Source organism: Anabas testudineus, chromosome 15, assembly GCF_900324465.2.
Source record: "Anabas testudineus chromosome 15, fAnaTes1.2, whole genome shotgun sequence".
Lineage (NCBI taxonomy): Eukaryota > Metazoa > Chordata > Actinopteri > Anabantiformes > Anabantidae > Anabas > Anabas testudineus.
In genome coordinates, this window is record NC_046624.1 from 3,327,996 (window position 1) to 3,472,174 (window position 144,179).

The 144,179-nt window shown below is 42.2% G+C and overlaps 5 protein-coding genes across 9 annotated transcripts; 2 read left to right on the plus strand and 3 right to left on the minus strand.

The window, feature by feature from the left end:
- Window positions 1-3,259: 3,259 nt before the first annotated feature.
- Window positions 3,260-7,075, minus strand: zfp36l2 (zinc finger protein 36, C3H type-like 2). The gene is made up of 2 exons (XM_026356112.1): window positions 6,699-7,075; window positions 3,260-6,487 (listed from the first exon to the last, which is right to left on the minus strand). Exons 1-2 carry the CDS (start codon window positions 6,786-6,788, stop codon window positions 5,249-5,251), a joined length of 1,329 nt encoding a protein of 442 aa, XP_026211897.1. The 5' UTR covers window positions 6,789-7,075; the 3' UTR covers window positions 3,260-5,248.
- Window positions 7,076-9,776: 2,701 nt separating this feature from the next.
- Window positions 9,777-82,613, minus strand: thada (THADA armadillo repeat containing). Its single transcript, XM_026355613.1, has 38 exons — window positions 82,559-82,613; window positions 82,113-82,194; window positions 81,814-81,923; window positions 81,521-81,651; window positions 81,139-81,287; window positions 80,983-81,015; window positions 80,847-80,895; window positions 80,415-80,608; window positions 80,191-80,285; window positions 79,725-79,948; window positions 78,783-79,501; window positions 78,397-78,551; window positions 78,127-78,282; window positions 77,917-78,024; window positions 77,637-77,760; window positions 76,601-76,746; window positions 76,282-76,510; window positions 76,043-76,178; window positions 75,783-75,919; window positions 75,314-75,460; window positions 74,604-74,764; window positions 68,841-68,950; window positions 65,080-65,212; window positions 63,253-63,375; window positions 62,728-62,850; window positions 62,392-62,483; window positions 55,446-55,535; window positions 52,049-52,180; window positions 47,065-47,233; window positions 37,375-37,478; window positions 33,776-33,858; window positions 26,038-26,411; window positions 22,231-22,355; window positions 20,679-20,751; window positions 19,145-19,295; window positions 18,774-18,896; window positions 10,799-10,974; window positions 9,777-10,298 (listed from the first exon to the last, which is right to left on the minus strand). Exons 2-38 carry the CDS (start codon window positions 82,183-82,185, stop codon window positions 9,984-9,986), a joined length of 5,772 nt encoding a protein of 1,923 aa, XP_026211398.1. The 5' UTR covers window positions 82,186-82,194; window positions 82,559-82,613; the 3' UTR covers window positions 9,777-9,983.
- A 543-nt stretch (window positions 82,614-83,156) lies between these two features.
- plekhh2 (pleckstrin homology domain containing, family H (with MyTH4 domain) member 2) lies at window positions 83,157-109,387 on the plus strand. Of its 5 annotated transcripts, XM_026356028.1 has the most exons (31): window positions 83,157-83,263; window positions 84,696-84,789; window positions 85,184-85,319; window positions 92,599-92,661; window positions 92,743-92,892; window positions 93,608-93,691; window positions 94,348-94,429; window positions 94,544-94,729; window positions 95,266-96,182; window positions 96,613-96,688; window positions 96,786-96,880; window positions 97,072-97,231; window positions 97,469-97,605; window positions 97,802-97,915; window positions 98,117-98,203; window positions 98,417-98,575; window positions 98,811-98,891; window positions 99,003-99,182; window positions 99,535-99,643; window positions 100,252-100,364; window positions 100,494-100,673; window positions 101,389-101,486; window positions 103,405-103,582; window positions 104,599-104,754; window positions 104,836-104,933; window positions 105,415-105,556; window positions 105,705-105,841; window positions 106,828-106,957; window positions 107,048-107,134; window positions 107,603-107,752; window positions 107,991-109,387. In XM_026356028.1, exons 3-31 carry the CDS (start codon window positions 85,197-85,199, stop codon window positions 108,174-108,176), a joined length of 4,458 nt encoding a protein of 1,485 aa, XP_026211813.1. In that variant the 5' UTR covers window positions 83,157-83,263; window positions 84,696-84,789; window positions 85,184-85,196; the 3' UTR covers window positions 108,177-109,387. The 5 variants fall into 5 exon arrangements, with proteins under 5 accessions (XP_026211813.1, XP_026211814.1, XP_026211815.1 ...); XM_026356029.1 differs by lacking the exon at window positions 84,696-84,789; XM_026356030.1 differs by lacking the exon at window positions 83,157-83,263 and having other exon boundaries at window positions 84,333-84,789.
- Window positions 109,388-110,796: 1,409 nt separating this feature from the next.
- epcam (epithelial cell adhesion molecule) lies at window positions 110,797-113,549 on the minus strand. Its single transcript, XM_026356832.1, has 9 exons — window positions 113,269-113,549; window positions 112,653-112,757; window positions 112,279-112,540; window positions 112,122-112,187; window positions 111,961-112,027; window positions 111,746-111,841; window positions 111,450-111,647; window positions 111,300-111,344; window positions 110,797-111,192 (listed from the first exon to the last, which is right to left on the minus strand). The coding sequence occupies exons 1-9, from the start codon at window positions 113,324-113,326 to the stop codon at window positions 111,169-111,171; spliced, it is 921 nt and encodes a 306-aa protein (XP_026212617.1). The 5' UTR covers window positions 113,327-113,549; the 3' UTR covers window positions 110,797-111,168.
- Window positions 113,550-138,934: 25,385 nt separating this feature from the next.
- calm2a (calmodulin 2a (phosphorylase kinase, delta)) lies at window positions 138,935-143,133 on the plus strand. Its single transcript, XM_026354748.2, has 6 exons — window positions 138,935-139,077; window positions 139,898-139,928; window positions 141,178-141,321; window positions 141,410-141,516; window positions 141,600-141,735; window positions 141,836-143,133. Exons 1-6 carry the CDS (start codon window positions 139,075-139,077, stop codon window positions 141,862-141,864), a joined length of 450 nt encoding a protein of 149 aa, XP_026210533.1. The 5' UTR covers window positions 138,935-139,074; the 3' UTR covers window positions 141,865-143,133.
- Window positions 143,134-144,179: the final 1,046 nt, after the last annotated feature.

The window sequence follows — 144,179 nt, forward strand, 5'->3', positions numbered from 1 at the left end:
CTCCACCATTTCAGGTGGTGCTGATGTGTGCTCCAGCGGAACCATGTTTGTCTTTTCTGCGAGCATGGAAATGATCAACTTGTTTCCTGGAGGTGTGTTTACTTCCTTTTCGAACTTTCACAGTAAAATCATGAAGATGTTTATCTGTGACATGCTAAACATAGCGTGACAGTAGTCACCAAAACAGTAAGCTGACTCAGTGATATGCGCCATCTCTGTCTAAAAGTTTGCTAATATTAGCAAAGCAGCTGGTCGTATCAGACAGAGTCGACCTGCAACAGGAAAACCACTGAGTCTGCCGAACTGAGCAAGGGTGTGTTTCATGGAAGTACATGTCATGTATTTGTTCAGAAGTCATGTGACTGTGCTTTAAGTTACAGACTTCAGATTTGCTTGAAGACTGACTCACACATTACTTGTCTTTACGCCTTTATGTGCCCAAACATCACCTTCCTTCAGCAACAACCGAGTTGAAAATCAAAGCAAATTGTCCAGAATGAAACATTAGAACATGAACAACAATAAGCTTAAAAGAAAATTATTTGTAAAAAAAAAAAGTATTTGAATTAAAACACCAGCTTGGTGGGGTTTACAGCTGGTTCCCCACACACATATATTACGCATTGTTTCGCTGTGAAACCAGAATCCTGTTCTTCTTACTGATTTATGACGCCAGCGACTCGGGGCCGTGGAAGCAGGAGATTTGCTTTAAGGGGCTTTCCCTATTTTGATGAGAAGTGATTCAGTTTCAGTTTAATTAGAAATAGCAATTAGCGCTCATTAAAGTACAATTTACTCCATAATCTTGTGCTTTTAATGGGGGGCTCAGATGAAACGGAAGGTCAAGGACTTATGAGGGTCTAATTTGGGGGTTTTGACACAAAAATGATTATAAACAGCTGCTTTCCACTTTCTTTTTGGCAAACTGCCACATATCTGGCCCCTGTGTAGGCCCAAACTAAATCTAACAAGTATGTGCAATCACTACCTGACCCAGAGTCTGGGCTTAGCATGCCACAACAATACCAGGACGAGCCGAGTTTCCCAGTGCGGCAGCGGAACACAAATAGTAACTTCGAGAAGCCGCCACTACAGAGGAGAAGGGAAGCTGAAGCAGTGGAGAAAAACAGCAGGACGAAGAAGAGGTGGAAATGGGTGGCGGCCAGGAAGCGGGACTCTTCCTGCCCTAATCACAAGCCAGAGAGTGTTTCCTCTCATTGTAGGAGCTCCAGACCCCATTAACCAGCAAGACCCCTGCACACACACACACACACACACACACGCAGTCACACATGAGCACCACTACATACACATCCTGATATAGAAAGAGTTCATGTTTTACAGACATAACATATATGAAGGCTAATCCAACATTATATGTGGACTTGTTGATTGACACACTGAGCCACACACACACACACACGGTGAGTCACAGGTACGCAGATCCTACTTGGCAGAGCCCAGTGCATTGTGCAGCCCTTTGGCTCTGCTCTGATAAACACTTCATTATGAAATCCTGAGGACACAGTAAATATTTGCTGGGGCCTTATCTGGAGGCCTTATCTTGGCGTGAACTCCAGGCACCACATGACTCCTGGGCCTTTTTTATTTTCTTAATGCCTTTGCTACGACTGATAACTTCACAGAATGGCCTACAGAAAACAGTTCCTCTTTGAAAAGGCTCCTGGAAATCAAGGCACCACAACAACGGAGGCCTCACAGTCCCGCTGTAATGTAGGCCAGGGTTTTTATTCAGTCGAGACGGGAACGAATATGATGCTCCGATCGGGGCAGGGGGAGGATGTAGAGGCCGCTGAATCACAAAGATTCACTTCTGTCCTTGTTTACTTGCTCAGGTGACAGATGACACATTTACGACCGCAGAGTTAATCAGTAATGGGTTGATGGCTGGTACACAGTTCCCAGACTGATACATCCATCTCAAACTGTCTGACCTCAGTGTACAGTGATAGCACTCACTGTAACATGCTCCCTGAGGGGTTGCTGTGATAGATTCCCTTTTGGAGGTCTATAGGACACACGGCTTTGTTGTTTTTAGTGTATCATTCACTTCTTTATCCCAACTTACTCTTTGTACAGTTGAATTTTAAGTTATTTGTATTTTGCTTGAGTATTTCCAAATTCTACTTCACTAGGGATACCATACCCTAGGCAAATTATTGCATTTTCAGCTTTGCTGCATGTAATCACAGTCACATTAGAGTTTAAATAAAGAGCTAGAAGAAGCTCTCCAAAACAGAAGGTCTAGTGTGGTGGTCCCCGTACTGTACGTACTAAAGTCTACCAAGGAAGGACAACCAGTGAGCCAGCGTCAGGGTCAGGGACTAGTCAATCCAACAGAACTAACACAGAACACAACTAGCTATGATGGACTTACAGGATAAAGGTTTGCTGCTTACACTTTGGTGCTTGTGCATTTCAGAGCTGCACAAGCAGAACACACTCTTAAGCAGCTGGTTTTAATGTTGTGACTGATTGGTGATGTGTCACTGGACACAAATACAATACTTGTATTTGGACACCTGCTGATGATACCTCTTGTTGACTTCAACGGACTGCTCTCAGGGGACGGAGAGGATCTGCAGAGTGCCCGTGCACGTTATGACAAAAACCCGGGTTCATAATGCACGGCTTATTAAAAAGATCAAAATCTTATCCTCGTGGCAAATATCCAGCCGGAGCCACCAGCACATTCAACTGACTTACGTGTGACTGCGACCCCACTCTGTGCTCCTACATGTTTGAAAATTCCAAAGCTCATTCCTCAGATGGTGCAGACATATCGCCTATCACCCTCTGTTTATGGCAGAACATTATACACCATGTAATACTACCTACAATTAATTCAGGGTTATTAGTTTTTGCAGTCATGGTGTCTTCACAGTGAGCTCTCACCATCTGATTCCCTCCCGTCACACTGCGCACCTTATAGTTCAGCTTTTGGTACAGCAGACAGGAATTTAGGGTGGTAGCCCCCCTTTGAATACCCCAGGCCAAGCAGCGTCACAGGGCAGCTGGGGACACACTCCCTCCCTCCCGGCTTCAGGCTTTCTCCACTCGATGAGGCAGACTGCAGTCATGCTGTAGCATTTGATGTGTTGCTGTGAGATGCACGTGAACCGTCCCACTAACTGCACCTCTGCTCCGGAGCATCATCAGCTTATGTTTTGTTTGTGTATGTGTGTGTGTGGTCACACTCCTGCATGTATAAGAAACCACAGCCCGACAAGCCTGAAGCTTTTTTGAAATGATTTTTATTGGGAGAACTACAAAATAATGTACAGTACAAAGTTAACAGTCTCACACTCAATTTGTAGTGACTGACTCCCCAAAAAAAAAATATTACAACTCTTGTTGTCTTTTTGTCCGTTTTTTTTCTTACATTCAAAAAGCTTTACTTCTGATAAAGTAGTCAAAAGTACATAGTGCGTAACCCCCTGTACCTACTATGTACTAACCAAACGTGTTCATCCACTTGCCTCTCTAGCAAAACTCTCAAGACTCAGACTAGATAAAAAAAAGAAAAGAATAACAGAGCAAAAAAGAGGAATGGGGACTTAGACAAAAGGTTACGGCTGTTTTTTAATCAGTGTCTGAGTGGTAACAACCTTAAAAACAACAAAAAAGTTTCCAACACTACATTCAGTTCAACCTGTGTATAAAAAGATGTAGGAAAATACTTTATTTGGTTAATTTTAAGGCATGTCAAGATGGTGAACCCCATAGGCACTACACAATAATACTGGGGCACAAGGGATTGCTACATTCTTTAGCACGTGGCTGGAATCACAGTGTGACCTCGTGCAGAGAGAAAACAAAAACAAATGTCAAAATATATATATTTATATATATACTTTTTGGTTAATTTACTGACTCGGGATCTTTGTCACTGAAGTCTGATCTAGATCGACAAACAAAGTAAAGTTTGGACGGTCTGTACAACCACGTTATTTTATACATTCTACTGAAAGATCTAAATAGGGATCCTCAAAAACTAAAAAACAAAACAAAAACAAAAAGCCTTCTACAGCACTGACACACAATCTCAGAAGCAAACAGCAATCACGCAAACTTTTTTTTAATAAACGTAAACAAGGAAACAAAATTAATGAAATAAATATCACATACGTTCTCTTAAATTAAGATTTTTTTTTTACTCATTTACAATAAAAATAACCAAGTGAAGTTACAAAAAAAAGGAGAAAAAACAAAAAACAAACAAAATATATATATTACTGTGAAAAGAACATACACTCCACTTTATGCAGATTAATAATGGCAATCATAATTTAAACATAAAAGAATATAGATCTATTGCTTCATCATACTTGATAAATACAGTATGGACACAAATTATCAATGTAGCCTATACTTTTTTTTCACAAGATAATAAATAAGTTAAATAGTCCATAGCCAGTTATGCACTGCTATGCAAATCACTCAAACAGCTAAAAAAATATATATTCAACCATCAGCAGTGATTTCCCCAATCAAACCCAACTCAAGAGTGCTTTTTAACCAAGCAACGAACTAGACTAACCGAACGAACCACTGGGTGGCGCTGGGAGAAGACACATATGGAATGGAAGTAGAAGCTCACAGAGGGGACAAATGGTTAGGTTTAGTCAAGGCATATTCTTGGCAGGATGGGAGGAAATCTGACACCGCTTACAGTCTCTTCTTCTTGTCAAGTCGTGTTACACACTCATCTAATCCCAGGAAAAGTGTGGCTTGCCTGATAGAGCAATTAAAAAAAACAAAAAGGGAAAAGGGGGGCTGCCGTGAGCCCCTCGGGCAAGGCACTGATGGAATGCCTTCTGTTTGCTATCTAAGTTTTAATACAGCTATATTACATAGAACAAGAAATAAATGCTAAACTAATGCCAGGTCAAGGTCACTTTAAACTGAAGCTCTGTTGATCCCTGTGGGTGAGATTGGCTTCTCTTGCCCCCCTCCAGGGAGGTCAGAGCAGGGTCAGCACCCCTGCAGCTGGCAGGGATTCAAAGTCTTTGCTCAAAGGCACTTCAGCAGGGTGGCTGCTGCTGAAACTGGGCGTATGTGTGTGTGGGGAGAGGGGGAAAGGGGGGGGCATCCTCTGCTTGACAGGACAGTCTTATCTCACTCACTGACACCCCCTGACTTAGCATCCCCCCCCCCCCTCTCACACGTCTCACCCGTCCATCAATCCATTTGAAAAACAAAAAAAACAAAAACAAACAAAAAACGCTTAGTCATCTGAAATCGACAGCCTGCTGAAGATTGGCAAACGTCTTCCAGCGTCCAGACTCGGGGACTCGGAGCCGCTGAGGCTCCCGGAAGAGCTGAGGGACCCGCTCGCATAGCTCTCCCGGTCAGAGAGCGAGTCTGGCGGGCTGGGAGGAGGCTCGAACACCGGCGACTCGCTGAGGCGGCGCAGCGCCTGCAAGTGGCTCATGTTGTACGTGGGAGGGGAGGGGGGGCACACGCCGCCCTGCATGTTCCCGTAGTAGGCACTGCCGGAGTGGTTGCTGCTGTAGCCGCCGGGGCTGTGCACCGCCAGGGGAGCCAGCAGGGATTTTAAGTCCTGGCCGGGGAAGGAGAAGGCGCTGTTGATGCAGGGCGCGGAGCTGGGAGACAGCACCTCCTCGTAGAAGCTGGAGGCGGAGGTGCAGGAGGAGGCGCTGGTGGCGGGCGGCGGGGTCCGGGACGTGGGGCTGTCGAGCAGGGGAGACTCGAGCCCGTGGTGGGTGGAGAAGCCGGAGAAGCTGAGGCTGTGGTGAAGCTTTGGTCTGTCTCTCTGAGTGTAGCCGAGCTGCTGCTGCTGCTGCTGCTGCTGCTGCGGGGGCAGCACGTCCCTCTGGCCGTAGCCGCACAGCTCCCGGGCACACCTGGGCTCCCCCGCCTGCACGTTAGCATTGGCGGCCGGAGCGGGCCGGCGCTCGTCGGCGTTGTGGATAAAGTGACACCGGGGACCGTACGGGCAGAACCCGATGGTGTGGAAGGTGCGGCACGGCTCCGTTTTGTACTTAGGGTGGCGAGACAAGCTCCTCAACTCGTGGTAGCCGTGCGCGAACTGGCATTTCTCTCCATACTTGCACGACCCGTTCTCCTCGAAGGGCCGGCACAGCTCGGTCTTGTAGCGGCTGGAGTTGATCTGAGAGCCGGGCTTCTGCTGCAGCACGCCCCGGTCTCCGTTCTCGCTGTAAGCTCGGTCGCGGAACTTGTTCTCCTTGTTCATGAGGGCCGTGGCGCTGCTGCTGCTGCTGCTGCTGCTGATCGGCGTGTTCTCCTTCAGACTGCTGTACGAGCCCATCGTGTATTTATTGCCGTTGCTCATCGCCTCCACGTTGCTGGTTGAGCTTCTGCGGAAAAATCCCGGCGTGAAGGAGCCGCCGGAGCCCGGAGAGGTGACCGGAGCTCCCACCGCCTTCTTGTCCAGCATGTTGTTGATGTGGAGGGCGTTCATGTTCATGCTTTTATCCTGCAGCTGGAAAGAAAGGACACGAGTTAGCGATGCGCTCCAGGCACCGATTCTACTTTGACCACATGGCATGTTTAAGACAACTGCGGCTGCAACTTGTTGCAGCTCAACACCAGCTCAGCTCCACTCGGGCTGAAACGCACCAACACTGCTGTGTTTCAGCCCGAGTGCAAAAAAAAAACAAGCAACTCTCCGCGCACTTGGTCAAAGCATTTACCTTGTAAAGCATGTCCATGTCGTAGAAAGCAGACAAGACGGTCGCAGACATCTCGTTTCCCCAGACTGGCTGTCGCACTCCCTCTTTCATGGAGGACCGAGCAGGATCCCTGAATGCGACGAGCGGTAGTTTGTGCCACGACTGGTTTTTGGTTGTGGGAAATAAAAAAAGTTCTCGAAAAGTTCCCCGTACACGTTAACGTGCAGTTTGAGTCTATATATTAAATAAAATAAAATAAAAAAAGAGGGGAAAAACAGAAAGAGGGGGACAGGTTTGTGTTGTTGAGTTGTAGGTGGTTATTATTTCCTCCCCTCGAGAAGCGCTGAGCCAGAGTGCGTCACTGTGCGCTCCAGCCTGTTGATGGGTATAAATGCTCCAGCGTGGCCAGGGAGGGGCGAAGTGATGTCGCTGCAAACTTTTGCGAGGAGACACCTCTTCTCAGAGGAAAAAAAAACACTTCCATTCACCGGTTGGCCACTTATTCTTCGACACCACGCCTTGAAATTCAACTCTCCCTCTCCTCCTCCTCCTCCTCACACACACACACACACACACACACACACACACACACACACACACCTCAAACTATTTTTTTTTATACTTTAAAACACACAACCAATTTAGTGGAAGTTGGTTTTGCTTCTTCGGGCTGACTCTCTCTGAGGAAAGAATGCACAGCCATCAAGGGAAGGGAGCTCCTGGACCGTGCGCGCACGCTTGTTCTCCTGCAAATGAGCGCGCACACGCTCACACCTGTGCGCGCTCCCTGATGCTCGGGGGCCGGACGGTGAGGGACTGAACCGAACCTGTTGTCCGCACCAAACCCTCCTCCGATCCAGCAAAGCCCCCCACCCCCCGGAGCTCTGAAGCAGCGACCTTGCGGCGACAAAAAGGGGGCCACCCCTCTAGCCTCTGGACCACCACACTTAGAAGCTGACACATGTATTTGTAATGGAAGGAAACTGGGCCTCTCCCTCCCCCCTCTCCCTGTGGACGGGGTGAGACCACAAGTATGAGCAGAGAGGAGTCCAGGCAGAGTGCAGCACAATTTTTAGAACCCGTCTGTTGCATAATCGCCTTCTACAGCGCAACAGCAGCCTATTCCCGGTCTACTACACATGGAAAATAGACAGTTGATGCCCGCTGCGCTCATCTGACCTACTTTACATGCTCTGACATTAAGCTTCAAAACGCTGGTTTCACCTTAAGATCCTGAAGCTCTCATGATCACCAATAGATCAGCTTTAGCTCAATCAATCTCTCCCTCTCTGTTTTTTTTTTTTTAAAGGACTCTTTTCAAAAAAAGTTTCTCTCTACCCCCCCCCACCCCCCCCCACCCCTCCTCCTCCTCCTCCTCAATCTCAGAGTCCACACTGCAGGAATGTGGTTTCAGCTGTGGTGCAGCAGAGCAACACTGCCCCCATGTGAGCACAAGTGAGAGTCGACCGAGACAGAGCAGAGGCGCCATCTGCTGAGCACAGCTGGAGCAAGAGTTCCTTTTTTCCTTTTCATTTTTAAAGGTACATTCAGGACAAAGTGGCTGCAGTTATGTTGCTGTTGAGCTGCTTTTTTTTTTTTTTTTTTTGCTTCCACTCTTCACGCAGAGGCCGGATCACAGTGTCAAGTAAAGAACGTCAGCCCTGTGTTGTTCATTTCTTCTGTTCATTTCGTTTCCTCAGTTCCTCCTAATAACAAAGCCACCGAAGTCGCCACAGTCCCTTCTTTGTTCAGTCACAGAGTGCGGCGCGGTTGCAATAAGCTGCCCCTGTGTCCGTGTGATGTAACCTTCCCAGGATGGCAGAACGTTTTCGCATGAAAATGTCAAAGTGCTCCACACTCTGCTGCAGAAGGTGTGTCAAACTTTAAAAACCCACAGTGGAAAGACTGCACAGCTGGCAGCAGAGGACGGGACTCTATATCAGGGCTCCGAAAGGCAGAGATTTTGGTCAGAGGGGTGTAAAAACGTTGTGCAACACATATCACCAGAAATTGCTGGTTCCTGCGACACTGGTAACCATTAAGTCTTTTCCATATAGGATCATAATTTGAAGAGCGGTTATGAAAACGATTCGACTTTGTGTGACACGATTCACTATTTTCTTGGGTGCTGAATGGTTTGGTTGGAGAAGGAAGGACAAAAAAAAATAGCAACAGGCGAAAAACAAGTGACATAAGAGCCTGGAATCTGCTGCTACCAACCCTAAAATTAGGCTGAGGGCTGCCCCAGGACTATTTGCAATTTGCAAGTTATGATAAATAGTTATAATGTGAAGGACAGACACGGAGAGGCTCCTGAGAAATCCCTCAAACGCGCTCTCGTCCCCTGCAGAAACCGCTCTCCCGTCACGTGGCTCGGTTTTTATTGGGGATGTCGAGCCGTTCCAAAACATTACGTCAGTTTTACTGTAACAGGGAACATGGCTACCAGGGAGAGAGAAGGGTCCGGCTGTGTGAGAGGGCAGCATGAAGACACACACACACACACACACACACACACACACACTCAGAGGACAGTAGTCCATTGTGTCGTCCTCCCAATTACATAACCAGGAAAACTAGAGGGAAGCATAAAAACACAGTCCAATGGGAAGACTCCTGCAGTAAATTAAATATCACAGGAAAATAACACCTCGTATAAACATACAGTAGGACTCAGAGTGTATACTGAAATACAACTCTGGTGACGTGTCGGCTCAAACGCTTGCTTTCACTATCCCGAGCTCGGCGTCTCCGCACAATCACACTATTGAAGGCGGCGCTCGAAGATTTAGGCGCTCGCTTGTTTTGCTCCGACCTTAATCCCTGGTAGACACGGAGAGAGCAGAAGAGTCTGTTTACTGAATAGTGACACTGTTGAAGTTTGTCGTGTGACACTTTGGCGCTGATAAGAGAACAGTGCATCGAGTGTTGCCGTTGTGCTCAAGTTAAAGCTGTTGATGTTATGTCTTCCCCACACAAATTCAATGATAATGACCTATTTTTTCCTCCCTTCTGCCCCCAATTACAAAACTACTAATGTTAAAGAAGTGAGACTTTCACTATTGGAATAAACATGTAGTCATTTCAGATTTATAATATTTAATTAAAAAGAGGAACAGTCATTGTAAAAGTTAAAATGATCAAGTGAGGGCAACATTTGTGAGCCAAAAATAAAAGACAAGTACAGAATAAAAAGTCCTTAATTCCCTTCTTATATTAAAAGCACTTGACCACAAAGCCAGTCAATGATCTGAAGTTACTACGTAAAAAATATGGTGCAACTAGAACCAAACACTGCTAACTCTTCTACCTCAACCTCTCCAGCACGTCCAGAGCCAGAGCGGCCCTCTGGTGCCGCAGCATCAGCCGGGCATGCTCCATGGTGCAGGAGAACTGGGGCAGGGCAGGGAGGGAGTCCAGCGCCTGCTGGGAGCTGAGAGACCTGGCTCGGGCCCGGCTCGACAGCGTGCCGATTTGGTGAGCGTGGTCCGGCTCCGAGGTTAACGGCTGCTTGAAGGTCGCAATGAGGGAGCTGAGGTTTGTGTGAAGCAGCTTCACCCACTGAGCAGGCTCGGCCCACAGGTTCAGATCCCCTTTCTCAAACAGGAAGTCCTCTTCATCCTGGTCACAAGCAAAACACAAGTCAGTTTAGTCAAGGTCCGTTTAAACCTGGGTGTCTCCTCGCACATGAGGGCGTGTCAGCATAAGCGGCACCATCACCATCAGCAACAACAAGCCTTGTTCTACACTAACAAGCTGAAAGCTGTGTCTCACAGTGTCCTTCAGCTGCTACCAATAAACCCAGCAACAAAACAAGAACCCCAACGTCCTCAACACTGAAGCGTGAGTAACATGTTTCTCAAACATGTTCTTCCACTAAGAGCAGCTGATATTTTTAGTTCATGTAAAATATTCGAATGGCTTCATGGTTCTCATGACGCGTGCTTTCGGTTGCACACACTGAAATGAAACTGCGACAGTCACTTTTCCATTGATCATTTTCCATGTGAATCACCTTGAGTGACAGACATCTCACGCTACTTGTGTGTGTATTTGTTTGTGCCACAGAATAACAGTGTACATGTCTGATATGAATCTCTGCTTTTATGTCTGATGCTCACCAGACTGGACGAGTCATCTGCATCTGCGTTCTCGTTGCCTTCGTCTTCTCCCAGCAGCCACTCTGTCAGCGCGAGTGTGCCCGCAGGTACCCGTCCCCACAGCTCCAAGAGCCGACAGAGGAGCCCCACGCCGGAGTCCAGGGCTACCGGAGGACACACGGGAACATCTCCCACATCTGAGGACAGGGTTTGAAGACTAGTTTAGAAGCAACAATAATGAACACAGCCAGAATATACGCTTATTTCACCTTTAGTCTAATATTAGACTAACATGAGGACCTCAGCCCTGTCACGTAATGTTAGCTACAACCTCTTTTTGAGATAACTGGTCAACTGGACATGTGTAAACTCATCATTCATTAGCTAAATTAGCGATGCAACAGTTATACCTGATACGTGCTGGCTGTAAATATCTATTGGCTAACGTGTATATCAAATAAGAGCATATTTAGCGCTTTGCAGACATGTTACAGTGTGACTAGGCTAAGTTTATAGACTTAGAGAGTTTTGTGTGATGCGTTGGCCTGAAAGGAAAAAGCCATGTGTCCAAAGTAATTAAATCTAAAGTCTGACTAAAACTCAAACTGGAAAAAAAAGCTGAACAGTACAGTATTTGTAAAATTTAGACGCTTTTGGAAAAATTGTGTTTGTACATGTTACTGGGGAAAAGTTCTTTAGTCTGTGGGATTATCAAATATGAATTGAATATTTTATGTTTTAACACCTTGATGAAGCCATTTCCCCACTTTTCTGCCTTCACCTGACTTCTCTCACCAACGTTGTCTCTGGTGGGGTATGTACGGTAACCGCTAGCGTGTGTTGAGTCTCAATATTTGAATGATGCAGAGCTGGCAGTGGGTTCCAAACTCAGTGTGTGTGTGTGTGTGTGTGTGTGTGTGTGTATGTTTCTTCTCTGGGCTTTCTGGGAAACAAAACTATAACTCATATAACCAACCACCATCAGGTTGGTCTGGGTGTGTATGAGCAGATTCAAAAATATTCTGCACGTTGCACCAATATGCACATGCACACACACATGCACACACGCACAAACTTCACATCCTGTTTACATGTTAATGAGTGGCTGGATGGACTGCTGATCATGTGTGAAAGTAATACTGACGTGGACGTTTTCTTTTTATTATTCAGTAGGTGCTGATAATTAGTCATATGAAAAATACATTCAGTTTGGTTATTTATAGTCTTATTGTGCCAAGAGTCGTACGTTACAGTACATTCGGCGGTACTGTCTATGTGCTGGAGGAAGTGTGACTGCAAGGACACGCACTTCAAACAGAGGGAAAGCACAACGTATGACTTCACTTAACGACTTCAGTTGTCCACGCAGCAGCTATCTGACATAAAGGGTGTGTGTGTGTGTGTGCGTGTGTGTGTGTGTGTGTGTAAGAGAGAGTGTTGTTCTCCCACCTTGACCATCCTCAACGCAGCTCACACCCAGATAACACCCAAGACTTCAAAAGGCTTTGAGAGCTACAAGCCAAAACACTACCACCATGGGAAGAAGGGTGGGAGGGGGAGGGGGAGGTATACAGACCCCTATTAGCACACATACTGTATATCACACACAGAGACACACACACACAAGCGGTTGGGAACCCAGATTGTTTTTCCTCTTCAGAGAGCAGGCGTAAAATCAGAGCAGAGCCTGAAGTCTGAGCGGAGAGAGAAAGGCGCTCTGTGAACATTAGAGGCTGTTGATTGCACCGTATTAGATGAGCTTTAAGAGTTTAAGAGCTTGAGTGACAAATTCCTTTCTTTACCAAGAAGCCGCCTCTCTCTCTCTCTCTCTCTCTCTCTCTCTGTGGGACAGCCCAGCCTCTGATGTGCTTGTACATTAACAGACATAATAGGAAATTTTAGCTGCATTCAATTTATCTACTTTTCTACGGAGGTTTCACACATCGATTAACGCGATTTCCCTCCTTGAGCTTTAGGCGCAAACTACTCTGTTTCTCAAGGGGATTGTCTTTCACACTGTTCTTGGAGTGTAGTGTGCGAGTGCAAGTGTGTGTGTGTGTGTGTGTGTGTGTGTGTGTGTGTGTGTGTGTGTGGTGGTATGAGCCATAAGTATGGCTTATGCAGGTATTGTGTGTGTTGAAGGACGGTGTGAGTTTACATTGGACAATCTTGTCTCTGTAAATGACAATATCAGCCAGTGCCAGTTGCTGAATGAATGGGTCTGAGTGACACAGGGTGAGGCTGCGTGTGTGTGTGTGTGTGTGTGTGTGTGTGTGTGTGTGTGTGTGTGTAGTCGGCATCCACTGGCATTCTTAAAGTACATCTGAGCTGGGCAGGGCAGGAGTGTGAGGGAAAAACATAACCTTGTGGAAACAGTAAAACGCTTGTACCATTCTGAGCTTCTGACGAGTTCAGGTTTTTTTTTTTTTTAATAATTGGAATCAAATCTTTGGTTTCCTTGTTAGTGACAGTGGCAGCTGACTTTATGACAGTTTTATATGTAAATCTGCTGGGCACACATTATCACCTTTCTGCAGGGATTTACAGCCATGATAGAGACTAGGCACAGCAGGGCTTCGAGCTAAATGCTAACACTATAACGTAGAGCCAACGTGCTCCATCTCGAACAGTTCATTTCCTTCTCTGTTTCAACAAGTGGTAGCTAATGAATGCCTAAGATGACTGGCTAGGTGAAAAAGGACAAAAGCTATGGATAAAAATGACCATATTTTCAGTTTAGTTTTCAATTCTAGATCTTCTGTGATTATGAAGTCTCCCAATCAAACACCGCAGCATACAACAGGGACTAGTTGATGCATTTCAGTTTTGCACACGTTGTCCTGTCATTAAAGTCACATAACTGAATTAAGAAAGAGTGAAGAGACCCCGCGCTGTTGGGTAAATCCTAACTGAGCCTCTGCAGCTGGGGGTGGGGGTGTCAGATGTCCCATTGAGCCGAGGAAAAGGGGGAAATCATTTGTGGATTCGGTGGACTGTCAGGACGGTGAAATGAGAGAGATCCCAAACACTTCCCACCCGCATTCCTCCGCTGTTGGTGTCACCATGTTCACTGTGCTGGCAGTTCATTCCTACGCTCAGCCCCCCACATCTGAGGCCAGCCCAGCCCCCCCTGAAAGATCTGAATGTCCAGGATTTCATCTGTGGCCATTGGGAAGATGGACTGGGTGTCAGAGCTTCTGAAAACTCATTGTATTAAAATTAAAGGTGCCATGTCTGAAGACAAAGCTCAGCTGCAAACCAACCATCAGCTGACAAAAACAAAAGGAAAACACCCACAGAAACAACCTTCACACAACCACAAAGAAACACTCTTTCCTCCTCAAACAATACACACACACACACACACACACACTCGGCGTGCCACAGACGCTACAGTGGAGCCGAGACACCAGGAAACAGAAGTGTGAGATAGCGAGAGAGGTGCAAAATAAAAACACACTTTACAGCCCCGACTTCCTACAGTGGTTGATGTGAAACGGGGAGTGTAAACAACAACAACAACAACAGAAGGAACTGACATGAAAGTAGTAGCATTAGCATACAGATACTGGACTGAGAATATGCTGGAAGACTGAGCAGCACTTATCATGAAGCCCAGGCAGGGTTAGTTTAGTTAAAGGGTTAAACACTAAAGTCAGTCACCAGTCTCAGCAGGAGGTCGACACTGGCTCCTATCTGTCTCAACATCACCTGTAACCGTTTCACACAACAGCACGAGGTTTTGATTTTGAGTCCTGCTCTAAGACTGATTTAATCCTTCTGTATTTGTTTGATGAAGAACCTGAAAAAAGTGCTGGATAGTAGAAGAAAAAGATGGATGGATGAACATCAGAAACATGGAGGAGGGCAGGAAGCCTTATTATTACTTTTGTCTCTATGTATTGTATGTAAATCAATTTCATTTATTTTTGTTTTATGCTTCCTGACCCATCCTCATGAAGTAAACTTCACTGGTACTCCATGAGGGCAAACACGAGCACTCGCATGACCTAAAACTACTATCAGATCTAGGTCTGATTACAGTTCTTTCACAGTAACAGAGGATGCACAATGAGGCCGACTTAACACTGTTTTGCGAAATCTTTTCCCTGCACTCGTATTTTATCATCAAAACACATCACAATCGAGTATCTCAACCCGCTGCTCTAGGCTGCAAGAAGCCAAACACACACGCATACACACACACGCACACACACTCTGCAACGCAGCTTGCAGACACCAGTCATTACTGCAGACATGTGACTTTATTTCACACCACCCACTAAATCATTAAAAGCTCATTCCCCACGCAGCTATTTGAGTGAAAGATGGTGTAAGCAGGAGTAACACACACACACACACACACACACACACACACGCACACACACACACACACACACACAGTTTCTGTTTATGTGTTTTCACTGGAGGGTGAAATAACAGTTTATTTCTTCCAAAAGTAAAGGTTATAGAGCTGCAAATCAAACATGGAGTAATTCTGCAGTGGCAACAAGTGCCTCCTGTTTCTGTGCATTTTATAGTTTCTTCACAAATGAGTGACATGTGACACTTTTCTAAAGTCTCGTTCATCCAACACAAACCCCGGGTTTAACGACCGAGCGAGAGCTGCGCTAAAATAAGGCTGTTTAATGAGTGTCCTTCAGCTCCGTGAGGTCGCTCACTTCCATTCATCTGCGTCATCCTCTGTGAATGAATGAATCGTAGGGGAGGTGGGTGGGATGGGGATGAATGGCACGTTCTGCGCCGGCATTCGTTGGCTTTCACGGTGAGTAAACTAGGTCACTCCAGACGAGTGGGCTGATAATGGTTCACTGAGAAATGCCAGGAAAATATGGACGTGTCAGCAGCGTTGTGTGAGGCCACAGACAGTAAACACTGATGGAAAGGTAACCAATCAGAGTCCTAAGCAATGCCCTCTTATATAATCGCGTCCAATCCTTCCCTCAATCTTGTCATCAAACAAAGTTTACCTCTTGCTTCAAATTCTCCTAGCTTGTTATCTGGTTTCTGTGTGATCTCCCTGACCAGTAAGAAGCTTCCAGTTAAAAAGACCGTTTTGCATTCTGTCCTTTTGTGTGATTGATCACGTCTGTGTTGCAGAACCTGTCTCTGTTCCCACATCTCTGTCTGTCGTCCATATCAAAGGACCAGCAGTCGTCACCTCCATATGAAGCAGCTAACACCTCAGATACTTGACTCTGCAACGACGGGTCATAAAACCCAGGGACACACACACACACACACACACACACACACACACAACACACACGCACACACAGTGACCTGTATACACACGAAAGCAGTAATCCTTCTTCCACTGTATAGCCATGGTGTGGAATAGCATGCTGTGCTATTCTGTTTCTACTCCTCTGGTCCTGTGGCAGCCGGGGGTAACTCTGCTGACCTGAGATATTGAGATATTACTCAGGTCACCATGCCAGAGGTATCAGTACCAAAACCAAACAACATGTCCCTGCATAGCTTCCTGTGTGATGTCAAACAGCTGTAATGTGTGAAAAATGTAGTTCAACTCTGAATTTTATACCACAGCTTCAGATCTGTCATTACATACTGTGAACCTTCACCTGAAATAAAGCTGGTTAGCAGCATCTACTTGCATATTAATCTTACTATCTTACTGGTTGTGACCTTTTTTTTTTCCTACTCGCTCACAATCAGCAAAATCTGCCGAGAGAAATGTTTTTCTCCCCCTTCAGTCAGATCATTTTTTTTTGTCAGTCCTGGCAAATTGTCAAATCAAAAAGCTGAGATTCAATTAAATAAATATGTACATGTGAAATATGGTTACACAACTCTCTGATGTGCTCTATTGGTAATTTAGCTCCTGTATCGCTAGATTTTCAGACCCCTTTACAAACTTGTTTTATTTCAAAAACGCTGCCAGACACAAATCGAGCAACTGTTTGGCCAGACATGAGCCATTTTTCTTTAGGTGAGTCACTTAAATTTGTCAGTGAATGTTCTCTCCCCTGTGGCTGTGACTCCTTTACCGTCTGTGTTCAGTGTGTGTGTGTGTGTGTGTAGGGGGGAGAGCAGCAGCACCTTCAGGTGCGCAGCTAGAAAGAAGCTGGACGAGTAGTGATTTGGTCGAAAAGACAAATCATTTATCCCCATTGTTTGTGTGGGATAGTTTTCTTGTATTGTATTGCAATATGACTTCATTACCAAACCATTGAGGCCTAAAACTAATACACACACTTGAACACGCTGACACACAGCCACTCAGCTGTGACTGTGTGCTCTCCTCCAGCAGTAAGCGCACTCTTACAGTTATGATGACTTCCAAAGCACCAACTTGTCCTTCCACATCACTGTTCTGCATTTAATTTTAGAACATCACTTAAATTGATGCTGCAAAAGTAGAAAGATGACATATTTTTCCAGTTGAAGTTAGCGGTATATGATTTGCTTTTGGGTTTTTCTGTTCCTCGTTTACATGAGGAATTCAACTTTTCTGGCCAAGTTGCTCGCTCACTCGATTCGAGATTGCCACTCTCCTCTCTCATTTCTTCTTCCTGTGTTGCGTGCTACATTCCTGTAGTGAGTACGACACGTGCTGAAATAAACTACAAATCCGGTGCAACAATTTTCACCGTTTTGCAAGTTAGGGTTTAGGTTTGGAGTGGCGTGGCGTGGCGTGGCGTGGCATGGCTGGAGAGAGAGAGAGAGGAAGGCCACGCAAAAGACCAGGGACAAACATTCACACTCTTCCACAGTGACGACGTGATTCCGCTAGGTAAATGCAGGCCAGTTTACGGTAAGAAACACACACTCAGACTGTAATCTCCACATGAGCACTGAATATGGATGAAACAAAGGAAGATGCCCCCGCTTTGGTTTCTCCACAAACGCACACATTAGGACACCCAATCTGTAATTATGCCTATTGTGTTCTCTTCCTGTTGTAGAGAAAAACCATCTCAGTCATGTAGATATCTGATTTTTTTATCTGACAGCTCATCTGACCCCGTCTGGTCTTATGTATATAAACACATATAAAGGACACACACACACTCAGCCTTTACAGAAAATCTTGCTATCAAAACATTTTCAGGAATGTGTCCTGTGGGCCTACATATCATGAAATACACTCTGCCAGTAAAGAACACGTTTGAATTTCTTCCCCTCTCTCAGCGAGTCTTCCCTTAGTAGGGGGGGGGGGGGTTGCTGCAGTGGCGACTTTTGAGGAGATGCTGTGCTGCCTCGTGTTATGTTATGAGATACTATCAGTTGCGACAGACACAATAAGGGTGGCTCCTCGAAGGGAAGCTGCGAAAATACAGGAAGTGAGCAGGGGTGTTGGAGCTGTTTGTGAGGGGCACTTGAGAGCTGGCAGCTGTCAGTTGTTAGTGTGTGTGTGTGTGTGTAGGTGTGTGAGTGAGAGAGAAAGGATTGTCAGGGTGCTTCCGCTGGGGATAAGACTGAAGGCGTGTCTGTGTGAATAAATCCATTCTATAATGCCGTTCTTAAGAAAAACAAACCGAGACATTCCCAAAAACAGTGACACATAACCACACACACACACACACACACACACACACACACACACGTTTCACTCTTACTCTAAACTAGAATTAGCACCCTTCATTCCAGGAATGCTCCCCGACTCTCAACACGAAATGATGTCACCGGCCCGTTTAAACATCTGCATGTGTTTGTGGTGCTTTTTTTATGTCGGTGTGTGTCTGTTTATACATGTGAATGTGTGTGTGTTTGTGTCTGTTTCAGTGGGTTTGCAATTATCACGGTTGTCTTACACTGCTTCAACATGGGTTAGACAGTGAGAGTGTGTGCATGTAAGCTAATCTCCCTTTGTTTCTCCCTCTTTTGTGTTTAAACCTACCCAAGCGTGTTCACATGTGATACAAGTAGTGAAGGTGTAGTATAGCAGCTAGTTTAAAGGGGTGAATTTATGCATCACTTTGACTGCATGTGGATGCTCATGCGAGTTTACCTTTTCTGAGCAAAGCTGCTGGTACATTAGAGATGAAGTCAGAGGCAGAATCGCGCACGTCCTGGTCTTCATCCTGCAGCAGCATGAACAGACTCCTCCACAGAGGCAGAGTGGTGGACAGACCTGACACAAAACCACAAAAATAGGGTTAGGCAAGCCTAAATCTAACTTCTAACTCTTAAATGGTGTTTTGACAGAGTGTGAGGAAGTGAGGACAGTGTTCTCTTTCTCTAAATGTGCTCATCTTGTGGTATTAAACTCCCCAATTTGCTCAAATCGGTCCACACTCTGCCACCCATACAAGTGCACGCACACTGTAAACAGCACTGAAGGTAAACATTTTGCTGAACTGTTCCACAACTGAGACTCACCCAAAGGCAGACCGGGGCTCGTCAGCAGAGTGCCTGTACAGTTGACCAACACCTTGGCGGCCGTCAGCTTCACCTCCACCGGCTGCTCCTCGCTGCAGCACGAGCACACCAGCTGCCCCCACTGAGATAAATGAGACAGTGTGCTCGCCCCCTACACGGTGGATTGATCAAATAAAGCAGGTTCAGAGCACTGCTGTTTCACAGTGAAAAAGTATGAAATAAATACTGCTATATGCAATTGATCATGTGTGTTTCAGTGCATGACCTCATATGTGTAAAACAAAAGCTTTTATAATCCTACAACATCCTCATCATCAAAGATTTGGGGAGAACACTTTAGTGACATGATGTAACCACATCATCACTGAGACAAAAAAAGTGAGTGATCAGCCAGTTCAAGATATGAACAGCGGCAGTGAATTCAGTTCAGATGCAGTGCTCCCTGGCGTGGTTCAAAGTAAGAAGTGGTCGTTCGTGGCTGCCTGTAGGGAAGTAATTTGACTTTATTTCACTTTCTCAACTGATCTTTGAAATAGAAAACCTACAATCGAAAGTGACAATAGAGATGCTGAATACACAGCGATGAATAAAGTGAGAGGTTGCCCTGCAGCACTGGTTACCAAATCCTTTCTAGTCAACTTTGGGAGAAACAAAAACCTGCTACAATAGTGGGTTTTCATCTTACATTTCTTTTCCAAATTAAAAAAAGCTGAATTTTGTCTTTTTTTATTGTGAGTTTTTGTTGCTGCTTTGCTTTTCCTTCCTTCATTGAACTTTTACACAGCAGACATTTTATCATATCAAGAAAAGCACAGGAGGAACCAACATTAACGATGGCTCTGCCCAAGCAACTACTGCAGTACAATGCAATTACCTGCATCATAAATGACACCTGTCAGTCAAAAAGTGGGCTGTGAGAAAAAATGATTGAGCTCTGTTTTTCTCTGGCTCCCAGGTTGGAAACCACTGCCGTGTAGTAAGAGCAGCAAGCCATGATGCTACAAGCTACAACTAAAGTGAAGCTGCACTGGGCTGGTGGTTGGTGGTAACAGCCTACATTTCTGTTGTGAGCATTTCTGAATCTTTGATCTCTGAAGGCTGTGACACACAAAGTCGACGGTCAGCTGTTAGCCAGTGTCAAGATGGTGGAAAGCATGTGTCGGGCAGGTCTTTGCTGTGTGCCCGGAGCTGTTGGCACTAGTTCGGCCCTCTCAGCGGCCTTTTAGACGATTCAGCACGTTGAGCTATAAACGTCTATGGTGAGCTATGGTGGTGTGAAAATGGTAAGCAAACGCTACTGTACCAAGTGCAGCTTTGTTTACGGTTTGTTTATCTGCAGTTCTAGGTCTTCTTCTGCTTTCTCCCTTTGAAAGACTACCACCCCCTGCTTGTATAGACACTTATTTCCTAGTGCCACTTATTGGTCCAAACTAAGTCGATGCAACACTTTAGTCACCTTTACCCTTTAAATGTTTAAGGTTGTCATGGTGGGTCATGGTGCTAATGCTGCTAAAAGACGTCACTTAGTTTTTACCTTCACATCAGAGTTCACCAGCTGAACCACCAGCTGAGATACTAGCATCAGAGCAGCACAGTGGAGCTCCACACTGAAACACAAAATCACAAACACAATCGGTTTACAAATGTTGAAGATGAGCTCGCTATTGCCCATCCTTGAATATTTCCATGTTCAACGGAGAAAATTTCATCCACAGTGATGTTGAGATGAAAATGTGGTGAAAATGTTTTTTGATTCTTGTCATTTGTGTGAACCTATCCTTTAATGTGCCACATTAGTGCAGTAAAATGAATGGTGTGCTTCTTGGGACTCTCTGTGGAAAACATTACTCACACAGCATTGTCAGCAACACACACACATACATCACTCAACTGTATTGACTTACAAGCCACAAAAGAAGTGTGCTGGTACTCACCACTACATTATGGGTCACAATAGCCCCAAGTGCCATTCAATCGCACAGAAGACAAGGGCAGCCAGCAACCCAATCTCATCCCTCTGCGGCTCTAATCATAACCCTGGGGCTGCTCCAAAGGGAAAGTGGATCCCTGGGTCCAGAGATTGCGGATAGGAAAAGGCTTTATGGGGCTAAAAGCCTTTGTAATCCAATCCTCATTCAAGCCTGTATTCTCTTGTTGGGGTGTGAAAAGTACAGCGGTGGCTTGTCAAGAAAGGTGTGTGTATGTGTCAATGCCTATCAAAGGGCCTATAGCATGTGCACAAGCATGCACGCACGCACGCACACACACACACACACACACACACACACAAATATACTGGAACAGTGTGCCAAAACAGTTTATAAAAAGAGGCATCCAGTGATTCATGGATGTGTAAGCTCTCACAAAAATAATGGTGTGAGCCTGACAGGTGAGAATAATCTAATGTAGAAATAATGTGCTGATGACAGCCTTTCAGAGAACAAATATCAGCTTTCATCCACATGTCTCTGTTTTCTGTGGCAGGTTAAGTACTGGAACAGTACACGAGCAACCACACACACACGCACACACACACACACACACACACACACACACACACACTCTCCAGGTACCCAGGTGCAGGGTTAAGGTGCAGCCAGTGAACCTGTGCGTCCCTCCTCCATGGTCTTTGGCTTTGAATGAAGGCCTGACAGCCAGCGTGCCACAGCAGCGTGAAGGCTCTTTCACAAGTGAAGGGAGCCAGAAAAAACAGGGAAATAGTGGAGAGAGTGGAGTGTGTGTGGTTGCATCTTGCCCAGTAGTACATTCATGTATCTCCCATCCATCACAGCTAAAAGCTGGTCTAGGATTGCTTAGGGACTGTTTTGACAGCAGGTTTGCAGGAGGGAGCAGACGTCTAGAAGAAACACAGTTGCCTCCCTTTTCCTGCAGTTGCCCCGACATGAGTTAAAGTCAAAGCAGGCACTGATTGTAATGCTTAGGGTCAGCTCAGGATTGCTATGACATGTGGTGCAGACATTCACACGTCCCTGAAAAGTAATAACTTGTGGTCTCGTAACTTTCCTTAACAGTGGACATAAACTCTGGGATATATGAGCACTATGTATGAGTGTGTGTCCTCTGACCTGTGAGCAGAGCTTTGAGCCAGTGAGAGGAGGTTCAACAGGACGTCTACCTGGGACAGAACGCTGGCACCATCCCTCCACAGAAGCTCACCACTGGAGCATAGGACACACAGCACCTGAAGGACCTGAGAGAAAGGAAGGAGAGGCAGAGAAAAACAGAATGTCAGAGGAGTAAAAAGATAATGATGTAGTCATCTCTGTTCACCCCACACCCACACACACACACACACCCACACACACACACACACACACACAGCTAATGGTGAGGGATGTTGCTCCGAGCCATCCATCAACGCAGCTTTGGTGTCCTCTCTGCAGAACGGCTGGCAAGTTGCCCCATGGGTATTTTTACTACACCGGTCAGATCCTCCCTACACACACCCTAACCACGGGTGCACAGCTGCCTTTGCTCTCATTCTCACACACAACACACAAATATTTGCATGTGTATGGATGCACAAGAGCATGCGAGGAAGAAGCATGTAATTGAAGTTTCCGTCTATCACCTTCACTTTGCATAAGCAGGTTCACATCATACCCCGTCTACTTTAAGCAGCATCTATCATAACTTCCTAAACTTGACTTTCTGCACCCACCCCACTTTGCTGCTTCTCCATCCTTCCCACGCTGTTTTCCTTGCCTGGTCACACCTCCAGAGAGGGAGGCAGCTGACCGAGTCAGAGCAGGAAAAAGACTTGTTTTCTCCACCGCGTGAGACTCCCGTTAAAAACACACATCCAGCCGAGAACACATGTTGACATTCTTCCTGCATATCTCAGTGATTATTATTTCTTTCTGGGCCCCAACCTGTTATTAGAGCTTTAAAATAAAGCTGCTTTATAGGATCAGTGTGGGTGGAGAGCAGGGCGAGCGGGTGCATGCAGTGTCTGTATGTAAACATCTGTGTGTATGTGACAGTATATTTGTAGATGTGAGCAGTTCACTCAAAAGTTAAGTCAAAAAACAGAAAGGTTTAGTTATTTTAAAACTGCACTAGTCACTGATTTTTAATACTAAGATATTATTAATTCATGTTTAGAATGTAACATAATGTGAAAGAGGTCAGTATGGTGACATACACGCCCAAAGAAAATCATCAATCAATCATAGTATATTTCAGCGATATGGTGCAAAACTCCTAAAGGCAGGTGAAGTTTTATTTCATTACTTAACCAGTCTGAGTATATAGTACTGTTGCTCACAGTGTTTGCTAATATCTTTAAGTTGATCAAATTTAATTACATAAAGTTTTCATTTGGACCACACCACAGCAGAACTGTTCTCTTTGTTGTTCTTTTTGACACGTCACTGGACGCATCGTGCTAAAGGATTCTTCGTACTGAAGGATTCTTCAATTTGAGTATACTAGTTTCTATGATTTGAGTTAATTAGTTGAATAAATGAAGGGATGTTCACTTAACTGAATTAAGTTTTGCAGACTTCCCAGCATGCATTGCATTAAACCCTTTCTCTCACTTTATTGCATAACTGAAAAACGTTAAAATCCCCACAATTACCTCTGTGTTTCATTGTTTGTCCACCCGTTTGCCCATCAGGTATTTGACTGCTAGTTCCAGTTGGTTTGATCATCTGTGCTGCTTTTACAACTAGCTTTAATGAGCTCCTGTCTTGCAACACGCTCGACTACCCACATACATGTAAATATACACAGTCACAGGAAAACACGCCAAGTCAGGCGTAGAAGCGAACCGACTTTCCTAGCTGTAACATGCAAATAAACAGTGACGCCCACCCTGCACGAACAGACATATGAAACAACTCTACCTAGCTTGTGCTGTGGTGATGTCTGGTCCTTCAGTTTTCAGTCTGTTTCAGCCTCGACTGTCTCTAGCTATTGCTGTTTTCACTGGTATTCAATGACATCTTGGATAAAAGCTGATCAAATGTCAAAGCACAAAATATAAACTGACCAAAGAGCAGCACTGACCACTAAATTGCCTTTATTTAAATGTCAAAAATGATAATCAATACAAACCCTAAAACATCACATCCTCCTCAAACTACCTCCATAGACAGTTGCTCTCATTATATCATCATATAGTCTTCTAGCCTTCTTTCTTTCGCACTGGGCATTAAAATGATACTACTAGACAACATAATAGCTGACTCATGTGACCGAGTGATGACTATCTGTGTTTCTTTCAGCACAAACAAAGATGAAGCAGGAGGAAAAACAGCTGGAAATCAGTGCATTTGTCTAGACAGACTTTATGGCTAAGCCTTGATATATCTAGTCTGCCTCAATACCCACATTTGTTGTCATAAGCTCTAAAGTGCATAGCCATATGTCACCAGGTGGTATGCAAGTAAGTCCCTGGTCCAAAAAGCAGCAATGAACTTGACGCGCTCTTATCCTGAAAGTGCTTTTAAAGGGAATTCGTGATTTCAGCATTAACAATAATAAAGATACATGAAGAAGTGGATCGAATTTAGTTCCAGAAAATACAGAGGAGTGACACATCTGCAGTCCAAAGACTCCAAAGAAGATCCCCCAGTTTTTCTGTCATTCAAAAGTTTGCAATAATTGAGGGTTAGGGTTTTAAATTTAAAAGCTTTGAACTAGAACACCTACATAGTATTTAAAAATGCTCTAAAAAAAATAAGGTTTAAAAAAAAAGAAAAAGAAAAAAAAAGATTAAAAAACACAACTGTGATTTTTAGGTGTCAGAAAGTCCTGAATTGAACTGAATTGAATTGAATTGAATTGAATTAATTTGTCATCCAATGTGATCTGATCTTTATCTAAGTCAAGACTAACGCTAACCCTAAAGATGAAGATGCATCATCAGTGACTAGGACAACAGACCAACAATATATCCTTGGCCTACTGCTGCTCCTCAGTTGACTCCAGTGTGAGCTATGGCAACTAGCCAGTTGGGTTGGCGTGTCCTTGGCACTGGGGAGGCTCCACTTAACAGGGCCGACACTTTAAACATTAACGGCTGGCCTGTAAAGCAGCACAACTAAACATACACACACACAAAAACCAAAAAAACTGCACACATAAAACACACACACACACACACACACACACATATACACACACACCAGCCACCTCTGATCGTGTCACTTCTGGAGGAGTGTTAACGACAGGAGACAGAGCAGGACAGAGCAGGTCTGCTGGCTGCCTGTCCTCGCTTTATGAACACTGAAATACGACCTTCTGTCCCCAAACAGGAAGTAGGCCACATTTTCCCTTCTAAAACTTGTTAAGAGTGGAAGTCTACTAAACATCACAAGAGTGTGTCTGAGTGAGTGACGGAGTAAGGGAGTCAGCTCACTGCCAGTTTGCTTGGCGTGTCGCCCTGTGGCCGATTAGCCTCTCACGCAAGCCTCTGTAAGATGAATTTGGACATTTACATTTAGTCATTTGGTAGAAGCTTTTATCGACACCAACTTACAAGTGAGACAAGGGTACAACGGTAGGCAGGGTAAACGTAAGGAGGTCCTGCATAAGAACCACTACTGGAGGTAGGCCACAGCTGGGATCTGAACCCCAGTCTCCCGCCCGGAGGGCGGTGAACTTACCCACACAGTGACATTGACTGACATTTAATCAATCTGCAGAAAATGTCACCGTTGCTCAGTGGAAATGTGGTGAAAAGGAAATGACAGGACTCTGAGGTTACGGTTCGACAGACTCACACTAACACCCTACTGGACAATTGGACTCTCAAACAGATGAACACCTATAAAGTGTTGGTGTGTGTGTGTGTGTGTGTGTGTGTGTGTGTGTGTGTGTGTGTGTGTGTGTGTGTGTGTGTGTGTGTGTGTGTGTGGTCCCACCTTGGCCAGACACTGGGGGTGTGTCTCATGAAGAGCCAGGCTGGTCAGGTTAGACAGGGTGGTCTCTTCCAGCCATGGAGGGCCCCTCTTCCTTTCCTCCTCCTCCTGCAGTTTCTTCAGAAGGGCCTCTACTGCCAGCTCTCTCACCTCATACTGCGGGCACTGAAGAAGACACTGTAGCAGCTGGGTTGTCAATTGAGAGCCCGCCCAGAACTCCGGGATCTCCACAGTGGCGCTGAGGGCCACCCGGGCCAGGCTGAGCAGACACTGGGTGCTGCCAGGCATCGGGGTGGCAGAAGCAGTATTGGGGGTGATCAGATCGGAGACCATCAGGACAGACAGAGTCTTCTGACGGAGTCTACTGACCTCCGAATCTGCAAGATGCATGAAACTTTTTCATTTCCAACATTTCCAGTATGCTCACATCTGAATTAAATGTTATAATATTAAAGGTTAAGCTACAGCAGAACAAGGTTTTATAGAGGGAAAGTGCATTTTCCTTCTGTTATCCTTCAGTCTTTTAATTGACATTTTTTATCAAGTAAAATCACTAGAATAAACCAAGAAATACTGTGAATGAGCCAGGATTCATTCACTTTTCAGGATCAGTCAGATCACATCAGTTAGAAAAAATCTGTTTTTAGTTTTTTCCTGCTTGTCTTAAAGCAAAAAACAGGGTAAACACATACATATCTTGGTTTATTTTTTTTTTATTGATAGTAACTCGTAACTAAAGCTGCCAAATGTTTGTGGAGTAAAATGTATAATAACTCCCTTCTAAAATGTAGTGAAACTAAATGGAAATACTCTGGCAAAGTGCAAGTGCCAAGAAAAGTGTTTTTAATTTCCAGCATTCAGTCATGTAAAATGACAATGCAGAAACAACCATATATGCAAAAAGGAGAATAGATCATTATATTCAACTCACTGCTGCTCTCCGGCTGTGTCAGGTTTACCTCTCACACACCACAGCAGTGAAATACATAATTTCTTTTGGATGGATTTTATCTTACTGTTAAATTATCACCGTTTCCAATGAAGATGGAAGTTTCATCTCATCTTGACTATTATACCTAACTCACTACAAGCTAAACAAAGGCACATGTGTGCGAGCGTACACACGCACACATAACAGATGCAGACAACAGAACAGACTGAAGAAGCGAGTGACTTCTGTTCCTTTCTATTTTGACTTTTATAGGAAAGGCTGTGTCAGTGTCTGTTTGGAAATGCCCACGGCTGTGCCAGGCCCAGCCACCTGTGAACATACAGCCTTGGGGAGTGTTGGACACACAAATAAACACTAAGCGTGCACGCACACACGCACTTCCTCTGAAATACAAGCATAATCCCGAGCCAGGGCAACTGTAGAGTAATTCAATGCCGTCCTGAAGCTGTGCTCCTCCCTACAGTTTTGCTCCAAGACTCCACACAGACCCCACTTTAACAGCCAACTCAATTAGTTAAACACACACACACAGAAAAAGCTTATGAAACGCAGTGCAACCCGAGTAGCCAGTCAAAAACGTGGCCTGACAAAAGAGCGGGAAATGCCACATTCCTCCAGAGATGGGCAGGGTTACTGGGGAGACGGGCCAGGTTACCATGGAACCTGAGCCTCAAAAGGGGGTCCAGGGCCAAATAAGCATAGCCTAATGGTTATAATGGGGCTAGGAGCACCGTAATGACAGAGATGATGAAGGGAGGAGAGGCTGACTGAAGTAGAATAGGAGCGTGTCAAAGAGAAAACGGCTGTTTATCACAGTGGAACAGGGAGTTGGAGTGAGTGTGTACGTGTGTGTGAGTGTGTGTGAGAGTGAGAAGAGTGCTGTCATTAGTATATCAAAGACTGAAGCATTCAACTGGAAATACAGTAATACTTTATACAAATCCAGTAAATCAACTAGTGCAGAAGCCTAAAACTATTTTGACGTGACTGCAAATGAACTGAGTGGAAAACAAAGAAGCAGAAGACTGAAAGACAGTTTCAATCTCCAGGTAAGAGCTTGAAGAGGGAAAAGAGAAAAAACATGAGGAAAGACGAGATGAGAAAGATAGAGGAGAAACATCATTAGTCTGGATGCAAAGCTGGTTTTTATGGTGGTCTAAAGAAAAAAAGTGTGGCAAGGCGAGGAGTAAATGAAAGGTGTTCCTGTGAGGGCCACTTCAATGTGATTTTTCATGTCTGATCATATATAGCCATTGTTCACCAACAGCTGTATTTATTTAAATCTGGGTCTACAACTCCTGTGCCTCTTTATGCTGCTGACATGCAAACCTGCAGCGGGACCGCGGCCAGGTAATGATTATGATTGCATATTTCGGCATACTCGGGGATGAGGCCTGGCTCAGTGGAATACAATGCAAGAAAAGCTTTATTCTGCTGTGCTAATAAACACTGCTTTAGTGCTCCACAAAGGTTTAAATGCTGCTTCAGAGGTTTACAGACTGATAAAAACAGAGCCAAACAAGCTTAGCCATGCAAGTGGCATGGCGATGTTGTGTGGTCTACTGGTCTCAACAAGTAAACTCATTTTCACAGTCATCAACAACAAAAAACAACAAGTCCTCACAATAATAATTGCTAATTAATTTGATGAAGTTCGAACTTTTGGCTTTTGAACAAATAGCTGCTCAAGCAATGAGCATCATCCTCAGCTGTTTTCATCATCTCATCTACACTTTATGCTTTGTGGCAAACAACAATGAGGAAACTCATAAAAGTATTTTCTTAGGTATGTAATTCGAGAGCCTTTGAACAAACACCACCCTGCACCTGGTTCGGTTTACTCTACATCTTATCTGGAAGCAAAACATGAAAAGCAAAATGCCACAGTAACATGAAAGATGCTCAAGGTCTGTGCAATTATGATGTTTTAGGACATGAAACTTGAACCTTTGAAGATCCTGTTTAAAATTGGTGTTATAAGCATTGATAGACTAAATTAAACTGCACTTTGTACTGATGCACACATGCAGACAAATGAAAATTTGTCCCTATTAAAGAAAACGTTACAAATAAAGATTCACGTCATCTGCGGGTGAGGTCTAGAGGAGATTTTGTCTAACCTGTGAAAGGTTTTATGTGCGAGCAAAGTAAGAACACAAGTGCTATACGGGATGTCCTACAGCACAGTTCAAATATTTATACTAAATGTAAGCACAGCATCTGGTTGAAATAAACTCGAGTTAACCTGACAGTTGGTGATTTAAGACATTGTAGCTACTGAACCACCTTTGAATTAAGGGCAGAGTGTCAGTGCACAGGTCCAGAGAACACTTCGTCTCTAAACCAAACAGTGAATCAACAGTTAAATCCAGTTCAACAACACTGTCATTGTAAGATGTGTCAAGTATGATGTAGGTGTGATGGAGTATGGTTGTGATGTATACAGAAAATTAAGAGCTTCGTTTGGACTGATATACCACAAAAATTGTGCTGAATGTGTACTTGGGAGGAGGTGTGTGGGTGTGTGTGTCATAAAGCTCCCTGGCTCACTGTTAGCACTGTCCATAGCCCACTGGCAGAAAAGACACTTTGCTGTGTCAAGCTACAACTTCAGCTAGACACTTGTACTCACTCTCACATGCAAGCACACAGCTGGATTTCCCATCAGCTACCACCATCATTACCCAAACTGTGAAAAACAAACCCCAGACGCTACGTGTGGGCCTGACAGTATGACAGAGCTGACCTCCTTCTCATGGAGCTTTACAATTTGCTGGGGACCCTCCTTCTAATTACACTGAACTGTATGTACATACATACTGTATATACATGCTTCTTGTCCTAAAAATGTCTATGTGATATAAATACCTAAGTCTACCAGACACAGTGGCTTGTAGAGTCTGTACTTTACTCAGCCATGTGTATGAAGAAAGCAATGTATCCACACCCAAGAACACAGTACAAATAAAAAACTGCTTTGCTTGTTCTCTATTTTACCTGCAATAAACGTTGTTGGGTAAACTATACTTGTGATATCTCTGCATTGCTTCCCTTGAGCCAGGGTCGTAACAACGGCACAGAGTAAGTTAAACCTTTATTTAGAGCAGTTAAAGGCTCAAATTCCATTCTCGTCTATGGCACTGGCTTCAAAATTTTGGCATTTCAACTGAATAGTTTTCACAGGAGGTAAATGTAATTTCTCCAAATATAGCACAAGTGGAAATTGGTGGTCAAAGGTGAACATCAGTGTGACCTAAAATCTATCCCATTTATGTGGAGGGCACAAATGTTCACTTAATGAAGAATGAACCAATTAGATTTTGGTGGACACTGCGAACTCCACCTCTGCCCCAGACTGTCCCAGTCTGTCCCATTCTCATCAAAGTAATATTTTAGGAACATCTGCAGGAAACTTCATTATCTAGCTGGCACTCATGGATGAACTGATTAAAATATACAAAACTCTGGACAGACATGCGTGTAAACTGCAATTTAACTGCTTTGGCTCACTCACATCATGGCATACAACTGCAAGTTGTAAGTGTATCTAGACAACAAGTGTACCTAGATGTGAAATGTGTCTTCCCAGCTTGAAAAACGATGCTCTAGTGTAGCGAAGGGTAGATTAAAATATCCAGTACTGTTTAATAAAAGAGGCAAAACAAAGTTCTCCTGACAGTGAATTGCAGCAAAGCAGTTGGTGCATAATTTGACTAAAAAAAAGTACATTGGTGCAAGTGTCCAAAATTGGAACTACATGGCTTACCAAGCTGTCAAAGATAAACATCAATCCCATGTTCAAAAGTTACTAGAAGTCTAATTATGGAAACACAGTTTTTTATGTCCTCCACAGATTTAAGGATAGCTTTGGATTTTTTAAAAGTCTTTCTTAATACAACTCCCTCACATTATGACATACATGCACAATATGCACACAGAGTTTCGGGACACTGTAATTATTCGTCTCCATATTTGGCTGGGACGACATTTACACTGTAAGAAGTGGGAGACAAAATTTACAGTCTGCATTCTCAAGTTCAGCTGAAGCTAATGTGAAACTTTAACAATCTGAGATAGATAAATAGAGCAAGTGTTTCTAAACTGCAGTCATTCCTTTTGCACTACATACAAACAAGATCCAAATAGTAAAAAAACGCTGCTGTGTAGCACTACAAGTGGACAGAACCTTCACATGGTACCTTTTAGGCCGGGGAATTTTCAACATCGATTGCTACTCTATTGATTTAACGGTGTTGCTTAGGTCGTCTGATACTGACCCACCAGTTATTTTGCAGGGTTGTGCCTCACATACACATAGCCCTCATTTCTGACAATGTGCACTACAGAGTCCAGCAGGCTATCCAGTATATCCCTGGCTATGTTGACTTAGAGACCTTGAGACGAATTTTGGCAGTATAGTCATGCTTCAAAGAAATCACCTCACTCTTATTAAGGAGGGTTAGAATGATTATAGCAAATAATAACTGCATCAATGCATATGCACCATGAGAGTTATATAGACTCCAATGAGATGTAGGATCACAGTACTAGAAGTGTATCTAATGTTAGGAGATATGATTTGAAAAGTCTTTCTTTCTATAATATTCTTACAAATAACAGCCTACTAGCAAATGAGTTGAATCTGATCCTAGATTCTCAGACAGAGAAATCACGACTGTTCGCATCCTAAATTACCATCATCATTATCATCTCCGACTGCACCAATGGAAACTGGAGAATTGCTAAAACACTGGCTAACGTTTTTTCCCCCCTACTCACATGTGTCTCTTTCTCTACTCTTGTCTCATTCTACTGGCGTGGCTGGAGAGCAGAGAAACAGAAGACTGGCAATGGATGGTGGGGGCTGTTTTTTTTTTTTTTTTTTATGACTCTGCATAGATCAAAGGGCTGAGGCAGAGAAAGGCGCGCACACACACACAGACAGACGCACACACAGACAGACCTGTGTTCAGAGCTGAGAGGAATTGGCTGATAAATGCTAAGTTCCTACTTAATGCAGCGTGCCAGTTAAAAAGGAAAAAAAAACTAAAGTAATATTGAAAAAGCCAATTGTTCACCATCTTACGTATGGTGCCAGGAACTCTTAACAGCCTGCTGCTTTCATATGAACTTGCTCAACCTGTGGCTTTTTAACTCAACATCTGATTTGTCTGAAGAGTGCAATTATACCAACAGGAAAAGAGTGGGCTGAGTGGAAATGAGGAGGGAAATAAAGGAGTAATAGGTAGAACTACAGATCAAATAAGTAACTTAACTTAAGCACCAGAGAGAGTGTGAGAAATGAAACCAAAGACAGACTCATGATAATAACAGAGACGCATCAGAGGTGTGCACGCTACAGGGTGCTTATTTAGTTATGTAAGGAGCAGAGCCAAGTCGAACCAGGCCTAGTCCTAACTCTACAGGCTTGTTTTTAGAAATCTTTGGTATTTCCACTGTCAAGGCGAACATGTGTTCAGCACATGGCCAACCGAAAACATAAGTGCCTTCCCCTCCTCTGTCCTACACCCCCCACCCCCCGTACAGCCCTCCTCCATAAACTGGGTCATAGGCCCGATCCCACCATCTGTCAGAGATCGCTCGCCTTTGGTTTCACATTCCACCACTGTGGAGACCCCCGCCGGTCTGTGCACATATGCGCACAACCACATCACGTACGCAGACTGACACACACACAGACACCGTGCTCTTCTGAACTGCCCAAGAAACGGAGCTGGCTTCTGTCAACAATCAGTCTAAATAGAGAGAGCAGGGGACAGCCTCGCCGGCAAACGTTGCGGGATTGTCTGTTCAGACGGACAAAACTATTTAAAGTCAAATTCGCAACAAATGGAGAGAACACAGTTGCCACTTTCTGAGCTGATGAACTCCCTAGCAACTGGCTGACATCAGCAAAAGACAAGATCATTTTAAAAGACACAAAAATATTCCACTTGTGCATATACACACACCTCTAACTGCCTATTCCATACAGAAATTACAAGTTTCTAAAATTCATTTAACCATTTGAAACAAGCTATCTGGGATTTCAAAGTTTGATGTCTAAAGTATTAATATAATATTTATTACATTCAACTATACTATGAGGTATTTCAAAGCCTATTTTGCTGCTGAGTGTTTGATTGATGTTTTATGGAGGATGAAAGACAGCTTTATGGAGGATCTATTTAAAGGCAGTAATGTTACCAAAACCAAAGCAACATGTGTGACCGATTACTTAACATTATGGTGATGTAGATACAAAGTAGCTGCAACCTCACACTGAAATATCACATGCGATGAGGGTGCTTCTCACACTTTACTTGCTTCGTATGGTTCACATGAACTCTGGGTTGGTCATTTGATTTGTTTAGGGCAGCTTTAAAAGCCCTCAGCTGAACTGTAGTGGGGACTTAATTGAGACTGAAACCGCCTGAAAAAGGGGGTCTCGGTCCATTTACAAGCAAAGTCTGATGCAATTTGCTTGTGGTGTGAAAGCATGGTGGGTCAACCACCGAATTTTATGATGGCAGATATGTGATTGCGCTGGGAATTCAAAACCTCAGCACTATTTATACTAACTGCTGATGAAGGAAGTGATCCTATGCTGTTTGCACAGTATGTACCTACATACATACATAATCATCTGCTAATGAGAATAAAAAAACGTTCATCACCACGAGGGTGCAGGAACATGAATACCAGTTGAACATACGTCTAGCTCTGAGTATTTTGGTAGCTTTTAGTTGAAAAAGTCAGAAATGTAGCTGACTTACAATAACTACTCACCTTCCAGGAGGCTGATCTTCGAGCCACACAAGAACACCAACACATCCAGAAAGGCTCCTCTTGTCACCATACAGTTATTCTGTCTGGAAAGAGAAAATAAAAGGCTGTTTCTTTTCTACTTGAGACAGGAACACTGTATGATCAGCGTTGTCTTTCATCTGGCAAAGAAAACTGAAGAAAGTCCTTGGAATCTCGGAAAGATGCCATTTTTAGGCTCAGTTCCTGGATATAACTTGTGTACCTTTCATAATGAAGATTCATTTTATTAGGGAAGCTGATTAAATGTTCCTAACCCACTTATTTCACTAAAGAGATAACACAGCAGCTTCCAGTCATTAATTATCTATTTGGCACAGAGACAGGAGCAGAACTCGTTTATCACAGGAAACTATTGAATTAGACCATTGGCCATTTGTAACTCAATGACTTTATTGGTTAATTTGGCTAAATTAAAAGTGATTTCATTGACAGGTAATTTAAGTCACTGTCCATTTACTGTAATGTGCTGTCATGGTGTTGAGCTTTCTGTTTGTATATCTTGTTATACACAGCCATGAATAAAAAATTTTGACACGTCATTCACTATTTTTTAAGTTCCAGGACCCTTTCTTAACTGTGTAAAGGCAGAGTAGTGGGTCTTGGATACATGGACCATGTGGTCAACTCCAGAACCACCTGCTATTTTGGTCGAGCTGAGTGTACAATTAACAGGTAGCAACACCTTATTGCATGTTGTGTATGCATGACATTTCTCCACCTGGCCTCTTAACAATAATTTCTACATGTGACAAGTCTAGGAGTCCTCAGTGAGAGGGGGCCTACTATTCAGACTGATCAACACAGGAGGGTTTGGCTCACTGCATCACAACAACAGAGCTATCAGAAGTATCCAAACCTTTCTGAATAAGACCTCAAACAATAGTTAGGTCCAATAATATTAACATGTTGATTGTTTAAGTATGATCATCTGTATACATGGCATTTGATTTAGAATTATAAAATATCACATTTCTCTGAGCCAAAGTTGACCATTTAAAACCAAAAATCATGATCGATCGATCGATAGATTCAAATATTCAAAACAGAAAAAGGCAGCAAATCCACACATTTGATAGGCAGAAATGTTTCTCAGTTTAACCTGACGAATGAAACTTAACCCTGCCAATGTTTACAGGTATTTTAGTAGCTTGTTGTGCTTATCTCATTAAAATATCCAATATCACATTGGATAGTTTATTTTTATACTGTTAGAGGTCTCATAGATAGTTCCTAGGAAGACTTTCCAGCTCCATGACTGTAACTGTGACTCATAATTTTAGCACCACTGAGTGCGAGTACAGGGACTCAAATAACCAGGTTACTGAGAAAAACCAAGTGTCTCTGGTAATTGGGGAATGCATTTACGTGAAATCAAGAAAGCTGGTTACTGTAAATCCGAGTATACATGCAGCCAAAGAGAAATCAGATTTCTCCTCTGCCCTACGCTGATTATGGAAGCATGGTTCACAGATGTTAGCTATTTGGAGACAGAAAAGACACTTCTAGATTGCTTTACCTTTCTTTTACTCTTTCTCTGATGCTTTTTCTTTTTTTTATAAAGTGTCGGGAGGTGACAGACATCCCTGTGAGAGAAAGAGACGCACGGCAGACAGGCAGTCAGAGAGCTCTTATTTACAGAGCAGCCTGAATTGAAGAAATGCATGGTGGAAAGTGACTAATTTAGACATTTACAGGGAACTCTGTCTTTGTTTCAGTTAATTTCAGGTGGACTTGATTTACCAACGAGATTGTGTCGCTCTGTGTAATGATCTCTCCTTTCGTCCATCTGCTCCTCTGAGCTGATAGAGTAGAGTAGCTAGTGTCTGTAGATTTTGTTATGCAAATGCACTCTTGCAGAAAGACAATTAGAAACTTGGTTACGAGTTGACATGGCAGAGTAATTGGCATTCTCCAGGAGAAATCTACCTTGGGATATCAGGTTTCTCTAATCCCCTACCCCGATTACCATAACCAGGTTCCCCGTTTACATGACACTTAAGAAATCAGCTTCCTCGAGAAAGCCGAGTGTAACCCAGTTACTCGAGTGCATGTAAACACACTGACTGTTACTGTTTGATTTTGATTTTAAGGCATATGTTGAGTTCTCTGTGTCATTTTGTTATAACCAAAAAAAAACTGTAAAATAGTTGTGAACTAATCAGTTCAGAACTATTCCTTTCAGTGCATCTTACCATTTCAATGTATGACTATGCAAACAAAATGTTACTGTTGCTACTGGGTTCAAAAGAGAGATCAGCTGTAATTATTCCCTCTTTCCAATAATATGATCTACTATGTAGCCTCGTCAGCCTAGACAGTCGTTTTTTGTTATTGTGAACACTGACATATGTGTTATACTAGTCTAGTGTTAGTGTAAGTGAAGCAGCATGTGTGTGCGTGTGTGTTCAGTTTGTGTGCACGTTTGATCAAGGGTATGACCACAGTGCTGTGAAAGTGTGTGTTTGTGTGTGTATGTATGAGAACAAGGGGGACTGTGTGTAAGCTTGACGTCACATTTTCATCACTCAGATATTAATAACACACACAATCCCTTTAAACACTTCAAACATACACACACACATTCAAAACATTTGATGGAGCACAGGAAACAGGGCAGGGGGGCTGTGTGTGTGTCTTAAGTGACAACAGATTAGGGCAGGGATGAGCACTGTGAAGTGGGTTAAGTCTGTTTTTGTGTGTGAAAATGTGAGGTAACATTATAAAATAGGCCGTTAGAAGTTGACTCATTAGATCACAATCCAAACAATACACTGCAGATGTTCTCATAGGTTGGTACTGGGCCTGATGTGCCATCACAAAGCCAAAGTCAACTGCAGTAAGCTACAAATGTCTACAGTCATCGTTGCAGCGCTGACAACCTTTGGGAGCCAGAAAAAGTCCAAAATGACAACACAGAGACGGTGTGAGGCCAAAACCAAAACACTGACTCAGACCAGACGAATAATGCATTCCATCCCTTTTGGAAGGAGGCTGCTTCAAATTAGTGGTGTTCTGGACAAGAGAGGAGGTTTTCTTTCTCCAAAAACAGAGATCCTCTGACCTGTGATGTCCTTAGATCTGGGCGCCGGCTCTGCAACGCTGCATGATCAAACAGAGAGACATTGGGTGCGCTCTGCTGAGCAAGAATTCACTTCATCATCTTAATAAAGGCTCATCAGTGAAGCCAAGCAGAGCTGGCAGGGCTAGCGTTGCTAACCCAGTGACCTGGCGTTATCTGCTGTAGTCCAGAGCACAGGGGAGACTGTAGACCCTGGCCTGACCTCAGCCAGGCAGGAGGGGGGTCACTGAGTAATTTGTGCCTCATCTTGAGGCCTCAATCTTGGGTGAGACAGCCAGAGGTAGAGGGGAGGGGGAGGCTGGGAGGTCTGCAGATGGGACTGAAGGCAGTTTCTTTGAAATGGAAGCCTGGGCAGGACGTGAAGCGACCAGGGAGGGAATGAATGTTGAAACAAGGAGCTATTTTTCTGGTGAGGGAGTTGGAAAAGAGGGATGGATGCTTATCTGTGTGCAGGCGCGCGTGTGTCTAGGTCTAGGATTACCGAGAGGCGAGCCACATACGCTGACAGAGGGCTTCGCTGATGCCATTTCCTGCTGGCAGGGGTCTGTGTGAGTCAGTCTGGTAGGAGCGCAGCAGGAACAGCACCTGGATACACACAAATACACACACACATGCAGATAATGAAACCAAAAGGCTTAAACCATGAACAGTATGTCACATATTGTTACAATATGTCTCCAGCTGGGGCCAGTGAGTATCCCAGCTCTTGCCCAACATTAGCTAAGTTAGGCTAATTATATCAAGGTTATAATACAAGATGGAATCAACCAGACACAGTACTTTTATATAAGGAGATATGTATTTATTCTCATGCTTTTGTTAGAAGTGATCTTTTATTTTTGTACTCTCACTTTTCTGGGCAGCAACATAGCCTTGATGAATCTCTATCAACGCAATACAACAAACCTGTACATCATGTTTTGAAAAAAGGAAAGTAAATATGTCAAAAACTATTTCCTGCTGACAATAGAGTCATTCTTTTCATAGTGGCTGATGTGACTGTGTGACATAGAGCCAGTTTGTAGCAGGTGGACTAGTGGTTGGGAGTGTTCAGAGACTAGGACACAGGCTGGCTGGCTGGGGTGTATATTCTGGGCCTTAGTAAGTATACTCTTTAAGCCGGGGCCATGGCCACAGACCAGTAGGAAGCCATTCATTACGCTGTGCAGGGAAGGCAACGTGGGGAAAAACCAGGCTGACCACGTAGCACCAAACCTGGCCACTGAGTCCTGGCCTGCCCCTTTACTTCTCCTGCAGTTTACACGCCCAGGCAACACCCACTTGCTCACACAAACAGCTTCCACACCCCTGGTTGCTTCTTCCTATTATTGTCACTCTCTAAGGGCTTTTCCACCTTCAAGGAGCCAATGCTAGAGCTGATTCCTAAACCAAATATTGAACGTTTCCAAGTTAATCCACTGTCAAAAAAAAAAAAAAATCAGTCACCCTTGAAAAAGTCTTGGCAAATATTTGCTGAGCTTTTCATTCACTTTCACAAATCCCATGCGATTCACATTTCCAATTGCCAGTGTCAAGTTTCACTGCGAGTTCCAACCAGTTCTGGCAGATTCGCAGGATGCGGCTCACCTGTGGAGACCTTCATTCTGCAAATGTACACATTTCACCAACTGACACAGTGATCTATTAGTGCATCTTGTGTTTGACAAGGGTGTAGTGTTCAATACACTGACAGCAGACAAGATAACTCCTAATAACTGACATTGAACCTGTGGTATCAGCTCTTTTTGTTGAGAGCAAACCAAAAATCGCAAACCAGCAGAATCTGGTACTTGGTACAATCAGACTTAGTGCCGTTTACACTTGTATTTAGTGCTTTCCACTTGTAATCTGACTACTCTGGATGCATCTTAATTAGTAATTAATTAGTGTAAACCGGGTCTATGTCAAGGGCCAAGTAAAATAACCCAGACCCAAACAAAACTCCATGCAAGCAGAAAATCTGTTGGATGGAAAGGAAGGAACTTCAATTTTAGGAAAAAGAAGTTACAGGAAGTATTGTAAATGTGCCCTCAGATTGTGTACGAGCATAAACACAGTAAATGTAGTGGTCAACAAATAATCTCATCTGGCATCAAACTTGCCCACTTGTCTGGATACTTCTCAGAGTAACTGAACTTGGTGTTTTTTGCTTCTGAAACAGGCAAATTAAATGTGGTGATTTGTGTTCACTGATGTTACAGGCAGTTATAAAATTGGCTGATTGTTTAGAAGCACGGGGCAGCTCATTAAAAAGTTGGTTCTGCAGCAGTACCAGCACTGGTCCCCAGCATCTGTGGCAGAGTGCTATGTCTTCATATCCTCTCCCTGCACTCCACAGCTACGCCTCATCCACCAGGCTGGGAAGTCCCAGCATGGGAGGCTCAACCAGCTCAATCCAGCCCGGCATGGAGAAAACCAGAATATTTATAGAAAATGCAGCCTCCTCGTTCCTCCTCCCTAAGCCCGAGAGTACAGAACTACACCCCATGTGGGAGGAGATGCTGGGATTGGATCAAGCTCAAATGAATGGAAGACAATAAGACTGCAGCACAGACACCTGGTGCAGGCTAATTTCTGTTTACCTAATTTCAAGGATTTTTTCCTTGACTGTGTATGAATGAGACATTCTTGGATGGGAAAATTATAATTTTAATGATTACTACTTCAAACTGGTAAACTACAGTATAAATTCCAATTAATAATGCAAGTGAAAGTTATAATTTATCTCAAAGTCTAAATTTTTAAGATATTTAGATGTCAATTGGGATTTTATTGCAATCAAGGTTTAGTTTTGACTCAGTGTTTCTTCTCTATACACAGTGTGTGTATTCAATTGTGTAAAAACATTTAAAGGCCCTGATTTGATTGAAATACATGTCCTTCCTTCTAGGAAGCAGAGGTTGGTGATGATTATTTGTGAGTTCAACATTATGATCAGCACCTTTTACATCCATAATCAGTATACTGTAAATATACTGATCAGTGCAGCTTTACTGGTGCAATATAAATGACTAAAGTAACAACCAAATCCCCTCAAAGAAGAAAAAAACTGTGCAGCACTGCTAAATATAATAAAATATCAAAACTTATTTGTACTGCTTGTTTTCTAGTAAGGCGTACAACTGCTTGCGTGTGTGTGTGTTTTTATGTATGTGAGTGTGTGTTGCAACAAGCCTTACTCCTCTTTTGGGCCTGGTAAAAATAGTGGTGGTGGATGTGAGGTCCCTCCAGACTCTGTTATCAGGCTGCCCTGCCGTCCCTCCCACTGCCGCAACCACAGACTGACCACACACTGCAGCAAGCATGCGCGCACGCACACACTCACACACATTCACATAAATACACACACATACATATATACAGCAAGTGCAAAATTATTGCACACCAATTCATGGCTCAGTCCAGTAAAACAAATCGGTAAATCGGTATTCACATAAAACCAGACAGAGGTCGGCAAAAGTGTGGAAGTGCCTAATTATGCAAAAAAGATCCCAATAAAAGCAGGCTAAATTTATAATGACATAAACACACTCTCTTACTCTATATAGCTGTAGTTTTGCACAAACAAAGTTCAAATATGCACTCTAGACACCAAGTCATGATGCATATGCATATGGGTGTGACAACCAAGTAATTTAATGGTGTGTGTTTTTGTGTGTACAAGAACTGTGTTACTACATCTTTGTCAAAAGTTAGAACAGTGCATCTCCACAAGCCACTAGGGAGCTGTATGTTACTTCCATTATGTCCAGAAAGACGTATGTATTTTTGGGTTGGCCACATGAGCTCTGTGTGTGTGTTTGTGTTGATGGAAGGCTGACATTCAGTAGTTCCTTGTCATCACTCCTGCTGGTGTCTTCTAAAGGAGTAAAGTGTGAGCCACTCCAGCACCAGAGGTCTGTTTTTTTGTGTTTTTCCCTCCTAGATTTCACAAAACTACAACTCAACTACATAGTTCACATTGAAATCTGAATCATCTGCCATAACAAAAATATCACAAATTTATATCATAATAGTAGTTTAAAATTTGAGAAGATTTAATCACCATAAAGTTCCTGATTCCTTTCAGTATTAAGGTGTGGAGGGGCATGAGGACCATCACTGGCTACAAGTCCAGCAGCCAAGTGACTGAAGGGAATGTGGACCAGGCCAATGAATTTTTTTTTTTTTTTTTTATAGATTCCAGGATGCAGATACAGCCCCAGAGCCTACAAGCTCCTCAGTTCCTCCCCCACACAACTCAACTACCACCCATGTAACTTTTATCTCAGCAGATCAGGTGAGGAGAGAGCTGAACAGGCTTCAGCCCACAAAGGCTGAAATCAACCCAATCAATTGAATCATCTGAAATGTACCTCAGATTTCAGGTACAACTTAGAGTCCTGACATCTTAAGTTTTCTGATGACTCTGTGGTTGTAGGATGCATTCAGGGTGGAGACATCACAGTGGGCTGCCTCTGTTCTGGGTGTACACGTAGACCACATGAATTTTTTGAATTGAGAGCAATGGTACCAAGACAAAGCAATTTGCCTCTGGGATTAACAAGGGTTTTTTTTTTTTTTTTTTATCTTGAATTGAACATTATGATTCAATTGAATTCAATTCAATCCAATTTTATTGGTATAGCACCAAATCATAACAGACGTAATCTCAAGGCACTTTACAGTGTAAGTTTTAAGACCTTACAAAGGTCTATAAAAGGTTATATAATTGTATAAAAATGGGGGAACGTGAGCTGGGTTTAGACTGTCGTGAGACAGGTTAGTTTTACCCTACTAATGATGTGTTGTTGCAATAGTAATCTGTCTCCCAGCAGTGCAGGTTGAATAGTGTTAATGCACTGGAGAAATCAAATAACATAATCCTTACTAATCTTGAATTGAACATTCAGGGAAGAAGAATTTAATACAGAAAGCAGCCAACCCTGTGTTGTTATTGTTGATTCGTGGTCACATGCACAATGTGACCCCACAAAGATACAATGCTACAACTTCAATACTATTGTCCAATCCCAGTTTAATTGCCAAGGATTCTTTGTGGATATGATAAGTCTCAAGTCATATTAAAGCAGAGCATCTGAGTTTTCAGACCGTTTTTTTTTTTTTTTTTTTCAGAAGGCCCAGGCAGAACACTGGCCAAAGGCAGCAGCTGTAGCAGCAGACCAAAAGAAACTGGAAGCAATTGGAAGACAGTAGGGACGAATTGATGTAGGAAAACAACACTAACATCTGTGCTGCCAGAGAGACAGTGATACTTCTAATTCTCAAGCCTCCTTCTTCTCAGTCTCACTCTCACTTAGCCTCTGTTGTTGAAATACACAAAGGATTGATTACATCCATCAAGTTGGCCCTCCTCAAACTACCACAGGCCACAACTTTAATACGTCTGGCCTGCACCAGGCACTGTGGGCCATAGCTGCTGCTGAGTTCAGTGCTGGGTTGGGTAAGTGCTGGTCTGTTGTTCAGTGTAGTTCCAGTTGTATCAACAGAGATTCAAGGCACATTAAAGTGACTGAAGTGATTCCAGCATGTTTTAAGATGGTGATTTAAATCCAGACCTCACTCAGGCAAAGCAGAGGATGAGGACGGTCTCAAGAAAAACAATAAATGAGTGTAAATGTAACATTTCTCCTAAATGATTTGAGTTTGTTTTTGAGATTGTTTTTTGTAATGTTAAATATACAATAATATTTCACTCAATACACAAGCAGGTTTGTCTGTAAAGGCCTGACCACACCTGTGTCATCTCATACCAATGAGAAGACAGAGATGACAGTTCAAAATAGAAGACATTTTCATTGCTGTTGGAATATGCCATACCATCAACTAGTATGTGTTTGTGCTTATCAGGATACAAACTGTATCACAAAAAGACAAAAATATTTGCAGTAATTAGTGGCAGATAGTTAAGAAAAATAAAGAGGTACACAATTGAGTCACACATTTGGCAAACTTGCAGAACAAATTACTGTAGCTAATCTTTTCAGCTGGCTATTATTCCAATCATTAGTTTTCCAGCTAGTTTGCCAACTAGTCATGCAGGCAGTCACTACAGTACATTACCAAACTTCAAGAATGACCCTTACAAAGGCATATCATGAATTCCACTGTGCCACATTAAAAACCTAATTGGTGCAATGGATGAAATTTTAAGGTATAAAGAGTGAGCATCTCAGCTTACAAGCCAGACTGTAACTTAAATTATAACTGACTTATTTTATATATATATATATATATATATATATATATATATATATATATATAAAAATCAGCAAAAGAAACCTTCTGTCCACTACTCCTGGTGTTCTCACATGCAGATTTCTACTTCTGAAGAACTAACATTAGAAGTATGACAAGGAGTTGGAGGTGGGGTTGGATAAAAACTTTTTTTTTTCTTGTGTGTGTGTGTGTGTGTGTGTGTGTGTGTGTGTGTGTGTGTGTGTGTGTGGGTATGAGACTTCTTCACTGTGTGTCAGAAAGTCAGAAGGGTGGTACAGTCACCCTCAGTAGATGTGATAGTTCCCAGCTCCACACTTTACCCACATAGGAAGTCATTTCTCTCTTGAAGAAAAACATCTGCTGCCTGCTACACACATGTAAATTAACATACAATATCTCCCAAAGCTAAACACAATGTCTTTGTGTCAGCATAAACCCACCACCATTTGTACATACAGACATTCATTTCTTTCTCTAAAGTCTAAACATGCTACCACCCCCCGTGACTGAAGAATATTTTACACACATACACACACACACACACACACACACACACACACACACACACACACACACACACACACACACACACACACACTCACTATCCTATTTTCATACTATCTCTTCTATCGGTGCCTCCGTCTCTGATGCTCCTATCAACACGTACACTACATACCTATTTTTGTTTTACTGTTTAGTTCTTTTCACTTGCACACAGCTCTCCAGCTCCTGCTATTTTGCTAATTTCCAATTTCGGTCAAGGCAGATGGAAGCTTCTTCCATTAAAGGGAGTTTTCCTCTCCACTGTCGCTTAGTGCTTGCTCATGTGGGGTTATTGGCTGTATACAGTTTTATTTTGTAAGGTCTAAAATCTTAAACACTATAAGGGGCCTTGAAATTACATCTGTTGTGATTTGGCGCTATACAAATAAAATAAAATTAATGGTGGGGGCAAACAAGCAGCTGCATCAATGTTCTGGTATTCTACACTCTGACCCATGCCGGGGAGTGGCAGCAGCAACTTGGGAAAGAAATTGGACAGGTGAGAAAATACATTTCCGCATCTAAATATTGTCTGCCCCATTCATGATGAGACATTTCTTTTCAGCTATGCAGGATTACTGCAACTCAGAACCTAAGTTAAGGTCAAAAATAGCTTTGGATAATGTAGGAAAGGACTGAAGCTTTTAATGTTTAATATAAGTTAGACTAACCTCAGCGGAAATCTCATGAAAAATAATAGAAAATGAAAATCTTGGAATCTATTATGTGCCATAGAGGATATCCAAAATTCTTTGTCATTTTACATTGAGACAGATCAGTCTCTACGTGTTGAACACACATTTTCTCTTTCGTCTTTGTTGTCCCTTTTCCAACTTTTTCTGTAATCTATTGCTAGGATCAAAATGCTAGGTACATGATTTTACACAGAATCCCAACTTCTTAGAATTCTAATGACAATGGAACAAGAGATAATCTGACAGACAAATATATAATAGTGTGTTAATCTTTTTGCAACAACCGTGAACAGACAGTGTGTGAGGTCCGTCTGGTGTGCTGTTGGTGGAGGGAAAAAGATAGCTAAATGTCTAAGAAGACATCAGCTGTGCTATATCCCATAAAGACAAAATTATCTGTCATCTTACTGCTTTAATGCTAAAGCTACTTGTGATCAATTACATACACCTTATGTATGCTATACATTATAAACACAATTGCTAATATGATAGCAATAGAGCAATACTTCATATAAATACATAAGGCTAAAATGCACAGGGCAAGAGGACATACAAAGAGAATGAAAATAGACCAATGAAGACAGAGAGACAAGCTACAGTACATTTGTGTTGCACCAATACTACATTTGTTTCAGATAGTGTTACAGTTAGTTCAATAAAGAGAAAGGAAAATAGATGAAGATGGAAGAGAACAGACAAACCCAGAGACAGATCAGGACACATATGGAGAAGCTCCATTTTAATTCCCCTCTCCTTCTGAAATCTTCTCTAAGCCTTTAAGAGGCCCACCCCCCTTCTGCTCCTCCCCTCACCATCCTTTCCTTCATCACACTGTGGACCTCCCTGTAGTCCAGACCGCTATCAAACCATAAGTGCTCCATTAAATCCTAAAGACAGCAGTGTAGTTTTCATTCTTAGTGCTGACCTCTCAGCCTGGTTCCTTGCACCATACACCCCCAGCTCCCTTACCGACCCCATCAGTGATGTTCAATGAAAGGCCGGGGAAACTCCCTCGCCCCCTTCTCCTCGGTGTGTGTTGATATTACCAGCAGACTGTTTGGTTGTGTTTGTCAGAGTGTGACGACAGAACTAAACACTGGTATTTACCCTGCGATAACCGCCAAGTCTGGACAGGCTCTGTGTGGATCCTGGGTGTGTGGAACTGATAGAGAGAGAGTGTGTGCGTGTGTGCAGTGAGGCACCATATCTATAATAGCTGTGTGGATGAGCACATACACACTATGATAACAGCTTCAGTAATATAATTTTACATTTTGCCTTTGTCGAGTGAAAAACCTCTTTGCTCCAGTTGTAAAGACTTAAAAGGATTAAAAATATTATAAACTGATCTAAGAACTGGAAACATGGAAAAGTTTTCAATACAGCAGAGATTAAATGGAATTATTAAATCCAACTCATATGGCTTGACCACCATTTGGTGACATTGTGCCACTGGAGCTTTGCTGCTTGAGTTTGATACTTTAGATGTTGCATTGGAAATTATAAGTTTTCAGCAGACATAAGTGGGAGCTTTGTAATTTTAAATGATCCAATTGTGTGGTTGAATTTATAATTCCTTCCTTCCTTCGTTAGTCTAATCTTTAAAATCCCCCAGTTACTGATTCTTGCAGATAACATAGGTCAGTGGTAAAGATTTTACCTGAGAGCAGATTCAAATTTGCATACCTAGTTGTTACATTTAACTAAAATGAAGACTGAACATGAATTTAATTTGAAAAAGTTAATTTATAAAGTAAAATTAAAATTAAAACTAGACTCACCAAATAGAAAAGACAAAAAACATTTAAACTACAAAACAAACAAACCAGGTAGAGGCCTTTACCCTCAGTTAGTCCTTGTGCTACTTAAGTTCGTGGTTATTACACATGTAGAATGATTATTTTCAGTGAGTGGGCAGTTTTCATAGGTGGAGAGGAACAGAGCCACCACAGTGGGGACAGTGGATCTCCCTCAAAGCAGCAAGAACATTTTGTGTAATAAACAGTGGATATTGTTTTAAAAAGCCTTGCAACCTTTCCTGTGGTGCTGAAGACCTACTCTGATGGTGTGCTTGCAGCATGCATAGAGAGATATTTTCTGGATACAGTTAACAACATTGTGAAAGCGCGTGGTGTTACATTTCCACCAGAGTAGCTCATCATCTCCACAGATAACCGCTCTGCTCCAGCTTTTATTGTCATTGGTATGACACGCTGCCTCCTTCTTACCTCTTCAGGCATCACACATGCTGTTACATGATGTGTTGCCTTTGCAAGTTCATCATCTTAGCATCAACCTCTAGCTCTTCTTTATCTTTACTTAAGCCTAATTTAAAGTACATGATTCAAAGATGCACCACCTGCCATGTGAACTATAAACCTCTTTTTGAGTTCTATTTTTCACCCTATGTTAAAAAATAGAAATCAGAATAACCATTAAAACTAAATATAGCAAATCAGCCTCAACATTGACTAAACACAGAGGTTTTAATGTTGTGGCTGACTGATGTAAATGCACACACTTACAACTGCACCCAGTTATAATTTGCAGTGCAAAATCACATACTAAGTAGTCCTGCATTGACTATGGTTCAGGCCTTGGATCCAACTGAAGCTACCATCACCGATTCTGTGCAGTCATTTAAGCAACTTGTGATTGTTGTCCCCCCCCCCCCCCCACTGTTAATGTACATGTTGGCGTGTGTGAGAGCAGACCTGAAGCAGAGTCCCGTGGATGTGGTTGTGTTGGTTTTTGGGTCCTGGCTCTGGAGGAAGCTCCTGCAGTAAAGACTGGACTGTGGATGGAACCTGGGTGACTAGCACAAAAGGGACAAGGGCGCGAGCTGCCATTTCTCTGGTCCGATACACTGCTGAACGTCCACATCTACAGAATACACACACCAACATTAGTGTCATGTGAAGTTCTTAAAACTATGGTACATGGATAGCTGGGTTGTTTTTATAAACCTTTGGTCTTGTGTTACGTAACATTTGACTATGTTTGAGCTCATCAGATGTTTCTCATTATCACATATCATGGGTTGTTATTTTAACAATTTATTTTCTATCTCTGATTATGAAAAATAATGTATAAGCATCAATTATGATTATTTTGTTACAAATTCCCAAGCTAGAAATGACCTAAGATTTTATTACAAACAGTTGCCATTTCTATGAGAACATTGTGTAACATTTTTCTCCCATTCTGTTTCTGTTTGTCTCCCAGGGCAATATGGTGAACTTAAACAGCTCTCAAGCAGGCAGGTCACCAATAATCCCAAAATAATAACAAAAAAATTTCAGTTTTTGTGCGTGCACACACACACACACACACACACACACACACACACACACACACACACACACACGCTATGTCTTATACTGGTGTCAGAGGAACACAGTAATTTACAGTATTCACTGGTGAAGGAGAATGTGGCCAGCCCAAATTAACCATGTATACAAGCTGATAGTCTTTCCTTTTCCAGTGTCATAACACTGCCACTGCTGACACGAGGGAAGGTCGTGACCGAGACGTGAATTACACGAGAACAGGAGGCGGTGAGACAGACATGAGTCTTCTCAGATTTTCTGTCAGAGTGATTTCCCAACATGTCTAACATGTCTACTGTGTAGATTTCCCTCCTTTTATAGGGTCTGTAACAGCATTAAAGCAGGCTGTAGCTCGGCTCCACTAGGAAGAAGTCAGCAGAAGCTTCCAGTAAAAATGTGAAACACCTTCCAGCATTAACCATCCGTGCTTTCTTTGGCTTCAATATGAGGGATAAAGAGATACGAGAACACAAACATACAGCTGTGTGCCATCAATGCTGAACTATGTGCAAGTAAGTTTTATTTTATTTCTCCAAAATCCACTGCTAATCTAAATATAAGCAAACACAAAATAATAATACTCCTATAAGACAGGCTTGAAATTAATATGGACCTAAAGATGAGGCTATTTGGAGCTACAAGTCAACTGTGGACAAATGCTTTTCCACCTGCTGTGAACGTGCGTCACTCTCACACACACCCACCTGCAGAAAGACACACAAATCAAGACCCTGTATCAAACGCAGACAACAGTTTGCATTCCTGAGCTCTTCATGCCAGTACACGTGAATTTATGTGCACGGATGTTCTCTCGCTCTCTCTCTCTCTCACGCACACATGTACACACAAGCAAATCTGATGAACACAAGCCATGTCTATACCCCACTTTCCACGCCTCCAGGACCCATTTGGGGCCCATATGTTAACTATCTGTGCTAATTTGTCCCATTGAAACTCTTTTACAGGAGGAAATGACAGTTTGGAGGGGTGTAATTTTAGAAACAGGGTCCTCCCCTGTGGGGTCAGCCATTGACTGGCAAGGACAAGACTCATCTGGGCCTCATTTTGTAGAACTGGGAAACATCGCTTGCTCCTCAGAGACTGTCACATGTTGGCTAAACGAAGCCAAGCAACAGTCTGTCACTGAAGAATTCAGAAAGTCAAGTGGTGATGCAATTAAAATCATTTTTACCTCATTTTAACTCTTCTACTTTAAAACCAAAACTTTTGACAAAAGACCAAAATGGTTGACTGTTTGCTGTCAAACCACAATGTGTAGAATTTAAACATGTCTGGCTTTGGGGCCACAGTGACAGATAACCCCTCCGAAAACTCACATTAATCAATCACTAACAATTTGATCTCTGCAGCCACCAAGTGTTTTAGTACAAACTGAAGCAGCACACATACTGCACCAACTTTCACGAAGATGTCCAACTCTTAAACAAACTAAGATTTTGAATAATATGATTGGTTGAATATTTACTACATAGTGATATATTTAATAACATTAATATATTTTTATATATTCATAGATATAATATTAACTTCTACTAATAACAGCTACCTTTGTAGTAGTATTACATACTTTGAGGTATGACAAAGCTGTTAGAGGTGTTAATGGTTGTGGACCCACATGGCCACACCAGGAACATTCTGTCTCAGTAACAATCTGTGTTTTGTGTCTGCCAGGGTCAAGCTTTGTGCAGCTTTCTCTGAGTATTTGTTTACTATTTGTCACCATTCCAAAATCCGTGTGCAAGTCACCACTAACACAAGCAATGAGGGGAAATGTATGGCATCTCTGTTGAGAAGGGTATGACAGTGGTGCCTTTTGAAGCCTTACTTTAGTTTATGGGCATCAGCGTGCCCTTTGAAAAGGAATGAGATATGAGACGGCAAGAACGGGAAAGGAAAGGAGTAATGCAGGAAGGGAGGCCGAGCAGAGATGCCTGCACTGGATATCACAGGACATAAATCACTATCACAGCACTATGAGGCTCCAGCATTAAGCCAAAGAGAGAGCAGGAGAAAGAGCTAATGTCAGATAAGGAACACGTCAAGGGCTGGAATGAACTGTCCATCAATTAGAAGAATAAATGTGTCCGCTGATTGTCATCCTCCCCAATGTTTGGCGTCATCATCATCATTCTCTTCGTCATTATCAGAGCAGGTGTGACGCAGGCAGCAGAGGAATGTGAATGTGTCCAAAGCGGGGTGGGGCTGGAAGAACATAAATATAAAATGGCGTGTGGCGAAAGCTGTAATGAAAGAATTATTAGGCACAAAGTTTTGTCATGTCAACAGAAAAAAAAGAGTTAGTCCCTGGAGGTGGTGGCTCAGATCATGTGGTGAAAAGGAAAAAGGAGTGAGGAGGAGGGGGCGGCAGTGACTGATCTCAGCAGACACGTCCGCACACGCTTGAGGAAGATGGGTTGGGGGATTGGTGGTGGGGGGTGTAGCGTTAAGAAACACGGCTGGGGCCAAAAAAGTTAGGGCTGGGCTATATTTAACATCACCAGCATGTGGGCTTCATTTGGAGAGATGTGTGCGCTACATACCTTCCCTGACAAAAAGAGTCAGCGCGCCAGGGGGAACTCGGCTACAGCTACAGACCTGTTAACTGCACAACAGACAGGTTCTCCAAGGGTTAACTCAACTAGTTCACTTCAGTGTTTTTTTAGCACAATCAAACAAACTAATGAATCAAGCATCTGTGTCTCGTTTCAGGTAACATTTGCAGCTCCAAATGGTAACTGATGATGTTTACAGCCCAGCCAGCTTTGATCCCACTTCACTTTCCATATATCACTTTCTGACCAGAACATCATGGAGACAAACAGATGGAGATCTCAGTGAGAAAAGCGCTGTGCATCTTTCTGATTAAGGCAAATAAGAGAAAATTTACAATAATACTAATACTAATACTACTAATAATAAAAATAATAATAAAAGTGCAATAATAAAGCAAACTATGGCATAGAGCTCCTAGGTAGGATAAAATCCGGTAAGATAGTTAAACAAAAGTACATCAAGAACATAAAAACATCATCCCAAAAGTAAGCTACAGGAAGTACTTGCTTGAGATTATTGGTCTCAAAAGTGGTTCAACCATTTTTTTTTTTACTCTGTTTCACTCACTGGGTGGGAATGGGTGTGGTCAATAGAAGATCATGATCATATTTGTGTTTTTCATTTTTTACCATGTATATTTTAGATGGTAAAAAACATTACATTTCAGGCAAGGCTGTGGGATCCCATGTGAATTTTCTGATGCACATGGAGTTAAATCTATTCTCAAGTCTTCAAAAGCATGTAGCGCAAACATATGTAGTAACTAGAAGCTTCAGTTTGATCTGCAGGTGCAGTAGATGCAGACAAATGTGTCCCAATAATATTTGTAGATTTATCCATCTCAGGAATGTAGAAAATGAAGTCTGCAACCACTGTTTCCCATTCATCTGTAAGGTTTACTCCCCAGCACACATCGAGTCAATTCAGATAAAACCAGTCACAATTGAAAATCAACCATGAGACAGCATGAAAAGAAAAAAACACTATCTGTGAAGACCCGCTTGACAGGTGTTTTGTGCATAAGATGTGCATAAGAAAAGAAAAAAAAAAAAAGAACATGCATCTCTAAATATATTATATACCTAAATTATGATAGTAAACTCAAATTAAAACAGGAAAAAACAACAAAGAACTGATGCCAGAAACAAGTTTATATAAAAAGACACAGAAGCACCTGTGCAAACAAAACAAGGGAACGCTCACACACACGCTCGCCTGTGTTTAGACTGCAGATGTTTTGTCTCTGCAATTGTAAGGCTTTCTATACTTGGAACAGGCTCTGGTTCAGAGAATGGTGTTTGAGAGGTTTATCGTGGCTGAGAACGCAGGTGTGTGACCCTCATGGATGTGACAGAGCATTCCCTTGGTTAATGTTTTTTTTTTAATAAAAAACCTTTATATAAGCATGTGAGCTGACTGGAAACACATTGTCATCGATGGTGATGACACAAAGGAGGAGGTGCTGATAGAGGCTCATTCCTACACTGTATTCTTGTGCTGCTGCTCCTTGAGCATCGCTGCTGGGAGTCTTGGAGTTAGAAGTTCAGCTCTTTTATGACAGAAGGGAGTAGAGTTGACAGTTGAATAGTAGGGGTGGGGAATGTGAAGAGAGCTATAAAAATGTGTTACTAAGCAAACATCAGAAGGCTAATAGAGAAATAACACAAATCACACATTGATGCTATGTCCAACTCTCAATACATAAAAAAAAAAAAAAACATTTTCAGTGATGTGGACAGCCTATGACGTACATGAGTGTGTGTAATGCTTGTGTGTGTGCGGCACAGACACCAACCTGATGATGAAGGGCATGAAAGGGGCGAGTCCCAGAGGTGACGAAGATCCATCCATGGGAGAGGGGTAGAGTCGACTGAGCACCAGCAGCAGCAAGAACAGACTGGGATGCAGCTTCGCTTGACCACTGTCACTGAACATAAACACACAAACTGTCAGACTTTAACTATGCACGTTACATTAGTATCGCCTGAAATATGCTGCAAGTCAATGATAAATGTGATGTAAATGTAGACTGAAGCTATTTGTTTCATTTTTGCTAAGCTATGCTATACTGACTGTGTTTACACGCACTAACCAGTCTACTGTAAATCCACGTACACATGCAGCACATGAGTAATCCGACTTTTCCTCTGACTTATTTTGTAAGCATGACTCACAGATTTGAACTGTATAAAGAAAGAAGTTGCTGTGTCCTGAGTTTTACCTTTTCAGCTGCATTTGTGCCAGAGCAGACAGACACATAAGAGCTCCTTATGATAGCACACACGGTATAAATTAAAAGTCTTTAAGCAGACTGAGGAGGCACTACCATGCACATATGCTCTGGTGAACAGCCTATGGCAGAGAAATGTCCAGTATGAGAGAAATCTACCTGGAGAAACCAGGATTATCACATCATGCAACAGCTTCTTTGTTGAATCCATGTGATTTTACACCAAGATATACTCCTGCTAGCTCATGCTTCACCTTTATTGTTCAGAAGGTCTGTGTATTTCTATTGTGAAAAAATTCCCTTAAAGTCTTTTTAACTTTGTTGATATGCTGTTGCTATAGCAGCAAGAAGAGAAACAAATAGTTTGGATATAGTTTTATGGGTTGACCATTTTCTGAAAGGGAGGAATGTGAAAACCACATTTATTCAAAATTCCAACACAAAATATAGCAGGCCTAGATTCCTCTGGCACTTTAATACACGTTGCATATCTAAAACCCCCTACACTTCAGTACAGTCATCTCCTCATCTGTCCTTGAGTTGAGCTTTCCAGACAGAATGGAAACCGTCTGTCTGCCAGTGGTTTCACAGTTTCACTCTGACAAGAAGGAAGAGGAGGGATGAAAAATTGAGAAACAGGGAGAAAGAAGAGATGAGACTGAAAACTGCAAAGTGAGAAAAGGTACTAAAATGTATAAATAGAAGGAATCAAACACGATGTGGCAGTGGCAGGGATCTGTCATGCATAGCATTAGAACATCATGGGAAAGCGTTGTTTATAACATAGGTGTGTGTGTGTGCGTGTGTCAGGAGAGCAATGTGTCCTTCTGACCCCGTCATTAGTCATGGAAATCTCATAGAATTGAAACAGAACGACACCCCCCTGTTAAAACAAGTTGTACTTTTCATTACACACACACACACGCACACACACACACACACACACACACACACACACACACACACACACACACACACACACACACACACACACACACACACACACACACACACACACACACACACACACACACACACACAAAGCCATCTCTCGGGACTACCATAAATCGTCAAGATGGGAAATGTAATAGCCGCCCAATTAGTAACTGGTCTAATGTGTTTAGTGTCACAGTTGGGTCTTACACTCCAGTCAAGCGCAGCAGGATAGGATGTGATGTCAGGGGCAGGAGGCGGGCATACACAGGGCAAATTGCAAACATATTAGGCCTTGTTGGGATACAGCTGGAGGCAGAAAATGCTTGACAGGATGAAAAAGAGACTCTGTGGCATTTAATGGCACTCTTAAATTCCATGCTGAGGTCTTCCATGAGTTTCTGCCCTCTCTCCCTGAACTCCTCAATCATCTCCAGTATGCGAGTGTTTGATGAAAGGGATATTTTTGTTTTACATCTTTTTTTAAGTGAGTGGAAACAGAACACCGACCTTAAGTATTTTTGTTTTTCCATTTAGAAAGCAGTGAAAGGGAGACAGTGGCTTAGACGCAGCAGAAGCTCTAAAGTGAACAAAAGTTTCAGCTTGCCATTTCGTTAGTTCACTGATGGATAAATCATCGGTTTTGTTTAGGAAATTAGAAAGAAAAAACTTGGGAGTAAAACCTTGGTAGTATGACCTCAAAACTGTTGTACTTGAATTTGAAGTTGGGGCCAGATGACATGTGAGCAACAAGTCATTGCAGAGCAGATTTAAATGTGGACACTGACCTGAAATAGTAGAGATGATAGATAGAAATGAACCGAGTAACCAAGCTTCACTGGGATAAGAATCCTGAATTTGAAAATTAATAAATCCACAGGCCATACAATGATGATGTTCTCTGACCAAGAAGTAAGTCAAAATAAAATTTGGTCCATTTAGGCTGGGTGATTACATTGTACCCACTATACACCGTTGATATTCATGCTATAGTGTGGAGCTTGTAGATACATTACTGCCACTTTTTGTTTGCACTTGTTTTCGTGTGCACTTTTGTGCACTTCAGTATTTTTGATCACTCCACTATATATGCACACTGCATGGTTTTCCATTCATTATTGTTCTCTACAGCATTTTTCTGGGGAGGAAGAACATTTGTAGAGGAAGGATTGATTACATAGTGCGTAATACACAGTATATACACAGACTCAAAAGTACAACCTTACAGTTCCAAATCTCATTGCTATAATCCGTTGTATATTGTGGACCTATTATGGGAATGCACTTATACTGCAACTTCCACAAGACTGTTTAAAACCACAGCTCTCCTACCTCCTGCCCCACTGTGTGTAGCTAAAGTACGGTGCGGTTGGTCTGTTTGTGTGGCGCGATACACCGAGATGGTGTGGGAAGCCAGGCAGACGAGATCTGTTTCCGTGGGAAATTTGCAAATGTTTTAACAAGGGTCGAAGGGAGTGAGGGGAATTGCGAAAGAGCTGGTCTGAAAGAGCATTCAATTAATTGGATCCATATTAAGATAAGGCTGTCTGGGGAGCTGTTGGACAACTCCAATGCTTTTAAAAAGGGAGGGTGGGCTGAGCTGACAAAGATAAGGCCAACGAGCCTCAGTAGACTCGACTCCCTCCACTGCAAAAAACACAAACCTTTATAACACTTTGACTTGATTCACTCGTAAAATACTGTGCTTTGAATAAATAGTCTGTCAACTTGACAAGTGAGAATTTGCAAAAAGAGGCCAAAAGGAGAACGCCATCCATGCTGACACGACACGATCAGCAAGTTCATAGTTTATGTTGGAAAAGTTCCACTAACTTCACCTCTTCTTCTTATTCCAGGAGGACCCCAGCACAAAAGTGCCACTGCTAATCAGCTTAAAACAAAAAAAAGCTGTCTTGCATGGCTTATATGCAAGTAAAATTAAACCTATAATGGGATGAAGGGAGTGTGAAAAGTCATGGCGAAGGCTGAATATGTAGCGCGCCTGTGTGTGGATTAAGAACCACCTCACCTTTCCACTGTGGCTGCAGCCTCTTCTAGCTGGTGCAGAAGGAAGGGATAGAGAGCTGGGAAACGAGTGAAAAACTCCCGGCCTGTCATCCTGAGGGGAGAAGCAGAAAGAGATGCAGTATGAGCACAACTTTAAGCATTCACCCAAAACACTCTCAGCTTTAAGTCAACTTAAGCAGTTGCACATGAATGTGGACCTTTTTAAACTTTTGAACGAGGTTTAAAAATAACAGGACAGATACGTGTGAGGTCAGGCTGCAGTGGCAGCAGGTTCAGCAAGGTAGTCCATGTTTTCCTGCTTCTCCTGGGGGATGCCAAGATGTTCCCAAGCTAGATGAAATATGTAATCGCGTGTTTTGGGGATGTCATTATTCCAATTACTGCCTGACTGAAATCCTTTTATAAATATCACATTTGATATTTTGTGGAAAACTGAACTAACTCTTGTGTCCATGGACATTAGGATCTCCTTTGGTGGGGACACTTCTCTACCTTTAGCCTGCTCTTCAGCTCAGTAAGATTGACATCAGGTGACCAACACAGACAGTCTAGGATAGCCCAACTCTTCTCACTGAAAAGCTATTTAGCTGTCCTGGCTATATATCGAGGAGTGCTGGTGTGCTGAATGGCGTCAGCAGTAAATTCATAACCCATATACTGTATTTGATGTAATTTTTTTTTACAATGCTATTTTAAAAAGTATGTCAAAACTGTTTTCAAGTTGGAGCTCCAACTAGAAAGAGTAGATGCTCTGGTGTATCAACAGAAGCTTTTTGAAAAAGTGCTATTAAAGTGAATTAAAAAAACAGCAGCTTATATTAGTAAAATTACTATTACATGCAACATAAAGTCTGATGAAATAAATGTAAAATATTAGGCATAACCACCTCTATACTTTTCCAGTGTTGATTAACATTTATTTTCTGGATTTTGTGAAACTCTGCAGATGAAACTCTGAATCTCTCTCTCTAAACATTTGTATGCTGTTTGTCAGCCATGTTGATCGTTTACATTTGCCATCATGACTCATGGAACTCTTTGAGCACATCAGTCAGAATGTTCAGCTCGGAAATTTCTGACATGCATCAAATGCAGCAGTATATGCACAAGCCATAACAAAACCAACCCCATGTTTGACAGATGACGCGAATGCTCCGGGTCATGAACCGTTCCCTATTTTTTTCCTTTCGATGGATGTTGATTTTTGTTTCATGGGTTTATAGAACTCTGTTCCACAACTCTACAAATTTGTTTTTGTTTGTTTTTGTTAAGTACAACGGTTTTTGAGGTATACCAGGGGTTTGCATCTTGTGGTAAGACTTCTTGAGTCTTCCATGTCTAGCTTTTTCTTGTTGTCCTTAGCACACTGTCTTTTTAGTGTACTCAACCTGTAGGTTTTGGCAAATCAAATCAACTACCTTAATATTTCTTTACTCCTCATATTGACACACAAGTCCACCGTTAGTCTAAACTTAATTAATGATCAGCCACATATTTTTTTGTACACAGGCAGAAAACGAAACGGCACGCAGCTGCTGATGAAACACTTTGTATTCAAGTATCCAATTACTTTTAATCCTGAGTTGAACACTATCTCCCACACACATATGTCTTTCCACAGAAGAAGTAGTAAAGCTGAGATTTGGCATTTTAAAGTAGTAGCCATTATTTTGTCAAACTGAATGCAAAGCACAGAGACTGAAGAACAAAACATGTGTAACTGTCCAAATACTTGTGGTCTGGACTGCACGAAACTGCAAAACATTATATATGTCACAAAACAATGTCAGTTACAGGAACTGATTCACAAGACAGCACCATCCATTTATTATTTTAAACTGCAAAATGTGAGTTCAGTAGCTACATATTATGGCCACATTTCTTTAATGCCCCTTAAAATATTCTGTTAAACTGGAAGTTCAATGATTGAAGCTGAAGGATAGATGTCAGCAGAAGAAAACTGGCTAATCTGCCAGAACGATGCGTTTATACATGACCACATTACTATCAGTTATAAGCGATTGGGAAACATCACATCACAAGTGTCTGTGCAAGATATGCCTTTATCAGGAATAAACATTTTCGGAACAAACCCATGACAGTTCGAAAGTAGAAGAAAACAGCGGAAACACTGAGACAGAAATGAATTTAGAAACACACTCACATTATATCACATCACATCTCAATGACTGACTGCGTTCATGGATGACTCAACAGTGGCAAGGGATGATGAAGAACTGTAGTAAGTCCCAGTTAACATATATGTGAATCAGTCCCACACCAGATGCAGTGGTACTTTTAATCGTTTATATTTTAACATTTCTTCCACTTCTCTTCCTTGAAACAAAACGGTGAAAAGAAATGACAACAAGAAACAGCGAGAGGCAGACGAGGGGAAATAATAGAGAGAGAGTAATTACTGTCAAAAGTAGTGAAGTTCCGACAGAACTAGCTAGAACCAATGAAGCCTTTAGGTTTGTTTACCCTGCCAGAGCTAGAAATAGAGTCCCATTTGTGTATGCAAGTATATACTGCACCATGTGTCACAGTTGTGTTTGTGTTCATGTAATCACTCACATCCATACGCAACTATCAATAAAATGATAAACTTTATATTTAACACTGGCAGGCCTTGCTACTGCAACCACCATTCAGCCTCAGGGCCAATAAAGTTTTTATTTAACTACGCCTGTCTAAATCAAGTCGCTCCTAACGGGAGGAGGTCTGGTCTGCCAAACGTATGATCACAAGACTGGAGAGATCACTTCACTCATTGCTGCCACCGATTGTGAAGTAATGCACGCACACACACACGCACGCACTTTTTGAACCTGGATCCAGTTGCTGTAGGAGCAGGCAGTGTCAAAGTTGGAAAGTGAGTCATGCATGTGTGTACTATGTGTTTCGAAACCCCCTTTAACATGGATGTGACACACTCCTAACCTCTGGTGACTCAACGGAACGAGTGAGTCAATAAAAACTTGATGTTCACTGTATCCATTCCTGAAAGTAGGACAAGTGTGCGTGCCTCCTCCTCTACTCTCTCTAATGACAGTCTCTGAGTTGGAGAAGATAGTGCTGCCTAGAGGACAAATGTCAGAGGTTGTGTCAGAGCAGATTAGATGGAGTAAAAGGGGTAAAGGTGACAAAGTAGGAGAGTGGAGGAGGTGCTTGCGTAAAGGTGTGGCTGTGTTTATTAGCTCACAGCTATAATGAAGCTGTACATTACAGTCAAAATGCACATATTGCACAGCTTTCATCGATAATGAAAAACAATCCAGTAGTACTTTTAGATTTTATACTTAACATTTTGCAGATAATATGTACTTTTACATAAACAGGACCAACCAGCACTTTTTGGAGTATTTGTATTGCATTATATTGGCAGTTTATTTAAAGCTATATGAAGTTCTTGGGAACTAGCATTAGCACGACACTCCACTCATCCCAGATCTCCCTGATCTCTGTGCCCAGCCCCTCAGGTATTAGTCTAATGAAACTAGAAAAACTGAGAAGCTATAAAACCTAACAGTCAAGCAGAAATAATTACCCTTCTCTGATGGGCTAGAAGAACCTTACTGTGAAAACTTTAAAAAGGGATATCTCTAGGGAATCTCACTGCCTGACAGCACCTGTCCAAGTTTTGGAAGTTCTACTAAAATAAAGTTAAAGTTAAATACTATACCTTTAAGTAAGTAGTAGTAAGTCAACTAATGATCCAGCTGAAGTGCCTTTGAGCAAGGTTCTGCACTCAGTGAGAAAACTGTACTAAAATGCTCAAAAACACCACAGTAACACATATTTTAACATTTCTGTGTGCACCAAGAGCATGTAGAGCAAAGCAAGGACTTGACTCAAATTTGAGATACAGCTAGAGGTTTGGGTTGGATACAGAGCACAATCTTCATTCTGTCAACTCTGTTTATCTCATCAACCATATCAGATCAACATCAATGGACAGTTACAGAGTGTAGGGGCCAGAGTCTGGGCTTGGTGGAACGTTGATCTACAAGCAAACAATACGCCTGGATTCAAGGAACTATGTAAAATACACAGTTGAAATTCCCACAGACAGCGAGAAGCTCTATATTTCCAAACACACAAATACACATAATGCTGTAAGTAAACTGGTTTGTGTGAGAGGAAAAGTGTGTTTATGGTCCAGCTTCCTTACACAGACACACATAGCCAAATATTTTCTGCTGCAAGAGATCACAACTGTAAAATCATGGTAATAACAGAGACCAGACATACAATTCACTGTGGACAAGACGCTCAAAGACTATTATAAATGAGTTGCAGCTTTTGTCAGGTTAGCACAGGGAGATTTACTGGCCTTAAATCTGAAACATTACACATGGTTCTGTTCCTCATTCATCTCACAGTCTCTCCCGCAGGCATATAAAAATAACACTACACAGTAATAAGGAAAAAGAAAGCAGTGGACATGAGGAGGGGGAAATAACATACAAAGGGAGAGACGGCAGACTAAAAACACAAGTGAAGACAGATGAGATAAACAGGAGCAGTCCTGGCTTTGTTAAGAGTTTTCAGAGAAACCTTCAGAGAAGCAGCCAATAGGACGACAGTAAGGGCATCCAGACTGAGCTTCTCAGACCAGGCCTGTGGTACTTATGAGCAACAGCATTCGCACAAATAAATACACCGCACATCAGTCAAAGACAACCAGTCAAGGTGATTAATCCCAAATTTATCTCTCAGCATTTTATATTTTAACTCGCACACAAACAGCTCTTTAATAACGCAGCTATCGCAGCGATGGGATGATTCACCTGTTGTTAACATGAGAATCTTTGTCATCCCATACGAGAGAAACACGGCGGGGAACGTTCTCTGTGGTTGTGTAATCGTGTGGAACTTGCAGCATCCCAAATACTTAACTCCACCCGACATGCCCAGGTCTGCTTTCATTTTCTATATCAATGTTTCCAGATCTTTGGAGGCTTGTTTGACAAGGAATTGGAAGGCCCTTTTTATTTATGCTGCTTTTTTTGGAAACCCAATACTAATGTACAATTTTTCAAACAATCCTTGACAGCAGAGCAGGTCTCACTACTGATAACCTTCCAACTAAAATGGAGACAGTAAAATCTCTAAACATATTCATCAACTCCACCCCAACAAAAAAGTATTATATGCATTTCAGATATGTAGGTTAGTGGCTTTTGGTTACATAAGTCATAAGTGGAAATCTTAACATCTCGCCCTCCTACGAATATCATCATTTGACTTTGACTGTGGTATTTCGGGTGGCATTTTTTCCCCAAAAACAGAAAAAGTGTGTAGCCGGTGATTCGTGTTAATCACTTTGTTCTGACTAAAATCATAAACTTAACAAAAACTGATGTTTAACACCCTCACAACCAACATCACCTTGTGTTTCAATGCACACTTTTACTGCCCCGTGGCTTTTGGTCGGCTATAAATACACTGTTTAATGTGCCAGAAGTTGTGTGAGCATTCCGATGTAAGCCCAGTATTCATGTTAACTGAGGTTTTGACATCAGGCCCTTCAGTGAGTATCAGGCTGTGCTGTCATAAATCTGTTGGGCCTTATGAAAGCATTCTGCAGCCTCAACCTACAACGCCCTTAAACTGAACTAACATACTTAACCTCACTGAAGCAAAGAGTAAATACTTGGCTGCATGACCCAGCCTTAGATCTGCCTTATATCTCCTCAGGTTAAGCTACACTGGCTGAATCCACTGGCTTGTTAGGCAGCTTTATCTGAGCATCACACAAGTTACAACTTAACAATGCCTCTAAATGTACTGTCAAAATGAACTAGTGTGTGAGTGTAAGTGCAGGCAAGTCTACAGCATCATCAGGTGGTGGGACACCACCGTTACAACAAGCCATACACCATACAGGTTAAGTTTAGTCTGGCTACCAGCGTGCTAACTACAACCACAAAGCATGTGGATATGATCACCAGCATGCTCAGCCTAGCAACAAGCAACAGTCAATCAATCCAAGCTAATCGTGTGCTAAACTAGCAGCATACTCCCTAAAGCTACCATGTAGGCTAAACGAAACACTGTGTTTAATCCGTGTAGCATGCTATCTGAGCCGCCATATGGCAAAAAACCAAACAAACTAGCCAAGCCCCTGAATTCTGTTTCAGCTCATTTTCCCATCAATAACAAGAACATTCCACAGTAGTGAGACTAAGTACAGTTTGTATCCTCCGGATGATGCTGTTTACAGATGGACTGTTGGTAAACATTTCTGCCCCTCATAAGATCAGACATGTAGCTGTATTTGTTTGTAATTGTACTTTTAATGGCAAAATGTTGTTCTTGTATTGCATTTGATCAGTTACAGTCCATTTACACACACACACACACATATATATATATATATATATATATATATATATATATATATATATATATATGTAAGGATGTAAGGCTGTCAAGGATTGTTTGAAAAATTGTACAATAAACACCTCTGGCATGGTCCGGGGTGTGTTTTACAGAATAATAATACATTCCATCTTTCCATTTTATCTTCTTAAGCAATACTTGCCTTTATTTCCTTTATGTACAGAGTCATTTCCCTGTTGCTGCTCCAGGAGCAGTGCAGGCCAGCTTCTCCAGATTAGTTCTGATTAGAGTGAAACTGAGTGCATTTCAGCCAGTGTGGTGTTACAACAGCGCCCATCGGTGGCGTATAAAATTCCTGTTTATACACAGCCTTTTTATTTTTTTTATCTTGGCTTTCAAAACTTTAAATGTGGATTCTAAATAGTTTTTGCTAAATAGCTTATAGTAGGAAAAAGTGTTACAGCCAGGATAACTGGAGTTCAGGACAAACCTGAATGCACTGGTAGAATTTCCACTGTTCTAGTATTTCATTCTGCACCGATACACATGACTTAAACCTGAAGTGGTAGAGCAGCATTAGAGAGCTAGAAGAAACACACCTGTTCTTTTTCGAGTGTTCATCTTTTCCTTTCTTCACTCCAAAAATCCTTGTGATCAAAGTGCTGAAGAGAAGAGTGGAGGAGTTCCTTACCTGTGAAGAAGAAAGAAAGAGGGAAGGACAGTATGAGCAAACAGAGCAAAACTTAGTAGCGCAAGAGATGCTAGATCTTAAATGTGCACATAATTATCAGTTTATTGAGCAGACTAAAACTTAAAACTAATGTAGTCTAACAGCTGGAAATCCTGCTTTTTCCAAGATTATAATTTATTATTAAACACTGTGGTTGGCGTCTTTTACTTTATAGTTAATATTCAAGCAATAGTTTGAAACTCACTGCCCAGACAGGAGAGGTAAAGCCCAGCACTGCCGCCTGCATTCCATCTGACACAAAGGGAATGATGTTCTCCCCCAGGCGAGTGTCCCTGTACAGAGCCCTGAGGATGTTCAGAGCATGGACCTGTAGTGAGGTAAATGGATAGCTAACCAGTCAGCAGAACTCTTTATAAATATCAGCGATCACACAGGGAGACTGTTAATACTTCAACTTAGATGGGTGGAATGCAGAAATTACTTATATATACTTAAATAATCTGAGTATAAACAGCCAGAATACTACTGGCTGTAATGTCTAGAGCATCTGCTCTACGCTACCCACCAGAAGACTGACAGACAGGTTACTTTGTTTAGGTTTAAGTTGGAGAAACTGCTGAAAACAAAAAACAAAGCAAAAAAGCAGAAACAACAAATATAAAAGAGCAAACGCCAAACACATACTCCTTATTATGCAGTTTCATGTTTCAGCCTGGTTCAGCTAAATATGTATGTAGGAGTCCTAACATGGAGGTCACCAGTGACACACCTGAGGGACAGAGGAGCTGTCTGTGTTCCTGCCAGCAGACGGCATGGCCAGGGCGATCAGTTCTCTCATGGTCATCTTCAGCAGACTGCAACTAGACGACTTTGGCTCAGAGGAGAGCAGAGCCTGTGGAAACACAGATGAGATGCACAGTAGGTAAAATAAGAAGCCGGAAGGAAAAACACACTTTTTAAATGAGAGGCACCGTGATGTGCACCTTATTTTCTTGCTCGTGTTTTTTCAAAATGCATTTACTGTACACACCAGAGGTTCAACCAGATGTTAACACTTTCACCACCTGTTAAATTGGTTGTACTTTTTGTTTCCCTTATTTTAATAACTTCATATCATTAGTGGGAGACTCACTACAGCATCTCTTGTGCAATATTAAGACCAGGACCAGATGTCATTCCGATACTGTTGTTTAACAACAACAATAATGATGTACGCCATAAAAAACTATCTAAATCTGTAATGTGCTTTTCTGAATCCAGTATTGAGCCAATTTACATACGGTATTTCTTGCAGAATAAAACCTCTAAACCTCGCCAAATTGGCCGCACTGCCATATAAAATGTTATCAAATAACATAAAGCAACTGTCATTACATAAGTTTGTTCATACTGACTGCTTCACTGAATGACATCATTTGTATGTGGGAGTAAGGAATGCGGGAGCAAAGAGGTGACAGTACTTGGCTGCTGTGTGAGAAAGGACTTATCTTACTGTGGGAGCTGATGGGAGCCAGCTGTGTGTCTGGCCTGGGTTATGGTTAAGACTTAGGCCTGGGAGGGATGGAGAGATGGAGGATAGAGGTAAGAGGGAGGAGGCGCAGTCTGGCTCCGATGAGCTCTTGGGTGCAGGGATGGAGGAAGGTCAGAGGAAGAGGAGGGCTAGCACGTGTGAAGTCTGCCCCAGGTCGGTGGAGACCAGCATGAAGCGAGTGCAGGAGCCACCCTTCCCGGATCTGACTCTGTCTTTCTGTGTGAAGGAATGCAGCTTGAAGCTCTGCCAAGGTGTCGACTTGGTGCATCTCGCCAGACATCTTCCGCTTTGTTGGCCTCTCTCTCTTTCTCCAATATCTTATTTGACTCTCCATTCTCCTTCATCCTCAGCTTAAGTCATCCATTTTAGCTTCTTTCACTATAACTTCTGCTTTGGGGGTCATGTATTGTCATTGTCAATGCAGCCAGTCAAACTGGATAGCAATATTTAAACAGCAGATGATTCAAATAACATTCTATAAATATTCTAGTTTTCAGCCCTTCTTTAGACAGCATGTGTGCTCTTTATTGCATAAAAAACACAAAGGCAAAGGCTGTGATGTCAGACATGCAGTTGTATAGCTTTTAACCACAACCACAAGAAAGAACAGCATCACTCCAAATTTACTGCTATGATAAGACATGAGCTCTGTCATGTCTAGTTTTAATAGTAATCAGGAGGAAGTGGGACAGGCCGGCTGTACACGAATAACAACTGAGTCAAGTGTTAAGATAGATGATCAGAGATAACAACATATTGTTAGAGCTGTGTAGGACTGCTGACTACTAGGAGTGTATGTATAGCTTCTGAGTGTTTATGTGCGAGTGCATCACTAAGAAAAGAAAAGAGAAAAAAATGAATTAAGAAACTCAGTGTTCTTGTAGCTTGAGTGCTCCAGTGGCATGCCAACAAGTGCTGATTACACTACTTTTAGATGTGAGCAGGGACACAGAAAAACACGTGCACACATGCAGGCTTTTTTTTTTTTTTTTTGCAATACTTCCACTGCAAATTGAGATCATATTTTCACTGACATAAACCTGCAAAAGAATCATCTTTACACACCTGGATGTAGAAGGGTATTCCAGCGCTACGTCGTGTGGCACACAGTTTGGACGACGGGTCGCTGGATTTGACCTCCTCCAGAACTTCACGCAGCCAGTGGGCCGGTAGCCGCTGCAGGGCCTTACTTCCACTCCTCACATGCACATACCAGACACACACAGAGAAAAATAAATAATGAATAAAAGGAGAATCATTGTGCATACTGAATTACATTTTCTTTTCAAGTATTATTTTGTGCCTCATTTGACACTTTTACTGTTTTCTGTAGCATCTGGTGCTCTAACAGGATCATCTGAAGCAGATCTGACAAACACGAACCCACAAGAAGCCGTTCTGCCCTGTGGTGTGAGAAGCAGCTGTTTAACAAGAGCCAGTGGAGCAGAGAGGCCGAATAGAACCAATTCAATGTTGAGGACACAGCAAGGGCGCAGTATGCAAAGTTCTCCATCGCGCACACTTGACACGCCAAGGACGAACACGTGACCGAGGTGGAGTGGGCTCCTAAACTACACAAAAAAATCTGTTGCATGATCAAGCAAACATGGAAATGATCACAATGTCTCAAGATTTGAAAAACAGTTGAATTCTGTGTTATTTTTAGGTCTGAAATCTATCTGAAGCAAATCAGTGGCACTGACCACAAGAACTTCTTTGTACAAAATGTTTCTACTCGAGTTTTATCTCATCCAAATCATGATTAGATAAAACCTTTCAAGCCATTCCGGATTCCTGCTTGTTCTTGGGCCTTTTGACCTTGAGATGTAAAATACATGCTCAGGGTTGCTTTTGCAACATTGCAGTGCATCTACTAAATATCTACTAAACCCTAAATGCTTGCTGCTTTTGTCTGAAGTCACATAATCAATAAATAGAAGGCAACCAGCTTCCTTGGCAGCCAAACATGCCCATGCTGTAACACCACCTCAACCGTGCTTCACAGATCAGGTGATATGCTTCAGATCATAAGCATTTTCTTTCCTCCTCTCTTCGCCTCAGTCTGGTACAAGTCTATCTTTTCTCATCAGTCAGTAGGACGCTGCTCCAGAACTGCACAGGCATTTTTACATGTTTTTTTGGCAAACTCTGATCTTCCTGTTTTGATGTTTACCAGTTTCAATGTTTACCAGTGGTTTACATTTTGTGGTAGACCTTGTGTATTCACTCCGATGAAGTCTCCTAACTCATGGAGGGTGTTCTTGATGTTCCTGTCATGAAGGGATTGTTCTTCACCAGGGAAAGAATTTGTCCGCCAACCAACACAGTTGTTTTTTTGTGGCGTTAGTGTGAAGAGCCAAAATGATGTCACTGTTAAAATACTGACTTGCTTAAACAAAGGTTGCTCTATGGTTCAAATAGTAAGGTGAAGGTAACTGACTAAATGGTTGTAGTAGCATTTGCTATTATTTTAGATGATTTGAAAATATCTACTTGAGTATATCTGACTAGGCTGTGGTGGTACGTCAGATAGCCACTGCTGTAAACAGTTGGAGACGCCTAAGCAGGAAACTCAGAGAGATGAAAAAAGAGAAGGTGAAGAAAGATGGAAAGGGTGGAAAAGAAACTTTGGAACAATGAGGAGAAAGAAAGAGACACATGAGACAGTCCAAACACAGTGAAACACACCAGAGCCAGATCCCAAGGCAGAGCATCAAAAGGCTGCGGTTAAGCACCCCGCAATCAACACCCTATAACCCAGCACACGGCCTGCATACCATCCACACACTGCTCTTACCCTCCTGAAAACACGCACTCACATCCACACACTCCTTGTACTCCTACACTCAACCACTAGAATGCTCCCTTCATTACACAACTCATTGAGAGACTGGGTTCTGGACAAGAACAAAAACAAGCGAGTTTTGTTTTAACTGCTCGGCTCTGGGTGGTTCAAAGTCAAGGCTGCTGCAACGGTTTTGTGGTTCGTCACCTGCCACAAGGCTAAAGACATCTTCCACAACCCGCTAACGGAGGAAAACTAGGAGGTACAAGCAAGTGAGAAATTCTTTGATGTGGTTGCGAATTAAAAAGATTGGGGTTTTTTTTCTTTCCCTGGGGAGGATAATAGAGGGATTATTTTTTTATCTGAATAACAGAGGTGATGGGGAGTGTGGAGTCATTTTTGACTCTTCACGTCCACTTAAAAGTCAATTAAATTCAAAAAGTCAAATGTGAACTTGGCCTCAGAGAGCTTTGGCAAACTGCTCAACAATAGCAGCCCCTGTTCAGTTGAGCCCAGTCGAGACTTCCTTTGACACTACAGTTTCTGCTTACTTGCTAAGTAAACTGTAAAACACCTACAAAAACATACCCAGCATTTAAGATGTACCATGACACCAGTGGAAAACCGCGCCTGCAGCAGTTGTTATCAGATAAATATAAGTAAAATGATTCCATAACCCTTTGGTTCATGGTGTACACCAACGGTTAATAAGTGTAGCCATGGATAATAACCATTTAACAAAAGATAATTTATTGTAGAACACTGTCTTAACATTTAGATAATATGTAATTGAACTTGGGCTATTACCAACATAACCCTCGAATACAACTACAATTGTAGGTTCAACTGATGAGTAATAGCGGAGGTGATTCTATCAATTGGTTGCATACTTTCTTCTGTACAATTAGAATTATTACCCACTTAAAGAGGTCACAACTACAAGGTACTTATTTGAGATCATGGGTGTTTTTCTGCTGGAAAATAAGATGTGCCAAAGTCAGTATGCTGATGATGAGTAAGTGCAATCACATACTATACAATTGATGTTATGTTTTCTTCAGCTATGTACAGCTCTGTGGTACACTATGTTTATTTATTTATACTAAGCATCTTTGGCATGACAATTTGAGATACTTAAATAATTAATTAAGCACATTCACTGTAGTGTGTTTTAGTGTTACCAATTTGTCACCCTGTCACTCTGCCTACTCCAGAGCCAGTGGCCATCACCACAAGAAAAGTCTAATTCTGTTGGAAACACTGATGGGTAAATGCTTAGTAAATAGGGCCCTGTAAAAGAAAAAGGTTATCACTGTCTCTGATGTAGTTAAAGTCATGGGCTTCTGACTGACAGTAGATCATCTGGTTGAAATCATATATGAATATCAGTAATATCACTATACCAAATTTAAGTACTAACATAATTAGAATAGTGTTAAAAATAGTAGTTATTAAAAGTAGTATACATATTATAATAAATGGCAATTAAAAGATGAAGTAAACATTTGGGAAATATGATGATTGGCCCTACAATATCAACCTTACAGGCTGTGGTTTCTCTAAATTGTATGCTTAGCATTTCTGTATTTAGAGGCATTTCTCCTTACTTCCAATGTATGCTGATTCCAGCTCTGTACCCAGCAAAGACAAAGGGGTGGTATCAATGTTGTTATTTCACTATCTGAAGGGAAGAAACACTGGGTATTTCCCTAAATGTTATACAAGTCCTTTAATTAACACCTATTTAAGTATTGCAATGTGAGTTGAGTCATGGCCTTATTCTATTATGAGTAGGTCCATTTGTTTCCTGTGTATTTGTTGGCCTTCCAGAGGGCGCCAGATGATGAATAATTCAAATTATCTAGTCCTGATGTAATTACAGTATATAATATCTGAGGAGTGATACTGCAAGAACATGCCTCTTGCTAATAACAAGGCACACTGACACTTGGTATCATGATGGAAGCTAATGCCCACAGCCATTCGGCAGTATTCCCTTTCAGCCCTTACAGCCTCAATGTGAACACACACATACACACACCTGCACAGCATGTCGGTGAGGCGTACAAAGCCCACATAAGCCAGTTCAAAGGCGCCACGATGACGGGACTGCAGGAGCTGCTGACGGAAGTACAGACCTACCCCCTCCACCTGCAACAGAGAGAGACAGCGGGGAAAAAAAAATCAACCACAACCGAAGAATAAACTGATGAGACCGTGACATATACAGTAGGAGGCAAATGACATAACATCACATGACACCTAAATTCTAGTACTTTGGAATTTCATGGTTTTCTGCATTAATTTGTCATAAAACGTGATCTGATCTTCATCGAAGTCAAGAGTATTAACAAATATAATGTGCCTAAAATATTAATACAAAAAAATTCTCCTCTTTCATGTCTTTATTGAGAACAAATTAAGAAATTTTATACCTGGCTGGTATTAGCCTTATACGTTAGATACACATTGGAATAATTTGTAACAACTTGGATTTTGTCCTCCAACAGTTCAGCTGTGAAGGCTTTAAGAAAATATCTATTAATGAGCAGGAGCAATAATTACAGCATGAAAAACTTCCCATAAACCTTCCTATGGGCACCACTTGTAGTGTGTCAATCATTTTGTAATGTCAAGCCATTACATTTGACACTTGTAATACATTAAACACAATACAATGTCATTCTCACAGAGAGTGGCTCAAACTAGTGCAGCTCAATAGAAGCTCAGAAAAAGCTTGTGGAAAAGGTCGCCGTCCACTGATGATAGTGCATTACCTAATCCTACCAAAGTCAAGTTTGGCTGCACTGTTGTTTTAGAGACACCACTTAACTTTCAGCCAATGAGCACTGAGCATGTCAAGCGTGAGAGCGGCATGTCAGTAGCGTGACAAGTGTGTTCAAATAAGGATGCTGAGACATCCACATAATGGCCACTGTCAGTAAAACCATCCAGTTAGTAATAGTGTTAGCAACATTATTCTAACTATACACACACACACACACACACACACACACACAGCAACATACTGCTGTTTCTGTGGCAGTGTGTTAGCTGGTGAGTGTGTTGCAGGTGAGGGAGCAGGGTGAGGCGGATGCAGAGCTGCAGTGCCCTGTCATTACGCCTGTGGTATCACCGCCACCACAGAGACGGCCGGGCCCCGACTTAGTCAGGGGTGGCATGGAGGGCAAAGAGAGGTGTGGCAAAGCCCTGAGGCAAAAAACTCAGGGGGGGGGAAAAAATCCCAAACAGCCCCATAGGGAATGTAGGGTTAGACACAACATCTAAACCAACACAAACGCACAGATGGACCAGGAGAACAGGAAAAAAGTGGATGAACAATACAGCAAATCAGTATGTTGAAAAAGACGAAATAATTTAATGAAAAATGTGTAAACTGGAAATATTACACAAAGAATGAATGCAACGACAATGTTGGGCTTAGGCAGCCCATTTTTTGGCCACATGACTGGTCAAGAAACCCGACTGACCCTGCAGACCTAAAGTGGACTAACTAAAACACCAAAGTACGGACTAAGTAAACCACAGCGGTACCAAGCCCAGTGACTTATCACATTGGTGGCCAGAGTGGACTCCCAGGACAGGCCTGACCTCACAAGGGTAAAAATGGTAGCGACAGTCACTGTAAGTTGGCCCGTGGCTGGCGGGTCTCAGACCGCTGCGGTGCTGATTTGGGCCGAGCCGGGCCACAGCTTCGCCTATTTAAAGCTACCCTCCCAAAGGTCTGTGTAACTTGTTAAAAGGGACAAGCAAGCTTCCTGCAAAGGGAGGGGGAGGGGTTTTATTTAGATGTCAACTTCCTGTTTGCAAGCATGCTCATTTCCCAGAAAAACTTCCATGTGCCGAGAGAGAAGTTTCCCAAGTGTAATTACATGCTCAGGGCCGTGACAGTGACCCAAACAGGCAACGTCTCCCCTGATGGTCCAGGGTTAGACTGCTGCTGCTGCTGCTGCTGACAGGATGATTCTGATTGCTAGAACAGAATCAACCATCACCTAATCTGCGTCAGTAAAATGCACTTGGAACTGCTATTAATTAGAGGTAATGTCATGAGTGATATCACATGTAGTTATTTCCATTTAGAATATACTGTGTGTCCTGTAACCAACTTATATCAAGCACTTCAACCATAACTGAAAGTCAGGGATGTGTAAGACCAAGTTTTTTAACTGACAAAACAGAAGGGTTTTTTTTTTTTTTTTTTTTTTTAGGTGTAAGAATCTACATGTTTTATTTGGTCATCTTATTTTACAATATAAGCCTATGCCACAAAAGACATTTGTCTGGTAGGAAAAGCACAGATATAAAAAAATAATGACAGCTGAACACTGAAATTAGCTGCTTCAGTTTCAGGGTCCTGGCATTACGCTGTGGAGGTTTAGAAAAGCGACAGTGTGATGTTGCTTCAACAAGTCATAATGTCTGATATGCAGACTATTATAACTTATGATGTCAAGTAAGTGCCATTAATTTCATCAACTGCTTTTTAGTTTTATTTGTCTTAGTTTTTAGGTTTACACTCTAAGTAGCTATACCTGGTTACTGTCTACATATAGTGTACTCTACAGTCAGCAGCACAGTAGGGGTTACAGTAGGACACTCGTATGAATCATCACTCTGCACCATCACTGGCAGGTCCAGGAGGCTTTTACAAAACAAGTAGTGCATATGCGCTAAACAGATGATTTTTCATTCCACTGTGGGAACACTTTCTGGGCAATATTATGGTGCATAAAATTGATGTTTGGAATTCAAACACTCAACTAAAACAGTGTATAGTAAATGGTGTGTGCCACAGTGTTAACAGCATTGTGTATGTGTGTGTGCACGCGTGCGCATGCCGGTGGGTTTCTCCCTTAGCTTTAGCGCTGCCAAACAAAAGGTCAGTCTCCTCTTCAACCAATTCTGGCTGAGCTTTGCCAAATAAACACCATAGCTGTCAGACTCCAGCTGACCAGCTACTTTGGTGGTCTGTGGCACACAAACAGAGTCAAAATTTAAATGCTTTCCTTTTTTACTGTGCTACAGAGGAGCCAGCAAATAGCATGGTTTCTTACTTAACTCAGTATCAACAGAAAACATTCAAATAAAATATATCACCTTTGCTGAAAAAGTCTATAAAGGTTGATCAACAAAAATAAAGTAACAGAAGACAGTAGCGTATTACCGTTATTGGCCTAGTAGCACTGCTGTTACCTTGGTGCCACCCAGTGACAGAAACATCTGCAGTGTTGCCAGGCCAACGAGGATGTAACACAGGATTTTGGCTGAGGATTGTAGAAAGTATTCATACACATTTTGGAAAGAAATGTGTTTTGGTCTCATACTCACACACACACATACACACACACACGTATGCCCATGCATGTCATCGGTGCGGTAGGGCAGAATGAATTTGTCCACAATGACTCAGCCAGACCCAACTTTCCAAACACTACTGGAATCACCTCACTAACTGTTAAAGCTAACACACACACGCACACATACACACTTTTGTACATGCATGCATGCATACAAAGCGCAGAACTGAAGACAAGTAAAGTAAAAAAAAAAAAACTAAACAAAAAGGAAAAGGGATGTGGTTATCACAGAGGGAACAGTAGTTCAGATTTTCCTCTTGACCACGTGGTCTGCAGAGTGAGTTTGTTTAAGCACCAGTTATGTAATGAGAGCCATGGTTACCACAGGAGACAACACTGTATCCATGTTATCAGCATCAATTATCTCTTCAAGACACTGTGGTGACATCATTAGAGCAAATGCCAGTAGTGACAGCTGAGACAGCCCTGCTAGTTTTCTATAAAATTATCAGTCCATCATTCTGTGGATCTGTGTTAAGGGGAATTTTAAACAACTGTAGGACAGTTTTAATGCAGCATGGAACTATAAAACTATAAAAGATTAACTTTAATGTCCAAAACTGAAGCCTACATAGAATGTGAAAAAGATTGTTTTTCATTTAACCCTACAATCAACACCAATCATAGATCCATGTGACTTGGCAGTATCAGAGCATCCAGGATCAGAAACATGACAACAGATTTCTACTTTCCTGCAAGGTTCTTGCACGTGGGCAAATGTGGGTAATTTGACATAAACTGTTGTGTAGTTTAATCACCATACTGGTCCTTAGTCACTGGTAACTGAGTATTGCTCAAGCACAACTGGAGCTAAAATGGTTCATTCAATTGCTTGGGAACACACAGCTAATCCTGACCGATGAATATAGCAAAAACTGCACGACAAAAACAAAAAACAAAAACACATTCTACACGACACTTCCTACTTTAACTCTCTTTAAAGATTGTAAATACATGGTCAACAGGCTAAAAAAAGAACACACACACACACACACACACACACACACACTCACACACACACAACCCCCCTAACAGACAAACACAGCCTATGTCTGGTACCCTTGTTATTATGTACGTACACATGCTGAACCACTCAGACAACTGTTCCTGTGTGAGTTTGTCTGTGCGTGTGTTTGAATGTATATACACGTTTGTGTGTGTGTGTTGTTTGCAGGACTCAGTGTTTTCCTCCTGGTAGTGGAAGTGATTTGGAAAGAATGCAGTGGAAAGAGAGGGGCGTTGTGGCCATTAAACCAGCAGGGTCGGGACTCAAATGAAAGTGCAGCGCTAACGAGGGCGGATGCTAATTGAAAGCCTCCCAGCGTGGTGTCACAAACACACACACACACACACACACACAGAGATTAACATCATTCCCTGGTACAGTAAATTTACATAAACATCCAATTTAGGCCCACACATGTATTTTTAGTCTGAGATGGCTAATTCATGATTCAATCGAAGGGCGTTTGTCCTGTGTCCTCTGCCTTCCTCCACATCTGTCTATTGTCATTAATCCTGTTGATTGAGTGTCTGCGCTGGGTACTTCAGAATCACTTCTCTACTCTTCTCTCCTAATGTGGTTCTGTTGGCTTTATTAGACTGTGGCCTTCAGCATGCACTGCGGAGTTGCAGGTAAAGGGATAAGGCAAACAGCTCAGACATCTGAAAGGTAGACCTGCTGGTTTGGGAATGTGATCAGGACGGCAGGTGGCTACTTTCCATTAGAGGTTTTCAGGGGACACCCAATGGATATGACACAGAAAACACACTAGAGAGAATGTCTATCTAATTTGAACTGGAAATGCTTCAGCATCTCTTAAGAGGAGCTGAGTGAGGAATGTTTGCACTAACTTGTTTAAGGATAATTGTTGATGTAAATGTCTCACGAGCGTGTGAGGGCCAGGCCAAAATCTATACATGTGCAAATGCCCTGCAAATATATATCACTGTGGACAGTCCACAGTGTGAATGCACTGACTACGAATGTGGCAGGCAAGTGAAGTAAATGCAACATTTCGACAATTCGACATTCTATACTGTTCTTGCTCTGGTTCTTACCCAACTCTAGATAAGCATAAGAAAAAGGATGAATGGACGGATATAAAATAAGAAGTAAGTGCTTAATAAATCACTTACATACAGAAATGGTTCAAAGTTTTCACACTAAACTGCTAGTGAGTGCTACAGCCCCCACTAGTGTCGAAGAGTAACAACACAGAGAAGCAGCACTCCTCACCTCACTCCAGCACAGTATCCTCACTTAGATTGCTGTCAACAGCACACATTGGGTTCAATTATTTGTATCCACTAACTTGACCTCAACTTTAAAAGCCTGTTGTTACATAAACTTGTTGGAAGCTGGGACACAACAATAAAAGTGTCGGCCGCTCAGTTTCTGCTTTGGTCAAGTGCGTTCTCACCTGTTCCTCCGTGATGAGCCCAGTGTGTGTGTGTGCACTGTCGCTGGTGTAGTGCAGAGGCAGGCTCTGACACAGCTGTCCCAGCAGCATGGCCACTTCCTTCATGCTCCGCCAGCAACATACCAGCACCATCTGGGCTGTCACTCTGTACCCCTCACCACCTGGAGCCAACACAGACACCCACGGTCACACACAGACACACAGACAAACGAAAAGAAAAATGCGGGAAATGTTTGAACACTTTTTGGTTTATTACATAATAATTTAAATGATTAATTTGTCTTATTATGTAATGCACCACCCTAAAGCTTTGTGTTCCACGGAAAGCCCCAAAGTCACATAAACTGCCTGCTTTTGTTGTTTAAGTCATTACATCACAAAAGTCTCTCTCACACAACACACACACACACACACACACACACACACACACACACAGACACACAGACACACAGACACACAGACACAGACACACCAAGTCATTTTATTTTCATTATCACTGAGAAATTGCTGTTGTTTATGTAAATGTGTCCCCTCAAGTAACAGACTGTGTTCCATGTAAATGTATCATGTAAAAAAAAGGACAAACACTGCCCCCATCAGGACATCATTGCTCTACCCACAGTCAGGGATGGCTTATCGGTTTCAGATATATAGGGTATTTCTGTGTCAGATTAAATGTAATCAGTGCATTGCAGTATTTTGTAACTTACCTGTGTTCAGCAATGGGGTGTGTGGAGTCTGACGCCGCGTGTGATCATCTTCTTGGTGTGTGTTCAGCTCTCTGGCACTGGTGAAGAAGTCATTGGTGTCCCTTGGTTGGATCTCCTGAAGGATCTTCTGCAGACCTGCATTGGTTTCTATTCAAACAAACACACACACACACACACCATATAATTCAATACTGTTTTGTGATCCTTGCAACCTTTACCGTGACATTTAATAATTGAGAGAGAAAATTGTTATAGCTGCACTATGTTAAAAAAGAAAAGAAATGCAAGGAGGAAAGGACCACAACAAACATTAAAAAAAAAAAAAAACTCAATAAGGACAAAACTCCCTCCCTCAAAAAAATAGAAAAACAACTGTTATTGTATAATTATTGTTTTTAAGAGTCCTGTTCAGTAAAGTTAGTAGTGAGTAGAGTAAAGCGCAGAGAACTACGTTGAGAAATGACATTACCTGAGTCAGTATCCATGGGGATGAGTCCTTCTGGGGAGGAGCTCTGGACTACAGGGGACACCACATCAGACATCCTGTAGCACACAGCAATGAGCTCTGACACCAGACGTCTCCACTGCTCGGTCTGGCTCAAACTCCTAAACACACAAACATGCACTGATCACATATTTAACAGAAGTGACTAAGGCAACTGAAGCAGAGTGTGAATCTGCTATTTGAATCCAAAATGCTGTGACAAATGCAGTTGTTCCGATTCTTACTCAGTGTTTAGATGCTGCAATACAGCTGTGATGCAATGAGCTCTGCCGTACAGTGGATAGGAAGAAGCTGCCTGTAAGAGGGACGACTCAGCCCTCGACACCTCTGACTGCAGGCAGCGCAGCAAGTACTCAACCACTGAAGACAGACGATTCAAAACACGCGTTTTACACTTGACAGTAGACTGAGAGCACATTTAGCACACAGATCAATTTATCTGAGCTATACATCTGGATCTCACCAGCTAGCATGTTGTGTTCCATGATGAGTGATTCAGAAGCCTGGGACGGTGGGGAGGAAGGCTGAAAAACGAGGCAGCGCTCCTGGGCACAGCGCAGCAGAGCCTGGCTCAGGTGTGGCTGGCACAGTAGCAGGTTGAGGAGGTGGGCTCCCGTAACGCTGTCAAATGGTTTGGTGCTGGTACTGAGGTCCAGAGCAGCCTGAAGGACACTGCACATCCTCTCTGGCACCTAACAGTAAAACCAGAGTCAGATAGAATAGATTGTTTTTCATAGGTTATTTTCATTTTGGCAAAATAAAGGCGGGAAGGTCAAGTTAACCTGTAGTCCAACAGCTGATGGAGGGAGTTGCCGTAGCAACGTTGACGCCAGTTGTTTAACTTCCAGGAAGTTGCTGGCAATGCAGTAGAGGACATTGGCAGCGTGTTCAGAGGTCACAACCTCACCCAGGGTGAAAGCATCAGAACCTGAGGAAAAGATAGTGAGGACACGGAGACAAACTCAGGGAGCTGCAGCTTGGAGCTGGCATCAAAGTGCAAAGAGGAGCCAGTAACGCAGACTGTTGGTTCAGGCACCATCACAATGAGTTCCAGAGCCTACAGTTAGACAGTAGCATAACATGAAATGTGCCAGGCATCATCACTAACGTGTCCTTGAGTAAAGCACTAAATCCCAAATTGTTTTGAGGGTGTTGGACAGAACACAACACTGTGCTTTGAAACCTGTAGCCCAAATCTGTAAGTATACATTTGTGTTTTTGGAATAATAACTACTCACTGCAACATTTTTCCCCATTTCCTGCCTACACAGGTTTTAAGACTCTATTGCTTTTATTATTATTGTTATTATCAACTGCATACATACTAAGGATATCCATGGCAAGTCCTGTAATATTGGGTATCTGCTACTCTGAATATGTAACAGTTGTATCCTCCTTAATCTGCCAAAAATGGCAGGCCCTACCTCAAAAATAGTGTGCAGACAAAAGCGTCAGAGAGCGCTTTAACGCACAAATTACTCATCGAATTAGTGACAACACAAACGACCTGCCATTGCGATTGCGTTTGTCATTTTAACCAGAATGTGCAATGGTCAGCACTGCCTAAAAAATAAGAAGCTGCCAGCTATATGCAAATGCATGCATTTCATCAGCCTCAGTGTCTAAACTCAGTAACTTGTCAGTGTGTCCAAATTATTTTTCACATTCACTACGAAGAAGAGCAGCACTGTAACAGCAAGTAACATCAGCAGTGAATATCTGCGCAGCTACCTCAGAATCTGCTTGTGACCTCTCAGTATTTACTTTAACAAAATGTTCATTTTGTCTAAAGCTGCAGTTGGTGAGCATCATGTTTACCAGTGCTGAAGGTAAAGAACTGGCCCAGCAGACACAGCAGGTGGAGGGACATGAGGCATTTAGAGAAGGAAGCTCCAGGAACCAAAACCTCCAGCAGCCTCACACACATCCAGCGCAGGAACTCCTATTTTATACATACACAACAAAATAAGTTTTCAGTTATTTAAAATAAAAAAGAGACCATGTCAGTTAAAAGAAGCATGTGCCCTGAGGCAAAGCGTCATCAGAGTGCTGATTATCCACAGTGAAAACTCTGCATGTGTGTGCTGTGTATGTAAACCTTGTACAGATGTAGCATGTGTTGGTCTGTGTCTCTCTGCTCCTGGTCTTTCTTCTGGCTGAGTCTCTTTTGTAGCAGCTGAGTGCTGTCCTTCACTCTGCAGAGCAACTGTGGAAGATTTTAAGTTTCTAAAACATGTACAAAAATGTTTTTTGTTGTATTGTAATTATTCAAAAATGAAGACAAACAAAGGGAAGGTGAATGACTGACCTTCTTCAGCAGGCTGACTGTTTGCTGTCTCACCCCTGGTGATTGGCTGTTAAGATTGGGCAGCAAGAAGTGGCAGATGAGGTCCATTTCCTGTAAGGTCAGAACCTCAGTGCTGCGATGGCTCTCACACACCAAACCTAAAGCGTCCATCCTCACCTGGAAGACGGTGGCAACACAATACAGAGCACAACACAGCAGAAATTAAATGTTATAAATATAAGATAAAATGCATAAAAAATATATAATACTGAATGATACATGCACACTCACTTGATCATGTTTGTGTATCAGGGCTTGTTGAATTAGGGAGAGGCGCACCAGGCCTCCCCACAGACCCTCCTCTGAGGATGGAACAACACCCTGAGCCCTGGCTGCACGCAGGCATGTCATCAAAGCTCCAATTGCACCTCTGCTCCCTGAGGGACCTAGCAGGATTATAAAAAACACTGTTGACACAATAGTACAACAAAATTGTCATGACTAGAGAACAGCCCCGCTTGGTTTGAACTAAAATCAGAACGTTTAAATGCACTGAAGTAACCAGTGAATGTAAACTCGTTCGTCATTTACCTGAGAAACCGGGTTTCTCTGAGTGACCTGATTACTTAGGTGCATGTAAATGTAGTTTATGCTACAAACTTTATTTGTGCCTTTACCTGTGCTGCAGGGTGGTGTGTCCTGTAAGGCCTGCACCATGTAAGCCAAACTGGAGGGGCTGCAGCGTAACAGTTTGGGCAAGAAGTAGTCAAGGATGTATGTGGTCTGGTCCAATCTGGCATGGCACAGCACCTGTAGGAGTGGGGTTACCCATGTGTGGTGCCAACACTGCATCCAGTCTTCTGTCTTTTCTGATGCACCAACTTCACTCGCCAGTTGCGATTTGTGGCTGACAAACAGCCTCTCCAGCAGGTCACTGGCATAAGGAGCCAGGGTTTGATCACCCATCAGGTCCAGAAGACATGAAGGCAGCTGGGGCTGGATATTAAGCAGGTATCTAGCACCATATAGCTCCACGAGGCAGCCCAACGAGCCATACTTCCCTCTCATGTGCCACTCCAGTCCCAGCAGGTTTTGGGTGATCTCTGTGATGTACGGGTCCTTAGTTGGATCAGAGGTGGAGGGGTTGGTGTGTTGATGGAGGAGGAGGAGGTTGCGGAACAAGGAGCGTGTCTGGTGGCGTACTCCATCTAATGGGTGCTCCCAGTGGGAGTAAATGTGCTCCAGCAGGTGTCGCTGTAGCTTGGAGCCTCCACTGAGGGACTGCTGGAGGCTGGGAAGGCAGGTCAGCTCCTCTCCCTGCAGGCAGTCCAAAGCAGCACCACTCCACAGAGTCAGCACCCGAGCCACCACCATGGCTGTACTGGACTCCTTTATACTACAGCCAGGAGGATAAACATGGAAAAAAAGTTATTTGTGTTTACAAAGCACATAAACCATTTGATTTACATTGCCCCACAAAAACACACGCAATTCAACCACAAAAATGCTGCTTTACAAATATTTCTAGCTTGTATAAGTAGAAAAAAACTTCTGTACAATTAAAAAGGGCCAAGTTTTAGATGGGTCAGTCCTAAATGGGATCAGTTGTGCAGAATTACCTGACGTCCAGATCCAACAGTGTATTTGGGACCAACAGCAGCAACTGTTCCCACTGTGGTCCTGGGAGAGCACCCTTCCAGCTCAACATAGCTAGAGCACCATGACACAGATACAGAGAGACGCCCGGCGGGCGACCACTGGTACACAGACCCTCGCACCTCTGTTTTAACCACGCGGGGGCCGAGTCCAAACCCTGTGCTGAAATACGGAGCAAGCTGCACACCTGACACAACAAAATAAACAAAAATAATCAAGAACATATCAGAATGAGAACAGATTTCAACAAGAAATATTTGACTTTTGACTGCTAAACCAGGAAAATAAGTTAATAAGATAATTGATTAAATAACTAGAAGACTAACTTCTACTATTTTATGTAGCTAGGTACTAAACTACATCCTGAAAAATAAATCAGTTTTCCCTAAATGTATACATAATGGGCATGATTCTTCATTTTTAACTCACCACAGAAGCCACTTCATCTCCACCACCCATGACAGACCTGATCAACAAAACTACAGCCATGCCAGCTGTACTCTGAACTGACTGGATGAACTCTTCTACAAAGACAGAGACATGGGAGGAAAGAATGAATATATGTAGGTAATAAAGATTCTTCTAAGAACATTAACAACAAATAACTTATGAGGAAGTGCTTTGTGTAAAATGCCATCTGTCCTGCTTCCTACCATCAGTGAGGATGTGTATGTAGCAGCTCATGAGGCTGCTTAGTGCTTCCTCCAGCTTGCAGTGATCCTGTTCAGGCTGTAGAGCAGCACTAAGGGTCTCTTGAGATCTCTGGATTACCAGCATGGAGGTCTTTACCGCTGCCAGACAGGACTGCATCAGCTGAGCCTGTGCTATGTGACGTCCTGCAAGACCACTTGGAGGACAGCAGGGGGCGACAGAGACAGATAGATGAACAACAAGCTAAACATGCATGTGCATAGTCACAAGAGCAATAACACCGCTGCTACTCTGGTTATTCAGGATGACTAATGTGTAAGGGATTTACTGTTATGTCAATTAAATAAAATTATTGTTCATATATTATTATTAATATAAGAAAGCAGAACTCCAACAAAACAAAACAGTCCAGAGGTCTGAATATGCTTCTATACCTGTTCTGATGAAGGTATTCACTCAATCCCTTGTGAAGGAACTGTAACACTACAGAGGTAAGAAGAGAGTATGTGAGCTTGAGGAAGAAAAGTGTTTTTTCTCAGAATCAGACAATAAGTAAACATCTCCACTAACCTTCAGGCAGGAGTTTGTTGATGCATCTTTCACCTAAAAACAAAGACAATTTTGGAAAAATGCTTATTTGTCTTAACAACACCAAATATGTGGTCTGTCCAAAACCAATAGATGAAATGTGCAGTTAAAAGCAAAGGTGAGTGGTACTCCACTTACCGACAGGGAAGCCATCCAGACAGGCAGTGATGGTGTCTACAATGTGTGGGTGTTTGTCAGGAGGTGAGTTGGACAAACATTCAGACAAGCATGAAGACAAAATGTTTGCAGTCTGCTCCTGAAGCCAGGCTGGTACTGACGCCAACGCACTGAGGACAGTAAAAAGGAGACATTTTATTTATCAGAGCCTAACAATATACTATATAGACACAGTCACAAGCTTCCCTTCATCAAGTTCTAAGTGGGAAAGAGTCATTGTGTATAATATTTTAATGAACACATTTGTATGTTTTTTTTAATATTGAATATACAATTTGAATAGGAAGAAAATGTTTTTAACCTTATAGGCTATAACTGAATATACTAAATCTTTGCTCTGTACCTAGCAATGGCCCGTCGCAGGGGGTTCTTGGCCTGCAGGGAGGTGTAGACCAGAGCCAAGGTGTGTAGACAAGCTTCCAGAGGAACGCCATCAGACTGCTCTTCACTCATTGCCTCCAGCTGGGACCCTGCCTGTTGTAGTGATGTGGACATAGACACATTCATACACTGCATGGTAACACTCCCTCCACTAAAGGTAAAGTTTGTTATATAATAATAATAATAATAATAATAATAATAATAATAATAATAACACAATGCATATCATGCTAGACACACATTAATCACTCTGACCTTTTTAACCAGCTGGATCTGCTGCACTGGATCTGCTGATTCCAAAAAGGACTGCAGTGTCTGGGCAACCTGCCTGATTCCATCTTCACCATCATTAACAGAGAGGGACTCTGAGGAAAAACCAAAACGCACCCATTGTCAAAAATTAAATGGAATGACATATACAACATTTAATGGAGAGTACACCTAGACTGCAGGTGTTATCACTGACAGGTATTATCTTTTGAGGAGCTGCAGGTTTTCCTACAGGTCTTTCTTTTTGTTTTAACATTAACAGTAGTTTGTTTGCCCATCAGTACCTATCAGCTTGCGCAGGTTCTCCTCATCCAATGCCACAGCCTCTACTCTGGGTGTCTTCTTCTTCACCACCATGGCCCTGTCCTGTGCGGAGTGTATTCATCAGTGTGTCAAACAATAGTTTTAATATTGTGTGGTTAAAATACAGGGAGTTCGAACTGAATAACAGAGCATCATAGTATATGTTTTTTTTTTCTTTACCCATCGCCCCACTTTATGTCCTCATTCTCCAGACATACCGTACTGTCACTGGTTCCTTTTCCTCAGCTAACGTTAAATGCCTGCTTCTTGGGCTGTTAGCCAACTATTGCTAGCTGTCTGGTACTCACTCTACATCCCAAGTTAAACACTGCAAACACTTAAATAAAGACAGACCAACATATCAGACCTCTTACAAAGAGTAGAGCAGCTTCATTAAAACGTGCAGTTTAATAGAATTAGCACTGACCTCACTTCGGCATGTGGTTTCCTATGAGCTCCACTGCTTCGGCTCACGCTTCAGCTCGTAGCCGTAACTAACGACAAGCTCCAAGATAAAAACCGTCCATTTCCTGTGTCAGCATGATTATATTTCAAAATAAAACCTACCATTCCGAATGAGAACATGAAGTTAATTATTGGTTAATATGTATAAATACAATCTAAAATTATTACATATTCAAAAGAAATAGTTTGTTCAGGAATAAATAGTTAATTGGTTAACTTGTATGTTGTTAATACTGAATTCGCAGCAATAGTCATTTGGCTTCCGGCCTTGTTCTCAGGCACTTGACGCATCCACGAGCCATGCCGGTACACGTGATACGTCACTTCCGCCCAATGTTACAGCCCGCCCTCAGGAACAGATCTGTCTATAAAGTGGCGCTCAGGGTTTTAATTGGTGGAGTCCGCCTGTCAATCATTCATGGGCGTCCTGATTCTGCGGCGCAGGGAAACGCCCACCACACCTATGATTGGACGTATTTTAGAAGCCACGCCCCCTAAATCCCAACCCGTTTGCAAGTTTTGCCTGAGAGCTGAAATGAAAACCTCTGGAAAGACAGAAAGTCGCTGGGTTTACTCGAGCCACGTAAATAATGACAAATACATAGACGCTGGAGTCGACATGGCGTGAAATACCTCGCAAAGTGTCTTCCTATCAATATTCTCAAGGGTAAGTCGAGACATTTGATGAAAATAGCTGATTTCTAGTTAAATAGGAGTCGTCGAAAAGTGTAGTGTGCAAGTGACATTTGAAGCTAATGTGTCTTCTTATGATTCATACACTGCTTTCTTCTTTGATGGGAAAAGTTAAAGCTGAATACCTGTTTGGCTGTTTTGTTAAATCTCTGATGTTGGTGAAGTAACTGAATACTTATATACTGTTTGCCTTCACCAATAGCTTCACAGGTTTGTAATATTTGTATTAATATTTGTAGCTTTTGCTAGCTGGTGTTTCATATTAGCCCTAAACTTTAGAAGATGTTTTTGTTTTGTATACTTTTTTGTAAATTGAATAACAAAATATTTCAATGAAATACATGAAATGAGAAGTACTACAAGCTCATTTGTATTGCTTTAAGTCTGTGTATGAATACTGAAGAACTGTTACTCTGTGTTTAGTTTGCTTCCAGTAAGTCGTTTTTCATCACGGTTCATGTTTAAGTACGAAGTGGATTATGTCCACATGTTATAAGTCTTCATTTCTAATACATGAACACTGAGTAATAAGGTTATTAGGTCTATTAATGGCTCACTACATCTCAGTGCACTCCTGTCCTCTGTCTCTGTACACCAACAATGACTTCAGTCAACAGGAAGTCGAGCAGAAGGATAAGCACTGGGAGAAAGAGACACTGAGAGTCACAGGTCAGGGGTCATATGTCCTTTAATGTTTTCCACCAGCCACATCCTTTTATCATCACGGTGGAATGATGTTCGGAGGAGAGGAACAGATGAGTGTGCAGAATAATTATGTCCTCCATTGCAGAAAAAATTACATTTGTTCTCATTGGATAGGATCAATGTTGCAAATCATATACAGACAGACATTTCACTTCTCAAAAGATCAATTCATATAAATAGGTTTAATATTCTAACAATATCAATATCAACTAGTCATATAATAAAATTATTGCTGTTGTTTTCGTTAGGATACATACTGTACAAGTCTACTAACAGAATAATTAATTGTAAAAGGTGCTAATATTCGTAGCTGCCTAATTTATGATATGATACATAATGTAATATGAACACTATTTTCTGAAATCACTGTTGTCTTCCTTTGTTGTTTTTTTTTTTTGCTGGGTTAGATTTTTTTTTTTAATTTCTTGCCTTCGTCAGTGTTTACCACAGCAAACAAGCACCAAAAATAAGCCAGTGGAAACCAGTTTATGGCCTTCCTCCACACATGTTTGCAGTCTCTTTGTGTGCAGGCCAGGCTGGTAATGAGAGGTTATTACTTGGAAGAGAAACCCAGGCTTTCTTTCTGTCATATTCCTCCTCCTCCTACTGCCGTTGTCATCCATCAGAGATCCTCATCTGTCTCTATCATATTTTTAATGACTCTCTCTTTCTATATTTACTGCCTGTTTCCCCAACAATAGCCATGGAAAACGTGATGCAAGTCCGTTCCAGGGAGGGATTTGAGGTGTTTTGGAGCAATAGTGGGATTTTTTTCCTGTTTGGCTGAGCTAAGAGGTACGCCCACTGCCCACACGGGTCCAACTAGACTCAACCCTGGAATATTTCAGGTGCTGGTGGTGGCAAAACATCTGTACAAAAACAGACCCTATATATTTAGATAGAATATAGTTTTTTTCTTGTTACTGTATGTTGAGTTGCAGTATTTCAATTGTGGGATATGAGTAAATGATGTTTATCATCAGCTAAAAATTGCTGCTTGTCTTTATTGTGTATTGTATAGCACCCTTGAGGAAGACACTGACTCCAAGGATGGTTAAATGTAACTGGCACTCTCTGGAAAAATGAAAAGTGATTTCTCTCACAGGAAGCCTTTTGAAGGTTGTTGTATTTTTATGCACATATATTTTTTTCTCTCAATACTGTGTGTTTGTCTTTGTTTGTGTGTCAGAGGGTCAGCCAGTATGGCAGATGGAGAGGAGACCATGAGCCAGGAGGACTGGAAAGAGAAATGTATGGTCCTGGAGGCTCTGCTCATGAAATTCAGGATGCAGATAATAAAGATTCGAGAACTCACCACTGACAAGGTTAGTTTAAGTGAAATGTATTCACTTCATCAGTCGATGACACTCACTGAATCTTAGTGAGAATGTGTGATGGAAAAAGTGATTATGCTGAGCATGTACTGGTTAGAGGTCTATGGCTAACATCAGGGAAAAAAACACCAAAATATGTTTACTAAAATAACAAAGAAGTTTTGAAGGAGAAATAAAAAAGATAACTCTTTGGCAAAAATAAGTATAATTGGTTTGTAAAAGGCTGTAGGTATGGTGTTGGATAAATATCTTTTCATTGTCTTTTAATTATTAAAGAAGAAAAGAAATTTTAGTTTTTTATGATTCCATCAGTACCTTGTTTAAGCAATAATCTATTTGTTGAACCATCAGATCACTTAGATCAGTAAGTAACCAGGCATTAAAGGTTGTTTTTGCCTTTCAGTGAAACTTTCCATTAGTAAACACCTGTGGTTGCTCTTTCCTCGCTCCTTGTGTCCTCCAAGATGCATTTAAGGGCACAAGCTAAAGGATGGAGCAGGGACAGTAGGAAGAATGGGTAGCTGTTAATTAGTGCTATCGTTCCCTCTGCTGAACTCACTGAAATGATTAGAAAAATGGTTTGGGTTTCAAAGTGTCCGAACCATTCTTACTAGAAACTGTCAGCAATAAACAAAAGCAGAGGATGGTTCCAGTAGCAGTCGGAGAAGTCAGTACCACCTACAGAAACCTACACTTTGGCTACATCATTTAATAGCATGAGATCTGAGAAGATTTGAGTATTGCACCAAAAGAATGTCCACATATGGTCTTCATAAGTACAGGAGGACATCAACTGTCAAACAGAGAGTTGTAGCTGGTTGACACTGGGCCGACCCAAACTGTTCAGTGGCCTAGATCTGAAGCTGCTCTCCAGGGATGCTGATTAGAGCTCTAATGTAAACAGCAGTCTGACCACAGGGCTCCGCCACGCACTGCATGATGGGATTGACCTAGCTCCAGTCAATTACAGAGTCAAAGTAAGCTTAGCTGGACAGCTAAACAAACTCCCGGAGAGACGTGGAAGAAAGATTGGCTTTGGTGGGTTTTTGCAGCCCACGTAGCACATGTGAAAGTCTCTGCTGCATATTTTTGGACTGATCCATCCTATTGGACACTTTTTATTGAACTGCATTTGAACCGTTTTCCACTTAACACCATAAAACACTGGTAAACTAAAAAAAAAACAAGCAATATGTTTTCAAGAAGAGTCACTTGAACTTCACCAGTTTCTACTTTAGTCTTAGTTTAGTAGTAGTAGAGAGTGGTTTCCTCATCTGTATTGTGTAAACTGGTGTCACCGCTTCACAGCATTTAATTTGTATTACATTATTTTGCTCAGTAAACTTTGGTATGTGGTCACCGTGTTTGTTGTAAGGAAAGCAGAAATCCTTTTATCTTTACCACACGGTACATCCCTTATTTAGTTCCCAAGGATCCAGAGTTCAACTAAAGTTCAGCTTCTGAAAAAAGCTTCTGAAATTCTCCAGTCAGATATTGTCAATACACACAGTGTTAGACCAGTTTGGAAGCATTTAGATTACACTCAGGATTTGTTTTGTTGTAGAATGACCCTGCTCCTTGTGCTCACTGACCTCCGGATGCTGTGAGCTCATCATGTTAACATCCATTGTTTGTTTGTTTTTTTCGCTATCACCACATCATCTTGTTTTTTTAAAACTGCGTGGGGGCGTACACACGTCACTGCAAAGTCCCCCCTTATATCTCACTGTGGAGGTGGGCTTCTAAAAAAGATGAAGAGGGGCTAAAGAGAAATAATTTTTAGTGGTGATTTACTCTCTCACTGTTGTCCAGGACTTTGGTGTTATAAATGACAGGTTGGTGTTCATTCACGGATGATCTTCAGTATTGTTTTAGAATATTGTATGAAATGTACATATGTTTACTGTAAAACATCCTGGTTCCAAATTAAAAATGTTAACCCTAAGAAATTGATAATGGATTAATGTGAATCCATGTAGACTTGGCAAATTGCTCAAATCCTAGAAAGCTATGTGTGAGGGGCTGAAGAGGGAATGAGGGGAAGAAAAAGAAACAGAGAAAAAAAAATGAAGCCTTGTGTAAAGATTAAGCTTCCCAAGGGAGGAAATACCCAGTTTAGTAAATAGTATGTGTGTATGCATGTGTGTGCGTGATTGTTTCACAGGAAGTGAGCTTGCAGTCTGAAACAGTTAGTCAGCTATGCACATATATGCATTTCATTTCAAAACTTTTTTAACTTTCTACATTTTTCAGAGAGGGGTAATGTGTGTGTTGTTACGTGGGAGGGACTTCACTGCTGGCGAGCACAGCTTCGAGCTGCAGCCTAACAGTAGTCTACACATCTGTTGATGGAGACAAAGAGATGTGTGTTATATTTTCTGATTCAGTCAGCCTCCCTCGTTCCAGCCCAATTCACACACTGACATTTTCTTCATTCTGCCACGCTGTGCATGTCTTAAAAACTGTGAATAAAGAACGAACCAGATTTTCTCATAGAGTGAATAATGCAAATGATAAATGGTTCCAACTGTTCTGTGCTGCTGTGGCTTATCATCATCTTGAATTTCCAATACAGAAGTAAAATATAGGTTAAATCATCAAGGTCTGATATTCTGGATGTTTTCAGACTTTTCAAGACACCCTCCCTTGAGGGAAAAAAACACCCTCAGAAAATCTTACTTCCCCACCGTGCTTGTGGCAGTTATGTTAAAATCTTTGAGGACATCTTTAAAAAAAGTTCACACATTCTTTGTTTCAGTTTTTTTCAGTTTTAGCAGGAGATGAAAACACATTTGGTGCCCTAGTAGAGTATGTATGGACCTAGAGTGTATGGACCAATTACAGGTCAGATCCAAAATATCAGTCAGTTAACACATGGGATGTCAAATTCTAACCATGCTATACATTTTAGCAATAGATAGAGATCAATGTGAAAATTTGTGTAGCACACACATCCACGTTCAATTTTCTTCTCAATTTGCCTAATCAGCACTACATAGATGGCTAACTTTAACTCATTCATGCCTGTACATCTACACATGCATGTTTTTATGTTATTATGTGCATACAGCCCAGTCCTTGTATCCTTCCCTTGTGTGTCAAAGGAGTTTTGTTATTGAGGAGAGTTAGGCCCTCTGTTTGTCCCCAGCTGTCATGTTATTGAGCATATTTGACAATTAACTGTAGAATTTGATGTAACATGATGAGGTTATTTGGCAAAGAGTGAGTTCTAACTCAAATAAATTTGTTTAATCTGTTTGGTATTAAACCTGTAGGTAAGCCCTGTGGGTCGCAGCAGTTACAGAGTGAGGCTTTGTGAGCTGGCTGCAGATAGAGTGATGGGGGGAGGGATGGACGGAGTTCAGGGGGATGTTGGCCACAGAGCTCCAGTTGTGGAATTCCAAGAATGGATGATGAATCTTAGGAGGGAATCAACTGCAGAGGTGATAAAGTATTGTTCAGCGGCTGTTGGGGTTGAGGAAGAGGTTGTGTTTGTGTGTGTATGTGCGCAGCAGCAGAAGTACACAAGGGTGCAGGGAGTGGACCCTAAAGTTACCACACTGGAAACCTTAACCTCTCACTATCATCCTAACTGAGCTTCACAGTCTATCACACACACTCAGACCTGGTTTATCCTATATAACACAAAGGTTCAGTTATGATAAACAGGAGAATATCGCCTACATACGACATGAGTTTATGGCTTTTTATATTTTGTTATGTCTGGTGTGCGTATAAGACTTGAGTGTGTGTCAGTTCCAAATGTACCCTATACTATACATGCCCTGTAATTAACTTGCTGTTTTCTGCCAGATGCTATATCTGCTATTGAGAGAGGCACATGTGGTTTGTCGTTTGTGGTACAGAAGAGGATCTATATAGAGAGCGAGAGAGAGCCTGTGTGTGTGTGTTTGAGTGTGCTGTGTGTTTGTGAGTTTAACCGTTTTCATGTCTGCTTTTGATCAGAACATAAATGTGCTGTAAGTCCAACTGGCAAATGCTTATTTTTCCTGTGAGTAATCTGTGTGTTTCTGTGGTTACATCAAAATGACCACAGAAGGAGATCAAGAGAATTCAACTAGAAGAGTCATGTATCAATTTTTTTTACTTCAGCACAGAGAGATAAACTTCATTACTATAACTTTAAAACAGGAGCCATACTGAAACAGCCATTTCTGTGGACACACAGTGACATAATGTCATAAAATCTCATGCCTAAAATCACATTCTCCAAATGACACACTGAAATGACAAGTGCAGCAGTGTCTCCGTAGAGGTCTTGCTTCTACTTCTACTCTAAAAAACGTTGTGCAATGGAAATAGTGAGTGTCTCTTGCAGGGTGTGGCTGTTTTCGGACTGAGCTTGGTCCAGTTTTCCTGGTCTCTGGATGGAAAACTGGAGCCAGGCCATGCCAGTGTCTAACGGCTGCATCCTCAGCGTTGATGCCAGTTTAGATAGTTTGGATATAAAACAGAGGGGCTCCTGCTCTAAGCATGTATGTGTGAATTACTACAGTGTGAGGAACAGGGCTACATTGGACACCCTTTTCCATTCTTATAACAATGTCACAAGTCAAAGTAGCAGGAAAGCTGAATTGCCTGTAGGAATGTGGGTGGAGGAGTGCAAATAAAATTGAATGGAACCAAAATAAACCTGCAAAGAATGCGAGTCTTGAAACAACATACATAATTGTACAAATATTAATATTTTCTTAGGTAATGTTAATAATAAAAGTTTGATTGTCTGATTGTGGACACCTAGAAATAAAAGTGGGATTGTTGTTATTGTTTTGTGACTGAAATTTGTCTCATTTGTTTCAAAAATTACTGGACGAGACATAGACTACTGTTAAAAGTTTGGGGTCACGTAGAAATTTTTTTGTCATATAGCTTTGAGTATGTATAAACTACGCCTGGTTCTAAGATCACTTCTTTTGACTTTGTCATATCCTGACTGTCCTGATGATTATTTTCCCCACGTTTCCTAACATGAATTGTTTTTCTCTAATCTAATTTAATATGTATGCGCATATTCGATCACATGTGTCCACATTATACCAAAATATTCAAATGATGGTGGCTGTAGAACTTCCATTGACATCACTGCATATTTTCCTCCTTAAAGCTGCTGATGTTTGAAAGAGTTCCTCAGAAGGCACTGGTTTGTCTGCTGCTTCTGTCACTTTGAGCTGAGGAATTTCAGAGGCATGTTGCTCAAAAAGTCATCTCTCTCCTTAATTCCCACAGGTTTTGTTTGTTTGTTTATTTGTTTTTTCTTTATTACGTGTTTGCATGTCTTGTGTATGTGCCATTATCTGTCTATATAACCCTGCGTGTGTCTTTTTGTACCTGTGTGCTGCAGTGCGTGAAAGCTGTGTGACCTTTTGGTGTTTCTGTGGTTTTAACACACTCCTAACAGGTTCCACATGCTCTGCTCTGAAGTACACAAAGGGCTGGTTGTAATAGATGTGACACCTCATGCTCATTATATAACTGCATAACGGTCCAATGTGCAGCTCTTCTGTGGAAATAAAACAGTTTTAACAGTTGAGAGACAGACGTACAGATGTTGTAAACAAAATCATCCATTACCAAGATCAATCAGCAACCATTTCTTGACAACTGACTATGCAATGAATTTGATGCTAGCGATTGTATATTATAGGTAGGGACACCTGCTGGATTGTTTTACAGTTAAGAGTAAATTCCTAGTGCTCTAATTCTCTAGTACAAGGAGACTATAATAACTGAAATTACTTTGAAACAATATAAACTAGACTGGATTACTGGACTAGGCTACTGTTCAAAGGTTTGGGGTCACTTAGAAATGTCTTTGTTCTGAGCCAGACAGGAAACAGCGGTGAGGAGTGTGTCATGCAAAAAGGTACATGGCATGCACTCTAACCGTTCAGCTACAAAGCTACTTTCTTCAAAACTCCCCCTCCCCCTAGTGCACAACTAAGCAAGCAGGCTATTTAGTTTAAGAAGCATATGCATTACAGATTCTCAATGGCCGAAACACTAATGAGACCTCAGAAGATGCCTTGTCAATTCCGTCTTCAGGCTCAACTTTGTTAAGTGTCGAAAAAAATCTGTTGAAAATGGGAGATTTGTACAGGGCAAAAGGTGTCTTGAAGAAGAAAGGCTATCACACCATCTTGCAACGTCATGCTCTGTGGTCAGAGCCAGTTTGGTCCTACAACAAGACAGTGACCTCAAGCGCAGCTCCAAACTATGCCAGAACTATTTGGGAACAAACAGTCAGCACAGTGTCAACCTTACTGAGCTGTTGTGGTACACGGCCTGAAATTCACGTTTCAGGCCGTGTCAGGGGCAACTCCCCATTTAAGTTCTTCACAAAGGGGGGATTTATACATTTCAGGCGGGGTGGGGTTTAGTTGTTTGTGTTGTTTGAGCAACATTCACGCTCACTTCAAATCGCATACAATCTTTTCTGGAATTAAGGCTTCGCTGAACTATATACACTGCCGTTATATTGTGTCTCTTTCTCCTTCAGTAACAGTCATCCTTATCACGCTCTTTGCAGAGTCTGCCTCACGCTTTCTTTTCACTGCTGCTGTATGGTTTGTATGGCTGCTGTGTCACGGTCTAAGTGGAAACTTAAACTTCTGCTCATGTACTAAGATCAACTGATAAAAGGCACAGCACAGTAGGCTGCATTTTCAAAATCGATTAGCTCATTTCAGAGTTGTTATATTCGAGCCCGTTAGCCTGAAACTTGTCTTTGGACTGTTGCTTCATTTTTATAATGTTACTATACCTGTCTGAGGATCCTGAAGAGTAACGTTGACGCTGACAAAACCTTTGTTTACACTAGTCCTTTTGGGATCCAGAGTTTTTTTTTGTTTTGTTTTTTTTATGTAAAATATGTCAATAAGTCTGATTTTAAAATTCTTTTGAGACACATACAGTGAAGAATGTCAAAGACCAGCTGACAAACATCTGCTCTTTGCAGGCAATGTTATCTTGACTTCTCATTACGTCGCTTGCATGCAGCTCTTTTTTCTTTATTTGGTGCTGTTGTGTTTGGCTTGGGAGAGAAGTGGAGCTGATATTTCAACTCCATGTGTACACAAACATTTGGTCAGAAGAGCTGGGGAAACAAAAAGGTTCCTGTAAAGCTGGATGATTTAAGTGTTACAGTGTAATGTGTGTATATAGCTGTGAAAGTAGTGAAATGGAATTAAAAGAAATGTTTACATGTTAAAATTAAAGAAAAATGAAAATGAATGTGTCGTCCTTTTTCTAGATTCAGCAATTAGAGACCCAGGTGATTGATGCAGAAAAGCGAGCGTTTACCGCACATCAGCAGGTAAGGATTCATACAGAAGCATGTCTACCTCTGCTCTGCACGTGTCTATCTGCCCAATGTGTGTAAATGTGATGATTTCAGGTGCAGTGGATGGAGGAGAAACTGAACGCACCAGATGGTCAGTCTGGAGACTCAGAGGTGCGTATGTTTCAGCGATGCCAGGAGCTGCAGGCCTTAGTGCAGGAGAAGGAAGACGTCATCGCCCATCTGGAACAACAGCTGGAGGAGCAGGTAAAATGCATACGCATGAGTAATGTCATGACAGCAGCAGATTTACTCCTTGTAGATTCCCCCACCCCCATCTTTCCAAGCACAAAACAATAGAGGGAGGTGTGGTATGTAGTTTGTCTTTCCAGACAAAAAGAAAAAAAAAGAAACTCTTGTGAAGTATTTACTGTAACCCTTGACCAGGAACACTGAAGAAGAACAGCAAATTCCCTGTCTCATAATCCAAGCCTCCAGACCTTCTTATGAACCTATATCTATGTTCTCCTACAGTTAGGAGTCAGTAAATACAGACATATTCATCTCCGCAGCAACATCACACACATTCACATCCTTATTGAAATTTACTGATTCATTTTTACACTGAATCTTCAATTCTCTCTATCCGTAATTTGTCTTTCTAAATATTCTGTGGCTGGATGTGTTCATCCAGAGAGAAAGGTAGCTACACTGTTTAAACAAAATGTTTATATTTTCAAGCAAATTAAACTTAAAACTTCTATTTATCAGTCACTGGGAGTAACGTAAGTAAGTAAAAGTAAAAGTAAAAGCACAAAGTTTTGTACAGACCTTGGTAGAATATGGCTCCAACAGTAGGGTTTGTCCCTCGACCAGTTGATAAAGAGGACATATTGGTTAAAAGATTCATTTTAGTCAGAGCAGGAAGCCGAGCTGGGGAACAGAGTAGCAGGTCTGATCCAGACTCATCTTCCTTCACCAGAAACAGAACCGACTTCAAGATGCCAAAACAGTGGAGAAGAAAGCTGCTAAGATCAAAGAATGGGTGATGCAAAAGTTGTCAGAGGTAAAAACAGTTAATTGTGCTTTTTGTTATACAGTAATTATACCCAAAGCAAGTTATGTGCACTCAAAGAAGGAAACCTAAACAAAAGGTTGTACTTAGCTGAGTTATGTAAGTTGAACATAACTCAGCTGAGTTTGTCATTTAAAAGTTAGATAAACTTAAAATAGAGATAAAGAGATAAAGTTAAATTATTTAATAGGGATGTAACTTTTAAGCTAGAAATCCTAACTTGTTGAACGATTAAGTAAGAAGAAGAACTTAAAAATATGTTAGATTTATATTTACATTTACATTTAGTCATTTGGCAGACACCTGTATCCAAAGCAACTTACAAGACAAGCAAAAAATCTAAGTAATAAGTCAAGGAAAAAAAACTGGGTGCTCTGGACAGGAAATTGTGTTTCATGAGATACAAGTGCATTTTATTTATGCTATGTTATGGAAGTAAGGCTGCTGAGTTTCCACCATAATGGAAACATAAATGTAACTATTAAGTTAGATAAACGTGACTGCGTTATGGTCAACATAAATAACTCTAACTAAGGTACGTACAGCTTTTTGTTTAGGTCTGAGTTTTCTGAGTGTGGATGGAAAAGAAGCTAAAATGTGAGTCGGGGGCATCAATATTCCATCATTCCCAGTTGTTTATTCTTCAGTTTGAGGCAGAGAACGCTGCATTAAGAGAAACCAACAAGCAGCAGGAGGCTCAGATTCTGGAGCTACAGAAACAAGTTCAAGGTAAGAACCTTTAACATTTACTTGAGACGAGTTATCTGTTTTTGTCTCACAGTTCCCGTTTTACTTACTTAGCTTTGGAGACACAGAATCTGCTATTTGTTTGTGTGTTTACAGCCTTTGAGCAGAAGTGTGGTGGTGGGCAAGGAGTCCTATGCCGGCCAGGAGAGGCCCAGCGTCTCAGCAGTCTGACGTTTGGCTGTTTCCAAGTGAGGGGCAAGAACCCCCAAGTTCTCGTAGGTCCATCACCCTCCCAAAGGACACTCAGCACCCAGGGAGAGACTGAGGGCAGAGATAAAGCTGGTAAGTCCCCACAGATTCACAGCTATACAAACAGAAACAGAGTGAGTCAGGACATTTTTTGGTTTAAAAAAGACACTGGGAAAGAACTGGACACAAGAAGACATGGTTTCACCGTGGAAAATGGAAAGGGACTGAGACATTTTAGCCATTAGGTCATATCTACGGCATCTTAGGGAAGGAGTTTCACTAATAAACACAATTTATGTCACTCAAAGAATTGTGAAGCTGCTCATATCATATAACTCGACGGCTAGAGAGTGGTTTGTGAAAGAGTTTAAGCAGATGTTTACTTCCTTCAAAATATTCTATCGAAACTATTGTAAGGTTGCTAAGATAAGGAAGAATGGGGCAAAGAATTTCACTGGAACATCCTTGAGATTGTTGATACCAATATGGCAAATGTGAAGTGACCATAACTCAGCTTTAGGACCTTGAATTGCTCCACAGCTCGGTTGAAATGTAATCTAAATAGTAAAATATATATATTGTCACTCATACTGCGTGTTGAATGAGTTATCCTGCTTGTGTTGTGGTAGAGAAGGGAAGTAAGACAGACAGCGAAATCCAGAGACCAGACTCGACCGGACACTTGTATTCTCCTCTGGAAGACGAAACTGCATCAGAGAACTTTGGAGAAAACGTATGTGGATCAGTGTCTCGGGGTGTCTCCTCAGTGCTCTCTAGTGCTGCATCAGATGGGGAGGGAGGAGGAGGTTGTGAGGCCAGAGGTCGAGCATGCGGTCTGGAGTTCAGTCGTCCCGGCAGTGAGACCTACCTGACTGCTTCAGATGACAGCAGCTCTCTGTTTGATGATGACATGCAGCGAACCGAGCGGCCCAGCTTCAGCCTGCTCGGGTCATCAGATGGGATGCTAGGAGAGTGTAAACAGGTGGAGGAGCAGGCCCACAGGGCTAAACTGGAGAACTGTACCTCTGAGGAGCTCAACAAAAGATTCCAGTCCCAAAGACTTGACTCCTCTTCCTCCTCCAGCGAACCTAACACTCCCAGCCCCATCCTTACACCAGCCCTCACACCTAAACGACCGAACCCTCCCCAGGACCAAAGGGACAACCCTGCCTCGCCCAAACAGCCGCGCCTGCGGACTCCAACAGGTTTTGGTTTGATGAATGTGTCTCTGGCCAAGAAACACCTAAGTCAGCCACCAATCAGTACTGAGGCAGTACATGGACAGTCTCGTAATGCCCTCAGCATGTTGCGCCCCCTCAAGCCACAGGAAACGGACCTTGACATTGACCAGGAGCAGGAAGTTGGCATGGAGATGGGCAAAGACACTTCTCATGAAGTCCCTCCTAGCTTACAAGTTACATCCACCATGGCATCCTGGGAGCCCTCACCTCAACCTGGGACAGACATGAGCTCAGAGAAGGCGTCTGACAGTTCAGCACCAGGCAGCAAACCTCCAACACCTCCTTTACACAGGCTGCCCTCCTGGGTAAGATTCTCCAACACTTTATTATCAGCCCACAATCTGTTGGGTAATTCTTACAGTGAGTATTGCTGTATTAAATTAGTTTTACTTTACTTTACTTTACTTTACTTTGTTTACTGTAGTCTCTATTAAAACTTTAAAATAATCATAATTTACATCTAGAATTGTCCTTGTCCTTAAACTACAGGGTTGTTGCTTTTTGAACAAGACACTGAACTTATAATAATCTAGCAATTGTGTAGTAGAAGACACTAGAAGCTCAACATCGAACATAGAGTGCATGTCCCACTAAGTCATAAACCTTATCTTGAAAAAGGATTCCAATATTACCACATCATTTCCAGCAGTGTGTATGTATACTGAGCCATTTCCTAATGTTTGGATCTGAAGTGCTTTTTTTTTTATATTAATGACTAAGTATGTTTTCCCACAGGAGAGTCGTATCTATGCTGTGGCTAAATCAGGAATTAGACTGTCTGAGACGTCCTGCACAGACTCTGCTAGCAAAGGTAAGACAGGAAATAGAAGGGGCTGTATTAGCTGTGTCAAGGTCGAGTTTGGTTACAGTGTTGAATATGTCTAACTCAACTGTAATCTGTGTTGCAGACCCCTCCCTGCAGTCCTCCTATCCTGCTTTTGTAATGTACACATCCCTCATCTATAAAAACATGACTACACCTGTTTACACCACTCTGAAGGGGGTAAGTACAACTTGCACTACACAGAATACTGCTACCGTTCTCTTTAATTTGTCACTCATGAACTTTATCTAAATTCTTTGTGCTGCTACATAAGGTCAGTTATTTTAATATCTTTGGATCTACATTCACTTTTGCATTGTATGAGTACCAGCTGCGTATTGACATTGACATTAGTGTCTTCTGTTTTGCAGAAAGCCACTCTACTGAGCAGCAGCCCATTCTCAGATCAGTCGTCCAGCTCTGAGGAATCGTCTAGTTCAGAAGAGGAGGAGGGCTCCATCTGCAGCTCCCACACCTCCTCTAGCTCCCGCAAGAATAGCACCCCAGGCAGCCCGCGCTCTCTCAAGAGAGGTACAACACACATATACTGTGTCTGAAGACTATTTGAAATTCCTATAGCTAGTAAAAGGAAAACTGTTGAACTTGGTGGTGTAATGTTGATGAGCACTGATCTTTTCTTTCTTCCTTTTTTTTAATACTTTAGTTTAGAGTTATTGGTCCTATGTGCTACTTCAGAGAAATAGAAGCAGAATCTTTTGTAACTGTGTGTGATCACACTGTATGCTGCACTATCTGCTTCTCCTCCAGCTGTGTCCATGTCCTCAATGACATCAGAAAGCGACTACGCCATCCCACCTGATGCCTACTCCACCGACACGGAGTGCTCTGAACCAGAGCAGAAACTCCCCAAGACCTGCTCCTCGGCCAGCAACAACGGCAAAAGTGTGAGTCATCAGCTCTTGTGCTCCACTCAACTATTTAAGTGATAACATTGCAGCTATATTGAGGTAATCCAGTCTCAAGGAGTCTCAACACAGTTGGAATTGATGGTCAAGATCAAGCACGTATTTCTGAGCTTTTGCCTCATGCATTGTGCGAACAGTAGCATTACATAAACACAATTGGTGCTGTATCTTGCAGGAGCCGATGGAGAAGTCAGGCTATCTGCTAAAGATGGTAAGGACCTGGAAGAAAACCTGGAAGAGACGCTGGTTTGTCCTCAAAGACGGAGAGCTGCTCTACTATAAGTCTCCTGTGGGTTTTTACTTAATTTATTTCACTGTATTGACTGATGACACTGTATTGTGCTCAAGTGAAGTCCTTAAAATAAGGACTATTTGTTGAAGTCCTTGTCATTGAATCTGTTATTGTTGGTATTAAGCAACTGTGTGCATTTGTGTGTATGCAAAGTAAATGTATGCATTTATTCAGCTCAGTTTTATCATCTTCTCACAGAGTGATGTGATCAGAAAACCACAGGGTCAGATCGAGGTCAACGCCACGAGCAGCATTGCCCGTGGAGATGGAAAACAAGTACTCCAGGTATTTAACTCTAAAATAAAGAGTTCCAATGCACTAGTTTTCTAACTAGTTGTCATCATCATTTTACACTTCTTTTATCAAATGAATTGTAGTCACATCATGGCTACTTCACTTGGGAGACAGCGTAGCACTAATAACGTGGATAACTCTGGTGATTTCTGCTTCCCCTTCACATCTTCCTCCCCCCACATCTGCTGTTATTGTCGCATGTAGATAGTGACGGGGAAGCGTGTGTACTACCTGAAGGCTGACTCTCCTAACCTGCTGGAGGAGTGGCTCCAGGTGCTGCAGAGCGTGCTGAGGGTTAAAGCTGCCAGTCCTCTCTTCACACAGCCAGATATTCGTCCTGCCATGAAGGGACTGCTCATCAAGGTGCAGCAGCATACCAACACAACCTCAGACACTGCACTGACGAAAGAAATGAAAACTCATGTTCAGAAACGCTGACGTTTTCTTAATGTTTTCGCTTTTGTCATGCAAACACCTCTTGGTTAACACTATAATATCAAATCCAAACTCTGACTAGATTTAATACTTCACATACTTTCAGACTGCTTTGTCAGTGAATTCACTGCAGTTTCTGACATTTGTTCTTGCTGTATGGCAGGTGAAGCATGGATACTCTAAGCAAGTGTGGTGTGCTCTGATTGGCAAAACTCTGTACTATTTCCGCAGCCAAGAAGACAAGGTATGGTTATGCTCTTTTAGATTAATCTAGGGTCACTTAATCAGTTTAAGTGCCTAAATATGGACTTGTATATAACAACACTAACATGTGAACCTGTGCTTGTGTTCCCAGTTCCCTCTGGGTCAGATTAAGCTGTGGGAGGCCAGGGTGGAGGAGGTGGACAGATCCCAGGATTCAGATGATGACCTGAAGGTTAATGGGCGGGACTTACAGGTTGCATCCTTTACCATCGCCATCCATCCACAGGAGCAAGGGCCAACCTACCTACTAATCGAGTCCCTCCATGAAAAGGTCAGAGGTCAACATCTTCACAAATGCTCTCTCACTAAGTTCTTTTTTTTCCACTTATTTTTAAGATGAATTGAACATGTCAGTTTGCAGATGAAGAAGCCTAAATCTCTATCATTGTTCACTCTATGAACATATATACAGTGGGGAGGTCAGTTGCATTTTGGAAGTGCTAAGAGCCACAAATGTAAAATGTAAAGACTATAATAATAGTAACAGGTAGTAGCAGAAGTATTGTATGTAAAAAGATTTTTAACTGATTGCTAAGCTGGAACTCAGTTGTAAAGGTCTATTTGATGTTCTTTTGTGCTCTACACACCTCTGGTTTCAATGATGTTAATGCGTCGCTCTGTAGGACTCTTGGCTGTACCACCTATCTGTGGCAGCAGGAACCACAGTGGGAAAAGTTGGCACTGAGTTTGAACAACTGGTGGGAAAACTCTTCCTACTGGATGGAGATCCAAGTGAGTAAAGTGATTTTCTTTTTGTTGTGCCTGATAGCCTGATAGGTTTACTATTAATTAGAAGAAGGCCTGTCTTACATCACTTATGCAACATCTCTGTAATTCATTTTAGGTTTGAAAAACCTCTATTAATTAGTTTACTCACTACAAACTGCATGAACAATTAAACAACACGCTCTTCCTTGCTCAATTACTCCTGCTTAATAAAAGATGAAGAATTTGCCTCCTTGAGTTGCAGCCTTAAGTCAGATTTCTGGGAAATAATATTGTTATGTTCCTTATGTTTTACAATGTTTCATGAGTAATCTGTATCGTGTTTCTCTTCCTTCAGGCCTTCTGTAGAAAATAGAGAAAGCAGTCAAGTGTTTAAAATACATATTAGTCAATTTAATTTTTTTTACATACAAAATGTAAAAGCAGGTGAATAATAAATGTGTCTTCTCTAACTTTTATTTCTTTATTTGTTTTGCTACTTTCAGTCTCCTTTATTTGACTAAAGCATGGAGTGTCTTTCCCTCTGTGTTAGCTTGTCCCGTCACATGAAAGCATGTTGTTTTTCGTTCATTAGTAAGACGTTTAAATACTGCCTGTCTCTCTGTGTCTTCCAGACTCTCAGATCTGGAGACATCCCATGTTGTGTTTGAGTAAGGAGGCTCTGTCGTCTCCTCTCACCACTTTGCCCTCTCAAGCCCTGCAAACAGAAGCTATTAAACTCTTCAAGGTACACAAACATATATACTTGTTATAGATACACTGGTACTACACACTAGTTTTCTGTGTAATTTCAACCTTAGCTGACTTTGCTGTTCGCTGGGCATTGAATATAACTCTTCACATCACATCTTCTCAGACTTGTCAGCTTTTCATCAATGTGGCCATTGATGCCCCAGCTATCGACTACCATGTCTCGCTTGCCCAGAGTGCCTTGCAGGTGTGTCTGGCCCACCCAGAGCTGCAGAATGAACTCTTTTGCCAGCTCATCAAGCAGACCCGCAGGAGGCAGCCGCATGGCCATCCAGGACCACTGCAGGTTTGTAATCTAACCACATGGTGGCAGCACTAGTTTACTAGAAACACTGACATTGCAAAGCAGAATCATCCTTGTTTACAGATTAAGTAAACATCAAACCTGCTTGAAAAAAATCCAAATGAAAGCAGTTTAAAAGCATTTTACTGTTTCTTTTATTTGTCTGTATTAACAGATGATTTTGGAGTTACCTTGGCTCTGGACTTTGATTACCAAATCAGATTGCATTAACTTAGCTCTTTCAGGTTCTCAGAAATGGGTTTCTATTCCACACCTGCTTTCAGAGAGCAGAGACTCCTCCCTCTCTGTCACCATGTAGTCATGTGAATGGCATTATCCAATAACCTGACAAACCTGTAACACATGCAGTCATATCACCGACAGAGGGCAGGAATTAACGTTTAACGTTCAGCACTACTTTTCATTTCAAAAGAGATGTAAAATGCCTAAGCGTGACTGTATCTCTGCCAAACACACAACAACAGAATGAGTCACAGCACAATACAGTGTCTCCTTTGTGATATTCTAAATGAATGAACATAAACCAACTATAGTTACAATTGTGGCTGTTTCATTGCAGAACTATTCACAACAAAACAAGAATAAGATACAGTAAACACCTGTTGGTGCTTTCTTCCCCACATTCCCTGTTTTTCTCATGTGTAACAGTTTTTAATAAATGTGTTAGATAACAGTGTGTCTGTGTGTTTCTCTTCAGGGCTGGCAGTTTCTAGCCTTATGTGTTGGACTATTTCTGCCCCAGCATCCGTTCCTCTGGCTGCTCCAGGTTCACCTGAAAATACATGGAGACTCCAGGTGAGAAAACAACATCAGCCAAAATGCTGACACCAAGGACGAGGGCACTAAAGGAACCACCACAAGAATACATACAGAGTCTCCAGAGTCCACCTAAAGATCTGTTTAGATAATTATCTTCTGTTGTATCATCTGTTATAGTTAAATGAGAAGTGTATGGATTAAGAAAATATGGATTAAGAAGCAAACATTATACTAAATGCTCTTTTGGAAACAACAGGTTCTTAAAACATGATGAGCCCTGTCATTCTGATCTCGAATCAAATCTCACACAACATGTCCAGACCAGCTTACTAACTTTCAGGGGTATTCCCTGCTGTGCCAAAGCTCAACATTACACAAAGCTAACACCTGTCACTGCTTCTTGTTGTGCAAGTTGTACTTGCACACAGTAATGTAGTTTGGCTGTTAACCCCCCATCACCCTCAGGTACACCTGAGGGAAAATCTACATAAAGTCAGTTTAGTTTTTCTGTACTTCATTATGTGCTGATGCCACAAACACTGGTTCAGTTGAACATTGTGTCACTCCTCTGGTCCTTACATTAAGATCAGTTTACTCCTCACAGGAAAATGACTCTGCTGGTGAAGCCACCAGCTCTATAATGTGTTATCTACCTGTGTGTCTTGAAGAGCTTAGTGAAGCCTGAGAATATAAACAAAGGCGTGGAACTTGAAAGACATGGGTGTTTACCATTCAGGGAATGCCTAAGCAAAGATGCCATCGAGGTGCATTAGGAAAAAACGAAGAATTAAGTTTGTTTGTTTGTTTTTAATGTTCCAGTGTTTTAAACTAAAGATTATTCCAGATTTACTTCCAATCTGAAGTAGTTACTCTCATTAACCTCAGTCACATACGGTCTGTTGTATTGAGCCTTCAGTGTAGGCTCAATACAACAGAAGAGTCAAATGGACCACTACCTTAAACTCCTGGAGAAAACACATATGTTTCACGTTTCACCTTCCTGTCATACCGACGTTTTCTTCTTTCCTGGGCCTCACCCACATTTTTCTTGGCCAGTTCACACACACTAATGATCTTAGACAAAAAATTGGCTGTTCTGCTAACCGCTTCTCTTGATGTAGGTCAGCTAAACACCAGCACAGAGGCTTGCAGGGTTTTTGCCTAACAGGGCACTTAGTAATAAAATGTCCAGGTTTTATTTAAAACTATTTATTATTTACAATTATTAATTATTTATTTATTTATAGTAGAAAGAAGACTTTTCTAAAGAAGCCTCTAAGTAACTGAACAACCTTAGTAAGGCTAATAGGGTGCTACAACTAGGAACTAGCTCATAATTGTATTAATGTCATACTTAACTGATAACTGCCTCCTATGCTCAAATCAGAGTTCCTTCCCTATTTAAAACATTTCCAAAAGCAATAACCAAACTTAATTCGTTCTTGTGTTTAAATATAGGGAAGTAACCATCATTTACTACAAAAGGAGGAACCACCACCTTATATTGTATCAGGGTTAGAAACTGACAAAGCAGAGCTTATGTTTCAGGTCAGGAAACATTCATGTTCTTAGAGCTTTTGTTTTTCTTTTAGCTGTCACACTCAACTCTCTGTCACTACTTATCTATACAGATAAGGCTGCTGTTGTAATCTGAGGTACTGGGGCAGAAGATACCTTTTTCCTTTAATATCTTTAAGGGCACCTTTAGCACTTTGTTTAAGACATTTTCCGCTGCTGGTGATTTCAGTGTTAGTAAAATAGTTTGGAAAGCAAAGTTTACTTGCTGTCTAAACTAGAATCTTATCACGATTTATTCCCAGTACCTGCAAACTCCACAGGAAATAGTGCAGCTTTAATACAGATTGGTAGTCTTACATCATCTAGTGAACACATTTACTTTAATAATTATATACAATTATATACCAGTTCTCCAGTTTCTCCCTGTTGTTCTCAGGACTGAAGTGGGAAAGTATGCCATCTACTGCCAGCGCTCCATGGAGCGCACGCAGCAGAAGGGGGAGAGACAGGCAAGGCCATCCCGTATGGAGATTCTTTCTATACTGCTGAGGAATCCTTATCACCACTCGCTGCCATTCAGCGTCCCTGTTCACTTCCTCAACAATACCTACCAGGTAATAACAATGCAGCAGAATGAAGGACAGATAATCCTCCTGCTGCATTCTTACATCACAGCCTGTAACTACCAACATATTCACTGGTTGACTAGTAACCATGTGTTCGAGGCGCGCATGCTCACTGTGCAGCCTACTGATCCACCCATCTATCTACCTGTACACAGCGGGTGTTCCCCTGGGTATGTGTTTGCTTTTGAGACTCTCTGTCTCTCTCTTTGTATATGATGCAGGAAGTAATTAGATCATAGCTTAGAAAGTTACCTAGTAGCAGCTCCACATTCACAAACCTTTTTAACGACTAAAAAGATTATAATCCATATATTATCTATACCACCTATCCTAAGAGGATAAGTGAAGGGAACAGATCACTGCTGTCATTGAAAAGAGACACATTCACAGCGATGTTTTTGAGTCACCGGTCAGGCTTACTACATGTTGCTCTGCTGTGGAAGGAAACGGGGCTGAAAATGCAAACGCAGAACACACCTAACCACTCCTCCGCAGTGCTACCCATATCGTAATAAAACATAAAACAAAACTGTTATAATAAAGAGAATGTTGTTTTGTGAATAAAACCAGTGAGTTAAGACAAAACCATCTAAGTATCCAACCAGGTATACTGCACCATACAGTAATGAGTATTCAGATATATTGTTATGGGGTGGCTTTATGAAAGTGAAATTACTGGATGCAATTAAGTGTCAGAGGCAGTCACTGATTAGGCTGTAATCCTCAAACCCCTGTGTAATGTTCTTTACCTGAGACGTTTTCTGACCTCATTAATTTCCTGCACAGTCTAACAACAATGCAGATGTCTTATTGAAAATTTCAATAAGTCACCATGTAAGGTTACACAATCCACCTGTTAGACATTTCCTACTAGCCTGTTGATGTTAGGATTTAGCTATTAGTGCAACTGAACTGTTAGTGTTGTCAAATGTGTAAATCAGTATGCGTGTCCATTACAGTCAATTTCATGTGCAGCATCAAAGTTTTGACCCCCTATTCCACAGGTGGTGAGTTTTGATGCTTCCACCACAGTGGACGAGTTGCAGTCTCGCCTCAACCAGGACACCGGCATGAGGAAAAATGGACTTTCTGCTTTCAGCTTGTACACTGACGACCCTACAGGACGAGAGCTGGAACACTGTCTGCAGGGAGGAATCAAGGTGAGTCTGCTATTGATGCGATTGTTGCTTTGTGAAAATAGGAAGTGTTATATTCCTATTACAGTAATCTCTCGTCTGCAGATTTGTGACATAATCTCCAAATGGGAGCAGGCCAGTAAGGAGCAGCACACTGGCAAGTGTGAAAACACCAGGACTGTCCGCCTCACTTACAAGAACAGGTAAGAAGGGCCAGCCCTGTGGCTTCAAATTACAATATGTACTGTGTCATATGCTGCACATCCCAGAAATGACGTTTACCAGGAGTGTTCTCCTGTGTGTCAAAACATTTCACTTAGTTACAATAGTGACTCTGTATTGCACAGAGATGATTAGTGAGCATGATTCAGACTGTCATTAGGATTTGTTCCCACGCCTACTGGTATTAAAAAAAGTTTTGTTGATGTCCAATTTGGTACAAAGAATAAGACAAAAGCTTTAAAAGGTCACAACGTTTCTCAGGAGGTCAGAGACTATCAGATAATACTACACTTTACAGGAAAATAGTTGAATATATTACATTCACTGTTTAATTCCTACAATATTTTTCACTGCAGAGAACTCAAAACTGATGTCCCAGTAACAGTATTGTGTCCCAACCACTCTCTCCTTCTCTTTGTCACATTTTCTCTCTGTATTTGGTCTTTCCCTTTCCTTTCCCAGGCTGTACTTCTCTCTGCAGGTGAGGGGGGAGTCAGAAAGGGAAAGGTTGCTGCTGGCTTATCAAACCAATGAAGCTATAGTAGCGGGACATTTTCCTGTCAACAAGGAACTGGCTCTGGAAATGGCCGCCCTGCTGGCCCAGGTTGGAAAATTACACTGCACTAATAGTCCAGGGGATCATTTGACACTACGCTGCCATTTCCAATACACATATTCACACACTATTGTAAGAGGAATACATTGTGTTTTGCTCTTTGTCAACCCGACCTTATATTTGGGTGTGTGCTAAGGTGGAGTTTGGGGATTTTGAGCGTCCATTCTCAGCTCCTGGATCAGCCCTGACCAAGTCCAACCAAACACTGAAACAGGTTCTAGACAGATTCTACCCAAAACACTACCGCAGAGCCACATCAGAGGAGCAGCTCAGGTACTGGAGCATTCTCAAAACTGGATCTGATTCATTCTACACACATTTCCTACTTCCATATGTATGTATCTGTTGTGATTGCTATTTAGATAATGTCTGTCATGTTTTGTATGGAAACGCAGTAGCTGCCACCAGACCCTTGTCTTTTTTAGACTAATTCTACTGTTGTATAACTCAGTTATATTGTCATAATCTACTGCCACTGTTGTAAACGTTGGTTTCCATTATAAGACATTGCTCAGTTAGTTTAGCAGTTAACTCAGTTGGCACTTAACTTCTTAATTTCCTGTCATCGTACTGAGCAAACAAAAGCTGTAATCAGTTTTTGCATCAGTTATTCTAATCTAGTCCTGTCATATCTCAGTGGAAAGTTTTGTTTATATATACTGTATATATAAATTTAATTGGCACAAATGAGGACTGAAGACCAGAATGCATTTTCAGCTTCAGGCAGCACAAGCACATTCAAAACAGATGGGGAAAAATGTATCAAATTAACCACACCTGGAAAAGCACCAGTTATTGCAACAGAATCTTCATAATCAGCCTTTATCATCGCTGAGCTGAATAACATCTTGTGGAAATCGAAATGTAGAACTAATCAACCACCAATATCAAGTGTAATAAAAGGAGGGATTCAAATATCCCACATTGATTTTCTAATCAAACCCGTTTACCCCCTCCCCCTCCTCAACGTAGCAGGGAAATGTCCTCCATCCACTGAGCTTCAGGTACAAGTGAACCATTGTTAACCCGACTCCCCTGCTCCCACTCTGCTTGGTGCAGCTGAGAGAGACAGGCCACATGATCCTATCCCGTAGAATAGCAGGACAGCTGCAGGCTTTTGTTGGTTGTAGTTGTAGATGTGAAGTGTGGAGCTCAAGGTTTCGTGCAGACCACAACAAGAGCAAAGAGAATAACTGACAGAATGTGGTAGTTAAGTTAACATGATGGACATACTGTCATCTCCGTCTCCCTCCTCTCAGACAATTGCTGCAGCGTCTCTCTGCCCGCTGGGCTTCACTCAGAGGTCGAAGTTCATCTGAGTGTGTCAGGATCTACCTGACTGTTGCCAGGAAGTGGCCTTTCTTCGGTGCCAAACTATTTGAAGCAGAGGTAAGTCTGTGTGTATGTGAAGTGTTCCCCAAACTATATTCAAATGTGCTGCATTATGAAGGCGAGTCTTGTCTCTCTCTCTCTTTTTAGTCCATTACTCCCTCTCCAGAGCAGGGTGTTCGTGTTTGGCTGGCCGTGCATGAAGATGGTGTCAGCATTCTGGAGCACAACTGCATCGTAAGCTGTAACAGAAACTCTATTTACACATCTGGCAGCCTGTGAAGCAGGAAAAGCTGAATAGAAAAAGTTGGACTATGGTGTTTTGATGCTAAGAAGTCAATGATTATGGAGGCAGCGTTTCATTTAAAAAGCTAGAAGAGTGTAGGAAATGCACAAAAAAAACTCTAATGTCAAAGTAAGGACAGATCTCTAAAAAGTACAACAATCCAACTGAAAAGCACAAGTTAGCGAATGGATACAAGAACATTTCCAGGACACTGAACATCACGGAACAGTTAAATCCATCATTAAGAAACCAAAGGAGTATAGCACATGAGTAAATCTACCTACAACAGGCCGTACTCAAAAACCGAGTGACTCTAGTGGCCTGCCTCTTTAGTTCCCTTCTTGCATAGTTTGCACATTTTTGTCAAACACACTCTATTGATCAGAACATCGTCATAACATGAACCTCTGTGTGTTCAGAAACCTCTGGTGTCCCAGCCGTACAAGAACCTGATCACGTTTGGAGGCTGCAAACAGGACTTCATGCTGGTGGTGGGACAGAGCGCTGGTTCCAACACCAGCAAAGACAAACCCACAGAGAAACATCTGTTTGCTATGGACGCCTCTAAGGTCAGTGGGAGCTCTACACATAGCTACAGCTCATAGGCTCCAGTAGCGTTTACCAATATATGCAGTATTCATGGTTTGGATGTGTTTTCAGTAAATCTAAACATCCTGAATGTTACAAAATGTTGGAGGAGTGATAATAGCAGCTCTGCTCCTCTGATTCCAACAAATTTACAGATTTGTGCATGAATTGTAAAATTCATGCAAACAAACACCAGCTTTTGTTCTGTATCGTCAACAGATCAGGGAAATCACCCTCCTCATCTCCAGTTACATCAACAGTGCTCATCAGCAGAAGGCCGCCGCCCACCACCTCTCTGCTCCGGCCCTGATGGTGGCGCAGCCCGTCAGCCTGAAGAGCAAAGAGCTGAGGAGCAAATCCCCTCCAGCACTGGGGCGCCCCAGCAAGGCCCCCACGCTTCTGTGACCATGTGAAAGTGCTCGCTTCATTTAGGGCCTGATTCAGTTGTTATCAGTCGGGATCCTGCAAATTTGTCTCCCTGGGTCTGACTATTGTCTGGTATGTAGAATGGTCACTTCAGTGTCTTCCTAAGCCACGGATGCTCCGCCCAGGCCAGATTGAACTTGTCTTCCTCGTATGTTTGGTATAATTTGACTTGACAAACCTGCTGCAGTTCACTTATATCAACACACAGGATGTCTGGGAGTTTAAGTAAAAGCATTTCACCTCCTGAAATGTTAGTTCATGCCTTTCTTAAATAATTCATTGTGAGACCTGAGTTTAAACTGGAGCACCTCCTAAAGGTACAAGGGTGTCTCGAAACAATTACGACTGACTCCAAAGACAAAGTTCAGCAGTATTTATTGACAGACTGAGTTAGTGCACAGAAATGTCTCCTTATCCTGTGCTGTGCGGTACATATTCTTTTATAAGGGTATTGTTTGAAGTTCATTTTGTATTCTCTCCTCACCCTTTAAAGGTAATATTTTCAGAGAGTATTTTTGTACCATTTTAGGTCACAATAACTCCACCAGGAATTAAAACCCTTATTGTTGGAATAATAATGTTGGAGACAATATGATGAAATTGTGATGCAATAGCGGATAACCAGGCTGCCCCACACATGGTTTATGCCGTTTTTGACACAGTTCAAAACCGCATAAACCAGAGGAAACGTATGTGTTCTACAGTTTCTGTCCTGCAGCTTAATATACTTGACTGTAGCTCATAAGAGGAAACACTGTGCTCTTAGTTACTGAACAGCCAGAAGAGCTGTAAAACTTTAATCACAAATACTAAGAGCCTTTCTGGTAGAACGAATGACCTAAACTCAGTATGGTGGCAGCACATGTTGGAATGCAGTATAAGGGGAAGTCGTGTATCTGCGGTGTGTCCATTTAGAGGACAGTGGTGAGAGGTTGTGATAAATGAACAGACCTTTAGGTAATGTGTCACAGTGTGTGTTGGTGAAGGGAAATAGGACGTTCCCTCTTCTGTTTGTCACAGACAGCAGTATTTTAATAAAGTAACTGGAAAAACTGTACATTTCTTCATGCAAGGTACCATAAAGAAAAAAAAAGACCCTCCCTGAACTACCTTAGACCTGTATAAGCTGAGAGTTGTCAGGTGTTGTATTTATGTGTCTCAGTAATGATTTAAATAAACTCAGCTACAGCAAAACAAGCTGCTGGTTTCAAGCGAGTTCTTGCTGGTTCATTTCCAGTAACAGCCCGTGCTTTCTGGGAAGTAAATCCACACAAACCATAGAATGTGCTAGAATCTTTTTCTCAACTTCTTCCGGCTTCAGCGATTCAAGCGACGTAAACTGACGTGCTGATACCTGCAACAGGTACCTGACACACCCTCATTCCTGCAGTCTTTCACAGGAACAGGGGAGCGGGGGGGATGGGGTGTGATATATGATACCTAACCTGTCTGAAGCAGTCAGACTAGCTTTTGTCCCTGGGTTGCTATGGAGACAAACAGAGACGGCTCATGGGGGAGAGAAACTGGGTGAGGCAAAAGGGAACTAAGACATTATAGATAAATGAGCTGTTATTTATAGATGATACTGGAGTAAAAGAGGAAAGCCATAGTCCTGTTTACATATCAAATGTACTGCTGATGTGTACTTTGAAAATAAAACAGTGCATTCACAGCCATTCCTGTCAGTGTGCTGTTTTTAAGCCATAACTTCATTGGGACTAAACTGGCTTTGTAACAACAGTTACAAAACACTGCGCACTGATCATGTCGTGACAGGACATGCAGTTTCACTTAGCGCTCTGAACGCAGCCCTACACCTGTATCCATCTTGTTGTACATTGTGCCTATTGTCTTTTGATCTCTGCTGCTTTACATAAACCAAACTTCTAATTTTTCATGTCACAGTGTTGCTTCAGGTCCATTCACACTCACACCTTTGCCAGTATTTGTTGTGCACATACTGCTTGTAGCCGTTTATGAGCCATGGCAGAACCTGCCGGACAGGTTGAACACGATTACGGTTTCAAAGAGACCAACTAGAAATGAGTAACCGCCTCCCACACGGCTAACAGGTGTTGTCACACAGCAAGTAGTCTCTGCCAAGCAGTATCGTCAAAACATGGAAAACTCATCTTCTACACTCAGCTGTTTTTAATGCAGTTACTATTTTCACTACACTGAGGACTGACACAGGTGTATTCCATGATATGAAACGTGACCCTGGAAAAGCAGGGATTAAATGTTCTTCCCAACAATACCAGGACAGTGACGCATGGAAAACATGGCTGCCACACCCTCTCCACAACTCATCTGGGTGAAAAGAAAACCTGAAAATGATCCACCATTATCAAAGCAAAAGGTTCATTTAGCCAAACCATTTGAACAAACCTAATTGTTGTCAACTTTCCATTAGGGTTGTATTAGAGGAAGCAAACAGCCTGTGGTGATTTTGATCAGACATTTAGATTTAAAACATGTAAACCGCTTCACCCAGCTTCCCCAACTCCACCCACCTCCCCCAATGTGATGTGCTGTACTTCTCCACTTTGACAGTCTGCAGACAAAGCCTTATAAAGAAACTCAAACCTACGTCAGCATATGTCTTTTAGAACATTTTATTAAAAACAATCCAACAGAGACATTAGTAAGAAAGACACTGTACAATCTATGATGTGGAATTTAAAGCATTAAACAAGTTTTAAACATTAAAAATGCACCATGTGCAAGGCATATTTAAACAGCAATTTATGGCATGTAGATCTGGATGAAGACTTTACACAATTCATAAATAAAGATGGTATCAGTAGTGCCAACATAAAAACACAGGAAGTAGATTGTTCCTTTACAATCTGCACTGCTCAAGTAAAATGACGCCTTCCCACTACATACACACAACAAGAGTTCATCCAAAGTTGATGTACAAGTTAATGTACAGAAGCCAAATGTTCAGACTCCTGCTGCGCTGATCATTTTACATGGGGTCCATCTCCCTTTGCTGAATTATGAGAAAGAGCAAAAGCAAAAATCGAGTTGTTAATTTTATGCAATGATAACCTAAAGGTAACTTTTACACAGAATGAGTGACACTGCAGTTCATCTCACCTGAGCTTTGTTGTACTTCTTACTCAGTCGCTTTCTGGTGAAAAACTACAAACAAAAGAAAAATTGTGATGTAAAAACAACAACAACAAAAAACAAACACAAAACAACGCCGATTTATTTAATGACATTTAGGCGGGGTGGTGCACTCACCAGAACCAGCAGGCCGATGACCACAGCCAACACAACCACAACAATGACGGCGATGATCCCACCAGAAAGATGCTTCATGGTGAAAGTTGGGGGCTTCTCATCCACGTAGTACACCAGGATTTCCTCCATCTGCAGGCTCTGGCTGTCCACATTGACTGTAAAATTGCCCTTGTTAAGGAACAGTGGCAGCACCTTGACCTGCACGAGAAGAGGAGATAATAGGAAACAGTCAGTTAACAGGTCTTTAATGCCTTCTGTGAAACAGAGTTGTCCATTTAAGAATAAACACTACATACATCCTTTTCCATGTAGTAGGCCATTGTGGGCAGGTCAATGGGATTTCTTGGTGGCTTTTCAACATCCACCACAATCATCCGAGCACTGGGGTCATACTGTGGAATTACAAACAGGAGTCTGTTAGTTGTTTGCATTTGTCATTCCTGCCTGAAAATTAAACGAAAATGTAAAAATAAATAACCCCACACCCACAAATCACAAAGTGGTCACTCACCTGGACCTTTTTCACAAAGCTAGAGTAGTCATTGAGATAACGTTGATTCATGGCATTCACAAGGGAACTTGTTTGAGACAAGAAATGACACTGAAAATCAGGTCTTAACAGTCTTGGTTTTTTTTTTTTTTTTTTTTAATCAGGTGGTTTCATATACTTACACATTCAGGTTGTTAGCATTCACTGAATTTGCCACTGGTTTGTGTTTCAACTGAAGACGGATCCAGCTGGAAAAAAGAAAGTAAAGTCTTTTTTTAGTCCTGAACATTTAAATATTTAAACCTTCCATACAAAGACAGTCACTCAATGATTACGTACTAGGTCTCCACCAGCTCTTCACACTTTATGTTTTTGTCTCCCTTGTCAGTACGACGAACGCCAGCGCTGTTGACACACCAGCACTCCGCTGTGTTGTTACACTGTTTGGCCTTGAATTTGCCGTCATTCTCGCACTCTGGGTCGTAGATGCCATCATTGTCCACAAAAGCAGTCTCGACGGGCTTTCCTTCGATCGAGCGAGTGCTCTGGCCTGTTCTAGCTCTGTACATCTCAGCCTTCATCAAGTAGCACTTAGAGACCACTGAAGGTAGAACAAAGCAAAGAAAAAGTCCATCAGGAGCAGGCAACAGCTGAACAACCCACAAGGGGAAAGGATGCATGAATGAAGTCTGTTGGCTCCATCTTTTACTTACAATTTTTGCATTCACCCAGTGATTGTGGCAAGGATTCACTGAGCTGGAGTGTACACTGACATGGAGGACCATCACAGACAGCCCACTTCATGGTATTACATGGACCTGTGTAGCAAAGCACACATTACGTCATTCAGCTCAAAACACTATTTGCACTATAAATATTGATACGTCATCTAATTCTTATCCTTTCAACTGTTCAACAGATCATATACTTGCACACAGCAGGGCTGCCTATGCTAAATGAGTTGCGGGTTCAGTACAGTCCAGTTCCAGGAAGGATTTATTGTGCGGTGTTTTCAACAGGCTCATAAAAAAACCAGAGGGCCAAGTACAGCAGGTCGAGCTGCAGGTAGAGCGGCAGCGTCACCTCACACCTGGGCGTTGGTCTCTCCCAACCCCCACTCACCGACCAAAACCACCTGCGTTTGACCTCCGAGCTGCTTTTAACCTCCTTTTTCCACCAAATATTACACCGACTGCAGTAAAGTTGAGTTAATAAAGCCCACTCCACGTATTCACCTGTTGTATCTTAACGAGCTCTACTACCGGAGCTACAGTGTTTATTCTCGTTTTACTAGTAGGAGGAAGTAGAAAGAAGAAGAAATAAACTTACACTGAGCTGCGGCTCCCGCCACGAAGGCAGCGACAAAGACAGCAATCCACATCTTCATGACTGAAACTAAAGAAAGGTAGAAACGAATAAATGAGCGGGTTTCCTCTCGCTGCTGTTGTTGTTGCTGCTGCTCTCTCAGTCCGTCTTCCACAGAGGTCCAAAATGGAGTAAAGCGCACAGCGGTGGCACTCGGACTTTTTCCGCCCTCTCTCTTCCAGGTGTGTCCAACCTGTGTGTCACCAAAAATTAACTTCCTGTGTCGACGTCACGGCCGGTTAAGTCCTCTGGTTGGTCGCTGCTGTCAAGATGAGCTTTATAAGACCGGGGGCCCGTGACGTCACTCCAATTTGCAAATTGGAGGGGCGGACGGTGGGAAACGCACCTGTGCCCGGTATGACCATATTTGGTCCTGCGCGCTCTCGCTCTCGGTTTCTCTCTGACATGTTTTTATTTCATGTTTTTATTTCACATCCTCATCAAATCCACATTTTTCTGTAACTTTCTGTAACACTCTTGGCTAAAATAGATTGTTTCATGTCAGAAAATGCCTGCATTCATCTTTTTTGGCGAGTACAGTCTTTTTGTAGTTAATGTTCTTGTTCAGTAGACTGTGGTGTACTTAAAGATATATATCATGTTTCTGGAGGATAAAATATTAATTATCACTTTATTTTTATGTGTAGAGTTCTGAATGTGTTGTTGTTGTGCCATGTAATAACCCTATGGTATATTGTGTAATAACATAATCAAGACAACACAAATGAAAATGATGAGTGCTTTTGTTCTTCTTATGAATTCATCCATTTCTGAACATGGGAATAAAATGCATATTGTTTCAACAAATAAGTCTTTGTATTTTGTTTCTTTCAAAACTGATAAACACTGTGATATGATGACATCATCACTCGTCCCAACAGCTAATCTTACATGACAGAAACCAGAGGTTGAGAACGTTTCAGGTTTTGTGAGTCACTCTCTGGTGGATGACACGGCTGAGTCACAGCCTCAGGTCTGACAGACAGTATCTGTGTGAATCCTCTCACCAGCAGTTTCTTTAGTTTCTGTATGTAGTAGCTGACATCAATCAATAATAGTATTTTAATTATAGTATTTTAACTCACAATGTAGTAGAATCAGTATCCATTAATGTTCACCCAAGTTTACTTGTAATAGTGTTTATTTGTCTAGTTTTGCCATGAATTTGCAACCCCATCTGCTGGACACAAGTTTAAAACATACATACATAGCTACAGACTTCAAAGGTTTCTCCATTTTGTTTTTGTAGTTTTATGTTTGTCAGTTTAGACACTAGCAAAGAGAATATTAAGAAACAGTTTTTGTAAGAGTTCACCTATACACCAGTACACCATCCTCAGTCCTAATACACATATAACAACAACAGCATTATCTTCCTGTTTGACATGTAAGCAGTTTCACATTCATAACAGTTTTGCAAGTCTGCATACCTCACCACACCTCACACTGTATCATATGTATCTGGGCCAGTGTGTGTGTCTGTCTGTGTGCACATATTTGCCTGTATGTTACTCCAGTGACACCTGTGGTTGGGAATTTGCTATGTCCCACATAATGAAACTTACACTTCATACTTACTCTCAAATGACTCTTGAAGGATCAAAATCTGTTGATCAGAAAAAAATTTCCACCTCATCTGAATTGTGTGGTTTTCAAGCATGGACATTCACTTTGAGCTTCCCACAGCTTTTCTAAAGAATGGAGATTTCAGCTCTGATCCAACTTATTTGTATGTTTCTAATGATTGTCATGCAGGAAGACCACAACCTAAAGCTAGACTGGCAGACTTATTGACATTATCCTTCCTAATCATGATGCCATACACCTAAACAAGGTTCCCTGTGCCTAAAGCAGCAACCCAGGCCCACAGTATTATGCTCCTACCACCATGTTTCACTGTGGAAAGAGTTTAATGCCTATCTGAGAAGAAACAAAAGCAGCGTCCATGTCCTCAAGTAGCTGAAGTTTGGACTCAGCAGACGGATGGACAGACTTTTATAACCCTTCCCAACGTTTCAACTGCTCATGGACAAACTTCAGTCTGGCTTTGATGTGGCGCTATGTAAGCAATGGACTTTTTCTTGGATAACGGCTTCCAAGAGGACTTTTTTTGTTTGTTTTGGTGGTTTGGTTAACATTACAAATTAGAAACAAAATGTACCAACTAGGGGCCTGATGATTGAATGGTTAATGGCTAATTACAATACAGAATTATCAGATGACTGAACATGTGTGTACTTGGTAGCTATCTTAAATTCCAGAAGCTGAAAAGTTGCATGTCAGCATGCCTCTTCTCTTATCCTTCTGCATCGCCACAAGTCTATGCTGACCACGTTTTAAAGCAAATGCGTTTTGCTTTCTTACAAGAGTTGAGATCATTTATGCCATCTGCATCAACCAACAATGGAAAGGCTGAAATAGCACAGGTTTTTCTAGGTGCTTTCATGATCAGCTCCTGTCCGAACAGTGCAACATGGAAACCACAGACTGAAACTAATATACTGCACCACAGCCTTTAAGACTTAAATGGCAGTGTTACAAAGATAAAGAACTGCACAGGGCAAAGTGATCAGAAATGTAAATCATAGCAACACGCCATAAAAAGGCTCCACTTTTCCCATAAGTGGACGGAGCTCATAAACCTGCTCAGTATCTGTGACTGCCTTATCTCTCCAGTGGCTACTGCCAAGGATTTATTATCCTGTGTGTCACATACTGCACAAAGGGCCATGACAGTCCAGAGTCATGGATTTAATGAAATCTAAAATAGACAACTGAGTTCTCCCTGGAGTAACAGCAAAAATATTTAGACATTTTAGATTTTGTTCTGTTGTGATATTGATTATGATAAAACATATAATGGGATTTGCCACAAATGACAATGCAGATCATTATTGTAAGACACTTCCTATTTTTAGGACAAAATAATGTAATAACCCAGCTGTGTTACCAAATATCAAACAAATCAGAAGCATATATGAATTTTAAACAGGGTGGTGATGACTGAAAATAAGCGGTACGATTAAACTGGTGCCAGTTCTGATTGTAATGTGATCCACGTGTTTGTAACACCCATGATCCAAACTGATATCCAGGATAAATATCAAAGAATAATCATCACTAAAGGTTTCTAAATCCCTTTTCTGCCCCAAACAACAGGTGCATGAAAGTCACTCTGTGTACTGTCTTCTTTTGTATGGTGACACAGGCAAATAACAGCCTCAGGCAACTGGTCAACTTATTGTAACAGAACTGACACATAAGCGAGGGATATGGGTGTTCCCATTCCCAGAGGTTTAAGATGTCCCTTTATCTCAAGTTCCAGGGGAAGACACAGTTTGACGACTCTGCAGACAAAGACAGAGAGAAGGAGAACGATCCAGAAGAGGGGAGACCTCACTTTGGCCCCCCAATAAGACAATAAATCCACCAGCTGACAGGGAAATATGAGGTAAGTGAAAATCAATTGTACATTTTTTCTATTCTTCTCATGGTTGGTGACAGTTATCATTTATTTGTGAAGTAGCTACAGCTGACTCTAAACCCTAATTTATTTAATGCAGTTTTCATTAATCTAATTTCTATATAATTAAAGCCTCAAGACTTAATTTAGAGAATGTCTCATTATTTCTAAATGGAAATCAATAGATAAGAAACCAGTATCAGTAATCCTATGATTATAGTTATTCACACCATATGAGATTAGAATGTTTTTAAAGACTTTATGTTATTATTCACTTCTCACTGTCATCTGCCTTAATATTGGACGAATACACATTAAAAAACATGAATGTTTTATAAAAGGCTTTGATATATTTTTTCCTTGGCTAATATCTTGTTCATCTGTTTAATTTAGTTTATGTTTGGTACCTCTCAAAGTTAGATTCTCCAGCTAAGCTAAATGGTTGCTTTATATAGTGTCATATGTTTTTAGTATGTTTGCTGAAATGTAAAACTACTCAGTTAACTGAGTACTGTTAAGATATGAATGAAAGGATTATGATGGTTAGATAGAATAAAATAGAAAACAAGAGAGTGGTTTAAAGCATTGGTTCGTTCAACAGACCTTTCAGATCTTCCACTGTCCTTTAACATCACAGGCAGTAAACATTTCCTCCCACTTTAAATGTTTCTTAAGGTTTCAGGTGTTTCGAATGCAGATGGAGCTAGAGATGAAAGCTGTCATATCCATCTTTGTTCTAGTTGTAGCCCCTCAGGGAGGCTGGATGTGATTTACAGTAGGAAGTGTGTCTCAGTACTCTCACTGCTCACCTAGAGCTTTCTCCTGAGACACAGACAATACTCGTGTATGTTCAGAAGGGAATATTTACACAGTCACAACTAATAAAGATAATTGTCATTATTCTCATAATTACCATGATTCCGCTTAAATGTACTACTTACTCATTGCCTCTAGAAAAATGCGGGTACGGCTGACACATGTAGAGCAATTAGAAACCAGAGCCGCCGGAGTTACCAGTTAACCCCAAATAAAACCTTGAATATAACTTAATTGTAGTCATTCTGAAGAAAACTGTAGCAGTTGTAAATTTTAATTATGATTAATGAAATCAATTATTCCAATGACAAGGTTGGACATTGCACTGTAAATTCAAATGGGTTAACTTAAAAAACTAGCAATATGACTGCCTTAAAACGTAAAATGGACTAGGGATGTATTTTGTACCAACAAATGCTCAGTTAGTGTCGTAAACTTACATGTGATTGGATACTGGATAATTGACTCAGTTAACTTAACTCTACAGTAATAAACTATAACTTGCATCAATTAGTGTGTAGATGCAAAGCATTCAGCTACTGACTCATAAAGTTGTCGTCTCTTTACCTCATCAAAATCATACTTAGCTGCAGAGGTCGAATGATAATGAAAAGGTCAAACCACCATGATGAAGGCCACAACTTGAAGCATGCTGGTCTAACAGTAAACTTTGATGGTTGTTAATTGCTAATTGTTGTTCAGTTCTGCTGGAGGTTTGATCTTCAAATTTAACTGTTACTTACCTGTGTTTCTTGAAAGTTGGTTTGCTTTGAGACAACCAGAACGTAAAAGTTAGATAAAATGTCACATTTATTATTAGATAAAAATTGAAACAAATACATACAGACACAAAGCACAATCACTTTATGTCTTTTCAAAATTTTGATCGTTGAATGTTAAAAATCCTACACCAATGCCACACAACCCCAGCTTACACAGTCCAAAAGGTGACCGTTGCTGCACATCATACCCCTTCCCTCTTCTCCCATGTTTCTCGTGTTGTTTTCGTTCATATAGGTATTTGTAGCTTAAATGTATAATAATAACATTCTGAATCTGAAGTTTTTTTACAATCTAAATGTCTGATGTCAGGATACGGCAATAGTTTTATCTTTGTTACACTAACTGTAAGAGTAGACACCTGACACTGCTCAAGTGGATAAAAGTAGGTTATGGCCACACAAAGTACAGTAAGAAAGGTAACACACACTCTGCAGTTAGGTCAAATTAAGACTTTATGTTCAGTTCCAAGAACAAAACTGGAAGACATTGTAGACCTCATGTGATGTGTATTGTATTATTGTATTACTCCACACGATTTGATTGTTTTACATGTCTTTTTGTCCCCACAGGTTTCCACTCCTGTGGCTGATCAGTTTATTTGTGATGCTGGAATACTGCAGTGCAGGTTTGCTACTGCTTTTTCCAAACAAACAGCAGACATCAACACATATCCTCGCTAAACATGTTGAGAAGAATGTGAACTGAAACACGACCTGACCGCAGTATTTTTTAAGCTCTTTTCTCTCACCCTTATTCTTTGCAGTTGTTGACCCGAAGGACTGTGAGGCAGCGGGCACCAAGTGCCACCCTCAGGCTGAGTGTCAGCAGGTGAAAAGCAACTTCACCTGTGAGTGCCGCATGGGTTACCAGGGCGATGGTGTGGTGTGCAGCGACATAGATGAGTGTGTCATTGGTCTGCATAAGTGTCACTCAAAGGCCAGCTGCAGCAACACCCCTGGCAGCTACACCTGTGTCTGCCTCAGTGGATACTCTGGAGATGGCACTACCTGCCAGGACATTGATGAGTGCCAAAAAGAAAATGGAGGTTGCCACGCCTACGCCCTCTGTACCAACACTGATGGAGGAAGACAGTGCCAGTGTAAATCTGGCTTCACTGGCAATGGCTTGGATTGTACTGATATTAATGAATGCACCAACCAAAGGATCTGCCATTGGAACGCCACCTGCACAAATAATCCCGGCTCCTATCTGTGTACCTGTAATGCTGGCTATAAGGGGAATGGAAACTACCTGTGCCTTGATGTAGATGAATGTTCAGATACTCCTTATGTCTGTTTGTCCTCTCTTGGCTACAAAGGCTGTAAAAATCTGCCGGGCTCCTACCAGTGCATGTGCAACAGTGGCTATGAAAGTAACAGCCAGAGCTGTGTAGACATTAACGAATGTGCGACCAATATCTGCAGTCCATATGCAGACTGTCTAAACACCCTGGGGTCCTACAAGTGCACCTGCAAAAGCGGTTTTATAGGAAACGGTCTCACGTGTGCAGACATAAATGAGTGTGTTGAAAAAAATCCATGTGACCCCAAGGCTATTTGTATCAACAGGTTGGGTAGTTATGAGTGTTCCTGTCTGGGAGGTTTTGCAGGAGATGGACGACAGTGTGAAGATATTAATGAGTGTGCAACACCAAACACCTGCCCTACTACCACTACCTGCGTTAACACTGCCGGGTCGTATTACTGCGACTGTGGCACTGGCTTCCTCTTTAACAAATCCAGGTGTGACGATGTGGATGAGTGCGTGGCAGGCCTCTGCAGCCCCTATGCAAACTGCAGAAATTCACCTGGCTCCTTCACTTGTCAGTGTGCAGCAGGGTTCAGGGGAGATGGTTTCATTTGTGTGGATGAGGATGAATGCTCGCAGCCTAAGCAGTGCCACTCCAATGCCCTTTGCACTAACCTTCCTGGATCCTACAACTGCTCTTGTCGTGTGGGTTATTCTGGAGATGGCGTACTCCAGTGCAATGATGTGAACGAGTGTCTGGTGGATAATGGAGGTTGCAGAAACAAGGCTACATGTGTCAACAACCAAGGTTCCTTTTCTTGCCTGTGCCCTCCTGGGTTCAACTTGGTAAACCGGACATTTTGCCAGGATATAAACGAATGTCAGGAACTGAAGAACCCGTGTGGAGTGAATGAAGAGTGCAAGAACACTGATGGGTCATACGAGTGTCGGTGCCTGGTTGGTTACTACCGCCCTGCCAGCAACATGGATTGTGTTGACATAGATGAGTGTAAAGACAAACCTTGCCATGTGAATGCCACATGTCTCAACACAATGGGGTCCTACACTTGCACCTGTAAACTAGGTTTTGTAGGAAATGGCACCCATTGTAAGGATATAGACGAGTGCTTGGTGGCAGGTATCTGCCACAAACAAGCACTGTGTACCAACATCATGGGGGACTTCTCCTGCACATGTGAACAGGGTTTCGAAGGTGATGGCTTCTCGTGTCAGGATGTGGACGAGTGCACTCTCTCGGACGCTAAATGCCCAGCCTTCTCACGGTGTGTCAACTCCCCCGGTGCTCATGTCTGCTCTTGTTTAAATGGTACAGTGGCCTTCAATGACACCTGTGTGCCACCCAGTCCGTTGTGTGACCCTGCCTGCCACAGTCATGGCCTGTGCCACCGTTCACCTGCTCGATACCAGTGTGTTTGTGACCTGGGCTACACGGGTGATGGGTTGACTTGTTTTGACATAGATGAGTGCCAGAAGGAAAACATTTGTCCAGAAAATGAAACACAGTGCGTGAATACCCCTGGATCATATTCCTGCGTGTGCAGACTAGGCTACACTCTGAATGGGACAAAGTGTGCTGGTAAAAGACTCTTCTTTTATTTGTTTATAAAAAATATGTGATGTTTGAATCATTCAATAAGTTTTTTCCCAGGTTTTATTTCTTTTTACAGAGATATTCTTTGAAGACTAAGCTGCTCAAGCCTCTGTTGTTGTGAACAGAAAATCCACACGTATTCAGTTAAAGTACATTAGTTAGTATTTGCTGTAGTATCATGAGTTTCTGTGTAAACAGTTTACTCATGAATGAAAAAAAAAAAAAGCTTCAGGAAACAAATATACAATGTCAGTAATGGGATAATAGGAGAAAGCCAGTTTTTGTTGCTGTAGGAGATGATTTTCATTCCAGGAAAGGGAGTGACACACCTCCCACTCCTGACAGATCAGTTTCCAGACAATGTGACTTTACATGACGTTACTCGTTTAACGAGGTTACCTCTAATATGACATATTATCATTTGTCATTGATGTTTCTAGATGTGAACGAGTGTGAGACAGGGCAGCACAATTGCAGCCAGTTTGCCCAGTGTGTCAACACAGTTGGCAGCCACTTCTGCTTCTGTCTCAGTGGCTTCACAGGTGATGGAAAGAACTGCACTGGTAAGTATCAAATGCTCATTGTTAACATCTTAAACACTGTTTTTTTTTTTGCCTCCATAAGTGGGCTCTCTTTTGAGATTTCTTTTAGCGCCATTTGGGCCTGTTTCCCTGACACTGTCCCATTTTGGATAAATTATAGACTTTGATGAGTGCCAAGTCCAAAATGGAAGATGCCATCCAGCTGCCAGCTGCACTAACACACCTGGATCTTTCTACTGTGCCTGCCCACTTGGCATGGTGGGCAATGGCTTTGACTGCCAGGATGTGGATGAATGCGAGCACAACTCCACCTTTTCAAACAACTGCAGCACCCAGGCTTTGTGCCTCAACACACACGGGTCCTACATGTGCCAGTGCCAGGATGGCTACCAGGGTGACGGCTTTGTTTGTAAGGATGTGGATGAATGTGAGCTGACCACAACCTGTGGCAAGAACATGACATGCAAAAATACCCCTGGTTCCTACACATGTTCATGCATAATGGACATTGTGTACGACCATGGCACATGCGTAAGTGAAGACGACTGCCTGAATGCTACTAGCTCCTGCCACTCCTTTGCCGAGTGCCACTTATACCAGGGCTCTTTCTACTGCCGGTGCAAAGATGGTTATGAAGGAAATGGCACTGACTGCCAGGATGTGGATGAATGTCAAGATAAAGTCTGTCCTGCATTCTCCTACTGCTTCAACACTAATGGCTCCTACATGTGTGACTGCTGGAAAGGGTTTCATGACAATGGGACACACTGCCAGGACATGGATGAATGTGTGACAGGGAACTTCAGCTGTCCTGACAACAGTACGTGCACTAACACAGAGGGGACCTATGAATGTGCCTGTATGTCAGGATTCTCAGGCAACGGCTCCCTGTGTCTGGACATAAATGAGTGCTCCCTTGGCCTCACCCAGTGCCCTGATTTCTCTAGCTGCCTAAACACAGTTGGATCTTTTGACTGTGAGTGCTTGGAAGGTTACCAAAGCAACAACACTAACTGCGAGGATATAAACGAGTGCCTAGACAACTCCGTCTGCCCTGAGCATAGCACGTGCCTCAATACCAAGGGAAGCTACCTGTGTCCTTGTGACGCCGGATTCACCAGTGTAGATGTCTTGTGTGTGGACATTGATGAATGCAGTGACCCGGAACTCGGCGAGCTATGCATCCATGGCAAATGTATGAATGCTATTGGCTCATATTACTGTAAATGTCTTGAAGGATTCTGGAGTAATGGGACAGAGATGGAGTGTGTGGATATAGATGAATGCTCAGACTCCCTGAACTCCACAGTGTGTCAGCCCTATTCTACGTGTGTCAATGTTCCCGGGTCTTATAGTTGCCCCTGCAATACGGGGTTTATTCTGAATGGTACAGAGTGTCAGGATGTGGACGAGTGTGACGACTCAACTGGCATCCCATGCCCTGAGCACTCATTATGTAACAACACACCAGGGTCCTTCTTCTGCCTGTGCTCTCCTGGCTACACAGCTATTGGCCCACACTGTGAGGATATTGATGAATGCCTCAACAAAACCACCTGCCGCTTTGACCAGGTGTGCACCAACTCGCCTGGAGCGTACAAGTGCTCGTGTCCGCTGGGCTATCACGAAGAGAAAGGGGCATGTGCTGACACAAATGAATGTGTGAATTCTCCATGCCACCCCTTGGCACGGTGCTGGAACACCCCTGGCTCTTTTTCATGCCACTGCCCTATGGGCTTTGCTGGGAATGGCACGTGGTGCAAAGATGTGGATGAGTGCATCACCCTGACCAAACCATGTCACCCTCGCGCTCTGTGCCTCAACACCCCAGGGTCATTTGTATGCGTGTGTGTGCCCGGCTTCATGAGTATTGGGTCACTGTGCTTAGACTTTAATGAGTGCCAAAAGGCTGATGGGCAGTGTCACCCTGCTGCTGTCTGCTCCAACCACGTAGGAGGTTTCAGATGCTCATGCAATCGTGGCTGGAATGCCACCAAAGAAAATGGTTTGGGAGAAGGAGGATGTGTAGACTTGGATGAGTGTGTGTCATCCACAGCCTGCCCTGAGAAAACATTCTGTACAAACTTGCCAGGGTCTTACACCTGTTCCTGTCCTCAAAGCAGCGCAATGTGCAGCAAGATGGCTCAAAAGGGTTGGCTAATATTTAATTAGTAACCTGTTTTAATAATAATTAATCATAAACCAATGTCTGCGTTTTCATTAATATCTTTAAATGTATTCGTCCTGGAATTTTCTGTATTTTTATGACTGTTAAAAGATTCTATTGAGCAGCATGATTTTACTACAAGATGTATTTGTAAACACCATTTGAGACTTGAGTGAATATGAAAATTAATATTTCATATGAGTAAATGTGATTGACTGTCTGTGCTTCCTCATTAGAGAGCACCCTGTACCCGTTCGGAGCAGAGGTTGGTGATAAAGAAATAAAGATGGAATCAGAAGATGGAAATTCACCGTATGTCACACCACCAATGGGTTTCCCTTTTAAGGGGAAATTGTACAACAGGGTTCTTGTGAGTCTAAGCAGAATTACCTTTAAGATAAAAAATATAAATATAGCTGTTCATACACTGAAATGAAAACACAACCCCCTTCATGAAGACAGAAGTAACTCACAGTAGAACACTGTATACTGCTCCAGAGCAAGGATTCATACAGCAATTATAGTGAAACTGAGATATAATAAATGAGTTTAGGACAAGACATGATATTTGTGTAATACTGTATCGTCTCTCCTTTTCCTCCTTCTCAGTTTTCCGACAATGGTCTTGTCCAGTTTCAGTCTGCTGCTGAGAATCATCAGTACCTGTTTCCTGCTCCTTTAGTTAGTGGGTTTCCTGCCAACATGAGCGTGGCTCTGTTGGCCGTGTTCTGGGATGATGCTGACCTCACCATAGGGGATGGACATCTGCTCTATAAGGTTAGAAGTCATCAGTTGTTAAGGTTCATGTTAGACTTTGTAAAATAAAAGATGAGGTCATAGAACATGCTTTTTCTTCTTTTTAAATCTTACAGGAATACCATAACCTGAATATGTCAGATGTGTACTCCCAGATAGTTTTTAACCGTACGGTGGATGAGGTGACAAAGTTTGAAGTACAGCAAAACAAGCCTGCTTTTACTCCTGCCTGGATCCTCAAGATCACCTGGGAGCGTGTGATGCCCGTCTCATTCCAGAATATCAATTTCTCAGAGGTAGAAAGTGCTAAAATAATGCAAACATTTCAATGAAATAGCGGCTGAACATGTATCCTAGTGGTCACTTATGCTATTTGTACAAGCTCCTTCACTCCTTCACTCTGATGTTAAAGAAAGCAGATATTCTCTTGTTTTTACTACACCTACTCTATTTTGTTTAACTTTAGTGCCTCCTTGGTGCTGTTTTATCCTGAATGAACAACACATAGTGAAATCTGCAGCTATCTCACCATTGTTCTATATGTGTTCCTGTGTTGTCATTTGTGCACTGTATTGGAGATTTTCTTGTTCCTGTGTGTTGGGAATTACTGTATTTTCCTAAGTACAGTTACTCTGTGATAACTGGTTCAATGATCAAACTACAGAGAAGAGTTGATGTTTGTGTGTGTGTGTGTGTGGTGTAAATATATTTTTACTGTACAATTCTCATTTGTTATTTTTAGACTAACACTTTCCAGTGTATCCTGACCACGGATGGAATTCGCTCTTTTGCTCTTCTGCGATACGGAGAGATGGGCTGGAATTACGGCCAGAGGTTATACCACGATGCTCTCATTGGCTACACAGATGGAAAAGTCTCCTTCAATGAGACCACTGTCCCCCCAGAAAACCTCTTTGGGCCTGGGGGCAGATACAGGCCCCAGCATGTCAACGGGACCATGGGGAATTTGGGCCAGCTGGTGTACGATTTGACAGCATCACCGGGGTCAGATGTGGATCCCCAAATCAGGTGCCGGTTGTGGGTAATGAAGGAGCCTGACCCCACAGAGTGGACAAAGGTGCTGTCAACATGCCCCTGCACCCGCACACAGGTCTTGGAGGACCTGTCATTTTTGCAGGATACCACTGATCCGGACTCAAGGGTGAAGACATTAAGGGCTCAGATGTGGGGGGGCACGGGGGGGCACACCTTTCAGTCAATCTTGTCCAACAAATACGGCTCAGGGAAGAGATGTGTGTATGACCCAGAAGGTCCCCTGCTGGCCGGGTACAGTGAACGCTACTGCTCCAGAAACAACATACAGATGCATATCGGTATGCCCACATGGTTTCAAATCTCAGAAGACGTTTGCATTAATCACTTGGTTTTAAATGTTTTCCACACACCAGAGAATAGTGAGCTTTTTAGATTTTATGATTATTTTTAGTTAGTATAAGAATCATTCAAGCATAAAGTAAAACACATGGCTGCTGCCGAGCTGCTTGCTTCTTAGTGGACTTTAGTGTAAAGTGTTTAATCAAACATCTCCCTCCAGATGAAGACCTCCTGCCATTCCAGTGGTGCTGTGTAGAGTCTCCTCAATGCCATCTGTACCTTAACAAAAGACCGCTGGACCGTTGCCAAGGTTACAGCTGGGACAGCTTCTCCACAGCCAGGACAACACAGGGTGTAGGTGAGGGACTGTTCTATGCTAAACATGAAGCAGGTTAAAGCCAGCAACCGAACGATTCTCAAACAACATGCTGCACCTTTAATTCAGAGAATTTTACATGTGTTCCTTGCAGCGATGGTTTACGGCAGCCTCCATTTCATCACTTTCGATGGTACAGAGTACTCTTTCAAAGCCCTGGGAGAGTTTGTGATCTTGCGTCTCTCCTCCACCGATGGTTCTAATACCTTCACCCTGCAAGGACAGACTGACAAGTTGCGCGTAGACGGAAAAGGGATCATTGAAGTCCCAGTGGTGGTGCGCTTGGCTGCCTTCCACCAGGGCATCGGCAAGGTCAGGGTGTTTTGTGTGTGCAGAGAGAATACACTGGAAGTGTGTGTGCACTTTACACAGCGAGAAAACAGTGTGTATTAGAGAAACAGTTTAATAAGGAGCATGTTTATCTTGTCAGATTATTGGACGATGATAGTTATATTATTTGTTTTTGTTATTATCATATTAGAAAGTTAATGAAGACTTTACCTATATGGTAAACAAATTATTCACCAGGCCAGAAGAATTGGTGTGTGTCTCTATGGCTGTGCATCCAGTGTGTGCACTCCAGGACTCTTAATCGATTATAATAAAAACAATTGTGTATTGTTTGTATTGTATGTAAGTAAAAGTTAAAATAATAACAAATCAAAACATCCAATTTCTTAGACTGTGTTCCTTCATACAGCCAGTGAACATATACTCAGCCTCCCAATGGTTTTGAAAGGCTCCGTTTTCAGAACCAGCGTTGTTTGGAGCTGGCTCTGACTTGAAATTAGGGTTGTATATATCAACAGCTGCTTGATTGATCTGACGTATTTGACGCAGGTAGCCCATCGTTCAGTAAGGCATTAAGGAATTTGTAGTTTGTGTCTTATCGCCGCTTCATATTGGCCTATTAAAAAAAGATATATATGAAATGAGCTAGATATAGAGGGGTATTGATCTGAATACCCACCCATCCAGATGTTAATGCAGCCTATAATAAATATTTGGTAATATGTATAAATCCTACTTTGAGCTAACTATAATTTGTATGTTTTTTTTTCAGATTGAATGGAGATGTGCAGAAAAAGGAGACAGACTCCGGGTGTTTGTAGATAACGTTGAGGTCCCAGTCAAAATTGGTAATAACAACCTCACACACCTTATATGCAATTGTTTTGTTTTGTTTTTTTGGTTTTAAAACACCATAGTAAAAAAAAAACAAAAAAAAAAACACAGTAGGTATAATCTTGTTCATACGGTTGCATGATTGTTGAGAGCTGAAAATCTATTCCTATTATCCAGTCTCACTAACACAAGCATGTATTTAAGTCCTAAGAGCTGAACGGTGCTGTTTCAAAGATAAAGATGCTGTGACTGTCTTTTCAGGTGTTGCTTTTACAGGTGAGAAGGACTTTGCTGTGCACTGTACATCACTGACTCGCTGTGCAGCAGTGTATGTTGGTGGTCTCCGTGTGGTGGTGTGGTGGCTGGCAGCCTTCAATCAGCTGGCAGCCATTGTAGAGGTTCCCCAGACTTACTACAACCGCACTGTGGGTCTCATGGGTCTTTGGAGCTCTAACCGATCTGACGATTTCCTCATGTCCAACGGCAAGATTGTCCCCTTAGTGGATCTAAACATCTCCTCAGATGAAGGACTGCAGTCCTTTGGCCTGTCTTGTGAGTGGATCATAAATGCATGTACTTAAATAGTAAATTTGTGTTTAAAGCGAAACGTTTTGCTTTTATCTACAGTTTGAAGTATTTTGTTACAAACCCACCACACAGGCATTTTGACTCTCTATACTCAATATTTGATTTACATAATACAAACCCTTTTACCTATTTGGTTGTGTTGATATTTCCAGGGGCTGTCCCGGTCCCAGAAAGCCTGTTGTTCTCCCAGTCTGCACCGGTTCCACTCGGGTATGTCTCCCCCAAGCACCTACTGGGAAGCATCAGTCCAGCTGAGGTGCAAGAATTGCAGAGAACCTGTAAAAGCAGCATGCAGTGTGTCTATGACACGCTAGCATCTAACAACTCTGACCTAGGCCTGCAGACTCTGGATGCCAAGACTCAATACCAAAATCTGACCATTATATACGGTAGCTATTCACACTGTTTTGGTAAGATGCTTGTGTGTGACCACTGACCTCCTCTAACTGGCTGTGGTCTGTCTGTGGTCTGGCAGGTAACATGCCTCCTATAGTGACAGAGCCAACAGTAATCAGCTGTAAGGTCAACTCTACTGTCAACATTAAGATCAACGCTCAGGACCCTAACGGAGACACCATCACCTATTCACTGCTCTATCCCAGGCCTCCACGGGCCTCTATTGGGAGCAGTAAGGCACACTCACACAGTCACACTCACACAGTCACACTCACACAGTCACACACACACGCACACACACACACACACACACACACACAGCTGTGCTAGCTTTCCTCTCATACGCTTGCTTTCCTTGCCAGACGACGGCATCCTGACATGGACTCCCCTCAGCACCCAGCCTATCCAGCTGACCATCAAGGTCAGCGACGCGCTCAACAGCTCCCTGTTCACCCCCATCCTGCGTGTCTGCAACTGCCTTAATGGAGGAACCTGTCAGGATGACATCATCGTTGAAAACCACAAGCAGGGAAAGTTTCAGGTAGTTTTCAGAGTGCAGTTGATTCATTAACCTAACGTACATAATATGGAACCATGCCTGTATGCTGTAATATGTTATCTGTGTATACTGTATGTTCTTCTGTGTCTGTTTCTGTTTCTTCTTTTTCCTGCTCGCAGGTGGTGGGGTGTCTGTGCCCAAAGGGGTTCAGTGGGATGTTCTGTGGGAACGTTTCAGACACGTGTCAAGGCAATCCCTGTTTCCGAGGGGTGAAGTGCGAGCCGAAGTCAGAGCCTGGCCAGTTCACCTGTGGAGAGTGTCCTGAAAATACCTTCTCTACGGGGAAACAGGGTTACAAGTGCTTTGTGCAGGGTCGGTGGCCCTAAAATGACAGTTGTTTGAATTGTTTGCATGTTTTTTTGCAGTCACATAATCAGATTTGGAAAAAATAACATAATCAGCATCTCTGGGATCTGTGTATCTTCTCAGACATGTGCAGCCCTCCTTTTCCCTTCCCCTGCCATAAAGATGCGACCTGCAGCATCAATAAACAAAACTATACCTGCACATGCAAGCTAGGGTTCACTGGAAATGGAATCAACTGCACAGGTAGTCAACATGCAATTCTTCCTTATGAACTATTAAAACCTTAATGCACTTACTTAATACTTTAATTCCATGTCTGAATTGCAGATATAGATGAGTGTGCCACGCTCTCAGTCTGTCCCAATGCCAAGTTTGAGTGTAAGAACAACCCCGGCTCTTTCCTGTGCTTGTGTAGATACCAGAAATCTGGTTCCACTGATGGATGTGGTATGTTCACAATTACCAATGCATCAGTTACACTTGTGTGTTATTGTGTGTGCAGCCAATACCAGGACCCTGGACAGCACATGACAAACAGTGCCATCTAGTGTCCCTGTAGGGTTAATGTAATGTAGTGTAGACAGTATATACTGTGTCATACAGTGTACTACAGTTATTTAACTACAGTTTTAGTTACTAGTTATTTTGCAGATGCACATGCTCAATACAAAACATAATCGGCTAATAAATGCTGTTGCATTCGTGTGAAATGTATTTAATCCCGTTGTGAATGATGTGCTTCTCTGCAGGTGACGCTGCCAACCCTCCAGGTAAGACTCCATTAGCTTTATTCTAGCTGGGCTCTGCCTCCGGTGTTGCCATGGTAAACATACCTATAGATGCTTAAGACGAGGTCATCAAGCTGCTGTTTGTGCTGCTCTGTGCGTGCAGGGTTTAACGTGTTTAGTGCGACTGTGACATGGAAGAAGAACAAATCTGATGGACTCAAACAGGTGTGTGTGTCTGTGTGTGAGTGGGTGGTTGTGGGAGGGGCACATCAATTAGTAACAAGTGACACTAATAATCTAATTTCCCACTTTTCTGTACTGTACTGGTGTTTCTCAGCTGGTGGACATTTTGTCCATGGGTTTCCAGAACAAATTTTACAATGCCAGTAAGAAGAATCCAGCAGTGGGATCCACTCCAGGTTTGGATGAATATCGTATAAACGTGTCCAGTGACACACCTCACTGGTATATCAGAGACTACCTGGCCAGAACCAGCAGTCAGTTCGACATCAGTAGCATTGAAGTTGATGGTAAGATGCTTTTGGGGATTTCTATGACTTTTTATTCATTTAGCAGTTTCGGAAATAAATAGTTATCTCCACTTAATAAAATAAAATAAAAAAAGGTCATCAATAAGTGTTGTTATCATAATACCTGCAGTGGAAATAAAATGTAAGTATAATATGGTTTGTGTGGTGAGTGGTTTTATTTTTGTTGAAAAAAGTGGGCAGTGATAGCAAATGAACTTCCACATAAAAAAATGTGAAAATTACAAATGTATTTCTGTTTTTCATTTTGCTATAGTACTCTAGTATCAAGTGTGAAAAATACTCCAGCACTCGCGTTGCTAAGACTGCCTGTGTGTCCTCGCCTACAGATCTGGATGAGTGTAAGGCCAGTGAGGCGGTGTGCGTCCCGCCTGCCCTCTGCACCAACACTTATGGTGGCTACAGGTGTGTTTGCAACGGCACAGAAGTGTATGCAAACCAGTCCTGCATATTAGGTGAGAGTCTGAGCATGTTTTACATCCACCCTTCTGGGAGCCTTAAAAATGGCATGAAATGCATGCATGCTTTACCAGTAACCACCTTTTCTTAGTGATTCCAGACAAAGAGAAGGCGAATGCTGTGACGCTGGACGTTATTCTGGGTTTAGTCTTGGGTATCGGCATCCCTCTGCTCCTCCTGCTCCTCCTGGTAGTGCTGGCCTGCCTCTGCTGGTACAGGAGCAGGAAGACTGACACTGGAGAGTGAGTAACATGACACAACAACGCAACACATGATTTACATACAGTTTCTTGTACACAACATGCAGCACTGACTGAAACAGAGTTCAGATTAGAGGTTTTAACACCACCCTCCCGGCATACTTGATGTTTTAGCCTCGCTGTGGTAGTGAATACCCAGGTTGTCTCTCCATTTTTCATCCATACAACTATAGTCTTGTGGCATGTGGTGAGCATCGCACATCAGACATGTCTTCTTGTGTGTATTGAGCAGAACAGCTTTTTTAAGACAAAGTCCATAGTCACACAAAACAATAGCTAAACCATCAGTAAGCACTTAAAGTCTAATGAATAAATCTAAAACAGGTTTTTAGGTGGGTCAGCAGCTCCTTTGGGCAGTACAAGGCAGGTCACCACAAAATATACTGCTGCAGAGGATAACCATGCCACACACACACACACACAGACACACACACACACACACACACACACACACACACACACACACACCACACGCACACGCGCACACATACAGTTTTGCAAGGCAGAGTCTGCCCAGAAACAATCCTTTACAGCAACTTGAAGGATTTAAATGCTGTCCTGTGTACTGCTGCTGCAGCACTGACTTATTGTATTTCACTTCTCAGTTGGAGGACGGACTGCCCACTCTCTTACTATATTAAACAAAAACACTTCCTACTAACAGCTTTGGTCCGAGTTATGAAACTGGACTTGGGCAACACTGAACAGCGTTTGCAGAAGGAGCATACAGTAAACCAAAGTTATGAGGAGGGTAACACATCTACACATAGAGAGATACACACAGGTCGTTTGTTTGCTCACAGGAAAGTGGCTGAAATAATCAAGTCTTTCAACATAGAGTCTTAAAGGGACAGTGAGAGGATATTTTTCTATAAAGCTATGATATCTCATATTTACAAAGATACACATTTTAGACAGTACATGTGATACATTAAAAATTGAAACAGCTCAGATTAGAATTACCTATGTGACAGTAGGGGGCTAGTGTGTGTGTGTGTGAATCTGCATAGCACTGTATCTGTTCACATCCCAGTCTACATGTGTCCTTGGCTCCAGCATGTGCGTACAGATGTATGGCATCTGGGCCAGGTGTTAGTGGGCCATAAAGACACATACTCCCCCTGATGAGTGTCCTGCTTTCTCTGCTATCAGTAAACTAGACACACTGGAAATAATGGTTGGGGTTGGGGTTGGTGCCAGCATTGTGGGATTACGCTGTCGGATTGGAGTAAGCAGGAGGAGGTTATGCAGTTGATATATTAATACTTAAGGTCCCAGATGCCTGTGATGTGATGGAAATGGAGCAGCAATGATTTAATTTCGTGTTTCCAGTGTTGATTTTTAACAATGTAACACCAAATGCAGCTTTTCACAGTGTTGTGCAGCATTTTATTTGTGAGTTTGAAAATGTCACACATTAACTGAAATCAAGAACAAAACAAAAGGTCTGAAGAAGCCAGTGGGCAAGTTTGCAAAGAATTCAATGGCAGGAAATGTACGTATTTACCTGGGTCTTTATCAAGGTGGGACAACGATAATGACATGCAATCCAAAACAGCTGAGCTGCAGAGCAGACAGCAGCGATACTAAAGAAGCATTCGGGATGTGTTTCATGTTTTTAATCAGCTTTAGCCCCAGATTTCAGCATCTTTCAACACTCGGAATATCTAGGCTACAGCCTGCATGAATATTCATGATTCACTGAGTGTTCCACAACAACTACTGCCCATCCACACATTTCCATAAACTGCCTGAAATGGCAGCTGTTGTCTACGTTGTGGAGAATGAGAGACACACGAGACACATGAGCCAGGAACCAACTGAATCAAGTACAGAAGTGTGCAGATATGTAACTTTTAGCACAGATACACATACATATTGCTGCAGCTGTACAGTTTCACAGTACATAAAGTCTCATTTGGTCAAAGGTGCAGGCGACATCACTCTATACGCTTGCCACTTAACAGCATCTAGAAAGGATGACTGCAGCTGTCGCTTGTTTACTTCTGCATTCTGATTGGCTTCCGTGTTTTCTTTCAGCCTCCCGCACTCGTTGCCAGATTACATCCAGGAGCAGTACAACCCCCCTCCCTTCAACTACTCTGACCCTGCCCTGCACTACATGACCCACTGCAGCCCTAGGATCATAGACAACATCATACCCAGGCAGCGCCACAGATAACACATGCCAACACCACACACACACACACACACACACACACATTCACAAGCGCACTGCACGCGCAGGTCACGCACGCAGACACTGAAATGCACAGGTTTACAAACACGGTGCAAGCACTTTTGGAGCCGCTGTATACTGTATGTTTTATGATGACAAGATGAATTGCTCTTATTTATATCGTAACAAACGAGTAATTAAAACGGAGTGACTTTTAAAGTCAATTATTTCCAATCCTCTGCTCTGAGCGATGGACCTGCCAAGTGTGAGCTGGAAGTTTTTTTGCCTGGACAACAGTTTACAGTCAGAGTCTGAGCCCGCAGAATTTGACAAGCTCTTGGCTGGAGATGTTGATGTAAAGTAAACCACTGCAGTGCTCTTTAGCTTCCAGCTGATTCGAAGCCAACAGCCTCCTTGATAGCAACATTAGCAATTGTCAGAATACCTGGCGTCGGGCTCCTGCCAAAACCTGGGGTCTCTAAAATCTACACCGATGCATCCATCAATCACAAACACCAAAACATATTTGATTCAATTTATTCAATCAGCATTATTTTTGCAAACATGGCAGTACATAAAAAGAAAAAACCTCAAAAACAAATAAAATAAATAAAAAAAATTATTTCACTGTGATATTACTGCTCATTGCTGGTTTGTATCCCAATTGTATTGATGCAGCAGCAAATGTTTCAACTGGCAAATATCTATTGTAAAGCTGGAATGTCAACGCAAACGAAACAATATGTAAATATAATGTAAATCATTAAAAGTGCCACTTTAGCAGCACTGGTCTGTGGAGATGTTTTTTAAATAGAAGACACGAGAAACAATAGTGAAACAATCCTGTCACTTCATTCGTGTTGGGAGCAGAAAGTTTGGAGATGTTTCTTTACATCTCATGTTAAGCTGTGAGTTTCCACTGAAGAGCAAAACATCATCTTCCTGCAGATCATCCATCTTCCAGGTAAAGGTTCAGCCTCCGTCAAGTAGCGATTTTAGCACATTGAGCTTCACATGTGAGTTGTAGTTACTTCACTTGGGCCTATTCTAAACTACATTAAATGCCACTTTATAATTTGACCAAATGTCCATGGTTGTTTTCCACCAGTGCAGCTTCACTAATTAACTTTATTTTACCACGTCGTTCCAGTTTTTAATTTTCCCAGTCACCTGCAGTTTCTCCTCCAGCCACCAGATGTCAAAGCTGAGTCTTTCACACAAGGTGGATAAATCACATTTGTTTATGAGCAAGGTTTGAGCAAAGAGGCACACACACACACACACACATACACACACACGAGCGTGCACGCAGACAACCAGACACCTGCTCTGCAGCCTTCATCTGGAAGCTGGCTGCCCCCCCCCCTGCAGAATGAGATCATCTGAGAGGGGCGCGGAGCGAGGCGGCCCTGCAGGTCCCTGCCACTGCAGAGACAGACCTGGCCTTCGCCACAGCCAGGGTCAAGGACGGGACGCTGCTAAAACACTGCTGCCCCTGTCGCTTCAGTGTTGTGGTCACACACCGAAGGACACACTCATGCATACAACTTGTCCTGCATCACCTCTGCAGTGAATTAGTCTGGTTTCTCTTTCTGCAGGATTGATTGAGCGAGTAAACTTGAAATTAATCATAGTGGATTTGTAGAGGAAACGTCTGGAAAAAATAAAATCCCAAATAGAGCTTCTGACACCTGTGAGAGAGCGAGGCACAGTGACCGCTGAAAAACAGCCACTGAGGCTGAAATCACCTTGGAGGGAGAGCTTTGTTGTGCCACACTTCTGGAAGTTTCCAAGAAGCACTGTTTTCATGTGCTGCTGAAGGCTGCAGTGTTTGAACTCCAGCGCCACGCTGACTGCAGTAGACAACCTGGAGGCGAGCCAGTGAAGGAAAGAGGGAGGCAGCGAGAGGGACAGCGCAGGAGATCGAGTCAGAGAAGGAAGACAGGAGGGGGAATCAAAAGGGAAAGAGTGAAGATAGCAGCAGGGGCTGTAATTAACAGCCATTATGTGGTTTTGTCAAATAGAACAACTGGCATGCAGGTTTACAGGCAGTTGATGACCTAGTGCCAGGCCCAACAAACACACGTTAGGAGGGGGGGGGGATAGAAAACTAAGTGCATGCTTAACACTGTATCCATTTCATCACAACATGATTGAAATAGGCAGGGAATAACAGTCCCGACCAAATCCTCTTATCCGATTTGAGGCCATTAATCATTTCTGCCTGATGATGTAATTTGGGGAAACAAGTCATTTCTCAGTAACAGGTAGGCCAGAATGCAGATGGGATTGTCTCATATGCGGCTAGCTTGTTGTTGGACTTTATACACCTAATGCCCTTATTGTCTGGCTGTAAAACCATTCATGTTAACTGGGAGTGGTTTGTCCACTGGTGGTGCCAGACCTTTGGCCAGCGTGTGCTGGAAAGTATTACTGGTAATCAGGAGCTGTCAAAGGTCAGTCACATGTAACCTAAAATAGCATGTAATTCATAAAAAATACATGCTTACACATCCACACCCCTCGCTTGTTGTATTTGCCATCAGTGCATATATACAGGAGCCCCGCACAAAGGCATGTAGGCTAATCCTGCACACACGCTCGAGAGCAAACAGATGCACACACACGATCACTAACCCAACGTATAAGGGGCTTTTGGTCTTTTCAGTAATAATAGGAGCTTGACATCCATCACACACAAACAAGTGCCATTCTCTGCCGTGAAAAGTGATCGTCTCCCTCTGCATGGAACCAGCAGGTGCATTACAGGGCCTCATTCATTAATCATGGAGTGCACGTCTTTCAGTTACACAGGTAAGCATCTACTCATATTTGTCACCAGTGCTTTATTGTTCATAGTCCCAACAGGCCACAAACATTAGTCCCCTCTTCATTTTTTCCCAGTTTCTTTTCTCTTTTTTGCTTGCTCAATTACACGATTGCGCAGCAGCACCTCACTGCACGGTCTTCACCACGCACTGTAGTGTATGTCACGTGCCGTATGCCAAACTCGCCTCTATTGCCATAGACCCAACTGATGCACGAGGTTGCGTGGTTCTGTGGTGGGAACACCGCTTAGTGTTATCAGCAGGAGTGAGGTTACAGGCCACCGGGAGGTGACATTAATGAAGATGGAAGGTTCAGACGTCAGCGTTGCCTTTGCTGAACTAAGTGACCTTTGACCCCTGTGCACAGCAGTACAGAAATGAAAGCTGCCTTTTTATAAAAGTGTTCAGGGTTGGGCTGTGTCTGATAAGGCCATATCATGCGTATGTGAGGCAGTTATATATTCACAGAACTGGAAAGAGGAGGGAGACGTAATAGGAATAACAGTGGTTTGAGCACAGTGTGCATGAACGGACACACGTAGAATGATCTGAGTAAAAAAAACAATACTACAGAGTTAACATAACACCTGATATTCATAATGCAAAAACAGCAGTGTAACATATACTGTATTGTCCTCAGTGTTGAGTTAAGTCTTCCTCAGTTTACATCATGGAGATTGGTTTCAGGGTTTATAGACCATTAAGTCATGTCTCCTGGGTTACAACATGCACTATCCATATTAACCTCCAACCTATAAAAGACCTTTGACCTGGAGCGGGTCCTACGAGACCTGGGAATCCTTGAAGAAGCTCTTAAATGAGCAACACTGAACCAAACAGCTGATTCTGCACAAGATCAAGGAGGGGTCTATCATTCGAGCAGGAGAACAAAGTATAGAGCTGTTCCGATTATGAAATATTTATGATGCAACAATAAACCATTGTCAACTGTTTTATTAGAAAAATCCACTATAGATGTTGCATAACACATAGAATGAGTACCGGGGGAGAAGCAGGAAGTGTTCAAGGCCACTACATGTTTAGTATGTGAGGTCATATTTTACAGTACTTGCCAAGTTTCTTCTCACAGAAGCAAAAGTTGGATTCATACACCTCCACATACGTTCATTCACACATGCTCCAGCTTATCTGGTTCTTGTGACAGGTTTAGGCCTTTGCACCGTCACCTTCGGCATTACATAAGCTTGAACAGCCACAAAAACCTGTAGCAAAAGAATCAGAGAGGGATTTCAATGAAAGGAATCCAATGTGTTCCATATTAGGCAGTTTGGGAAAAAGGTTGGCCGACTCCGAGGCTGCTCAGCAGATCACGTGACACAGGCAGCATCACCTCTGCAAACAGCACAGATGGAAGTGGGAACCACTTTGGATCCTTATTGCTTCCATCTACATGTGCGATATTTTGCTCTTCACAATCCCTGCTCTCTACTTACAGTGTGACATCCGTGTCTAATAATAAGAGAGGCAAAGCAGAGCTGGGAAGAAGGAGGATGGGGTGGGGGTGGGGGTGGGGGGGGCTGTTTTGGGACATGGAGATTCTAGTACATTCTCTGAGTGGTTCTTCAAATGATTTCTCCTTGCACATCTCTGTCCACCCTCCTCCTCAGCATCTCCCACGGGATCAGGACAGAGACAGGTGGTCACTGGGAGACAGGGGAGCAGTCAAGCATAAGCAATCAGGCTACCAGATACTCCCATCCACAGCAGCAACACAATTAGACATCAGAATCCACAGTCATCTGACAGTGACGCCTGCTCCAGACCCAGTCACATATCACACAAGTGAATGTGCACGCGCAAACACACACACACACACACACACACACTTACCTATTACAAACTATTACATCCAAACACCTCATCTCATTATGCATAACATTTCAAAAGAAAACCTGGACAGACAACAGGAGGAACGTCACTCTGTAGTAACCTTGAGCCAGAAATATGGGCTATGGGTTTCATTATGCCACTAAAACACAACCAGTGTGATCAGACATTAGAAAACTTTACCAATAGGAAATGCAGAAACTCGTGCACAAACTGGGTCACTAGCAGCCCAGTATGCAGTCTCTCTGCAACTGTGCTCCTGGTAGCTAATTACTTATCAAAACCATCTTAGTGGGCCTGCTCAAAGATGATGCCCATATGTACAAACACCATGCAACAAGCGTGTCTGCTGCGCCTGTGGGACAGGATGTCTATGGACAAGATGCAGCGGCAGCGCAGACCATGGGAGTGACGCATTGCAGGTACAAACGCACCAATCAGAGAGCGCGATTTCTTTCGGCTACGTGTTGTGCCCCATCACGTAGTAGCAGAAAGTATTCATACGCTGTTCTCTAGACCACCAGCGATTTCTAATATAATCTATATTGTTGAAGTCGAAACTCCCGCGGCGGTCGAATGTGGCTATTACAAATATTCCTTGATTTATCCCGCGCAGCTGATGGCTTCTGCAAGTGTGTTTTAGTTAAGTTAGGAAAGGGGAGGAAAAGGGAAGTCGGCGGAGTGGTATTGAAAAGAGGAGGGGTTTAGGGCAGCCGTTAAAGGCGCGTCCAGTCGCCTGTTCGTCAGTGTGTTCGTAGACACGGTCAGACACGGTCAGACCGCTCAGACCGCTCAGGCTTCGTTTCTTACGGATTTTGTCTTGAACCGGGCGCTGCGTCTACATCGAAATGGTAAACACGACTGCATATTCTCTTCGGTCTAGGAGCGGCTGTCAATCCTCAGCAGTCACTATGTTGATGTTTGCGCATATTGTCAGGAAAACCTAACGCCACTAGTGGCTAAGCTCAGCCAACGTAAACGTTACGCTGAGCGTTAACGGCCGTAGTGCTCGCTAAATAAATGGCACGAACGCATGGCAGCTTGTTAGACAAAGATAACGTTTGGAGAAGTCGCGTTTTTCTGTCTAAAAGCAGCAACACCCGTGTGAATTAACGTTACGTTAGCGAACAAGTTACAGCTGAAACTGTGCATGAGCCTTACGAAAAATGGTTTATTGTGCAACATCCAAGCTAACGTTGCTTTGCTGATCTACGACGGTGGTTATCAGATATGTAGTTGAAAAGAGAAGTACCGTGTGTGTATATATATATATATATGATGAGTTACCAAGTGCTGCCTTGCTTGTGACGACTGCTTTATTAGTCATTCTGCTAAGTGTGCAGTGTTGGACTTAAGCTAAGGTCTGTAACCGTAAGCCGGCACACGGCAGCAGCTAGCAGCTAACTTTAGCCAAGTTACCGCCAAATTAGAAGACGTTCATTGTCTATTGCGACGTTGGTTGTTCTGCTTTTAAGGTGCATTTTAGGTATTTCTGTTTTGACACAAGTGTAAAAAAAGCCTTGTGTTGCTGCTCTGTAGTTTTACCAGATGCATGCAGTATCGTTATTGTAAATGAGTATGTGGCCTTGGCAATATTCTGAATTGAGTTTTGAAACGAAAAGGCTCATTTAGATCAAAAGCTCTCTAATAATGTCTTGTTCTAATTTACAGGCTGATCAGCTTACAGAAGAGCAGATTGCTGGTAAGACATCACTGCATTGATCTTCTACCTTCCCCGTATCCTGCAAAGTGGCCTGCATTATGGATCCTTGCGTCTCTTACAGTGGATTTATACTTTTGCCTTTTAAGGCATTCCACCCGGCAGCCTGCTGGTCATAAAACAGGAATGAATGATGCTGCTGTTGCTTACTGGCTCTGGAGCGCAAAAGGACTCTCATGGAAAACTTTGCATTTTCATGGTTTCCCGAGTAATAAATGATGTAATCGGGAAGGGCTGTGTATTCTGGCAAGGTGTTGGCTGTCATCTTTTACATGCTATACATGAAGTGTCCTTTGCCTAGGGTGTATTCTCAGTGGATGGAATGCTTAAAGAATTGCAGCAACAACCCTGAGGCTTAATATACTATTTATCCTGAAATGAGACATGTTGTAGTGTAAATCATCCAACAGGAGTATTTAGTACACTGCTGCCAGCAAGTGCTTAGACACTGGTTGGAATGTATGCAGTTAATGTCTGAAATGCGGCACAGTTGTAGTGGTTTCTCCGATTGTCTTTCCGCTTCTGTTGGCTTGATTTTAGCTAGTCTCAGGTTTCACAGTATGGTGTTCATATTTGTACTATATTTAATGGAATAAGCTTTTAGGAGTAGACCCTTGCTGCAGGGTTTGCTGACATGCCAGTTTTTAGTATGTAAATTATAGCATTCAGTTGACTTGGACTTGAACAGGATATTATGCTGCATTGACAATTGCTTTTGATGGTCATAAGAATTCCCTGGACACATTTGCAGTTGGTGCAGATGAGGCCTTTCCTCAACAAAGGGTGTTGCCTGTGTGTTTGACCCTGCAAATGGCAGGGCAGGTTGTAGTTTTTATGACACTGGCAAGCTGCTGCATGCCACTACACATTGGCCTCATCACACTTAATGAGTGTCATCATTCTCATCCCTTGCGGCTCAACTAAATTACACAGGCTGTCATTCGCTGCCGACTCTCTTATGCAGGGTCTCATGGTTGCTGTCCTTGTTTAGCTGGAAACATCTGCAGCTGGAAGTCGACGTTTACAATAGTATGCAATTGCACTCTAAGCTTTTGCTAGGAGTGTGTATGGTATGATATGATTCGCAAAGTTTGTTGTGCAAGGTGGGCTGATATTTACATGTACCTTGTTGCTGACATCATCATACCCCTTTTCTTTTGCATATCTTGCTATAGGTGAGCTATCTCAAGCTTACTAAAGAAGACCATCTGCTTTTGTTTTTTGTAACCAGAATTCAAGGAGGCATTTTCGCTCTTTGACAAGGATGGAGATGGCACCATCACCACCAAAGAGCTGGGCACGGTCATGCGCTCCCTGGGCCAGAACCCAACAGAGGCTGAGCTGCAGGACATGATCAATGAGGTGGATGCTGATGGTAAGAAGTCAGTTTAGCTTTTAAACCTGGTAACCACAGAGACTATAGATGGATGGAAATCATCAGAGGGATACCATTTTGTCTTCAGGAAATGGCACGATAGACTTCCCAGAGTTCCTTACCATGATGGCCAGGAAGATGAAGGATACAGACAGCGAGGAGGAGATCAGAGAAGCATTCCGTGTCTTTGACAAGGTAAATGCTTCCTTCGTGTGTGGCAAGTTTTTAAGAATTTTTTTTCCCCCCTCAGTGTGTTTACTGACTTATCTAATTGTCAGGATGGCAATGGGTACATCAGTGCTGCTGAGCTGCGTCATGTGATGACAAACCTTGGAGAGAAGCTGACTGATGAGGAAGTGGACGAAATGATCAGAGAAGCAGACATTGATGGAGATGGACAAGTCAACTATGAAGGTTGGTAAATACTATATTTTTAATCTGCTTGGTTTATTTGTTGGATTCAGAGTTATGATTTTTTTTTTTTTGTTTCCCCCATGTCTCATCTCTCTTGCAGAGTTTGTACAAATGATGACGGCGAAGTGAAGGCCTTGTACAGATTTCTATATAAATTTGCCTTTTTTTTGTGTAATTTATCTGTAAAATCTTAATAGCCCCCCCCCAAACCCTTCGTCCCGCCCCTTCTGCTGTCCAAAGGAACTGCATGTAAACTGCATAGGCTCTTGTCCCCATGTCCCTTTTTTCTTTTGCTGTCATGGTGTTTTGGAGTGACGGAACAGTCATAGAACCAGATGCCCGTGGAGGCCCCTGGGAGCCGGAGAACTTCGAATCTTCCTGTCTGGTGTGCTCGGGGCCCCTCCACGCATGGCGACATTGAAAACCTGTCAGCTGGTTGTCACTTGGCAACACTGTTGGCATGGAAACAATGTAGAGGAGTTTAAACTCTGCATGGACTACGGACAAAGTATATATGGAAATCTCTCAGCATTGCACTACTGCAAAAAAAATGACACGGGTGTATCTCCTAGGTACTCGTACAAACTCTTTTTGTATCTGCTGTTCTATATACCAGAAAAATGACTAATCTTAACCATGCTTTTTAATGTTTTACTCACTTTTTTTTTTTTTTTTCTTTTTCTTAATGACCTCTGGTCATGCCTCAAATAATCCATTCCAAGTTGTATATTTTTGTTTTCCAATAAAATTTACAATCTACCCGGCTTTGAAAACTGTCTTGTTTTCTCAGTTCTAATGACCCTTGAGTTTGTATACCCTTTAATAATTCCCATTTTTGTATTGAAGATGCTCCGTTTTTGATAGCTTTTTTTTTTTTTTCTTTTGTTTTTTTTCTTGTTGCTTAGAATACACATGAAATGTTTACCGTTTTAAATTTAAAGTGTCCCCTATTAATTCTCAAAAGCACTGAGGAGCATCAGCCAATGCCTCTTATTGTTCAGATAAGCTCAGATCAAATTTGTATTGTCATTAAAATAAAAGCACTCATCGGGATCAAAGGCTTCTATTTTGAAGTGCACATAATGGTACTCGATATTAGACTAGCCTTGTACTGTCCAGCTCCCCTATTGACTACATAGACCATGTGCTGTCTGCTACTGTTGGCACAGAATCATGTAGAAGCTGATTGCCTCATGTCTTACTTGGCATTTGTCCCCAATCACGAAGTGCAGATGATTTGAGCGAACATCAAACCATGGTGTAAATAGAGGTGTACCTGTACTTTTTTTTTTTTTTTTTTACTTCTGATTATTGAGTTTGTTACAGTAGCTTGCAGAGATACTAAGATACTTTGTTATTTTGATGAATGACAAAATAAAGCTCTATTGTGGACCTCTGCTCTGTCTCCCATGTGTTTTATGTGAGCTGTGCTCAAATGAATGCTTTTGTTATTCAAAATCCTGTCATTGCTTCATGCCTAATGGTTTTTATGTAATGGTTTTGACTGCTGGGAGTAGTAAGGGCTTTAGTTGTTTGTGGCTTGGCCAGTCAACCGTATTATTCAGGGTTCCCCGTGGATGCAAATTAAAACATTTGGAGCATTACAAAATACACTTAGCAGCTCAGAACAACAGTGGCTATGATGTAAAGAAGTAATTGTCTTACAGGGGACCTTTCCTTTATTAAATGTAGCTAAAACTCAGCTATTTGTCTCCTTTACATAGCCTGCATGAGACCAACCTTCAGTTCCACAACAGGAGGCAAAGAAACAGCACGACCCACAGCAATTTCAGGTGTGAATCAAGTGGATCTCATCTTCCAATTAAAAAAAATATATCACAAGACTTTAACAAGCCTCATTGTTATAGCAGTTTACTGTTAAAAAAAACGTTAATTAAACGTCTCTGCCCTTCTCAGCATTTACACGTCCACATGTAGAAGAAAGGTGAAATACTGTACATCAGGTGCTATGATAGTCTGTCTCCCTGTGTCTCATGAGACTTCCTTCACAAGTGGCGTAAACATGAATTCTTTGTTCCATTCAACCATTTGTCCAATGTAGCCTAGCAACAGGGGCGAATGTTGATTGATTTTTCACTTGAGGTGATGGTCCTTCAGTCCTGCTGTACAGAGAGAGAGAACAAGGACAACATACATTATCCTAGTATGGCCCTGGAGGTGACACACTTCAGTACTTCTAGGTAAGGAATATATGTGGAACTTGTAGTTTCCTTTAACTCTTTCATTTTAAGAATTTGTGGAGTTGTAGGCGCTCAGGAGACAGCAAATGATGTAAATACTTTATACTTCAAGTATCAAAGGAGAGGCAGACAGCCACTCTGACACCATCCTGTAGTATGCGTTGATAAATTTGGGAATTCACTCTGTCGGGCCCAGAGATGGCAAAGCAGCACCAAAACATGATGCTCCCTCCACTATACTTC

Coding starts and splice junctions, on each gene's coding strand:
- thada (XM_026355613.1), bottom strand. CDS start 82,185: ATGGTGGTGAAGAAGAAGACACCCAGAGTAGAGGCTGTGGCATTGGAT. Junction 78,283..78,396: donor TGATACACAAACATGATCAA/GTGAGTGTGCAT, acceptor ACCGTCTTCCAG/GTGAGGATGGACGCTTTAGG. Junction 18,897..19,144: donor GAGCCCCGGTCTGCCTTTGG/GTGAGTCTCAGT, acceptor GTTTTGTGTCAG/GTCTGTCCACCACTCTGCCT.
- calm2a (XM_026354748.2), top strand. Junction 141,322..141,409: donor CAATGAGGTGGATGCTGATG/GTAAGAAGTCAG, acceptor TTTTGTCTTCAG/GAAATGGCACGATAGACTTC. Junction 141,517..141,599: donor CATTCCGTGTCTTTGACAAG/GTAAATGCTTCC, acceptor TCTAATTGTCAG/GATGGCAATGGGTACATCAG.
- plekhh2 (XM_026356027.1), top strand. CDS start 85,077: ATGAAAAGTGATTTCTCTCACAGGAAGCCTTTTGAAGGTTGTTGTATT. Junction 85,320..92,598: donor GAGAACTCACCACTGACAAG/GTTAGTTTAAGT, acceptor TCCTTTTTCTAG/ATTCAGCAATTAGAGACCCA. Junction 99,644..100,251: donor CCTACTGGATGGAGATCCAA/GTGAGTAAAGTG, acceptor TGTGTCTTCCAG/ACTCTCAGATCTGGAGACAT.
- epcam (XM_026356832.1), bottom strand. CDS start 113,326: ATGAAGATGTGGATTGCTGTCTTTGTCGCTGCCTTCGTGGCGGGAGCC. Junction 112,188..112,278: donor GAAGAGCTGGTGGAGACCTA/GTACGTAATCAT, acceptor TCTTTTTTCCAG/CTGGATCCGTCTTCAGTTGA. Junction 112,028..112,121: donor AATGCTAACAACCTGAATGT/GTAAGTATATGA, acceptor GTCTCAAACAAG/TTCCCTTGTGAATGCCATGA.
- zfp36l2 (XM_026356112.1), bottom strand. CDS start 6,788: ATGAAAGAGGGAGTGCGACAGCCAGTCTGGGGAAACGAGATGTCTGCG. Junction 6,488..6,698: donor ACATGGACATGCTTTACAAG/GTAAATGCTTTG, acceptor CTTTCTTTCCAG/CTGCAGGATAAAAGCATGAA.